We start from the raw sequence: 126,688 nt of genomic DNA, 5'->3' as shown, positions 1-126,688 counted from the left end.
TGGGGAACTGCTCACTGGAAACTGGAGCTGCAATTTTCCTGGGAGAACCGCCTTTTGTAAAAGTTTTTCCTTGCAACTCACGCACCCGTGCCTCTAGGGTCGAGGTGGGTTTTCCATCCCACTTCCTCATGTCCTCTCCGTGATCATGCAGGTAAAACCACAGGGTGCCCCGTGGTGTGTATCCACTATATCCTCTCTCTTGAGCATAGGGATGTTGACTCCTAATGGCTGAGATTGGTCTGTACAGGTGGGGAGCAGGACACATCCTCTCTGAGTTGCTGGAACTCTCGGGACAGTTTTTCCACAGCCCAGACACAGGCCCGTAGGGAGGAAGAGATACTTTCTTCATATTCCTGGAGTCATCTAGCCACTTCATCCACCGTTGGTGCCTCGTCATCTTTCCAGGTCAGTATTGCCAACGAGTTGTCATATGATGCTGGTGCGCTCCGTACCACCTTCCGCCACATGGGTCGTGTGCACCTGACTTCATCTGGATCTTTGGGTAACTGCTCATCGTTCAGGTCACTGTAAATCACATCCAGCATGCCTAATTCCCTCAGGTACTGGACACCCTTCTCTACGGTGGCCCATTTGCCTGGGCAGTATATAACATCCTCCTTGAAAGGATACCTTTCCTTCACGCTTGACAGAAGTCGCCTCCAGAGGCTGAGTGGTTTTGCCCCTTTTCCAATTGTTTTGTCAATGCCCCCTTCCCTGGAAAGGGATCCCAGCTGCTTGGCTTCCCTACCCTCTAATTCCAGGCTACTGGCCCCGTTATCCCAGCATCAGAGCAGCCAGGTGATGATGTGCTTGCCTGGATGACAACTGAAATCTTTTCTCATATCTCGCATCTCACTCAGGGATAGGGATCGGGTGGTCACCATCTCATTTATGGGTTCTTCCTCCTCTGGTTCTCGTGATGGCCCTGGTTCATCTTCATCCCTCACTAAACGAGCTGATTTTCTTGTGTATTTTTTCTTCTGTATAGGGGCAACTGATACCGGTGTGGGTTGGTTCTCTGGTTTAGCCACGGTGCCTGTTACTGGGGTTGGAGTAGTCGCAGTGCCTGTGGTGGGGGTTGGAGTGGCCACAGTGCCTGTCACCGGGGTTGGAGTGGCCACAGTGCCTGTGGCTGTGGTTGGAGTGGGTGCAGTGCCTGTGGTCTTGTCATCAGATCCAGAGACCTTCTCTTTCCCTTGAGGGTACTGATTAGTGTTGACCACAGCTTGATAGGCATGGGCCAGTCCCCAGCATGTTGCAATGATTTGTGTCTCCCTGGAGTTGCCAGGGTGACAACATACTTTTTCCAAATACTTCACTAGTTCTTCAGGATTCTGCACTTGTTCAGGGGTGAAGTTCCAAAACACTGGAGGTGCCCAGTGCCCTAGGTACTTGCCCATACTATCCCACACACCCTGCCACTCATAACTCTCCAGCCTTGGGGCAGATCTCTGGATGATAGTCTTAAATTGCTTACTAACCTTCATCAAAACCAAAACAGTATTCCCAAGAAATAGCAATAGATGTATCTTAACTGCCCAGGGGTGTTCAAGATACTGAAAAGTTACTGTAATGAAGGAGGAAACATCACAGAAGAAGGTAGCGAAGGTACTGTTCTGTATTTCCTCCACAAAAAACCTCTCAGAGGAAGAGGTATAATTGCTAATCCTCTCCATAAGGTGATACCCGAAGTACAGTAATGGCTTCAGTACAAACCCAAGATACCAAATAGTGCTCAAGGTCAGTGTTTTAATAACAAATCTCCCAGGCAAAACATCACTAATCACTGCAGAGCACAACAAACTGCAAAAACCAACACCGATCTTTAACATGTACAGCAAAAAAAGGAGCATGGTGCAGATCAGATGAACTAATATTGTGACCAGCAACTGCTAACGGATTCCTTAACACACTCTGGTTAATCTGTTATTATCTCAAACCCTTCATGCCCCACGTTGGGCGCCAAAAAGGACTGTTGTGGTTTAGCCCCAGCCAGCAACTCAGCACCACGCATCCGCTCGCTCACTGCCCCTGCCCCGGTGGGATGGGGGAGAGAATCGGAGGAGTAAGAGTGAGAAACACTCCTGGGTTGAGATAAGAACAGTTTCATAATTGAAATAAAGTAAAATAGTAATGATAATAGTAACAATAAAATAATAATAATAATAACAATATCCAAAGCAAGTGATGCACAATGCAATTGCTCACCACCCACCGATCGATACCCAGCCAGTTCCCAAGCAGCGATCGCTGCTCCCCGGCCAATCCCCCCCAGTTTCTGTACTGCCCATGACGCCATATGGTATGGAATAGCCCTTGGGGCAGCTTGGATCAACTATTCTGGCTGTGCCCCCTCTCAGTTTCTTGTGTACCTGGCAGAGCATGGGAAGCTGAAAAGTCCTTGACTGGCATAAGCAGTACTCAGCAACAACTAAAAACATCAGCGTGTTATCAACATTCTTCTCCTACTAAATCCAAAACACAGCACTGTGCCTGCTACTAGGAAGAAAATTAACTCTATCCCAGCCGAAACCAGGACATCATGGCAGTCAGGTGAAGTCCCTGCTGACTGGAAGAATGGGAATGTTGTGCCCATTTTTAAAAAGGGAAGAAAGGAGGACCCTGGGAACCTGCCAGCCTCACCTCTGTGCCTGGGAAGATCATGGAGCAGATCCTCCTAGAAGCTGTGCTCAAGCACATGGAGGACAGGGAGGTGATTCCAGACAGCCAGCACGCCTTCACCAAGGGCAGGGCCTGCCTGGCCAAGCCAGTGGCTTTCTATGAAGGAGCGACTGCATCAGTGGACAAGGGAAAAGCGACGGATGTCATCTATCTGGACTGCTGTAAAGCCTTCGACACAGGCCCCCACAACATCCTTCTCTCTAAACTGGGGAGATATGGGTTTGATGGGTGGACTGTTCGGTGGATAAGGAATTGGCTGGATGGTGGCATCCAGAGGGTTGTGGTCAATGGCTCGATGTCCACATGGAGACCGGTGACAAGTGGGGTCCCTCAGGGGTCCGTACTGGGACCGGTGCTGTTTAACGTCTTCATCAATGACAAAGACAGTGGGATCGAGTGCACCCTCGGCAAGTTTGCAGATGACACCAAGCTGAGTGGTGCAGTTGACATGCCAGAAGGACGAGATGTCACCCAAAAGGACCTGGACAAGCTGGAGAGGTGGACCTGTGTGAACCTCATGAGGTTCAAGAAGGCCAAGTGCAAGGTCCTGCACCTAGGACGGGGCAACCCCCACTATCAGTCCAGGCTGGGGGAGGAAGAGATTGAGAGCAGCCCTGCGGAGAAGGACTTAGGGGTACTGGGGGATGAAAAGCTGGACAATGAGGGTGGTGAAGCACTGGAACGAGTTGCCCAAAGAGGTAGTGGAGGCCCCATCCATAGAAACATTCAAGGTCGGGTTGGATGGGGCTCTGATCTATTTAAAGATGTCCCTGCTCACTGCAGGAAGGTTGGCTAGAAGATCATTAAAGATCAATTCCAACCCAAAGCATTCTATGAAGTTGCACCAGGGGAGGTTTAGTCTGGATATTAGGAAAAATTTCTTCACCAGAAGGGTTCTCAAGCACTGGAACAGGCTGCTCAGGGAAGTGGTGGAGTCCCCATCCCAGCAGGTATTTAGGAGACGTGTAGATGTGGCACGCAGGGACATGGTTTAGTGATGGACTTGGCAGTGTTAGGTTGACAGTGGGACTCAATGCTGTTAAAGGTTTTTTCCAACCTCAACGCTTCTATCGTTCTCTCCACAAACAACAAGTCTAGGGGGACACCTTTCCTAGTTGGCTGGGGTGGGTTGACCCTGGCTGGCTGCCAGGTGCCCACCCAGCCGCTCTATCACTCCCATGCCTCAACAGGACAGGGGGGAGAAAAATGCGATGACAGGCTTGTGGGTCAAGATAAGGACAGGGAGATCACTCACCAATTACTGTCACAGGCAAAAAAGACTCAACTCGGGGAAATTAATTTAATTTATTGCCAATCAAATCAGAGTAGGGTAGTGAGAAATAACAACAAACTTTAAAACACCTTCCCCCCACCCCTCCCTTCTTTCCAGGCTCAGCTTCACTCCCCATTTGCTCTCCCTCCTCGCCAGAGTGGTGCAGGGGTCGGGAATGGGGGTTGCAGTCAGTTCATCACGTCGTCTCTGACGCTCCTTCCTCCTCACACTCTACCCGTGTGCCAGTGCAGGGTCCACCCATGGGAGACATCCTCTGTGAACTTCTCCAGTGTGGGTCCTTCCCACAGGCTCCAGTTCTTCACAAACTGCTCCAGCGTGGGTCCCTTCCACGGGGTCACAAGTCCTGCTCCAGCCTGGGCTCCTCTCTCCACAGGGCCACAGCTCCTGCCAGGACCCTGCTCCAGCACGGGCTTCCCATGGGGTCACAGCCTCCTCCAGGCACCCACCTGCTCCGGCGTGGGCTCCTCCCCGGGTGCAGGGGGATCTCTGCCTATCCCTCCTGAAGAGCTGCCAGCCTCCATCCCAGCACTCCAGGCGTGTCTCCTGCTCTGAGATTGTGCAAAGGGGCACTGAGAAGGTGGTCTCCCGCTCTGAGGCCATGCAGACGGGCGCTGAGGAGAAGGTCTCCTGCTCTGAGGCCACGCAGATGGGCGCTGAGGAGAAGGTCTCCTGCTCTGAGGCCACGCAGACAGGCGCTGAGGAGAAGGTCTCCTGCTCAGGCCACGCAGACAGGCGCTGAGGAGAAGGTCTCCTGCTCAGGCCATGCAGACGGGCGCTGAGGAGAAGGTCTCCTGCTCTGAGGCCATGCAGATGGGCGCTGAGGAGAAGGTCTCCTGCTCTGAGGCCACGCAGACAGGCGCTGAGGAGAAGGTCTCCTGCTCAGGCCACGCAGATGGGTGCTGAGGAGAAGGTCTCCTGCTCAGGCCACGCAGATGGGTGCTGAGGAGAAGGTCTCCTGCTCAGGCCATGCAGACGGGCGCTGAGGAGAAGGTCTCCTGCTCTGAGGCCACGCAGACGGGCACTGAGGAGAAGGTCTCCTGCTCAGGCCATGCAGACGGGTGCTGAGGAGAAGGTCTCCTGCTCAGGCCATGCAGACGGGCGCTGAGGAGAAGGTCTCCTGCTCTGAGGCCACGCAGACGGGCGCTGAGGAGAAGGTCTCCTGCTCAGGCCATGCAGACGGGCGCTGAGGAGAAGGTCTCCTGCTCAGGCCATGCAGACGGGCGCTGCGCAGGTGTGTCCGGTACGAGGGACAGCGGCTCAAGGGACACCAGGAGCAGGAGCGTCTGGCACGAGGGAGGGCGGGAGTGGGATGTCCGGCACCAAGGACACCGGGGAGGAGACGCAGCAGGAGCAGGGGGTCCGCTACGAGGGACACCACGAACGAGGGACGCCGGGTGACGCCGGGCTGGGGGGACACTGGGGAGCGCTGGGTTGGGGTGCGCGGGGTCCTGGGGGTCCCGGGCCGAGGGTACCGGGCGGGTGCGGGGTCGTCCCGGGGGTTCCCCGCCCCCTCTCCCCCCGCGTTGCCTCCGGCGCTTTCGCTTTCGCTTCTCAACGCGGGATCTGCCCGGCGCCCGGTGACGTCCGACGCGGCTCGGGCTGCCATTGGCGGGCGGGCGGCGGCGGCGCCAATCGCGGAGAGGGGCGGGGCTTGAGCCGGGGCGCAGCTGGGCGGGTCCGTGCGGAGCGGAGCGGAGCGATGGGCCCGGGCCCGGGGCTGGGGCTGCTGCTGCTGGGGGTCCTCGGCGGGGCGGCGAGCGGTGAGCGGGGACCCAAGAGGCCCCTCCCGGGCACCGGGACCCCCCTGCACCCCCTTCCCGGGCAACGGTGCCCCATTCCCTGCGCACCGGCACACTCCCCCTTTATCCCCCCTCCATCCCTGGGCTTCGACCCCCCCTGGACTCCCCTTCCCCGGGCCCAGGGAGCCCCCCCGGGCACAGAGCCCCCCCAGACCTCCCTTTCCGACCACCCCGGTCCCCCTCCCCGGGTACCAGCCCCCCCGGCACCCCGCTGGGCGCTGGACTCCCCTTTCCCGGGCACCGGGACCTCCCCGACCCCCCCGGACCCTCTTCCTGGTCCCCCGGACCCCCCCGGATGGGCTTTCCTTGACAGCAGGACCCCCTGGGCCCCCTTCCCGGGCACCCCAAGTCTCCCAGCCCCCCGATTCCCTGAGAGCAGGACCCCCCGGGCTCCCCTCCCTGCGAACCAGCCCCCCCTCCCGCACACACCTCGCTCCCCAGCATCCCCCACCAGTCACATCCCCCCTGAAGCTGCCCCCCACCCTCCCCGATCTGCTCCCCTGGACCCCCCCCCAGCCTCGCTCTCCATCCCTGTGCCTCCCAGCCCCACTGCCCCCCACTTCTCACCCCCTCCCCCCATGTCCCCGCAGGGCTCCACTCCCTGCGCTACTTCTCTACTGGGGTGACGGAGCCCAGCCCGGGGGTGCCACAGTTTGTGGTCGTGGGGTACGTGGATGGGAACCCCATGGTGCGCTACGACAGCGAGACGAGGAGGATGGTGCCCCGGGCGGACTGGATTGCGGCCAACGTCGATCAGCAGTACTGGGACAGGGAGACCCAGATCCAACGGAGCAATCAGCAGGTTGCCTGTGTGAACCTGGACGTACTGCAGTTCCGCTACAACCAGAGTGCGGGTGAGTGCAGGCTGGGGTGGGGCTCCGTGGGGCTGGGACGGGACTGCATGGGATGGGAGAGTTCCCAACACCCCCAAGATCCTGCCCTGCCCCCCGCTACTGTCGCGGCTTGTGCCGGCCCTTGGCTGCCCGGTGTCATTGTCAGAGGGCTCCCAGCCACCCTGTCCCCCATCCCGAGGGGGTCCCGGCTGCCCTGAGCCAGCCCCACAGTGCTTGGGATCCCCTGGCCCAGAGCTGAGGGGGGCTCCTGCCCAGCCCAGGCCAGCGCATCCCCACCCCGCAGTGCCCAGGACCCCATCCCAGGACTGGCCACCCCGTCCCAGCCCCTCGCCATCCCCACGGCAGTCGAGACCCCCAGAAGCAGAGGGGCTCCCAGCCCCAGTGTCCCAGCCCCTTGCCCTCCCTGTGGTGCTCAGGGCCCCCCATCCCAGAGCCAGAGGGGCTTCCCCCACCCCACCGCATCCCATCTCCTTGTCCCCTGCCCCAGCATTTGGCACCCACCTGAGCCCCTCGCTGTGCCAGGGTGCCGTGGGGCTGGGTGCCAGCCCATCCACGCCCTGTGTGCAGGGGGTGGGTGCAGGGGGTCTGCATCACGGCTTTCCGTGACACCGCGAGTGCTGGTCGGTGGGACAGCTCTCCTGCGGGTGCCCGATCCCCCCTTGCCTCGCACAGGGCTGGAGTGGGGGGTGCTGCCGGGGGGTGCGTGCCCCACTGAAGGCCCAGGGCTGCAGCAGCCCCTCAGCCCTGTATTCCCTGGTTGTGTTTCAGGTGCTCACACGTGGCAGACCATGTACGGCTGTGACCTCCTGGAGGATGGTAGCACCAGGGGCGTTTATCAGTATGCCTATGACGGGAGGGACTACATCGCCTTTGACAAAGCCAAGATGACGTTCACTGCGGCGGACGCAGCGGCAGAAATCACCAAGAGGAAGTGGGAGGCTGCAGGGACTGTCGCTGAGCAGTGGAAGCAGTACCTGGAGAACACCTGCATCGAGTGGCTGAGGAAATACGTGAGCTATGGGCAGGCCGTGCTGGAGAGGAAAGGTGAGGGCGAGATGGGGACCTGGGGGTCCGGCCGGTGTGGGTGCATGTGCTGGCCCTCACCGCCACCCCCTCCACAGAGCCCCCCACAGTCCGGGTGTCGGGGAAGGAGGCGCATGGGACCCTGACCTTGTACTGCCGCGCTTACGGCTTCTACCCGCGGCCCATCACCGTCAGCTGGCTGAAGGACGAGGAGATCAGGGACCAGGAGACGGAGCGGGGCAGCATCGTGCCCAACAGCGACGGCACCTACTACACCTGGGCCTCCATCGAGGCCCGCCCGGAGGAGAAGGAGAAGTACCGGTGCCGCGTGGAGCACGCCAGCCTGCTCAAGCCCGGCGTCTTTGCGTGGGGTGAGCCCTGTGGCCTTGGGCACGTGGAGCGGTGGGCTGGGGTGGTTCCCCTTGCCCTCCTCACGGCCCTGCTCTCCCCAGAGCCGGAGTCCAACCTGGTCACCATCGCGCTGGCAGTGGCTGTTGCCATCCTGTTTGTCGTCGCCGTTGTTGCCGGATTCGCCTTCTGGAAGTACAAATCGGGTAAAGCAGCGGGGCTGGCGAGGCAGAGGGGTGCGGGAGGAAGGTGGGGCTGGGAGGGTCTGCGGGCATGAGCCGCTGCGCTCTGGGGAGCCCCCGAGCCTGGCGGCGACGCGCGGTGGATGCTGATGGTTCTTTCTCTCTGCAGAGGAGAAGAAGAAGGGCTATGGCCTAGCGTCAGGTGAGTACTGGGGGCAGGTCTGGCTGCAGGCGCTGCGCAGTGCTGGGGCGGTCTCGTGGCTGCAGTTTCTGGCTGCTGCCGGCATTTCCCAACCCCCGTGCTCCCTGTGCTGTCCCTGTCTAAAGCCCCGTAGCGGGGACGTATGGCAGAGGTCGTGTCTCCTCTCCAGTGCTCGCGGCACCATCCTGCTCTCCCAGTGGCTGCCAGCGCGGCCATGGCCCCCGGGCCGGCTGCTGGCACGTGCAGCGTGCCCGTAGTGAGCACGGGGCTGGCAGCTCACGGCTGTTTCTCTCTCACAGGCATGGACTGGAGTTCTTGAATCTTGGCCACAGGTACGGTGTGGGACTGGGGGGATGGATGGGGTGGCCCCAGCTCTCTGTGCTCCCCTGTGGGACCCGCAGCCGGAGCAACCCCGGGCTGCAGGAGGGGGGCACCAGGACCCCCAGAGCAGAGAGCTGGGGACAGGGAGGTGGCCGTGGGTGTCACTTCTCTTCCTGCCGTCCCTGCAGGATTCAGGGCCTAACTGCTGGACGAGGGGCCGGCTCGTGGCTGGATGCGGCCCCCTGCCCTCTCCCCAGCTGGCCCCAGAGAGGTGCTGGAGGAGGCTGGGAGCTGCCTGCGGAGAGAGCTTGTGACGCTGCGCTGCCCGCCCACAGCCATGGGGGTGGGTGAACTTCTCATCTTCCACTGCTTTTAAAATTGAGCACCACAGTTGTTAGCATTTGTTTTTTAATTTTGAGCTTGTAACTGATTTTGTGCACCAGGAACTGGACACGCGCAGAAGCAATAAATGCTGGTCCCCACCCTCCCATGGGCTGTGCCCCCTCTCCTGGTGCCTGGGCTGCTCTCGCAGCCTCGGGTCGAGGGCTCTGCTGGTTTTGGCTGGGCCAGAGCTGATTTTCTTCATAGCAGCCCCGTGTGCTGCACCCTTCAGGAGCTGTCGTGTGCACTAGGGCAGCGATCGTCCCCGTGTGCTCGGCACGCGTGAGGCCGCACCTCGAATGCTGTGTTCAGCTTTGGGCCCCTTGCCACAAGACAGCTGTGGAGGTGCTGGATGGTGACCCAACCCCTTCCCTGGGCAGCCTCTTGCAGTGCTTGACAACCCTTTCAGGGAAGAAATTTTTCCTAATATCCCATCTCAGCCTCCTCTGGCGCAACTTGAGGTTGTTTCCTCTTGGCCCATCTCACCTTGAACACTTCCAACGATGGAGCATCTGCACCTTCTCTGGGCAGCCTGTTCCAGCCTCTCACCAGCCTCATCGTAAACCATTCCTTAGGTCCAATCTCCATCTCCCCTCTTTCCATTTCAAACCACGGCCCTTGTCCTGTTGCTGGACCTGGACTGGGACTGTAGTCGTGAGCTGCTCACAGCTCGGTGGGCCCGTGTGACGTCGGAGAGGGGAGAGACACCACGTACGGGTGGGTGCACGATGGAGGGGTGGACCTGACCGCTGCAGCCATGGCACAGCCCCTTCACCGATCTGAAAGATGCGCTGGAATCAAGTGAAGCCTCTCACGTATAAAGGACAGTGGCTGCGATATGACGAGGGGGAGGCCGGGACATTAATTAGATCACACCCAGGGGAGTGCCACACGCTTCCCATGGCAGCAGTGACAACCGGAGGGTGAGCGCGTGGCTTTGGTGCCCGAGACTCCGCAGCTGGGCGGGACGGCTCCCCCCAGCCCCTGCAACCCAGCCGGCTCCTCTCCAAAGCAGCTCTGCTTTATTTTGTGCAAATTTCGGTCCCAGCAGGGGCAGAGGGACCCACCTGGCCAATCTATTGCTGCTGCCATCCTTGCAGCCCTATTTCAGCCCCCATCCCTGCACCCCCAAGCTCTGGGGTCATCCAACACATCCTGGGTACAAACAGAAGGATTTATTTCAAACTCTGTGTCCCATGGCCAGCCCTGCCGGTTACCAGCCCCGCTGGCACCCATGGTCGCCATCACACAGCAGGGACATGGCAGCGTGCCCGGCCTGGCGCCCGCACTCCCGTATCACAGCTCTCACGGTGCCTTGTCACAGCTTTCGGTGTCCCCATCCCATCTTTTGGTGTCCCCACCCTGGTTTGTGGTGTCCCCATCCCTGCTCCTGCTGTCCCAGTCATAGCTTCCAGTGTGCCCATCCCTGCTTTTGGTGTCCCCATCCCCTGGTGTCCCCATCCGCATTTCCTGCTGTCCCTCACCCTCCTTCCCTGTGTCCCCATCCCAGGGGGACGGGAATGGGGGTCGCAGTCAGTTCAACACACATCGTCTCTGATGCTCCTTCCTCCTCATGCTATTCCCCTGTGCCAGTGTGGGGTCCACCCACGGGAGACAGTCCTCTGTGAACTTCTCCAGCGTGGGTCCTTCCCACGGGCTCCAGTTCTTCACAAACTGCTCCAGCGTGGGTCCCTTCCACAGGGTCACAAGTCCTGCTCCAGCCTGGGCTCCTCTCTCCACGGGGCCACAGCTCCTGCCAGGAGCCTGCTCCAGCACGGGCTTCCCATGGGGTCACAGCCTCCTCCGGGCACCCACCTGCTCCGGCGTGGGCTCCTCCACGGGTGCAGGGGGATCTCTGCTGCACCGTGGGCCTCCATGGGTGCAGGGGCACAGCTGCCTCACCATGGGCTGCACCACGGGCTGCAGGCTGGATGTCACTGAGCACTTGTGACAAGAAGTCATCTTCCACAAACTCCACGAATTTCCCAGACCTGCTCGTCACAGCAGGATGGCATTCCTAGCTGATGGCATTGAAGGCTCCCATGAGGACAAGGGCAACTGATCCAGAGATTTCTCCTAACTGCCTGTGCAATAACTCGTCAGCGCTGTCATCCTGGCTGGGCGATGGGTAGTGGACACCCACTGCGCCATCTGCTTTGTCTTCCATCCCCCTACTCCTCACCCAGAGGCTCTCGACATCATCCCAAACTGCAATGGCTGTGCCACCAAGACTCTCCCTTACACCCCTCCTCTGCCCTCCTGAAGCACCGATGGCCTCCATCCCCCCACTCCAGTCCTTAGTCCTCCTTCCACTAAGCCATGACACCGCGATGACCAGCACCAACACTAACAATTACTAACCACGGTAAAACCTTGCAGAGTAGCTATTTTTGCATCATCCATTTCTATTGATGCCAACGTCCCTGGGCTCGGTCTTGCTGTAGTTAATTATCCACGATGCCGGGAGGGTTTCAAGGCGGTGTCGGAGGGGCAGATGCTGGCACCATCGGGGCCGTGCAGGGGGATCCTTTATCTCCAGAGGCAGCTCCAACTCCTGAGAAGCAAAGGCCATCTTTCCAGGGCCGGGCCGTCCTGGCTTTGCTTTATTTAATACTGAAATCTCCAGTAAAACTCCACTACGCCATTGCATCACAGCGTATGACGTGAAATAATGGGTATTAACCATTAACTAAGTAATAACTTACCTTTTTATACTCTAAAAGTGACTGATACACTGGTGCGGAAGGGGGCTTTCATCACAACCCCCCTAACCCCCCACTCCCCCAAAACGGGGCAGAAACCAGCCTGAGGGAGCAGGGAACGGCCTGGAGGAACGGCAGCCGCCTCGGCTGCTGGCGCCGGGGCGTCCTGCACCCCCCGATGCCTCCGTGCGTGGAAAATGGCGGCTCGCCGCCCAAAAGAGAGCGCCCGGCGCAAGGATCCGGCGCCACGCGACGAAGGGCTGCACCCGCCGGCGGATGACGCCGAGCGCCGGGAAAAAGGTCGCCGCCGCCGCCATTGGCTGCCTGCCCCGCCACTCCTCGCTCCTGCGCGCTGATTGGGCAGAGCGTCGGGCGGGCCGCGCGAGCCGCGGCGAGGCGGGCCCCGCCCCTCGCTCCTCCCCGCGCTGCCCCGGGCCGGGGGGGCGGCGGGGCCGGGGCCGGGGCCGGGGCCGGGGCCCTGCGGGGCGGCGGCGCTCGGGGGGCCGCAGTGGGCGCGCTGCTGCCCGCGGCGGGGGCGGGGGCGGCGAAGGGAGCCCGGCGGGCTGGCCCTGCCCCGGGCGCGGCCCCTGTGTCCGCCCGCCGCGCCCCGCCCGCGGCCCGCTGCCCCCTCGGCGGGCCGGCTCAGTCGGGTCGGGAGCCCTTTCGGGCACCGGCCTGGCGGGAGCTGCTTTGCCCAGGCTCCCCCGCCCCAGCGCCGGGGTGAGCGGCCTGGCCCGTGGCGGGGGCTCGGCCGCGCTGTCCCTCCTGTGCCCGCAGCGGGAACTCGCCGGGCGCTGGGATGCGCCTGTGCGCCGGCAGCTGCTGCTGCTTCGCGTGGAGAGAAGGGGTCCCGCGGAGGCGTTCCTTTGCTGTCCTTGGGCTCGGCAGTGCGGGGGGTGCCGCGGGGCCCCAGCCGTACCCCCGGAGGAACCGGTGTACGCGGGCGTAGAACCATCGCATGGTGCGGGCGGGAAGGGACCTTTAAGGGTCAGGGCGCGCAGCCCCGCTGCCGTGAGCGGGGACGTCTTCCACGAGAGCGGCTTGCGCCGAGCCCCGTCCCCCCTGGCCTGGGCTATTCCCAGGGCTGGGGCAGCCACCAGCTCTCGGGGCAACCCGTGCCGGTGCTTCACCACCCTCAGCGTAAAAAATGTCTTCCTTACATCTGGTCTGAATCTGCCCTCTTTTAGCTTGAACCATTCCTCCTTGTCCTGTCGCAAACGCCCTGCTGAATGACGTGGGTGCCCGGGTCCCAGCCCCAGGCTGTTGAGCCCTGGGGTGTCTGCTCCCCGTCGGTGCCCGGCAGCAACTTGGGGCTGCCCGTGGGGGGAGCCCGGGGCTGCCTCCTTCCCTGCCCCACGGAGCTGCGTCCCCTGCTCCCTGGAGCGCAATCCTCTGACCTTCTCCCTTCCCTCTGCAGCAGGAAGGCACGGAGGGAACCCAGATCTGCCTGCGGCTGGGGTGCTGGGCTGTCCTGAGGGCTGGGTTGGGTACCGCAAGGTCTGCTACTACCTCTCGACAGAGAAGGGGAGCTGGGAGCAGAGCCAGGAGCAGTGCTCCTCCCTTGGGGCCTCGCTGGCCGTGCTCAAGATGGGGTGGGAGATGGTGAGTGGGGGGCTGTTGTGGCTGCGTGGGGGTGACGGGGGGTTCTGGGTGGGGTGCAGGCGTGGGGGTGGTGCTGGGCAGGCGAGAGGTGCTTGTAGGGCCAGAGATGCAGCTGTGGGCTGGGGCCTGGCAGGCAGGGAGGGAGGCACGGGGTGCAGCGTGGAGCCCAGGGCGCGTCTGCCCATCTGCGGTGCTCGGCTGGCCCCCGAGCAGAGCAGGGCTGGGGCAGAGCAGAGCAGGAACAGCACCGCTGGCCGTGCTGGTGAGCTCCTTGAGAAGCCTCTGGAGCTTGCTGGAGCAGCCCTTGGGTGGGAGCTGCTGCCGTGCCACGGCCGGGGGTAGCAGTGCGGGGCCGGGGCTGCCTGCGAGGCCGGCAGGGAGCAGCGTGGGGCTGGGACAGTGACTCGCGTGGGGCTGGCAGCAGGTCCCGACTGTTGGCTTCTCTCTTTCCTACCCAGGAGTTTGTCTTGCGCCTCAAGGGCAGCGATGATTACTGGGTTGGGCTGCGGAGACGGGGCGAGCGCCTGGAGTGGGTGGATGGTAGCAGCTTCAACCAGACGTGAGTCCCGTTGTGATCCGGGGCCGTGGGGCGACCGTCCTGCAGTGGGCCGGGCAGGGTCCTGGTGGGACGTGTGTGCTGGGGCTGTCCCTTGCAGGCAGCACTCATCTCCTCCAGGTGCTTGAGGGGACAGCCGCTAACCCGATGGTACCAGCGGTGTCTTTCCTTCTTCTTGCAGGATTGTGGTGCATGGCCAAGAACCTTGTCTGTTCCTGAACGACCGTGATCTCAAGGAGTTCAAGCTGCTCACAGTGCTGACCATATCTCTGCAGCAAGCCTGGAGCTCTGATGGGAAGCACGTGACAGAGGTGGTAGGGCAAAAGGTCCTTTCCCGTGCTGGGGACTGCGTTGGGTTTGCGTGGCAAGGGTTTGGTAGCGGGGGACTGCGGGGGTGGCTTCTGTGAGAAGAAGCCAACAGCTGCCCCCGTGTTGGATGGAGCTGCTTCCAGCCGGCTCCAGGAGGGACTCGCTGCTGGCCAAGGCCAAGCCCATCGTGATGGTGGCAGCGCCTCTGGGATCACGTAGTTAAGAAGGGGGAAAAACCCTGCTGTGCAACAGCAGCTGGAGAGAGGAGTGAGAAAATGTGAGCGCAATGACCTTCAGACACCAACGTGAGCGAAGGAGGGGAGGAGGTGCTCCAGGCACCGGAGCAGAGGTTCCCCAGCAGCCCATGGTGCAGACCAGGGTGTGACACAGGCTGTGTCCCTGCACCCATGGAGATCCATGGTGGAGTAGATATCGACCTGCAGCCCGGGGAGGAGCCCCTCTCCCGGTGCCTGGGCTGCTCTCGCAGCCTCGGGTCGAGGGCTGCGCTGGTTTTGGCTGGGCTAGAGTCGATTTTCTTCATGGCGCCCCATGCGCTGCGGCGTTTGGGAGTTGTGGCCAAAGCAGCGTGGGTAACGCAGCGATGGACCCGGGCAGCCTTGGCACAGCCTCGAGGCCTTCTCTGTTTCTCACTCGGCCCCCCAGCGAATAGACGGGGGCTGCAGAGGAGGTTGCGAGGGGACGCAAGCAGGCAGATGACCCAAAGTAACGCGAAGTATTCCAGGCTGTGTCGTGTCGGTCGTGATGATAAAAAGGGAAAAGAGGGGGTTGAGGGGGCCCGGTCAGCTTTTCAGGGGAACCGGCCACGTGTCGGTGTCCCTGCGGTGGGGCTGGGCCGGGGCCGCGGCGATGGGCACGGGGAAGCTCTGCTAGGAGGCGCCGGGGGGAAGCTCCCGCTCTGCGGCCTCGCAACCGGCGCTGACGATCGTGACCGTGGTCCCCACCCCTCCCCCTCCCCCGCCCCCCCCGCTGCCTCCGCCGCTTTCGCTTTCGCTTCGCAACCTGCGGAGCCGGGATCTGCCCCGCGCCCGGTGACGTCCGAGGCGGCTCGGGCTGCCATTGGCCGGCGGGCGGCGGCGGCGCCAATCGCGGGGAGGGGCGGGGCTTGAGCCGGGATTTGAGCCGGGGCGCGGCTCGCGGGTCCGTGCGGAGCGGAGCGGAGCCATGGCGGCGGGACTGGGCCCGGGGCTGCTGCTGCTGCTGGGGGTCCTCGGCGGGGCGGCGAGCGGTGAGCGCGGGCGGGGACCCAGGAGCCCCCCCCGGCACCGGGACCACCCCCTTCCCCCCCCCCCCACCTCTGCGCTCCGGCCCCCCCTGGACTCCCCTTCCCCGGGCACAGGGAGCCCCCCCCCGGGCACAGAGCCCCCCCAGACCTCCCTTTCCGACCACCCCGGTCCCCCTCCCCGGGTACCAGCCCCCCCGGCACCCCGCTGGGCGCTGGACTCCCCTTTCCCGGCCACCGGGACCCCCCCCGACCCCCCCGGACCCTCTTCCTGGTCCCCCGGACCCCCCCGGATGGGCTTTCCTTGACAGCAGGACCCCCTGGGCCCCCTTCTCGGGCACCCCAAGTCTCCCAGCCCCCCGATTCCCTGAGAGCAGGACCCCCCGGGCTCCCCTCCCTGCGAACCAGCCCCCCCTCCCGGACACACCTTGCTCCCCAGCATCCCCCACCAGTCACATCCCCCCGGAAGCTGCCCCCCACCCTCCCCGATCTGCTCCCCTGGACCCCCCCCCAGCCTCGCTCTCCATCCCTGCACCCAGGCACCCTCACCCCTGTGCCCCCCAGCCCCGCTGCCCCCCACTTCTCACCCCCTCCCCCCATGTCCCCGCAGGGCTCCACTCCCTGCGCTACTTCTATACTGGGGTGACGGAGCCCAGCCCGGGGGTGCCACAGTTTGTGATCGTGGGGTACGTGGATGGGAACCCCATGGTGCGCTACGACAGCGAGACGAGGAGGATGGTGCCCCGGGCGGACTGGATTGCGGCCAACGTCGATCAGCAGTACTGGGACAGGGAGACCCAGAAGGTACAGAGCCATCAGCAGGTTTACCGTGTGGACCTGGAGACCCTGCGGGGCTACTACAACCAGAGTGGGGGTGAGTGCGGGGTGTTGTGGGGCTCCGTGGGGCTGGGACGGGACTGCGTGGGATGGGAGAGTTCCCAACACCCCCAAGATCCTGCCCTGCCCCCCGCTACTGTCGCGGCTTGTGCCGGCCCTTGGCTGCCCGGTGTCATTGTCAGAGGGCTCCCAGCCACCCTGTCCCCCTATCCCGAGGGGGTCCCAGCTGCCCTGAGCTAGCCCCACAGTGCTTGGGATCCCCTGGCCCAGAGCTGGGGGGGGCTCCTGCCCAGCCCAGGCCAGCGCATCCCCACCCCGCAGTGCCCAGGACCCCATCCCAGGACTGGCCGCCCCGTCCCAGCCCCTCGCCATCCCCATGGCAGTCGAGACCCCCAGAAGCAGAGGGGCTCCCAGCCCCTTGCCCTCCCTGTGGTGCTCAGGGCCCCCCATCCCAGAGCCAGAGGGGCTTCCTCCACCCCACCCCATCTCCTTGTCCCCTGCCCCAGCATTTGGCACCCACCTGAGCCCCTCGCTGTGCCAGGGTGCCGTGGGGCTGGGTGCCAGCCCATCCACGCCCTGTGTGCAGGGGGTGGGTGCAGGGGGTCTGCATCACGGCTTTCCGTGACACTGCGGGTGCTGGTCGAGGGGACAGCTCTCCTGCGGGTGCCTGATCCCCCCTTGCCTCACACAGGGCTGGAGTGGGGGGTGCTGCCGGGGGGTGCGTGCCCCACTGAAGGCCCAGGGCTGCAGCAGCCCCTCAGCCCTGTATTCCCTGGTTGTGTTTCAGGTGCTCACACGTGGCAGACCATGTACGGCTGTGACCTCCTGGAGGATGGTAGCACCAGGGGGGTTTATCAGAATGCCTACAACGGGAGGGACTACATCGCCTTTGACAAAGCCAAGATGACGTTCACCGCGGCGGACGCAGCGGCAGAAAACACCAAGAGGAAGTGGGAGGCTGCAGGGACTGTCGCTGAGCAGTGGAAGCAGTACCTGGAGAACACCTGCATCGAGTGGCTGAGGAAATACGTGAGCTACGGGCAGGCCGTGCTGGAGAGGAAAGGTGAGGGCGAGATGGGGACCTGGGGGTCCGGCCGGTGTGGGTGCATGTGCTGGCCCTCACCGCCACCCCCTCCACAGAGCCCCCCACAGTCCGGGTGTCGGGGAAGGAGGCGCATGGGACCCTGACCTTGTACTGCCGCGCTTACGGCTTCTACCCGCGGCCCATCACCGTCAGCTGGCTGAAGGACGAGGAGATCAGGGACCAGGAGACGGAGCGGGGCAGCATCGTGCCCAACAGCGACGGCACCTACTACACCTGGGCCTCCATCGAGGCCCGCCCGGAGGAGAAGGAGAAGTACCGGTGCCGCGTGGAGCACGCCAGCCTGCTCAAGCCCGGCGTCTTTGCGTGGGGTGAGCCCTGTGGCCTTGGGCACGTGGAGCGGTGGGCTGGGGTGGTTCCCCTTGCCCTCCTCACGGCCCTGCTCTCCCCAGAGCCGGAGTCCAACCTGGTCACCATCGTGCTGGCAGTGGCTGTTGCCATCCTGTTTGTCGTCGCCGTTGTTGCCGGATTCGCCTTCTGGAAGTACAAATCGGGTAAAGCAGCGGGGCTGGCGAGGCAGAGGGGTGCGGGAGGAAGGTGGGGCTGGGAGGGTCTGCGGGCATGAGCCGCTGCGCTCTGGGGAGCCCCCGAGCCTGGCGGCGACGCGCGGTGGATGCTGATGGTTCTTTCTCTCTGCAGAGGAGAAGAAGAAGGGCTATGGCCTAGCGTCAGGTGAGTACTGGGGGCAGGTCTGGCTCCAGGCGCTGCGCAGTGCTGGGGCGGTCTCGTGGCTGCGGTTTCTGGCTGCTGCCAGCATTTCCCAACCCCCGTGCTCCCTGTGCTGTCCCTGTCTAAAGCCCCGTAGCGGGGACGTATGGCAGAGGTCGTGTCTCCTCTCCAGTGCTCGCGGCACCATCCTGCTCTCCCAGTGGCTGCCAGCGCGGCCGTGGCCCCCGGGCCGGCTGCTGGCACGTGCAGCGTGCCCGTAGTGAGCACGGGGCTGGCAGCTCACGGCTGTTTCTCTCTCGCAGGCACGGACGGGGGCTCTGGCAGCTCGGCCACAGGTACGGTGTGGGACCGGGAGGATGGATGGGGTGTCCCCAGCTCTCTGTGCTCCCCCATGGGACCCGCAGCCAGAGCAACCCCGGGCTGCAGGAGGGGGGCACCAGGACCCCCAGAGCAGAGAGCTGGGGACAGGGAGGTGGCCGTGGGTGTCACTTCTCTTCCTGCCGTCCCTGCAGGAATCAGGACCTAACTGCTGGACGAGGGGCCGGCTCGTGGCTGGATGCGGCCCCCTGCCCTCTCCCCAGCTGGCCCCAGAGGTGCTGGAGGAGGCTGGGAGCTGCCTGTGGAGAGAGCTTGTGATGCTGCGCTGCCCGCCCGCAGCCATGGGGGTGGGTGAACTTCTCATCTTCCACTGCTTTTAAAATTGAGCACCACAGTTGTTAGCACTTTTTTTTTAATTTTGAGCTTGTAACTGATTTTGTGCACCAGGAACTGGACACGCGCAGAAGCAATAAATGCTGGTCCCCACCCTCCCATGGGCTGTGCCCCCTCTCCTGGTGCCTGGGCTGCTCTCGCAGCCTCGGGTCGAGGGCTCTGCTGGTTTTGGCTGGGCCAGAGATGATTTTCTTCATAGCAGCCCTGTGTGCTGCGCCCTTCAGGAGCTGTCGTGCGCACTAGGGCACGTACGGGTGGGTGCACGATGGAGGGGTGGACCTGACCGCTGCAGCCATGGCACAGCCCCTTCACCGATCTGAAAGATGCGCTGGAATCAAGCGAAGCCTCTCACGTATAAAGGACAGTGGCTACGATATGACGAGGGGGAGGCCGGGACATTAATTAGATCACACCCAGGGGAGTGCCACACGCTTCCCATGGCAGCAGTGACAACCGGAGGGTGAGCGCGTGGCTTTGGTGCCCGAGACTCCACAGCTGGGCGGGACGGCTCCCCCCAGCCCCTGCAACCCAGCCGGCTCCTCTCCAAAGCAGCTCTGCTTTATTTTGTGCAAATTTCTGTCCCAGCAGGGGCAGAGGGACCCACCTGGCCAATCTATTGCTGCTGCCATCCCTGCACCCCTATTTCAGCCCCCATCCCTGCACCCCCAAGCTCCGGGGTCATCCAACACATCCTGGGTACAAACAGAAGGATTTATTTCAAACTCTGTGTCCCATGGCCAGCCCTGCCAGTTACCAGCCCCGCTGGCACCCATGGTCGCCATCACACAGCAGGGACATGGCAGCGTGCCCGGCCTGGCACCCGCACTCACGTATCACAGCTCTCACGGTGCCTTGTCACAGCTTTCGGTGTCCCCATCCCATCTCTTGTTGTCCCCACCTTGGTTTGTGGTGTCCCCATCCCTGCTCCTGCTGTCCCCGTCATAGCTTCCAGTGTGCCCATCCCTGCTCTTGGTGTCCCCGTCCATGTTCTCAGTGCCCCCATCCCTGCTCTTGGTGTCCCCATCCCCTGCTGTACCTCTCCCCAGTTTCTGCTGTCCCTCACCCTCCTTCCCTGGGTCCCCATCCCCTGTTGTCCCCCCCTGTCCCCTGCCCTGCAGCAGGCACCAGTAGTGGCTGCCGGGGCGCAGGAGCTCCCCGGGGGACCCCAGCTCGTGCAGTCGTCCCCCCTCCAGCACGGCCACCCGCTGCGCCCGCGTGGCCAGGGCCACCTGCCCCGTCACCAGCAGCACCGCGCGCCCGGCCCCGCTGGCTCCGAAGATCTCCTGCTCCACCTGCGGCGGGTGGCATCGTCAGTGGGGACCCCCGGGTGTGGGGACACAGGAGACGTGGGGACCAGGGACCCAGGGGACATGGAGACCAGGGATCCAGGGGATGTGGGGAGTTGAGGCCAAGGGGAGCAGGGCCCCAGGGGACATGGGGGCCCCAGGACCCACAGGACACCTAGACTGGGGACCAAGGGGACCCAGGGGTTGCTGGCATTGGGAAACAGGAGGACATGGGGACAAGGGACTTGGGGAGGGGAACACTGGGAGAGGGGAGGCAGGGGATTCCCAGGGACCGGGGGTCTGCTGGGAGCGGGACCCAGGGAATGTGGGGCCCAGGGACTCAGGGGAAACTGAGATTGGGGATCCAGGGGACCTAAGTGCCAGGGACCCAGGGGGCAGTGGGATTGGGGACCAAGGGGACACAGGGGCCAGGGACTGGAAGAGAGGACCAAGGGGGACGCTGCTGGGACCAGGGGTCTGCTGGGAGAGGGACCCAGAGGACAAGGATGGGGGAGGAGGGGGACCCAGGAAACACTGAAACTGGAGACCATAGGATTGGGGACCAAGGGGACCCTCGGGGACTGGGGTGCTGCCGGACAGGGGAACCGAGGGCACACGGGTGTCCTCCCACCTGCAGCTGGCTCTCGGCATCCAGGGCGCTGGTGGGCTCATCGAGGACGAGGACACGTGGGTCCCTCACCAGGGCACGAGCGATGGCCACCCCCTGCCGCTGTCCCCCGGAGAGCTGCCCCCCCAGCTCGCCCACCTCTGCGTGAGACGGGGGTCAGGGTGGGGACATAGGGACACCATGGGGACAGCGAGGGGGTGACACCTCCTACCTGTGTCATAGCCCCGGGGCAGGCGGGTGATGAAGGCGTGGGCACCCGCCCGGCGCGCTGCCACCATGACCTGTGCCCGGCTCCAGCCCCCCGGCCCGTAGGCGATGTTGGCGTGGAGCGAGCGGGAGAAGAGCACCGGCTCCTGGGGGACGGCGGCCACCTGCGGCGGAGGGGACAGCTGGGGAACGGGGGACACGGCAGGGATGTGGCAGGGACGCGGTCGGTACATGGTGGGGATGTGGCAGGGACAGCTGAGGATGCAGTGGTGACGTGGCAGGGACGTGTTGGGGCTGGCCAGGGACATTGCTGGGGACATGGCAGGGATGGCTGGGGATGCAGTGGGGATGTGGCAGGGCCAAGGGGGGGGACATGGCAGGGGACACCACAGGGATGGCTGGGGACACCACTGGTGATGTGTCAGGGACAGCTGGGGATGAGGTGGGGACATGACAGGGATGCATTTGGGATGTAGTGGGGACAGTGGGAATATGGTGGGGACACAGCAGGGACATCTGGGGACACAGTGGGGACATGTGGTGATTCAGGGTGGTGGCAGGGCCATGGTGGGGATAGGTGGTGACATGGGGGGGACACGGGACACCCTTTGGGGACATCTGGTGACACAGGGGTGGCAGTGAGGACCCATGGAGACACCGGGATTGTGGGGGGGGGGGCCCTTTGGGAACATCATGTGACGGGGCGGTGGTGGCACCTGGCAGCGCAGGTAGCGGTGCTGGTAGGCAGGGAGGGGGTGACCGTCCAGCAGCACCCGCCCGGCCCCCGGCGGGCGCAGGCGCAGGACCAGGGACACCAGGGTGCTCTTCCCCGCCCCCGGGGGGGCCACCACCGCCAGCACCTCCCCGGGGCGCAGCTCCAGGGACACGCCCTGGGGGGACAGACGTGACACCCCCGTGCCCTCTCCCCCAATGTCCCTGGCCCTCCCCTGTGCCCTCCCCACTCTGTCCACATGGCCCCACACCCTCCACACCACGTCCATGTCCCCATGCCCTCCCCACCGTGTCCCCATGTCCACCTGCCATGGCCCCACACCCTCCACACCACGTCCATGTCCCCATGCCCTCCCCACCGTGTCCCCATGTCCACCTGCCACGTCCCCACTGTCCTTCTGTCCCCCCACCATGTCCCCACACCCTTCCCACCATCTCCGTGTCCCCATGCCCTCCCCACCGTGTCCCCATGTCCACCTGCCATGCCCCCACCATATCCCACACCCTCCTCACCAATTCTGTGTCCCCATGCACTCCCCACCGTGTGTCCCCATCATGTCCCCACGTCCCCCACCCTGTCCCCATGCCCACCTTGAGGACGGGCTCTTGGTGCTCAGCGTAGGAGAACCAGACATCCTCAAGCTGGAGGTGGCCCCGCAGGACATCGGGTGCCAGTGTCCCCGTGGGTGCCACCTGCTCCTCCCGGTCCAGGAACTCAAAGATCTTCTCTGAGGAGCCCACGGCCTTGGTCATGTTGGGGTAGTAACGGAGCAGGACCTGGGGACACAGAGGGGACGTGGCGGGGAGGGTGTGGGGACATGGGGAACAGGCACGGGGACTCAGCTGGAAGTGTGTGGGGACACGGAGGACAGGGACGGGGATGCATCCAGGAGGATGTGGGGACATGGGGAATGGGCATGGGGACACCACTGGGAGGGTGTGGGTACACAGAGGGCACAGGGACATGGTGGGAGCAGCGTGGGGATGTGGCAGAGAGGATACAGGGACACAGCAGGGGACACAGGGACATGGCAAGGGAGGCCATGGGGAGATGGCAGGGCATGGGGACACAGAGGGGAGGACCTGGGGACACAGAGCACAGGGACAGGGATGTGTCCAGGAGGACATGGGGACATGGGAAATGGGCATGGGGTCATGGCCAGGAGGGTGTGGGGACATGGGGGCTACAAGGACGTGGTGGGCAGGACAGGGGACATGGCAAGGGGACACAGGAACAAGGCAGAGAGGACACAGGCACACGGAGAGATGGGCACAGGGACATGGCAGGGAGGGAATGGGACATGGGTGGCAATGGGCACACGCTTGGAGTGGCACAGGGACACAGTGGGGGGGACGTGGGGACACAGGGAACGGGCTTGGGGACATGGCAGGAAGGACACTGGGCACACGGCGTCCCCTCGGGTTCACCTCCACAGCCTCGGTGAACTGCATCTGGTAGATGAGGAAGGTGACAAGGTCCCCGGTGGTGATGGTCCCCATGGCCACCAGCTGTCCCCCATAGCAGAGGAGCCCCAACTTCAGGGCCAGTGCCGAGAACTGGGGACACCGCAGGGAGGTCACCGCTGGGGAACACCACCGGGGGGGGTGTCCCCATCACCCCCCTCGCCATGGCCACCTCTCCACAGGGACACCGAGGTCCCGGCCTTGCTCTATCACCTCCCCTGTGCCATCTCATTCCCCCAGTGTTCCCAGAGATGTCGCATCCCCCATGTCACCGAGCCCCTATGCACCAGAGGCCCTGTGCTGCTGTACACCCTGTGTCCTGATGTCCCCTCATCATCATGTCCCCCAGCCCCACGCCACCATGTCCCCATGACACCGCATCCCAGTGTCCCATTGCCCCAACACCACCACGTCCCCCAACCCCTGTGCCCATGCCCATGTCCCCTGTCCCCGTGCCACCGCGTCCCCGTCCCATACCCCGCTGGCCCAGAGGGTGGTGGCGTAGGTGGCCGCCTCCTTCCCCTCCAGCCGGTAGACCTGGCGCAGGCGCTGGTGGTACCGCTCGGCCGCCCCGGCCTCGTGGGCGAAGCTGCGGACGGTGGCCATGGCCTGGAAGGTCTCCACCGCCACCTCGGTGGCACCCGCCAGCGCCTCCTGCACCCGCCGTGACAGACCCTGGGGACAGCAGTGTCACCTCAGGGGGCACAGAGGGAGCAGGGAGGGGACGGTGGGCACAGGGAGGGGACAGTGGGCATGGGGAGGGGGCAGGGGAGCAAGGAGGGGACAGAGAGCATGTGGAGGGGACAGTGGCACTTGCAGGGGGCACTGGGCATGGAGAGGTGACAGTGGGCACAGGGAGGTGACAAGGGACCGTGGGGGGGGGGGTGTCCAGTACCTGCTGGATCTTGCCGACGGCCCGGGGCAGCAGCAGGAGGACGGGCAGTGACAGGAGGGTGACAAAGGCCAGGCAGGGTGACAACCATGCCATGGTGACCAGGAGACAAACGCCCCGTGCCAGGTACCACAGCAAGAGGCTGAGTGCCTCGGCCACCGCTGTGTGGGTGGCCTCCACGTCCCCCGTCACCCGCGCTGTCACTGCCCCGGTCCCCGTCACCTGCAGGGAGGTGACATCCTGTCGCAGGACAGCGGCGAAGACGCGACGTTGGAGACGTCCCAGCGCCCGGCTCAGTGTCCCCGCGTAGGTGACGTCGCAGGTGAATTCGGTGATGGCGCTGCGGTGGTGACACCGGGGTGGCTTAGCGTGGGGACACGTGTGTCACCCCCCGCCACGTGACATCCCCGGTGTCACCGTCCTACCTGCTGAGCCCCAGCAGGGCCATGGGCCAGGCGGCCGCCACCTCATCCTCGCCGGCCACCCAGTCGGTGACGCGCCCCGTGAAGTAAGGGACGGCCACCTCCCCTGCCGGGGGGGGACACAGAGCGTCAGGGTGACAGGGGCCTCCCCGGGCCAGGGTGGGGGGGACCCCACGGTGTGAGCTCAAGGGGCTGGTGCTGCCCCCCAAAGCTGGGTGCTGCCCCCTCCCCCCTGCTCAGAGCATCCCCCCGAAGCTGGGTGCTGCCCCCCCGCCCAGTGGTGCCCCCCCCCCCCGGTACCGAGGACCGAGGCCGCCATCAGCCCCGCCACCACCGCGCAGCGCCGGCGCTCGGGGCTCAGCAGGGCCAGGAGGCGGCGGGCGGGGGCCGCCCCCATCGTCCGCTCCGGTGTGCCCCGGCCCGGTCCCGGTGTGCCCGGTGCGGTCCCGGTGTGCCCCGGTCCGGTCCCGGTGTGCTCCGGTCCGGTCCTGGTGTGCCCCGTGTGCCCGGTGCGGTCCCGGTGTGCCCCGGTCCGGTCCCGGTGTGCTCCGGTCCGGTCCTGGTGTGCCCCGTGTGCCCGGTGCGGTCCCGGTGTGCTCCGGTCCGGTCCCGGTGTGCCCCGTCCTGCTCCCGGTGTGCCCCGGTGTGCCCGGTGCGGTCCCGGTGTCCCCGCTCCGGTCTGCTCCCGTTCCTGATCCCGGGACCCTTCTCCCGGCAGCCGCCGCCGTTTCTCGGAAAGCGAAACCGGGCCCGGGGGCGGGACCGGCGGCGGCCGCGCATGGCCCAGCCCCGGGCACCGGGCGCCGGGGGGGCACCGAGACGCTGCGGGGGGGCCCGGGCATCCCTGGGGGGGCACCGGGCACCGGGAACCGTCGGGGGGGGGCCCCGGGGGTCCCCATCCCCCGTGTCACTGCCCGAGGGGGTCCTGGGGGGGTGGGGGAGGCAGGGCGAGCGAGCGGCGCTGATTGGCCGAGACGGCGGCGTCATCGGTTGCCGGGCAGATCGAGCTGGAGCAGTTTGGCGCGGCGCGGGGGGGGGGGAGGGCGAGGCAGAGGGGCGTGGTCGGGGCGGGGGAGGGGCGGGGCGAAGGCAGATGGCGCGGGGCGATGGGCGGAGGGGGCGGGGCCGAGAAAGTGAAACCAAAAGGCGACGCGGCGGGACCCTGCTGGGAGGTACCGGATGGGACTGGAGCTGCTGGGGGCCTGGACTGGGAGCACTGGTGTCGACTGGTGAGCACCCCAGGGTGCCTGGCGGGGTCTTGGGGATCCAGGATGGGAGTGGGGGTCTGGACTGGGAGCACTGGTATTGACTGGTGACTTCCCTAGGGCGCCGAGTGCAGCCGAGTGGAGCGGCGCTGGGAGCACTGGTCTTTGCTGGTGAGCACCCCCAGCCATGGCGCTGCTCCCCGCCGTCCGCCTGGCCTGCCTCCTGCTCCTGGCTGACCTGGTGGTGCTGGCAGCGCTGGCCCGGCTGGCCCCGGCGCTGGCGCGGTTGGGCCCAGCAGCCACCTGGCTGGAAGCCGGACTGCGGCTGCCGGTGTTTATCACGGCCGGGCGGCTGCTGGCACCGGGGGGTCCCCAGGGAGCCACCGTCGTGCTCAGCCTCACCCCCGCTGCCTTCTTCACCCTCCGGAGCCTCCTGGTGCCGCACGGTGCCACACCAGCGCTGCTGGCCACGGCCGCACCGGCTTGGTTGGCCTTGACCCACGGTGCGACCGCTGCGGTGCTGCTGGCTTGGGCCGCGCCAGCACCCGACGAGGCCGTGGGCACCAAGTCACCGGTGGCCGTGGGGCGGCTGCTGGCGCTGGCGTGGGCCGAGTGGCCTGTCCTCGGTGGCGCCTTCCTCTTCCTGGTGTTGGCCGTGCTGGGTGAGTGGTGGCGATGTGGGGTGGGGTCCTGGCGTTGTCACCACCCCCCGTGCTGACTCCCCATCCACCGGGGCCCTCCAGGTGAGACCGCAGGGCCGTATTGCACTGGCAAAGCCTTGGACGCCGTCAAGCGTGGGGATGGACTCACCGCCTTCACCGTCGGCCTGGTCCTCACTGCTGATTTGGGCAGGTGGGGATCCCTGTGTCCCCCTTGTCTGTCTGTCTGGCCCCCATGACTGGGCTGATGGGGGGTCCCTGTGTCTGTCCCCCCACCCCCAGCTCACTGTTTGCCGGCTGCCGCGGGGGTCTTTTCTTCTTGGCGCAAGCCCGGCTCAAGCTGAGCACCTGCTACCGGCTTTTCTCCAACCTGGTGCGCCGGGATCTGGCCTTCTTCCAGGGGACACCGGCAGGTAGGGGGGGTCCCCATCACCATCACACACACCCCACGCTCCCCCCTTAGACCGCCAACCCCACCACTGACCCCTCACTGCCCTGCAGCCGAACTATCTGCCCGGTTGGCCAACGACGTGCCCTTGCTGTGCTGGGCAGTTCCGAGAAGCGTCAACGTGACATTGAGGAGCTTGGTGATGGTGTTGGGGTTGGGTGGCTTCATGGTGGGGCTCTCGCCACGCCTGGCGCTGCTGGCGCTGCTGGAGGTGCCCCTCACCGTCACGGCACACAAGGTCTACAGTGCCCGGTACCAGGTGATGGTGGAGACGGGGTGGTGACAGCATGGGATGGAGGGGACAGGATGGAGACCAGGGGGACGGGGTGGTGGGAATGGGAATGGTGGGGACTGGATGAGACTGTGGGGATGGGATGGCAGGATGGGGACCAGGGAGATGAGATGGTGGGGATGGAATGGGACAGTGGGAACAGGATGGTGGGATGGGAACAGAGAGACGGGATGGGATGAAGACCTGGAGGGGTGGCATGGTGGGGATGGGATGGTGGGAACAAGATGGGATGGGGATAAGATGGCAGGGATGGGGAAGGGACAAGACAGGATGGGATGGTGGCTATGGTAGGGTGGGATGAGGACAGGGAGATGGAATAAAATGGTGGGGATGGGATAGCTGGATGGGGACCAGGGAGACTGGATGGTGGGAATGGGAGTGGTGGAGATGGGATGGGGCGGTGGGGATGGGAATGATGGCGACAAGATGGTGGGGAGAGGACAGGGAGACAGGATGGGATGGTGGGATGGGGACATGTTGGTGGGGACAGCGGGGACTGTGGAGGGGATGGTGGGGAGGGGTTCAGTGGGGACAGGGTGGGGGCGGCAGGGATGGGGACAGTGGTGTGGGGACCCTGGGGTGGGGGAACAGAGGTTTGGGGATGGCGGGGATGGACTGGCAGGGCCAGGCCCGTGGGGATGTCCTGTTGCCGCCCCACGGGCGCTGAACGTGGCCACCCCCACCCAGGCGCTGCAGCGAGCCATGCTGGACGCCACGGCCAAAACAGCGGCAGCAGTGCAGGAGGCCGTCTCCTCCATCGAGACGGTGCGGACCTTTGCTGGGGAGGAGGAGGAGGAGCACCGCCACAGCCAGGCGCTGGCCGAGAAGCTGGGGCTGAAGGACCGGATGGATGTGGAGCAGGCGCTCTTCACCCTCGTCCGGCGGGTGAGACGGGCACAGGAGGGACGCTGGTGTCTGGGCACCCCTGTCCCTCCCCGCCCCACCTGCTGACCCCCATCCCCACAGGCGCTGCAGCTGGCCGTGCAGGTGCTGGTGCTCTGCCACGGGCACCGACAGCTCCGCGAGGGGACCATCACTGCCGGCAGCCTCGTCACCTTCCTCCTCTACCAGGCTAAAGTTGGCCGCCACGTGGGGGTGAGACCGCGCGACGCATGTCCCGTCCCCCCTGCCATGTCCGTCTGTCCCCATCCCTGGTGCCAGCAGCTCTGTCCTGCGCAGGCGCTGGTCTTTGGCCACGGTGACTTGCTGAGCAAAGAGGCAGCCGGCCGCAAGGTCTTGGAGTACCTGGACCGGGAACCCACCGGGGACACGGGAGGCACGTGGGCACCCGCCACGTTGCAGGGCCACGTCGCCTTCCAGCGCGTCTCCTTCGCCTACCCCATGCGCCCCGAGCACCTCGTCCTGCAGGTAGGGCTGGGAGGTGGGGCGGCGCAGGGGTCCCCAAGGAGGGGACAGGGGTGTCCCTGAGCACCACCACTGCATCCCCCCCACCCAGGACGTCTCCTTCGAGCTGCACCCTGGCGAGGTGACGGCACTGGCGGGACTCAACGGCAGCGGGAAAAGCACCTGCGCGGGGCTGCTGGAGCGGTTCTACGAGCCCGGGGCCGGGGAGGTGCTGCTGGACGGGGTGCCGCTGCGGGACTACGAGCACCGCTACCTGCACCGCCAGGTGAGGGCAGCGGCGGGCAGACGGGCAGCACAACTGCACCGAGCAGCGCCCAGGCTCAGCCTGTGCCTGGGGGCAGGTGGCCTTGGTGGGGCAGGAGCCCGTGCTTTTCTCTGGCACCATCCGAGACAACATCGCCTTCGGGCTGGAGGGCTGCGGAGACGAGGAGTTGAAAGCGGCCGCTGCTGCCGCTGGCGCCCTGGGCTTCATCTCGGTGCTGGACCGGGGCTTTGACACCGGTGAGTGCCAGGGGCTGGTGGGGGACCCCCAGGCACCCAGGTCCTGCTCACCCCCTTGCCTTTTGCCCCGCAGACGTAGGGGAGAAAGGGGGGAAGCTCTCAGCGGGGGAGAAGCAGCGCATCGCCATCGCCCGGGCCCTGGTGCGGCAACCCACCGTCCTCATCCTCGACGAAGCCACCAGCGCGCTGGATGGGGAGGGCAAGGCGACGGTGAGTGGTGGGAGGCGTTGGGGTGAGGGGTCCCAGCCCCACAGCGGGTGCTGAGGGGTGTCGGCATCTCCCGCAGCTGCAGCAGTGGGTGCGGAGCGGGGGAGCCCGGACGGTGCTGCTCATCACCCACTGCCCGCGGATGCTGGAGGCAGCTGACCGTGTCGTGGTGCTGGAACGCGGCGCTGTGGTCGAGACAGGGACACCCACCGAGCTGCGGAGCTGCTGTGGGCCCTACAGCCGCCTGCTGCAGCGCTCTCCTGGTGCAGGACGGCCAGAGACCCCGGGGATGGGCTGCAAGGAGCAGGGGCTGGCTCCTGCCCCAGCGGCAGGGCAGGAGGAGGGGGCTGCTCCCGTCGGGATGCAGATTTGTACAAAATAAAGCAGAGCTGCTTTGGAGAGGAGCCGGCTGGGTTGCAGGGGCTGGGGGGAGCCGTCCCGCCCAGCTGCGGAGTCTCGGGCACCAAAGCCACGCGCTCACCCTCCGGTTGTCACTGCTGCCATGGGAAGCGTGTGGCACTCCCCTGGGTGTGATCTAATTAATGTCCCGGCCTCCCCCTCGTCATATCGCAGCCACTGTCCTTTATACGTGAGAGGCTTCGCTTGATTCCAGCGCATCTTTCAGAACGGTGAAAGGGCTGTGCCATGGCTGCAGCGGTCAGGTCCACCCCTCCATCGTGCACCCACCCGTACGTGGTGTCTCTCCCCTCTCCGACGTCACACGGGCCCACCGAGCTGTGAGCAGCTCACGACTACAGTCCCAGTCCAGGTCTAGCGACAGGACAAGGGCCGTGGTTTGAAATGGAAAGAGGGGAGATGGAGATTGGACCTAAGGAATGGTTTACGATGAGGCTGGCGAGAGTCTGGAACAGGCTGCCCAGAGAAGGTGCAGATGCTCCATCGTTGGAAATGTTCAAGGTGAGATGGGCCGAGAGGAAACAACCTCAAGTTGTGCCAGAGGAGGCTGAGATGGGATATTAGGAAAAACTTCTTCCCTGAAAGGGTTGTCAAGCACTGCAAGAGGCTGCCCAGGGAAGGGGTTGGGTCACCATCCAGCACCTCCACAGCTGTCTTGTGGCGAGGGGCCCAAAACTGAACACAGCATTCGAGGTGCAGCCTCACCCGCGCCGAGCACACGGGGACGATCGATGCCCTAGTGCACACGACAGCTCCTGAAGGGTGCAGCACACGGGGCTGCTATGAAGAAAATCAGCTCTGGCCCAGCCAAAACCAGCAGAGCCCTCGACCCGAGGCTGCGAGAGCAGCCCAGGCACCAGGAGAGGGGGCACAGCCCATGGGAGGGTGGGGACCAGCATTTATTGCTTCTGCGCGTGTACAGTTCCTGGTGCACAAAATCAGTTACAAGCTCAAAATTAAAAAACAAATGCTAACAATTGTGGTGCTTGATTTTAAAAGCAGTGGAGAATGAGAAGTTCACCCACTGTCACAACCCGAACTGCACTGTCCAGAGATGATGGTGGAGGTTCTGTAATTCCCTTGGGCTAAATTAAGGTGGAACGACACCAAACGATCAATTAAACACTTTATTGACAGTAAACACTAACCTGAACTTGGAAAACAGCCCAACATGCAGGGGATAAGGGGGACCCTCCCGTTGGGTCCCGAGGTTCAGAACAGACCCCCTTGCTTTCCAAGCTCCTTTCCAGAGAGGAGTCTGGTGCGGCTGGGCCCAATCTTAGTCTCAGACTTGGCCAACTGTTGATGTGAATAAGGAGGCAACCCGGACAGGAAAGCAGCGATCAGCACCGTGGGTTCTAATCCAAATGCTTAGGAAAGGAAAGGAAAAGGAAGAAAGAGGCGAGAGAGACAGATCGCCACTCTGGAATCCCGTGATGTCGATGATAAACACTGCAGTCCTCCGGCGCTGGGCGTGCTGCTCCTGGAGCGCAGGGCCTCCGGCTGCGCCGGCAGTGGGTGGGGGAGGCTGGCCCAAACTGGGTAGGGGGTGCATGGGGTCCTGGGGGTTCCCAGGCCGAGGGTACCGGGCAGGTGTGGGGTCGTGCACCCAGCAGAGCCACCCCCGTGGCCTCGGGCAGGGAGGGGAGCCCGGGGGGTCCTGCTCTCAGGGAATCGGGGGGCTGGGAGACTTGGGGTGCCCGGGAAGGGGGCCCAGGGGGTCCTGCTGTCAAGGAAAGCCCATCCGGGGGGGTCCGGGGGACCAGGAAGAGGGTCCGGGGGGGTCGGGGAAGTCCCGGTGCCCGGGAAAGGGGAGTCCAGCGCCCAGCGGGGTGCCGGGGGGGCTGGTACCCGGGGAGGGGGACCGGGGTGGTCGGAAAGGGAGGTCTGGGGGGGCTCTGTGCCCGGGGGGGGGGGGGCTCCCTGTGCCCAGGGAAGGGGAGTCCAGGGGGGGCCGGAGCGCAGGGATGGAGGGGGGATAAAGGGGAAGTGTGCCGGTGCGCAGGGAAGGGGGCGCAGGGGGGTCCCGTTCCCCGGGGGGGGCCTCTTGGGTCCCCGCCCGCGCTCGCCGCCCCGCCGAGGACCCCCAGCCCCAGCCCCGCCCCCCCCGGCTCCGCACGGACCCGCCCAGCTGCGCCCCGGCTCAAGCCCCGCCCCTCTCCGCGATTGGCGCCGCCGCCGCCCGCCCGCCAATGGCAGCCCGAGCCGCGTCGGACGTCACCGGGCGCCGGGCAGATCCCGCGTTGAGAAGCGAAAGCGAAAGCGGCGGAGGCAGCGCGGGGGGAGAGGGGGCGGGGAACCCCCGGGACGACCCCGCACCCGCCCGGTACCCTCGGCCCGGGACCCCCAGGACCCCGCGCACCCCAACCCAGCGCTCCCCAGTGTCCCCCCAGCCCGGCGTCACCCGGCGTCCCTCGTTCGTGGTGTCCCTCGTAGCGGACCCCCTGCTCCTGCTGCGTCTCCTCCCCGGTGTCCTTGGTGCCGGACATCCCACTCCCGCCCTCCCTCGTGCCAGACGCTCCTGCTCCTGGTGTCCCTTGAGCCGCTGTCCCTCGTACCGGACACACCTGCGCAGCGCCCGTCTGCATGGCCTGAGCAGGAGACCTTCTCCTCAGCGCCCGTCTGCATGGCCTGAGCAGGAGACCTTCTCCTCAGCGCCCGTCTGCATGGCCTGAGCAGGAGACCTTCTCCTCAGCACCCGTCTGCATGGCCTGAGCAGGAGACCTTCTCCTCAGCGCCCGTCTGCATGGCCTGAGCAGGAGACCTTCTCCTCAGCGCCCGTCTGCATGGCCTGAGCAGGAGACCTTCTCCTCAGCGCCCGTCTGCGTGGCCTGAGCAGGAGACCTTCTCCTCAGCGCCCGTCTGCGTGGTCTCAGAGCAGGAGACCTTCTCCTCAGCACCCGTCTGCGTGGTCTCAGAGCAGGAGACCTTCTCCTCAGCGCCCGTCTGCGTGGTCTCAGAGCAGGAGACCTTCTCCTCAGCGCCCGTCTGCATGGCCTGAGCAGGAGACCTTCTCCTCAGCGCCCGTCTGCGTGGTCTCAGAGCAGGAGACCTTCTCCTCAGCGCCCGTCTGCATGGCCTGAGCAGGAGACCTTCTCCTCAGCGCCCGTCTGCATGGCCTGAGCAGGAGACCTTCTCCTCAGCGCCCATCTGCATGGCCTGAGCAGGAGACCTTCTCCTCAGCGCCCATCTGCGTGACCTCAGCGCAGGAGACCTTCTCCTCAGCACCCGTCTGCATGGCCTCAGCGCAGGAGACCTTCTCCTCAGCGCCCGTCTGCGTGACCTCAGCGCAGGAGACCTTCTCCTCAGCGCCCATCTGCGTGGCCTCAGAGCAGGAGACCTTCTCCTCAGTGCCCGTCTGCGTGGCCTCAGAGCGGGAGACCTTCTCCTCAGCGCCCGTCTGCGTGGCCTCAGAGCAGGAGACCACCTTCTCAGTGCCCCTTTGCACGATCTCAGAGCAGGAGACACGCCTGGAGTGCTGGGATGGAGGCTGGCAGCTCTTCAGGAGGGGTCGGTGGGGCAGGCAGGGTGGAGGACTTGCGGCGTACGGAAGGCAGAGTCTTGGCGGGACACCATTGCAGTTTGGGATGACGTGGTCAAGAGCCTCTGGGTGAGCATCTGCATGGCCTCAAAGCAGGAGACCTTCTTCTCAGGGCCCATCTGTGTGGCCCTGTTTCTGATACAAGCCAGGAAGCTCTTTTGGCCAACTGGGCACACTGCTGTGTGACACATCTCTCTGTCTACAGCAGCCCACCAGAGCAGCAGCAGTCCTCCTGGGTGGTCCCTTTTTAGCCACTCTTTTTCCCTGCCATTCTTGCACATGGGCTTCCAGGACCGAGGTAGGTGCACTGTCCCACTTCTTCATGTGCTCCCCACGGTCACCCTACCAGGTGGCACGTGGTGCGTGTCCACATTCGCTGTTGTGTTGAACAGGCTCCTGGTAGGTAAGGGGCTGGCCTGTAGGCACAAGGAGGGAGATTCTCCACCCACTCTTTGAGTGGCCAGACCTTGGGGAACAGCCTGTCCACAGCTGAGACAAGGACCTGTGGTGGGAAGGGGAAACAGAGGTTCTCCTTGAATTGCTGGTGCTGGCAGAACAGTCCATGGACAGTTGGTGCCTCGATGTCTGCCCAGTCTACCATGGCCGGGTTGCTGGTGCATGTCCATGTGCTCCATACAAACATCTGCCATACGGACTGTGTGCGCTGGATGCCAACCCAATCTTTGGGGGCCCGATTATTGTCTAGGTCACTGTAGATCACCACAGATGCCCTCAGGTACTGGATTACCGTCCTCTCTGGTAGACCACTTACCTCGCTGGGTTACAGGATCTTCCTGGAGAGGATTCTTTGCCTTTGCGCTCAGTAAGAGCCACATCCAGAGGCTGCAGGTGGCTGCCCCTCTTCCGATCCGTCAATCCCACACTCCCTAGCAATGTATCCCAGCTGCTGGGCTTCCCTACCTTCTAGTTCCAGCCTGTTAGCGCCACGATCCCAGCATGGGAGCAAAGAGGGAGCAAACGCCTTCACCTGGCTGATGGACAAAATTGTTCCCTGTATCTTGCAGCCCAGTCAAGGATAGGGACCGGGTCGTTTCTGCCTCTGCTCCCTCTGAGGACAGGAGGAGCTGCTGCTTCTCTTATTGACCAAGTCGACCTCCGCTTCCACTGTGACTCCTTGATGACAAAAGCAAGTATTTTAGATGAGAGTTCAGTCGCTGGTTTAGTCGCAGGGACAATTTGTGTGACCTCAAACAAGATGATTGTCTCAGTGCCTGTTTGCGTAGCCTCAGAGCAGGAGACCTTCCCCTCAGTGCCTGCTTGTGCGGCTCCAGAGCAAGAGACCTTCTTCTGAGCACCCATCTGCTCACCCTGCTGCTATGAAGAAAATCAACTCTGGCCCAGCCAAAACCAACAGAGCCCTCGACCCGAGGCTGCGAGAGCAGCCCAGGCACCAGGAGAGGAGGCACAGCCCATGGGAGGGTGGGGACCACCGTTTATTGCTTCTGCGCGTGTACAGTTCCTGGTGCACAAAATCAGTTACAGTCTTAGAAATAAGAAAACAAATCGTAACAACTGTGGTGCTCAATTTTAAAAGCAGTGGAGAATGAGAAGTTCACCCACCCCGTGGCCGCGGGCGGGCAGCGCAGCGTCACAAGCTCTCTCCACAGGCAGCTCCCAGCCTCCTCCAGCACCTCTGGGGCCAGCTGGGGAGAGGGCAGGGGGCCGCATCCAGCCACGAGCCGGCCCCTCGTCCAGCAGTTAGGTCCTGATTCCTGCAGGGACGGCAGGAAGAGAAGTGACACCCACGGCCACCTCCCTGTCCCCAGCTCTCTGCTCTGGGGGTCCTGGTGCCCCACTCCTGCAGCCCGGGGTTGCTCTGGCTGCGGGTCCCATCGGGGAGCACAGAGAGCTGGGGACACCCCATCCATCCCCCCGGTCCCACACCGTACCTGTGGCCGAGCTGCCAGAGCCCCCGTCCGTGCCTGCGAGAGAGAAACAGCCGTGAGCTGCCAGCCCCGTGCTCACTACGGGCACGCTGCACGTGCCAGCAGCCGGCCCGGGGGCCACGGCCGCACTGGCAGCCACTGGGAGAGCAGGATGGTGCCGCGAGCACCGGAGAGGAGACACGACCTCTGCCATACGTCCCCGCTACGGGGCTTTAGACAGGGACAGCACAGGGAGCACGGGGGTTGGGAAATGCCGGCAGCAGCCAGAAACTGCAGCCACGAGACCGCCCCAGCACTGCGCAGCGCCTGGAGCCAGACCTGCCCCCAGTACTCACCTGACGCTAGGCCATAGCCCTTCTTCTTCTCCTCTGCAGAGAGAAAGAACCATCAGCATCCACCGCGCGTCGCCGCCAGGCTCGGGGGCTCCCCAGAGCGCAGCGGCTCATGCCCGCAGACCCTCCCAGCCCCACCTTCCTCCCGCACCCCTCTGCCTCGCCAGCCCCGCTGCTTTACCCGATTTGTACTTCCAGAAGGCGAATCCGGCAACAACGGCGACGACAAACAGGATGGCAACAGCCACTGCCAGCACGATGGTGACCAGGTTGGACTCCGGCTCTGGGGAGAGCAGGGCCGTGAGGAGGGCAAGGGGAACCACCCCAGCCCACCGCTCCACGTGCCCAAGGCCACAGGGCTCACCCCACGCAAAGACGCCGGGCTTGAGCAGGCTGGCGTGCTCCACGCGGCACCGGTACTTCTCCTTCTCCTCCGGGCGGGCCTCGATGGAGGCCCAGGTGTAGTAGGTGCCGTCGCTGTTGGGCACGATGCTGCCCCGCTCCGTCTCCTGGTCCCTGATCTCCTCGTCCTTCAGCCAGCTGACGGTGATGGGCCGCGGGTAGAAGCCGTAAGCGCGGCAGTACAAGGTCAGGGTCCCATGCGCCTCCTTCCCCGACACCCGGACTGTGGGGGGCTCTGTGGAGGGGGTGGCGGTGAGGGCCAGCACATGCACCCACACCGGCCGGACCCCCGGGTCCCCATCTCGCCCTCACCTTTCCTCTCCAGCACGGCCTGCCCGTAGCTCACGTATTTCCTCAGCCACTCGATGCAGGTGTTCTCCAGGTACTGCTTCCACTGCTCAGCGACAGTCCCTGCAGCCTCCCACTTCCTCTTGGTGATTTCTGCCGCTGCGTCCGCCGCGGTGAACGTCATCGTGTCTTTGTCAAAGGCGATGTAGTCCCTCCCGTTGTAGGCATTCTGATAAACCCCCCTGGTGCTACCATCCTCCAGGATGTCACAGCCGTACATGCTCTGCCGTGTGTGAGCACCTGAAACACAACCAGGGAATACAGGGCTGAGGGGCTGCTGCAGCCCTGGGCCTTCAGTGGGGCACGCACCCCCCGGCAGCACCCCCCACTCCAGCCCTGTGTGAGGCAAGGGGGGATCGGGCACCCGCAGGAGAGCTGTCCCCTCGACCAGCACCCGCGGTGTCACGGAAAGCCGTGATGCAGACCCCCTGCACCCACCCCCTGCACACAGGGCGTGGATGGGCTGGCACCCAGCCCCACGGCACCCTGGCACAGCGAGGGGCTCAGGTGGGTGCCAAATGCTGGGGCAGGGGACAAGGAGATGGGATGCGGTGGGGTGGGGGAAGCCCCTCTGGCTCTGGGATGGGGGGCCCTGAGCACCACAGGGAGGGCAAGGGGCTGGGACACTGGGGCTGGGAGCCCCTCTGCTTCTGGGGGTCTCGACTGCCGTGGGGATGGCGAGGGGCTGGGACGGGGCGGCCAGTCCTGGGATGGGTCCTGGGCACTGCGGGGTGGGGATGCGCTGGCCTGGGCTGGGCAGGACAGGATCTTGGGGGTGTTGGGAACTCTCCCATCCCGCGCAGTCCCGTCCCAGCCCCACGGAGCCCCACAACACCCCGCACTCACCCCCACTCTGGTTGTAGCGGAACTGCAGTGTCGCCAGGTTCACACGGTTAACCTGCTGAGCTCTCTGTGCAACCCGGGTCTGGCTGTCCCAGTACTGCTGATCGACGTTGGCCGCAATCCAGTCCGCCCGGGGCACCATCCTCCCCGTCTCGCTGTCGTAGCGCACCATGGGGTTCCCATCCACGTACCCCACGATCACATACTGGGGCAACCCCGGGCTGGGCTCCGTCACCCCAGTATAGAAGTAGCGCAGGGAGTGGAGCCCTGCGGGGACATGGGGGGAGGGGGTGAGAAGTGGGGGGCAGCGGGGCTGGGGGGCACAGGGATGGATAGCGAGGCTGGAGGGGTCCAGGGGAGCAGATCGGGGAGGGTGGGGGGCAGCTTCAGGGGGGATGTGACTGGTGGGGGATGCTGGGGAGCGAGGTGTGTGCGGGAGGGGGGGCTGGTTCGCAGGGAGGGGACCCCGGGGGGTCCTGCTCTCAGGGAATCGGGGGGCTGGGAGACTTGGGGTGCCCGGGAAGGGGGCCCAGGGGGTCCTGCTGTCAAGGAAAGCCCATCCGGGGGGGTCCGGGGGACCAGGAAGAGGGTCCGGGGGGGTCGGGGAGGTCCCGGTGCCCGGGAAAGGGGAGTCCAGCGCCCAGCGGGGTGCCGGGGGGGCTGGTACCCGGGGAGGGGGACCGGGGTGGTCGGAAAGGGAGGTCTGGGGGGGCTCTGTGCCCGGGGGGGGGCTCCCTGTGCCCGGGGAAGGGGAGTCCAGGGGGGGCCCGGAGCGCAGGGAGAGAGATGAGAGACAAGTGGGGGGTCCCGGTTCCGAGGGAACGGGGCACCGTTGCCCGGGAAGGGGGTGCAGGGGGGTCCCGGTGCCGGGGGGGGGCCCCATGGAGCCCCGCCCGCGCTCACCGCTCGCCGCCCCGCCGAGGACCCCCAGCAGCAGCAGCCGCAGCCCCGGGCCCGGGCCCATCGCTCCGCTCCGCTCCGCCCCGCCCCGCACGGACCCGCCCAGCTGCGCCCCGGCTCAGCCCCGCCCCTCCCCGCGATTGGTGCCGCCGCCGCCCGCCCGCCAATGGCAGCCCGAGCCGCGTCGGACGTCACCGGGCGCCGGGCAGATCCCGCGTTGAGAAGCGAAAGCGAAAGGGACCCCCGGGATCCCTCCGCGACCCCGCACCCGCCCGGTACCCTCGGCCAGGAACCCCCCCCAGGGCAGCCCCGCCCCCAGACCCCCGCACCCCTCCTCAGGGTCTGGGGCCCCCCCGCAGCCCCCCTCCGCCTGTGTCCCCCCAGCCCGGGGTCACCCCTGGCCCCCCCAAACCGCAGCCCCCCGCCCCGGACCCGGTCTCGTCCCCTTCCCCCGGGCACCCCGGGGCCCCGGCGTCCAGCCCACCCCGGGGGGGGACCCAGGAGCCGGCGCCCCACGGCTCTCCCCATGCCCCACCCCGGCTCCGCCACCCTGGGCTTTTATGGGTGAAAAAGCTGGGAAAATGGCAAAATAATCCGGGGGAGCGTGGCCCCCCCCGGGGCGTGTAGCAGGTGTCCCCTGTGCCCGGTGTCCCTCGAGCCCGGCATTGCTCACGCCTGGCATCGCTTGTGCCCCGTGCGCGATGTTGCTCGTGCCCAGGCGTCGCTCGTGCCCGGCCTGGCATTGCTTGTGTGCAGCAGCTCTCGTGCCCGGCACACACATCATCGCTCGTGCCCGGCCCCGCTCCTGCCATGTCGTCTGTGTGTGTGATATTGTGTGGGTGTCGTCGTGTGAGTGTGTGATATTGTGTGGGTGTCGTCATGTGTGTGTCATGTCGTGTGTGTGTGTCTGTCGTCATGTGTGTGTGTGATATTGTGTGGGTGTCGTCGTGTGTGTGTGTGATATTGTGTGTGTGTCATGTGGTGTGTGTGTGTGATATTGTGTGTGTGTCATGTGGTGTGTGTGTGTGATATTGTGTGGGTGTCGTCGTGTGTGTGTCATGTCGTGTGTGTGTGTCTGTCGTCATGTGTGTGTGTGATATTGTGTGGGTGTCGTCGTGCGTGTGTGTGATATTGTGTGGGTGTCATGTGGTGTGTGTGTGTGTGTGATATTGTGTGTGTCATGTTGTGTGTGTGTGTCATGTTGTGTGGGTGTGATTTTGTGTGGGTGTCGTTGTGTCTGCCCAGAGAAGGTGCAGATGCTCCATCGTTGGAAATGTTCAAGGTGAGATGGGCCAAGAGGAAACAACCTCAAGTTGCGCCAGAGGAGGCTGAGATGGGATATTAGGAAAAATTTCTTCCCTGAAAGGGTTGTCAGGCACTGCAAGAGGCTGCCCAGGGAAGGGGTTGGGTCACCATCCAGCACCTCCACAGCTGTCTTGTGGCGAGGGGCCCAAAGCTGAACACAGCATTCGAGGTGCAGCCTCACCCGTGCCGAGCACACGGGGACGATCGCTGCCCTAGTGCACACGAGAGCTCCTGAAGGGTGCAGCACACGGGGCTGCTATGAAGAAAATCAGCTCTGGCCCAGCCAAAACCAGCAGAGCCCTCGACCCGAGGCTGCGAGAGCAGCCCAGGCACCAGGAGAGGAGGCACAGCCCACGGGAGGGTGGGGACCACCGTTTATTGCTTCTGCGCGTGTCCAGTTCCTGGTGCACAAAATCAGTTACAAGCTCAAAATTAAAAAACAAATGCTAACAACTGTGGTGCTCAATTTTAAAAGCAGTGGAAGATGAGAAGTTCACCCACCCCCATGGCCGCAGGCGGGCAGCGCAGCGTCACAAGCTCTCTCCACAGGCAGCTCCCAGCCTCCTCCAGCACCTCTCTGGGGCCAGCTGGGGAGAGGGCAGGGGGCCGCATCCAGCCACGAGCCGGCCCCTCGTCCAGCAGTCAGGCCGTGATTACTGCAGGGACGGCAGGAAGAGAAGTGACACCCACGGCCACCTCCCTGTCCCCAGCTCTCTGCTCTGGGGGTCCTGGTGCCCCACTCCTGCAGCCCGGGGTTGCTCTGGCTGCGGGTCCCACAGGGGAGCACAGAGAGCTGGGGACACCCCATCCATCCCCCCGGTCCCCACCGTACCTGTGGCCGAGCTGCCAGAGCCCTCGTCCGTGCCTGCGAGAGAGAAGCAGCTCCCCCTTGGGCTGGGGGACAGGGTGGCTCTCACTATGGCACCTGGCAGCCAAGGGCCGGCACAAGCCGCGACAGTAGCGGGGGGCAGGGCAGGATCTTGGGGGTGTTGGGAGCTCTCCCATCCCACGCAGTCCCGTCCCAGCCCCACGGTGCCCCACAACACCCCGCACTCACCCCCAGTATGGCTGTACTGGGCCTGCAGTCGAAACATGTCCACGCTGTACGTTTCCTGAGGGTACGCTTGGTTCCTGGTCTCCGAGGTCAACCCTGTGGGGACATGGGGGGGGGGTGAGAAGTGGGGGGCAGCGGGGCTGGGGGGCACAGGGGTGAGGGTGCCTGGGTGCAGGGATGGATAGCGAGGCTGGGGGGGGGTCCAGGGGAGCAGATCGGGGAGGGTGGGGGGCAGCTTCAGGGGGGATGTGACTGGTGGGGGATGCTGGGGAGCGAGGTGTGTGCGGGAGGGGGGGCTGGTTCGCAGGGAGGGGAGCCCGGGGGGTCCTGCTCTCAGGGAATCGGGGGGCTGGGAGACTTGGGGTGCCCGGGAAGGGGGCCCAGGGGGTCCTGCTGTCAAGGAAAGCCCATCCGGGGGGGTCCGGGGGACCAGGAAGAGGGTCCGGGGGGGTCGGGGAGGTCCCGGTGCCCGGGAAAGGGGAGTCCAGCGCCCAGCGGGGTGCCGGGGGGGCTGGTACCCGGGGAGGGGGACCGGGGTGGTCGGAAAGGGAGGTCTGGGGGGGCTCTGTGCCCGGGGAAGGGGAGTCCAGGGGGGGCCCGGAGCCCAGGGATGGAGGGAGGGGGTCGGGAGGGGGTAAAGGGGGAGCAAGAGGGGGTCCCGGTTCCCAGGGAATGGGGCACCGGTGCCCGGGAAGGGGGTGCAGGGGGGTGCCGGGGGTCCCGGGCCCCCCCGCGCTCACCGCTCGCCGCCCCGCTTCTGAGCAGCAGCAGCAGCATCCCGAAGGCCAGGCTCAGCCCCAGCCCCAGCCCCAGCCCCAGCCCCAGCGCCATCGCTCCGCTCCGCTCCGCTCCGCACGGGCCCGCGAGCTGCGCCCCGGCTCAGCCCCGCCCTCCGCGACCGCTGCCGCCTCCCGCCCGCCAATGGCAGCCCGAGCCGCCTCGGACGTCACCGGGCGCCGGGCAGATCCCGGCTCCGCAGGTTGCGAAGCGAAAGCGAAAGCGCCGGAGGCAGCGCGGGGGGGGAACCCCCGGGGCGCCCCCGCGACCCCGCACCCGCCCGGTACCCTCGGCCAGGGACCCCCCCCAGGGCAGCCCCGCCCCCAGACCCCCGCACCCCTCCTCAGGGTCTGGGGCCCCCCCGCAGCCCCCCTCCGCCTGTGTCCCCCCAGCCCGGGGTCACCCCTGGCCCCCCCAAACCGCAGCCCCCCGCCCCGGACCCGGTCTCGTCCCCTTCCCCCGGGCACCCCGGGGCCCCGGCGTCCAGCCCACCCCGGGGGGGGACCCAGGAGCCGGCGCCCCACGGCTCTCCCCATGCCCCACCCCGGCTCCGCCACCCTGGGCTTTTATGGGTGAAAAAGCTGGGAAAATGGCAAAATAATCCGGGGGAGCGTGGCCCCCCCCGGGGCGTGTAGCAGGTGTCCCCTGTGCCCGGTGTCCCTCGAGCCCGGCATTGCTCACGCCTGGCATCGCTTGTGCCCCGTGCGCGATGTTGCTCGTGCCCAGGCGTCGCTCGTGCCCGGCCTGGCATTGCTTGTGTGCAGCAGCTCTCGTGCCCGGCACACACATCATCGCTCGTGCCCGGCCCCGCTCCTGCCATGTCGTCTGTGTGTGTGATATTGTGTGTGTGTCATGTGGTGTGTGTGTGTGATATTGTGTGTCTGTCGTCGTGTGAGTGTGTGATATTGTGTGTGTGTCATGTGGTGTGTGTGTGTGATATTGTGTGTGTCATGTCGTCTGCGTGTCATGTCGTGTGTGTGTGTCCATGTCGTGTGCGTGTCATGTCGTGTGTGTGTGTCCACGTCGTGTGTGCGTCATGTTGTGTGTGTGTGTGATACTGTGTGTGTGATATTGTGTGTGTGTCATGTCGTGTGTGTGTGTGATATTGTGTGGGTGTCATGTCGTGTGTGTGCGTCCATGTCGTGTGTGCATCATGTCGTGTGTGTGTGTCATGTCGTGTGTGTGTCATGTTGTGTGTGTCCCCCCGCAGCCCTTCCCCTTGGTGGAACGACGCAGGAGCCCCTATACAAAATGACCCCATCGCCACGGTGCATCTTTATTGTCAGCAGCACAGCGTCAGCCCCGGGGTGACGGGGACGTGGGGGGGACTGGCAGAGCCAGGAGGTCACCGTCCTGGGGGTCCTCAGATGCTGCCTGGGGGGGACATGGTGTGGCAGAAGGGGTGGCGTGCCCCTTGGGGACAGGGGATGGGCTGGATATGCCATTACCTGCGGGGTAGTTGTCTCCTGGAAGAGGAGTGTAACCTGCAAGAGGGAGTAGAGGAGGTGAGGAGGGTCCATGTCACCGCAGGCCACTGACCCTGTCCCTGTCCCTCCTCAACCGCTCACCTGGTGCCGGTGGCCTGGCCCAGTAGCGGTAGGTGCCGGCGATGAAGAAGCTGAGCCCCAATGCCATCACCACAGTGGCCGCGGCCACCTTCAATGACAACCCTAGGGACAAGCCGGGACCTGCGGGGACACGGTTGGGATGAGCAGCGATGTGGTGAGGATGCAGGCATCCGGGTGGGTGTCCTCCCCCACCCCGACTCACTCCAGTCCTCCAGGAGGGGCTGGTCCAGGCTGGCGTGTTGCACTGAGCACGTGAAGGTGTCTCCGGCCATCGGGGCCACCATCAGGGTCACCTGTGTCTGGTAGGTCCAGTCACCATTGGGGATGGCAGAGATGGGGGGGTGGTCACCGGGGCCCACGATGTCCCCATTGTGCAGCCAGATGACAGTCACCTCGGGGGGGTAGAAGCCCCAGACGTGGCAGGTGAGGAGAAAGGGCGCCCGGGCGTTGCCCGTCTTGGAGGCGATGATGTGGGCTTGGGGTGGCACTGGAGTGGGGAGGGGGGGATGGTCAGTGCCGGGGTGAGCCCCGTCCTTACCCCAGGCGATGTCCCCATGCGATGTCGCCATGTAATGCTCCGTGTAACGTCCTCATGTAACGTGCAATGCAATGTCCCCGTGCGATGCCTCGTGCAATGCTCCATGCAACGTCCCCATGCAACGCAACACTCCCATGCAAAGCCCTGTGCAATGCTCCATGCAACACCCCCATGCAACGAGCTCTGCAATGTCCCCGTGCGATGCCCCATGCAATGCTCCATGCAACGTCCCCATGCAACATCCCTGTGCAACGCAATGCTCCCATGCAAAGCCCTGTGCAATGCTCCATGCAACACCCCCATGCAACGAGCTCTGCAATGTCCCCGTGCGATGCCCCCGTGCAGTGCTCCATGCAATGTCCCCATGCAACATCCCCGTGCAACGCAAGACCCCTGTGCATCGCCCCATGCAACCTTCTCATGCAACACCCCTGTGCAACACCCCCCACAACGCCCTGCCCCACATCTCTGCGCAAAGCCCCCGCACACGATGCCCCCGTGCAAAGCGCCCACGCGCCACAGGGCTCACTCCGCCGCAGCACCGTCTGGGCCCAGAACTGGGGGGCTAGGTCGCGGCAAGCCTGGCGCCGGGCCTCGGCGCGCTCCACCCAGGTGGTGTCGTTGTTGAGAAGGGTGGAGAGGTTGGTGGCGTAGGGGTGGAGCAGCCCCCAGTCGCAGGGGACGAAGCGCCGGGCGTCGGGGTCGTAGCAGACCAGCGGGTTCTTGTTGAAGACGAGGGCAAAGTTGAAATCCAGCATGGAGCCGTTGTCCGCCAGCGGGCAGGAGCTGGCCACGTGCACCAGGAAGGCGCCTACAAGGGGGATGCGGGGGTAAGTGGCGTCTCCTGGGGTGCCTCTGTCCGTCCTTGTGTCTCTATCCGTGTCTGTCTGTCCCCATCCCTCCATCCATCCCCATCCATCTCCGTCCATCCCCATCCCTCCATCCATCTTACCTCCGCCTCTCCATCCGTCCCCATCCATCCCCATCCCTCCATCTTTCCCCAGCTGACTCCATCCCTCCATCTGTCCTCCTCCCTCCATCCAGCCCCAGCCCTCCTTCCTCCTGCATCCCTTCACCCATCTCCATCCAATCCCACCCCTCCATCCACCCCATCCATCCCCATCTCTCCATCCATCCCTGTCCCTCCATCACTACCCATCCCTCCATCCGACCCCACACTTCCACCCATCTCCCTCTCCCCATCCTTCCGTCCGTCCCCATCCACCTCCCTCCATCCCCGTCCATGTCTCTCTGCCGCCATCCGTCCCCTTGAACCCAGCTGTCCCCCATATCCCCCCCACACTGTGTTCCCCCCACACTTGGCCCCCACTTGGGTCAATCCCCAACCCCCCCCAAGGTGCCCGGGGTCCCCATGGGGTCACCCATCATCCCAACATCATCGTAAGCCCCCCAAGCCATCCCCACAGGGTCACCCAGCAGCCTTGGCACAGAAATAGACACCCCCCCAAACCATCCTCAGGGGCAGAGCCCCCCAAACTGTCCCTGGGGTCCTGCAATGCTGAGCCCCCCAAACCATCCCCAGCATCCAGCAGGGATGAGACCCCCCCAGGCTGTCCCCAAGGTCCCATGGGGCAGAGCCCCCCCAAACCATCCCTCAAGTCCCACAGGATTGAGCCCCCCCCCCCCCCAAACGATCCCCAGCATCCAGCAGGGATGAGACCTCCCAGGCTGTCCCCAGGGTCCCATGGGCAGAGCCCCCCCAAACCATCCCTCAAGTCCCACAGGATTGAGGGCCCCCCCAAACGATCCCCAACATCCCATAGGGCTGAGCCCACTGAGCCCCCCAGACCACCCTTGAGGTCCCACAGGGCTGACCCCCCCCAAAATATCTCTGGGGTCCTGCAAGACTGAGCCCCTCCCAAAGCATCCCTGGGGTCCCAAAGGGCCGAGCACCCCTAGACCATCCCCAGGGTCCCACGGGACTGAGCCCCCCCAGCTGTCCCCAATATCCAACAGGACTGAATCTCCCCCAAACTGTGCCTGGGGTCCCATGGGGCAGAGCCCCCCTAGACTGTCCCCAGAGCCCCACAGGGCTGAGCCCCCCCCAAACCATAGCTGGGGTCCCACAGCGCTGAGGCCCCCCCAGCCAACCCATCCCCAGGGTCCCATGGGGCAGAGCCCCCCCCCCCCCCAGACTGTCCCCAGAGACCCTTGGGGCTGAGACCCCCACCCACTCCTGGGGTCCCACAGGGTGAGGCCTCCCCCCAAACCCACCCCTGGGGTCCCACAGGGCGATCACCCCCAGAGTGTGCCCCCCCCCCCCCCCCCATCCGCAGCCCCACCTGCCCCCCGGGCACCCAGGGCCAGGCCCAGCAGCACCAGCATGGCGGGGTGGGCCCAGGGGTGTTCAGCCGCTCTCTGCCCCCCCAGCCACCCGCCTGCACCCCACGGCCCACCTGGGGTGGGGACATCGGGCGCCCAATGCGAGCCGGCGCAGGACGGGCGTCACCGGTTGCCGGAGCAGGATGCCCCGGCGGCTGCCGCTGCTGGGACATAGCGTGGCGGCCGGGTGCCACCCTGGTTTGTCCCCACGCTGCCACCTCCATGCTGGGGGTCACCGTCCCACCAGGACCCTGCTGTGACCCCCCCAAACCAGACTGGGGACCCAGGCGACCGAGCTGGCTGCACCCAGGGGTCTGTGTCCCCCCTCAACACCATTTCCGTGTGTAGCGCTAACCCCTCCCCTCTCCCAGTAACCCCTCAGCCTCCAAACTGGGATCACTGGGAGCCTCCCTCCACCCACCCATGGGGGAGTCACCATGGACAAAGCCACTCAGGGGATCACAAATGGTTTTATTTGTGGGGGCTGAGGGGTCCCCCCCCGACCGGGCACCCCCAGGCTTGGTCCCTGGGGGTCCCGGCACCCTGAGCCCTGTGTCTGCTGGAGAGGGGGCTCTGCCCCGGGACCCCCAGGCTGGGTCCCTGGGGGTCCTGGCACCCTGAGCCCTGTGTCTGCTGGAGGGGGGGCTCTGCCCCGGGATTGGGAGCTCAGAGTTTGGTCACTGCGTGGTCACACATGGCCATGGAGGGACCAGGATGGGGACCAGGACCAGGACTGGGACCAGATCCGGGGCATGAACCAGGACCAGGATCAGTATTAGGACCAGGACCAGGACTGGGATCAGATCCAGAACCAGGACCTGGCAGACAGGCATAAGAAGACGAATTAGGGACACCCCTAATTCGGGTGGGTGCTGTGTCCCCCACGTGCCCCCCCACGTATGTCCCCGTGTGTGTCCCTCACCTGGAGCCTGGCGGCAGTAGCTGAAGGTGCCAGCGGCAAAGACCACCAGCCCCAGGGTCATTATCACCGCCGCCACCGCCACCTTCACCGTCAACCCCGGGGACAAGCCGGGACCTGCGGGGACAGAGCAGCTGCGCTGAGCCAGCAGGGACCCAGGCATCTGGGTGCCACGTCCCCGTCAGCTGTGCTCACCCCAGTGCTCCCGGAGGGGCCAGGCCAGGCTGGCATGCTGCACTGAGCACGTGAAGGTGTCCCCAACCTCGGCGGTGACCGTCAGGGCCACCTGCGTCTGGTAGGTCCAGTCACCGTTGGGCAGGAGCTTGGCGGTGTGCCCCGTGGCCACCGTGTCCCCGTTGTGCAGCCAAAGGACGGTCACCTCGGGGGGGTAGAAGCCCCAGACGTGGCAGGTGAGGAGGACGGAGTTGGGGGTGTTGGAGAGGGGGACAGGAACGATGCGGACTTGGGGTGGCGCTGGGGTGGGGAGGGGACAGTCAGCGCCAGGGATGGTCCCCTCCCCACCCCACGTGGCGTCCTGTGTGGTGGCTGGTGTAACAGACCACGCAATGTCCCCGTGCGATGTCCCCATGCAACATCCCTGTGCATTCCCCATGCGACGTTCCCACACATCACCCTGTGCAACGTCCCCGTGCAACACCACCTCCAATGCCCCGTACAGTGTCCCTGTGCAACAATCCTGTGCACTCCCTGTGCAATGTCCCCACGCATCACCCCGTGCAACACTGCATTCAATCCCCCGTGCAATGTCCCCGTGCAGTGTCCCCACATCTTTCCCATCCAATGCCTCGTGCAACGCCCTGTGCAACACCCTGTGCAATGCTAAGTGCAACAGCCCATGCAACACCCATGCAACGCCCTGTGCGACACCTCATGCAACGCTCCGTGCAACACCCCATGCAACACCCCGTGCGACACGCCGCAGGGCTCACTCTGCCGCCGCGCCGTGGAGGCCCAGAAGTGGGTGGCCAGGTCGCAGCAAGCCTGGCGCCGGGCTTCGGCGTGCTGCACCCAAACAGTGTCGTTGTTGAGGACAGAGGCCACCAGGCCGGCGACACCGTGGAGCAGCCCCCAGTCGCAGGGGACGAAGCGCCGGGCATCGGGGTCGTAGCAGACCAGCGGGTTCTTGTTGAAGACGAGGGCAAAGCCAAAGGCCAGCAGGGAGCCGTTGGCCGCCAGTGGGCAGGAGCTGGCCACGTGCACCAGGAAGGTGCCTACAAGGGAGACACAAGGGTGGCCGCCGTCCCCAGGGGGTGGACCCCCCCCAACCTCCTGCACCCCCGTGTCCCTCTACATCCTACCTGCTTCCCGGCAGCTCAGCACCAGCCCCAGCACCCCCAGCACCCACATGGTTGGCAGCGGGTGCTGGCACATCTGACACGGTGGGCGAGCTCCAGCCTCTCTCCACGGCACCCTGCCTTCATCCCTGCTGCCAGCCAGCTCCCTCTTCCTCCTCCTCAGGGCTTTGACCCTGGCACCCTGCGTCACCAGCGATGGGCGGTGCAGGGCTTTGCCCCAAGCAGACTGTGCCCGGGGCTGGGCTTGGCACCACAGGAATCCCAAGTGCCCCTTCCCAGTAGGGAAACTGAGGCACGCCTGTTGGGTATGGCTCTTTGGGGGGGTGTGATGCAGCTGAACCCCAGTGTCAGACAGTGGAGAGGCCACCACCATGTCTTCCCTGTGGCCATCTCCCCCCCACCCCCTTCCCACCCTCTGGCTGTGGGGAAACTGAGGCACGCCTCTTGGGGATGGCTCTTTTGGGGGTGCGATGCAGCCCAACCCCAGTATCAGACAGTGGAGAAGCCACCGCCGTGTCCTCCCCATGGCCACCTCCCGCTCTTCCACCCTTTAGCAGTGGGGAAACTGAGGCACGTCTCTTGGGAACAGTTCTTGTGGGGAGATCTGATCCAACCCAACCCCAATATCAGACAGCAGAGAAGCCACCACCACGTCCTCCCTGTGCCCACCTCCAACCTTCCACCCTTTCCCCGTGGGGAAACTGAGGCACGCCTGTCGGGGATGCCATTTTGGGGGGGTGATCCAGCTCAACCCCAGTATCAGAGAGCGGAGAAGCCACCACAGCACGGGGTGGGGCACAGACGAGGAACGGGTTGCAGCCATGGACAAGGGGTTTAATCGCTGCGGGGGCGGGGGGGCTTATTCCCCATCCCCACACCCCCCCGCCGCCATCTCCACTCCTGCACCGAGCAGCGCCGGCCTCTGCACCGTCCCGCGCTCAACCTGGAGGGGGGACACAAGAGCGGGTTGGTGACAGTCCCGTCCCACCCCCCCACCCCTCCCCACCGGGGGGACCCCGGCGTCCGGGCCGTACCGTGGGCGTTCCGGCGTGTCACCAGGATCATGGCGATGCCGAGCAGTGCCAGGAGGATGCCCAGAGCCATGGCGGCGCCGCACAACGCCGTCTCCAGCACCTCGGAGGGGGCGGAGTATTGGGGCACTGGGGGGGGACGCCAAGGGGAAGGTCACCACGAGCCCCGGTGTCCCCCCGTGTCCCCGTCCCCGTTCCCACGCTCACCCCAGTAGGCGATGATGGAGGAGTTGTCCCCTTCGCGGGTGATGATGCAGGTGTAGATGTCACCGTCAGCAGGCGTCATCAGCAGGTAGGAGAAGCGGACGAAGGTCAGGTCAGCTGTGGCGGTGTAGTGGGTGTGGGTGACCCCTTGGGTGACGGGGACCCCGTTCAGCTGCCAACCTATCGCCACTGCCGGCGGGAAGATGTTCCCCACCATACACACCAGCGTGTTGGGTTCACCCAACACCGGCGGTTGCACAGGGAAGACATCGGCCTGCGGAATACCTGCAGCGGGCGAGAAGGGATGGGGTGGGATAGAACCAAAGGATCGTTCGGGTGGGAAGGGACCTCCGAAGGTCACCTATTCCACGGGCAGGGCCACCTTCCACAAGAGCCGGCTGCCCGGAGCCCCGTCCAACCTGACCTTGGACGGTTCCAGGGATGGGGCATCTCCAGCCTCTCTGGGCAACCAGGCCCAGCGCCTCACCACCCTCAGCGGAAGACATTTCTCCCTTCCATCTAACCTAAATCCACCCTTTTTTAGCTTAAAACCGTTCCCCCTCGTCCTAGCGCTGTCCCCACGTGGACTGAAGGGCCACCGTGAGGTCCACCTGGAGCCGTCTCTTCCCCAGGCTGCCCGAGCCCAACTCTCCCAGCCCGTCCTCGCAGCGGGGGTGTCCCAGCCCTCGCATCATCTTCGTGGCCTCCTCCGGACCCGCTCCGACAGCTCCGCGTCCTCCTTGTCCTGGGGACCCCGGACGCAGTGCCCCGGGGGGGTCTCACCAGAGTGGAGCAGAGGGGGAGCGGCACCTCCCTCGACCCGCCGGCCACGCCACTTCTGATGTGGCCCAGGAGATGGTCGGCTCGCCGGGCTGCGAGCGCGCACGGCTGCCCCACGGCCAGCTTTTCACCCGCCGAGTCCTTCTCCGCTCTCCAGCCCCCAGCCTGTGTCCATGCTTGCCCCGACCCAGGCGCAGGACCTTGCACTTGGCCTGGTTGAACCTCAGGAGGTTCACCTGAGCCCACCTCTCCAGCCTGTCCAGGTCCCTCTGGGCGGTTCCCTTCCCTCTCGGGTATCAACCACCCCACTCAGCTTGGGGTCATCTCCAAATTTGCTGAGGGTGCCCTTGACCCCACCACCTATGTGGCTGATGAAGGTATGGAACAGCACTGGTCCCAGTATGGACCCCTGAGGGACACCACTTGTCACCAGTCTCCACCTGGACACGGAGCCGTTGGCCACAACTCTCTGGATGCCACCATTGAACCAATTTCTGAGCCACCAAACGGTCCATGAACTCCACCCGAGAGAGGAGGACGTTGTGGAGGAGCACATCAAAGGGACGATGGTGGCACCTGGCACTGGTGAAGGTATGGAACAGCACTGGTCCCAGTACGGACCCCTGAGGGACACCACTCCTCACTGGGCTCCATCTGGACGTGGAGCTGTCGACCACAACTCTCTGGATGCCACCATCGAACCAATTTCTGAGCCACCAAACAGTCCATGAACTCAACCCAACTGAGAGAGGCGGACGTTATGGAGGAGCACATCAAAGGGACGATGGTGGCACCTGGCACGTGGTGGCACGCAGCAGATGGTGGCACGCGGCGGGCAGGGATGGGGGCCACAACGTCCATGATGTCACCTACCCTTCGACTCCGGCAGCATGCCGGTTGCCAGGGCGGTGAGGCTGCGGCGCAGGTTCTGGCAGAGCGTGGCATCGTGGAGGAGCTGGGTGGGGGGCTCCACGGCAGGGGGCCACGGCGGGAGGTCGGGCAGGCGAGGGGTCCAGCGGGAGCCGGGGAAGTCGAACCAGAAGAGCTGGTCGGCGTCAAAGGCGAGCGCCAGCCCCAGCGAGGGCATGGCCGGCTGGCAGAAGAGCACCTCGGCCAGGGTGTGCGCCGGCGGCTCTGCGGGCAGGGCAGGGGTGCAGGCAGGGGTGCGGGCAGGGACAAGCGCCCGCACGGTGGGCAGGGGGCGAGGGCTGCGGGGGCGCGGGCACAGTGCGGGGGCACACGCTCTGCACGCACACGCTCACTGGGCAAGGACACACGTGCTTGGTGTGCACACTCACTGCGTGTGCACACACGGTGCAAGAACATGCGCTATGCACGCGTGCGCGCACCGCGAGATCACGCACACTCTGCAGGCACGCTCATCGCGTGTGCGCACACAGTGCAAGAACATGCGCTCTGCACGCACACATGCACCGCGAGATCACACACACTCTGCGGGCACGCTCATCGCGTGTGCGCACACGGTGCAAGAACGCGCGCTCTGCACGCGTGCACGCACTGCGAGATCACGCACACTCTGCGGGCACGCTCATCGCGTGTGCGCACACGGTGCAAGAACGCGCGCTCTGCACACGCGCACGCGCCGCGAGATCACACACACTCTGCGGGCACGCTCATCGCGTGTGCACACACGCAGTGCTTTCACATGCCGCGTGTGCACATGCACTGCATGCAAACACATGCTCCCACGCACACGTGCACTCTGCCTGGGCACACACTCGGTGTGCACACGGTCACTGCAAGGACACAAGACGCTCTGCGTGCACACTCATTGCGTGTGCACACACACAGTGCAAGGATACATGCTCTGCATGCACATGCATTCCATGTGCACGCACATGGTGCAAGGACGTGCTCTGCATGCATGTGCACACACTGTGCATGCACACACGCACTGCAAGAACACACACATTCTGCGTGCACACTCATTGCGTGTGCACACACACAGTGCTTGCACATGCTGCGTGCACGCTCGTTGCATGTATGCACACCCTGTGCATGTACACACTGCACGTGTACATGCACTGCAAGTGCACACACGCTCCCATGCACACATGCATTGTGCAGGGACAGACACTCTGCACGCACACACTCACTGCAAGGAAACACGCACTCTGCACGCACACTCATTGCATGTGCACACACATGGTGCAAGGACACGCGCTCTGCATGTGCACACACACCGTGCATGCACACATGCACTGCAAGAACACACATGTTCTGTGTGCACACTCATTGCGTGTGTGTACACACCGTGCTTGCACACGCTGCGTGTGCACCCACGTTGCATGCAAACACACGCTCCCATGCACACGTGCACTGTGCAGGGACAGACACTCTGCATGCACACGCTCACTGCAAGGAAACACGCACTCTGCACGCACACTCATTGTGTGTGCACTCGCTGTGCAAGGACATGAGCTCTGCGTGTGCACGCACACTCTGCATGCACACACATGCTGCAACAACACAAAAGCGTGCACTCTGTGTGCGCACTCATTGCCTGTGCATACACATACACTGCAAGCGCGTGCGTGCGCACACACACACACTGCATGTGCACGTAAACTGTGCAAGGGCACGCTCTGCATGCACGTTCTCTGCATGTGCACGCACGCTGTGCAAGGACGGACACACTCTGCATGCCCGTGCATTGCACATACACACAGTGCACGCACATGTCACAGTGTGCACACACACACTCTGCGTGCACACACACTCTGTGCACACGCACGCTCTGTCTGCCCTTGTTCTGCACGCACGCACACACGTGCTTGCCACCAGTGCACAGCCCTGGCACCAGTGCATGCACAGCCCCGTGCACAGCCCCACGCACTCGTGCACAGCCCTTGCACTCGCGCACAACCGCCCCTTGCACCCCTGCGCACTAGCGCATCCGCCACCCCTCGCACGCCCCCTTGCACGAGTGCACCCCCCTGCTCACACTCACCCCCCTTGCACAAGTGCACACACAACCCTGTCCACAGCCCCGTGCACCAGTGTGCGGCCCCACCCCACGCACGCCCCCTTGCACGAGTGCACCCACCCGTGCACCCGCCCCTCCACCCACGTGTGCCCCCCCACCCCGCCCAGCAGTGCCACTGCCCGTGAGCTCCTACCGTCGGTGACAGCGGTGGCCAGGGCCACCCAGAGCAGCCCGACCACCAGCACCCTGCTCCCGCCCGCAGCACCCATCCCTCCGGCACCCGGCACCCGGTAGGTGCTGCCGGGTGCCGGCACCGCGGCCTGGCCGTGGCACCAATGGCCGGGCCCCGCTGCCTCCCGTCACCCGTTGCTGGGGAGAGGGACCTCGCACGGCGCCCGGGCGCTGTGACAGAGCGGACCCAGGCGTCAGGGCGTGGGGCAGGGTGCCCCCACCCCCCACACCACGGGGACGGGACCCCCCCAGGGACCCCCTGCTCTGAGCGTGGCGGTTGCAATCGCTCGCGTTCGCTAGCATGGCGCTGCCGCGGTGCAACTAATAACCGGCCTCTGTTAATTAGGGGACACCCCGGCCGGGGTGCTGTCCCCCCCACGCCGGCTGTTGCTGCTGCAGGGAGTTATGGGGGACGTGGCGGCGGTGGGGACGTGGCGCCGACGGGGATGGCGCACAGCAGCGCACCCTGCACCGCCCCGCAGCCCTCTGCTGCGTGCGCTGCATCCACTGCGTGCGCTGCATCCACTGCGTGCGCTGCAACTGCTGTGCGCTGCATCCACTGCTGTGCGCTGCATCCACTGCGTGCGCTGCAACTGCTGTGCGCTGCATCCACTGCACGCGCTGCAACTGCTGTGTGCTGCATCCACTGCGTGCGCTGCACCCGCTGCATGCACGGCAACTGCTGCGTGCACTGGATCCACTGCCTGCACTGCACCCACTGCATGTTCTGCAACTGTTGCGTGCACTGGATCCATTGCCTGCGCTGGACCTGCTGCAGGCACTGCACCCGCTGCATGCACTGCACGCGCTGTGTGCGCTGCAACTGCTGCGTGCACTTGGATCCACTGCATGCACTTGGATCCACTGCATGCACTTGGAGCCACTGCATGCGCTGCACCTGCTGCATGCACTGGATCCACTGCATGCACTGCACACGCTATGTGTGCTGCAACTGCTGCGTGCACTGGGTCCACTGCATGTGCTGCACCCACTGTGCGCTGCACCCGCTGCGTGCGCTGCAACTGCTGCCTGCGCTGGATCCACTGCGTGCACTAGATCCACTGCATGCACTGCACCCGCTTCATGCACTGCACCTGCTGCAGCACCCCGCCGGCGCATGTGCTGCGCCCTGTGCAACACCGTGCACCCCACTGCCACGTGCCATGCACCCTGTGCACCCCGTGCACCCCCATCGCTGCGTGTGATGCGCCCAGTCCAACACCGTGCACCCCGTCCGTGTGCGCTGCACCCCGGGCACCCCCATTGCTGTGTGCACTGCACCCAGCGCAGCACCGCGCACCCCATCCCCGCGTGCCACGCACCCTGTGCACCCCTATCCCTGCGTGCGCTGCACCCAGGGCGCCCCGGGAGCCTGCACCGCACCCGCCGCGATGTCACGCACCCCGTGAGTGGGTGCGGGGCGCTGCTGCAATCCCGGGCCTCCCCCGTGGGTGCCCCCCCCGCCATACCTGACACCCCCACGGATGCAAGCGGTGCCCCCTCGCAGCGCCCCGCACCCCCGTGGGTGCCCCCCGTAGCGCACCCGCTGCAGCAGGCCCGCACCGCGCATGCGCGCCGCCGTGCCCCCCGCGGGGCGGCACTAGGACCCCGCGGAACCCCGCCGGGGCGCGAGGGGGGAGGGGGGATGAATGGGGCCGTGGGAGCCGCCGGGGCGCCACGTGACGGCGGGGAGCCAATCGGGGCGCGGGTGACGTAGCGCGTGGCTCCCTTTTCTGCCCTGGGATGTTTTTTTTTTTTTTAATCTTTTTTGCCCCCAAACCGGGGCTTTTTGGGGCGGGCGCGGAGCGGGGGCGGATGAAGCGGGACCGGGCACGGGGGTCGCGGCCCCGCGTGGGGGCGGCTCAGGTGAGTGACGGGGGGGCGGCCTCGCCCTTCCCCCCCCCAGAGGAGCGGGGGGTGGGGGTGGGGGAGGTCACGTGGCGGTGGCGAGCTGTCAGTCAAGCGCGGTCCCGCCCCCGCGGCGGCGCGGCTGCCAATGGGCGCCGGGGACGGCGGTGACGGGCAGGTGGGGCGGGGGGGCGGGGCGGCTTTGTGCGCGGCGGCGGGGGCGGCGGTTTGGGGCGAAAAGCGCCATGTTTGGGTGTTCGCGCGGGGGCGGCGGCGGGCAAGGCCCCAAGTGCTGTGTCACGGCGGGGGGGCAGGGACCCACCCGTGTCCTGCGCACCCCTTTAGGGGGGGCGGCCGGGCACCCCCCGTGGGTGGGGGGCGACGGGGGTCGGGGCTCCCCGTGGGGCCACCGCGGTCGTGGCGGGCGCCGTGGGGATGAGCACCCGCCTCCTCTCCACGGGCGGCGTGGGGGTCGCGGGGCCGCCGTGGGGCCCCCACGGTGTGTGCGGGGTGGGGGGGGAGGATGCACGCGCGGAGCGGGCCCCACCCGGGGCTGGCGGCCACAGCGGCGGCGTGTCCGTGGGGGTTGGCGCATCCCCCGCGTCGTGAGGGAGGCCTGGCGCGCCCCGCGGTCCGTGGGGACCGGCGGACGCGGGGGTAGCCCGGTGTGGAGGGGCGGGGGGGGGGGGCGAGGCGCGGCGTCTCCGGTGTTCCCGGGCCCTGAGGCCCGTGCGACCCTCGCGAGGGGGGTGAGGGCGGTTGGGGGGGATCCCCCCGGTGCCCGGCGTCGCCGGGGATGGCGGGGAGGCGGCGGGGCCGCCCGGGAGCGCCGGGCTCATTGTCCGGCCGCGGCCACCGCCGCTGCACAAGATGGCGCCTCCCGGCCCCGTCTCCCCCCATCCCCGCCGCGGGGCGCGCGACAACAACCGCCAACGGCCGGTTCCGCCCGCCGGTCCCGCCCCCCACGTGACCCGCCGGCCAATCGCCTCGCAACGAATGGCAGCGCCGGCCAATGGGCGCCGACACCGCCGGCTCCGTCGGATGAGGCGCCGGGCGGAAGGGCGGGAGGGGAGGGGAGCGGTGCGGGTGACTGGCGCGCCGCGCGGCCAATGGGGGAGGCGCGCTGGGCGGGCCTCCGCCCAATGAGGCCGCGGAGGGACGGGGCGGGGCGGGTGGGTGATGTCAGCGCCGCCGCCGCCCAATGAGGGGCCGGCTGGTGTCTATATAAGGGCGGCCGGGGGCAGGCCGAGAGGCGCCATTTCGCTGGGACGAAGGACGGAGCGGGTCGGGCCCGGTGCGCGCGGGGGGCGGCCCCAAACCGGATCCATCCTCCGCCGGGCGGCCCAGCCCCCGCCTCCGCGCTCCCGGAGGGCTCGCCGGACCCTCCCCGGCCTCCGTAGCGACCCCTGCCTGCGGCCAGCGGCGAGGGGCCCTCCTCCTCCCCCCCGCTCCAGCCCTCCTCCCCTCAGGGAGCCAAGATGGAGCCCGGCCGGTGATTCCCTGGTGCAATCCGCTGTCATCCGCCTCCCGGACCGCCGCGGCCCGCCTCATCCCCGGCTTCCGCGGACGCCACCGGCTCCTAGCGACGCGGCGAGGCCTGTATTGACCGGATCGCGCAGGATTTGGGGCCCGGCGGGGGCTCCGAAGAGGGGACCCCCCCCCCCCGCCACATACCCCCGCCCTGCAACTCCCCGCCGCCATTTTCTCCGCGCCCGCTCATGTGAAGGCCGGTGGATGGTCCCGCACCGCCGCCGCTCGCCGCCGCGCCCGGCCGGAGGAGCCGCCGCCGCCTGAGGCCCGCCCCGCCCGGCCGCGCCCTGCCCGGGGGAGGGGAGGGGGCGCCTGGCTCGTCCCCCCTCCCCGTTGCTCGGTGATGCGCTGACGGGGGGGGGCCCCGCCGGGCCGGGACCGCCGAACCGTTCGCCGGGCAAAGTGGGGGGGTCGTCGGAGGAGACGGCGGCGGCGGGAGGAGGAGGAGGAGAAGAAGGAGACGAAGGACGGCCGGGACCGCGGGCCGGGCACGCAGCCGCCGGCATGTTGCAGAATGTGAATCCCCAGAGCAAGTAGGTACCGCCGCCGGGGGGGGGGTGGTGTCACGCGTGGGTTGTGGCGGTGACACGAACTGCGGTGTGGCGGGGAGCCTGGTGTCCCCCGCCGCTGTGGGGTCGGGCTCTGCCCCGGCTGTCCCCTCTCCGGTGACCTGGGGACAGACAGACGGACGATGGGAGCAGCTGCTTCCCGCCCACGCCAGTGGGGCTGGGGTCTCGCCCCTCGCCGCGACCTTTTCACCCGGGGCCACCCCGTCCCCTTCCCAGCGCCGTCCTTGGTACTTGAGCCGTGCCCTTGGCAGCTCAGGAGCCCCGGGGAAAGGTCCCGCCGTGCCAGGCACTGACACCCGGGCGAGGCCGGCGGGCACTGGGTGACAGTCACGCAGGCCCGTGGGTGACGGTCACCCGTGGGTCAGCTGCGGGCAAGGAGGGGCTGTCGTGTGCCCCCCACCCCAGGTTCAGGTGTGTGAGAGGTTCAGGGGTTTGGCCGGGAGCTGCCATGGTGAAGGAGCAGGGGGCTGGTTTTAGCCGCTGCCTGCGCAGTCTGGAAACCTCCTGAGCTTTTGCGTCAGTGTCCCGGGGGTCCCCAGTACGGCCGTGGCATCTTCTGGTTTGTTTTGCGTCAAAATTTCCTTTGGATATTTCGTGCCCTTGTACTGCTGCTTGCCTGGTGGTCGGTGCCATAAAATGCTGAGTTTTGTCCTTAAATTGGCGCGAGAGTCAGTTGCGAGTGTGATGCGGTGACGGCTGCGCCGCCTTCCTGGGACTGTGGGTCCTCCGAGTCCCATCCCGTCCCCATGGATAGTTTTGGGTCCTTGTGACCAGGACGGTGTTGAGCCGTTTGCAGTCTTGACCCTGGTGTTGATGTAATGTAATGGTCCAGCCACGCCGTGGGGCTTTGCTGTGTCCCCAAATCCCACTGGAGATCCTGGCTGTGGCCTCAGAGAGCGGGTGACACTGGCAGCGTCACCGCCGCCTCGACACGCAACGGCACTGTCACTGTACCGGCACCGTCACCTCCGCGCGCGGCCCTGTGCGCCGGCTCTTTGTTCGAGGACGAGCCTGGACCCCCGCCAACCTCTCGGCTCTGGCTGCGCCGGCGCAGACGGCTCTCCCGGCACCGGCGGGGAAACGGGCGCCTGCTTGGCAGCAATTAGCAGGTGCAGCCGGAGTTCACGGCCAAATCCCCCTGGGGAGATATGCGATGGGAGCTCATCCACGTCCCGGGGAATTGGATTGTCTCTCTCTGCCGCGCTGTAGCCGAGCGCGGCAACGTTTCTGCCATTAATTGCAGCTTCAGGAGGGTTGGCTCCTTCTGGGGTTTTCCTTGGGAAGCCTGGCAGCCCAACCCCCATTACTTTTTTGACCAAGGCGGTGGTGCGGCACCCCGGCACGGAGCTGCCCCGCTAACCCTGTCTCTGCTCCCCTTTCAGGATTCTGGGGGAGGGCAATGCCGGGCTCATGGGCCTGGCGACGGAGTCGACCCCCGGCAAGCGGATCCGCAAACCCTCGCTCCTCTACGAGGGCTTCGAAAGCCCCACCATGGCGTCGGTGCCGGCCCTGCAATCCCCCCAGGTGAACCCACCTCCACCGGAGGTTTCCAACCCCAAGAAGCCGGGTCGGGTCACCAACCAGCTGCAGTATCTGCACAAAGTGGTGATGAAGGCTCTGTGGAAGCACCAGTTTGCTTGGCCCTTTCGCCAACCCGTCGACGCCGTCAAGCTGGGCCTGCCGGTAACGAGCCCTGCGGGCGGGTTTGGGAGAAGTTACGGTGCCCGGGGTGTGCGCGAGTGTGTCTGTGTGTCCCTCCTCGCCCCCTGCGCTGGTGCGTGCAGGCAGGGGGTGTTAGGCAGGCGTATCGCTAAATTCTGTGCTGCCTGACCCCGGACGTGGTGTGTGTCCCCCCCCGCCACCCCAGCCTGAGAGTGCCAGGGCCGGCGCCGTCCCCCTCCCGGGGGCTCCGCCACAGAGATGCAGCTGCAGGTGCCTGGGCTGTGCCGTCCTCGCCCTCTCCCGGGGGCGTAACCTGTACCGGTCCCCCCTCAGCCCCTCGTAGGCGTCCGGGCTGGTCCTGGGGACGTCCTCAGAGCAGCTGCCACCCCCCCTTGTCCCCATGTCCCCTACAAAGGTATGGATGAGGTGACGCAGCCGCTCTAGAGGTAACCCGGACGCTTCCCCACCTAATCTCTTGTGCCCTGAATGCGTTTTGCAGATTCCCATCCATGAATTTGTAGAAGACATCCTGTGACCCCAATATTAAACGCCAGCCCCCCTGTGCACCTGTGGCGCCCAAGGAGTTAAAGCCCGGAGGTAATTTCCACGTAGGTTTTGCTCTTAAATTTAGCGTTAGCTTCCCCGAGCCCCGTCCCACCTCCTGTGTGGGACGCGTGCGCCCTCCAGGTGCCGGGGTCCGGCCGTCCCCCGTAGCGTAGGCTCCCCCCGGCAGAGCTGGCTGCTCCCCAGGCACCTAGGGACCCTCCCGCCCCCCATGCGCAAAGGGGACGGTGGCACTCTCGGGTGGGGACCAGGTCCGGAGGTGTTTCTTGAACCCCGATGCACCCCCTGCCTGCGCTTGGGTGACGAGTGAGAGCTGGTGTGTGAGCGGGCGGCCGCTAAAAGGCGAGCTTTGCGCCGGTCCTGGCTCCGACGCGGGCAAGCCAGCGCTTTGCCGGGTACCAAGCGACCACGGGACCGGGGAGGCTGGGCGCGGGCGACGCAGCGTGGTCGCCGGTGCTCCCCTGACCGCCGGTCCCATGTCCTTTGTTGGCAGGACTACCACAAGATCATCAAGCAGCCCATGGACATGGGGACAATCAAGCGACGCTTGGAGAACAACTATTACTGGGGGGCTGCCGAGTGCATGCAGGACTTCAACACCATGTTCACCAACTGCTACATCTACAACAAGGTGAGAACCGCGCCGGCGCTGCCCTGTGCCGCTGGCGGGTCCTGTGGCACCTTCCCGGCGGCCTCTGACGCTGCTTCTGATTCTCCCTGCAGCCCACAGATGACATTGTGCTGATGGCCCAAACCCTGGAGAAGATCTTCCTGCAGAAGGTGGCCCAGATGCCACCGGAAGAGCAGGAGATTGTGGTGCCGGTGGCCAAGAACAGCCATAAGAAGGGAGCGTCCCGGGCAGCAGGTACAGTCACGCCACGTGGGGTGGGAGGGCTGGTGGGTTCGGTGGGACCCCGGGGGAGCTGGGGGGCACCCTGAGGCCAGGCACCCAGCGTCTCGCATCCCCCCGGGGCGGCAGCAGCGCTAATGGTGGCACTTCTTGTCTCGGCCCAGCGCTCCTGGCGGGACTCACAGCTGCTCAGCAGGTGCCGGCTGTCTCCTCCGTGTCCCACACCGCGGTCTACACCCCAAGCCCCGACATCCCCACCACCATAGTCAACATTCCCCACCCATCCGTGATCTCCGCTCCGCTCCTCAAGTCGCTGCACTCCACCGCCCCGGCCGTCCTGGCTGCGCCCGCTCCCACCCAGCCCGTGGCCAAGGTAGGAGGAGGGCCGGCTTCGGGGCGGGCCCTGGCCGTGGGGCAGGCTCCGTGGGGCCGGAGCACGGGGCCGGCTCTGCCCCCACAGCCTCACGCGTGGTTCTTTTCCCTTTTCTTTTGGCAGAAGAAGGGCGTGAAGCGGAAAGCGGACACCACCACCCCCACCACCACGGCCATCATTGCCACGAGCGGGGAGTCCTCGCCCTCCGCCACGCTGCTGGAGGCCAAGGCGGCCAAGATCCCCGCGCGACGGGAGAGCGGCCGCCCCATCAAGCCCCCCAAGAAGGATTTACCGGATTCGCAGCAGCACCAGACGTCCAAGAAGGGCAAACTGTCGGAGCAGCTCAAGTACTGCAACGGGATCCTCAAGGAGCTGCTCTCCAAGAAGCACGCGGCCTACGCCTGGCCCTTCTACAAGCCCGTTGACGCTTCAGCCCTGGGGCTGCACGACTACCACGAGATCATCAAGCACCCCATGGACCTCAGCACCATCAAGGTGGGGCTGGGGAAGGGGCCGGAGGAGCCTTTTTGGGGACGTTCTGTGGCTTTCCTGTCCCTGACGGGGTCCGGGAGCTCCCACTCACCATTTCTTCTCTCCACAGCGGAAGATGGAGAACCGGGACTACCACGACGCGCAAGAATTCGCCGCCGACGTCCGGTTAATGTTCTCCAACTGCTACAAGTACAACCCGCCCGACCACGACGTGGTGGCTATGGCCCGCAAGCTGCAGGTGAGCGGTGGGGAGGCGGCTGTCCCTCGTCACCCCCCCCCGCCAGCCCCCCGCCCGCCTCGCTGACCCTGCTCCCCTCGCAGGACGTCTTCGAGTTCAGCTACGCCAAGATGCCAGACGAGCCGCAGGACGCCAGCCCGCCCTCAATGTCGGCCCCACTTGCCAGCGCCCTCTCCAAATCCTCCTCCGAGGAATCCTCCAGTGACGAGGACGAGGATGATGAGGATGATGAAGATGACGACGAGGATGAGAGCAGCAGCGAGAGCTCGTCGGAGAGCGAGGAGAGCTCTGACTCGGAGGAGGAACGCGCCAACCGCCTGGCCGAGCTGCAGGAGCAGGTGAGGGCCGGAGAAGGGTCCGTGCCACCTCCTGGGCCCGCTCCCCACGCCCGCCTCACCCCCTGTCTCCCCCCACAGCTGCGGGCCGTGCACGAGCAGCTGGCTGCCCTCTCACAGGGCCCCGTTTCCAAACCCAAAAAGAAGCGGGAAAAGAAGAAAAAGAAGAAATCGGAGAAGCACAAAGGCCGGGGAGGCGACGACGAGGCCCGGGCACGCCAGGCCCAGCTCCGTAAAGCCAAGAAAGCCAGTGGTGGCGGTGGGACCGGCGGCGGAGGCGGCAGCAGCTCCAAGTGAGTGTGGGCACCCGGCGCTGGGGTCTGGGGGCGCGGGCAGCGGCCATGATGACTCTTTCCCCGGCAGATCGACCGTGGCGAGGATCCCATTGGAACAAGCCAAACCCCGTCTGAGTGCCGCCAGCCTCGGCGTGGGGCTTTTGCGGGGCAGATTTTGCGGCAGCCCCTGATGCCGCCGCACGGTCTCTCCCGGCAGGAACTCGAAGAAGGCGGTGAAAGCGGCGTTGCCGCCGCCGCCGGTGCTCTATGATTCGGAGGAGGAGGAGGAGAGCAAACCCATGACCTACGACGAGAAGCGCCAGCTCAGCTTGGACATCAACAAGCTGCCGGGCGAGAAGCTGGGCCGGGTGGTGCACATCATCCAGTCACGGGAGCCCTCCCTGCGCGACTCCAACCCCGAGGAGATCGAGATTGATTTCGAGACCCTCAAGCCCTCGACGCTGCGGGAGCTGGAGCGCTACGTCCTCTCCTGCCTGCGGAAGAAGCCCCGCAAGCCCTACAGCGAAAGTAAGCGCCCGCGGGGTCTCGTGGGGTTCGGGGGGGGGGCTGAGCCGCAACTGAGCCTCCCCCTTCTCCCCGCAGCCATGAAGAAGCCTGTGGGGAAGACGAAAGAGGAGCTGGCGCTGGAGAAGAAGCGGGAGCTGGAGAAGCGGCTGCAGGATGTCAGTGGCCAGCTCAACTCCACCAAGAAGCCCCCAAAGAAGGGTGAGTGGCGGGGCGGCGCGCCCCAGGCGCGGCTCTTCCCCTTCGCCGCCTCGGCGTGGCTGAACCTTGCGCCTGTTGCCTTGCAGCCAGCGAGAAACCGGAATCTGCTCAGCAAGTGGCCGTATCCCGGCTCAGCGCCTCAAGTTCCAGTTCGGATTCCAGCAGCTCCAGCTCCAGTTCCTCATCCTCGGACACCAGCGACTCGGATTCGGGGTAGAGGGACCGGAGCCCCACGGCGGCTGCCGGCGGCGCGGCCGGGTGGAGGGCGGGCAGGTTCGGAAGAGGCTCTGCGGGACCGGACCCAGGTGAACCGGACTGAGGGCCTCCACCCGGCAGGCAGAGCCCCTGGGGCGGGGCGGGGGGCTACGGGGGAGCCCCCCCACCCCGCTGCCTGAGCGACGCCGTCCCCGCGGACTCTTGGGGCGTGGGAAGGGGGGGAACCCCAGTGTTTACAGGCCGGAGGCATCACCGGGGGGGGGGGGGGGGGGGGCTGTGCTCGGGGCCCCCTGCCCCCCAGCAGGTTTTACTGTTTGTTGTTTTAGGGGTTTGTTTTTTTCTTTTTTTTTTTTTTTTTTTTTTTTCCTGACTTGTGGGATTTTTTCCAAAGGGGAAAAGTTTGGGGTTTTTAAGAAAAAAAAAAAAAAAGAAAAAAAAAAAAGAAAAAAAAAAGCTGAGGGAGGAAAAAAAATTTAAAAATCTTTTAAAAAGAAGGAAAAAAAAAAAAAAAAGCAGCGCTCGGAGTTGGGGGGGGTTGACAGGCCCGAGTTGGGGTTTGCCGTGGGCGCACTCGGGGGGCCCTTCCCCACCCTCCCGGGGGAGCCGCCGCTGCCCTCTCCCTCCCCTCATCTGTGGAGGATTTTTAATTTATTTGCGCCGCGTGGTGCTGGCGGGGGCCCCGGGACATGCCATGTACATACCCCCCCCCGGCAGACGGTCAGGCCAGCATGTTCCCGCGTGGGAAGGGGGGAGGGAGGGGCCGCCTGTTTTTTACGTTGACTGTATAATTTTTTTCTACTCGTTTTGTTTTGGTTTTTTTTTTCCCCCCCTCCCCCCTTTAGACCCTCAGAGCCGTGTTTTCATCTTATTGTATGTTTCGAACCTTTCGATTCTTTAACATGTAAATAAAGAAAATATTATTCGAGTTGAGCCGGGCTTCCGCATCGCTTGGGGAGCCAGCGTGCCACGTGTCGCCCTCACGCAGCGCGACCCCCGCCGCCCCTCTGCTTGGCTCTCGTTGCGCCTGTGCCCCCCGCCGCGGGCTGTGGGGCGCGCCTGTCCCTATCCGGCTGCCTGTCCCCATCCCGCCGCCTCCCTGGTGACGCGGGTTGCCTGCATCAGTCACCCTGACCCCTTCCTTAAACTGCTCTGGGTCCGAGTGTGTCCCCCCTCTCCGCCCTGGGTCCCCTTGGGGGGGCGCACAGCCCTGGGGGGGCCATTGTGGAGGGTGGGGACAGGCTCCTCCCCGCTGGCTCTTGGCCACTTTGGGATGCGGCAGGGGCATGTTGCCCCCCGCCTGTGCAAGGTTTCCCCCACCCAGTCCCACAGCGGCAGGAGCAGGGTGCTGCCACCCCTGCCCTCATCCCCTCCCACGGCGGAGCCCCCAGAGCGACCCCCAAGCACGGAAGGCCCCGGGGCCTGGCTCTCGGCACGTGTTTATTAGGCAGGGGACCCCCGCCGGTCCCGCGGGGACCCCGAGGCAGCAGTGGGGAGGGTGGGGGGAGCTGCCAGCGGGGCCAGGCGGGAAGCGGGGGGCCAGGACCAATGCTGGGGGGCGGCGGAGCAGATCCACAGGGACGGGAGGTTGTTCAGGAGCTCTGGGGGAGAAAAGGGGAGAAAGCGGCAGTGTGGGGGGCTGGGGGCTGCTCAGGCCGGGGTATGGCGGGGTGGGAGTTACCTGCACCCTGGGGAACGAGGCGCCCTGAAACAGAGAGAACCACAGCCCCACGCACAGGAGACACCCCAAAGCCCAGGGACCCCCCCACCCAGGCTCCCGGCCGCTCACCTTCTTGCGCACGTAGAGGACGAGCCCCAGCGCCAGGAAGATGAGCCCCAGCACAAAGCCCCCCACCCCCGTCAGCATCTTGCTCCTGGCAGCGTCCGACTGCAGCTCTGCGGGGATGAGAGCAGGGGGTCAGGGCTGGGGGCCCCTGTCCCCCTCCCCACCTGGAGCAGGGGCTTGGGCCCCCGCCCCAGGGTGCCGGGCAGGGCAGCGCTTACCCCAGTGCTGGGTGACGGGGCGCTGCAGGCTGACGTGCTCCACCTGGCACGCGTAGGCGTCCCCGCGCTGCGGGGTGGTTTCCAGCATCACCAGCACCTGGTAGGTCCAGTCTCCGTTCTGCATCACGTCCGTGGACACCACGCGCTCCGTCTCCTCCTGCCCATTCTTGAACCACTTCACCTCAATCTCCGCCGGGTAAAAGCCCGTCACGTAGCAAGCCAGCCTGTCGGTCTGGGGCAGGGAGCTCGACTGCACGGGGAAGACCCTCGCCTGGGGCTGAACTGGGGGAGAGTGGGAGAGAGCTGGCAAGGGGCTGGGAGAGCACAGGGGCCGCCCGGCCTGGCCCAGCGCTGTCCCCGCGGTCCCCACGCAGGGCGTGCCCGGGGAGGGTGCAAGGGTCTCGCGTCCTCGCCGAAGGGCGCAGGGGCTTTGCTCGGGGCTGCCCGGGGCCCTGCCCAAGCTCCGCACGGACACGCTCTCCCCTCCGGCGAGCCCGGCGGCTTGGCTTGTGCCCGTCCCCCGGGGAAATGTTCTGCCACGCACTCACCTCTCCTCTCCACGATGAAAGGGGTCGACACCCCATAGTTGTGCCGGCAATACCTGTCCACTGCAACCTGCGCATCCTCCAGTCTGTCCGGCTGGCTGTTAAAGTACTTGGCTGAGGCCTCACCCCAGGGCATGTCGGCCACATAGTGCCCCACATCGCTGTCGAAGTGCATGAACTGCTGCCGGTTGTAGGTGTGCCTTTCCACAAACCTCACCCGCTCGGTGCCGTTGGTGAAGTAACAGTCAGCCTTGAACTGGACCTGTGCATACCCTGCTCGTGCAGACATGGGGAGGTCAGGGCTCCTGCTGCAGCTTCCCCACCCCACCCACCCCCAGTGCCCCAGGGAACTACTCCAGTGCCCAAGAGCTGGGGCAGGGGGGGAGGATGCCATGGGACGACCCCTCCACGCCACCCCACCCCCCTTTTCCACTCACCTCCCTACCCAACTCATTTGCCATAGCATCTCCCAGCACCGAGCTCCACCCCGATCTCTGTGTAGGGCCTGATCCCCCTCCCAGCACCCAGCGCCCAGCACCTCCCCGTGCTGTGGGGCTGAGCTCACCTGAGGTGTCCCCGCCACAAGCCAGGTCGGCTCCCAGCACCAACAGTGCCACCAGCACGGCCCCAGCTCCCAGCACGCGACCGGTCCCCATCGCTGCTCGCAGCAGAGGCTGGAAAGGTGCTGGGAGCCCTGAGCAAGCCGCACTCTGCCAGTGCGGGCTATCACCCAGCGCTGCCCAGTGCCGGGACGGGGAGTCCCAGCGAGGACCAGTGAGCGGCGAGGCTGGGCAGCATCACCCGTCACCAGGCAGAGCCGGGCCCCGCAGGGCTCCCCCTGACACTCGCCCCATGGCTGCAGCCTGGCCCCGCTGCACACCAGGGCAGGGAGCAGGACGCGGCCCGTGCCCGTAGGGGTGGGAGAGCCAGCCCAGGGCTCACGGGGACTGGGGGAGCCGGGCCGCGAGGAGAACTCTGGTGTGGGGCCCCACAAGCCCTGTCCTGGTAGCATGGCCCTGTCTGGGTGTCCATCCGTCTGTCTGCTCTGCTGGGTGCTCGGCGCTGCTCGTCTGCCTGGGAACAGATGAGTCAGCGTCAGGGCTCCCTCCTATTGGCTGAGCATCTGGGGGACCCTGTTCCCCGGGCACGGGGCCCCCACCACACAGCTCCCCGGCCCAAGAGCAACGCCTGCCCCTCGCCTGGTCCCGCCGGCGCTGCCCGGTGCCAGGAGAGGCGATGGCCGGAGGACGGGGCGTCCTGCTGGCGCTGCTGGCTGTGCTGACCCTGCAGGGCGCGGGGGCCGTGAAAGGTGCGTGAGGGCCCCGGGGCCGTGGGGTGGTGGGTCCGGGGGCAGAGGGGGGCCGTGGGGTGCCGAGGTGGGCCGTGGGGTGCCCTACACCCATGGGGGGTGTGTGGTACCAGGGCAGGACCAGGCACTGCCCAGGGCCCGGGGAGCTCCGTCCCTCCCTGGCTGTGGGTAACCCCTGTGTGTGGGGGGCCAGGCACACCCCAGGAGGGCAGGCTGGAGGAGGGCAGACCCCTCCCCAGGTCCCCCTGCCCCCCTGCCACCCACCCCGTGCCCTGGCTCTGTGGGTCAGGTCCCTGCAGCACCCAGTGACCAGCAGCGGCACTTTGCAAGAGCTCCGATGGCCTGGCCGAAGGGGAGGTTGAGGTGTGGGGCAGGAGCGCTGCTGCCCCGGGGCCCTGGGACCTCCCAGCCCACCCCAGCCCAGCCCAGCCCAGCCCAGCGCAGCCCACCCTCAGCGAGTCTGGGAGCAGGCCAGGGCCCCACAGCCTGGCTAGATCATCGCTGGCTCCCGCCGCAGGAGGGCAAGCCGCCCCGGGAGGACACTGCTGGAGATGGGGCAAAGATGGGGGGCCGGGGGCTCCCTTGCGCAGGGGCTGCCTGCCTCCCGGGCCCATGAGCTTGCGGTGGTGGCGAGAGGCTCAGGGTGGGCTCTCGTCCCCACCGGTGCCTCCCTGGCCCCTCGCGGTGTCCCTGGTGAGAGCCCCGGCGGGTGACGAGAAGATGGTGGGGCAGCCCCATGGCGGCGGGCGTTGCCGTCCCTCATGCCCATCTCCTGGCAGTGGGGCACACGATCCGCCAAGCTGAGTTCCAGCAGCGGGTTGAGCCATTGCAGCCGGAGGACGGCCAGTTCATGTTTGATTTCGACGGGGACGAGATCTTCCACGTGGACCTGCAGAAGCAGGAGACGATCTGGCGCCTGCCTGAGTTCGGCAACTTCGCCACCTTCGAGGCACAGGGAGCGCTGCAGAACAGCATCGTGGGCAAGTCATGGCTGAACTCCCTGGCGAAGCTCTCCAACGTCTCCCAGACGCCTTTTGGTAACGACCCGGTCGTGGCACGGCCAGTGCTCTCACCCCCGGGACCCTGCCAGCGCCGTCGCTCCCACACCCTGCGGCCCAGCCGGCAGCGGGGTGCACGGCGCCCTGCTGCCCTGGAGCACGGGGAGACGCGGGCACAGCCCCAGGCTGGGCTGCGGGGTGTCCCTGGCTGGGCAGTGAGGCACGACGGGGCCTTTTCTAAGCAGCCGCGGGCGCCGTGGGGCCTTGGCTGAGCCCAGGCTCCAGGCGGCACTGACTCCTCCCTCCTCCCGCTTGGCCCCAGCACCACCCGAGGTGACGGTGTTCTCCGAGGGCCCCGTGGAGCTGGGGGACCCCAACGTCCTCATCTGCTACGCGGACAAGTTCTGGCCATCCGTGCTCTCCATCACGTGGCTCAGGAACGGGCAGGAGGTGACGGATGGCGTCCTCGAGACCATTTTCTACCCACGGGACGACAACAGCTTCCGCAAGTTCTCCTACCTGCCCTTCATCCCCGCTCGGGGGGACTTCTACGACTGCCGCGTGGAGCACGGGGGGCTGCCCAATGCCCTGCTGAAGCACTGGGGTGAGGACGGGGGCTGCTGGGCCGGGGCGCGGGCGCCTGGGTGCCCTCCCCTTGCAGGTAGCAAGGGGGGCTCGGTGCCCCGTCCTCACCCACCCTCACCCCTCTGCAGAGCCCCAGCTGCCCCTCCCCGCCTCCGAGAGCACCGAGACCCTGGTGTGCGCCCTGGGCCTGGCCGTGGGCATCGTCGGCATCGTCGTGGGCACCGTCCTCATCATCAAGGCCATGAAGATGAACAGCGCCCGCAACCAGCGGGGCCTCTTGTGAGGGGGCAGAGCCCAGGGTGCCCTCGCCGTCGCGTCCCGGCTGCGTGCCCCACCCTCCAGCTCCGTCCCCACGGCCAAGCCCTGTGCCCCGCATGCCATCCGGCTCCGTGCCCCGTGGCCCAGCCGCAAGCCATGCGCCCCACCCCATGCCCCTCGTCCCAGCCCTGCACCGCACATCCCCGCCCTGAGACCCCCAGCCCCGCTCCGCACCACCAGTGCCCCCTTGCCTTGCCCCATGGGCACCCCGCTGACCGGGGCTCTGGCTTCCCGGGCTCTGGGGTGCTTCCGAGCAGCAGTAAAGGCGGCTGGGGACAGCTGGGCTCCACTGACTCTGTCCCCGGTTCCTCTGCACCCTGCTCGTCCTGGTGACAGAGCGTGGTGAGGACCAGGGTGACTGGGGGGGGCCTGTGGGGCTGGCAAGGGCCATGGGAGGAGTCTGGGGGAGGGAGCAGCAGCAGCAGAGGGAGGGCAGGCCGCCTGGGTCCTTGTGGGGTGTGGTGGGCGCCGTGTTGGGGGGCAGGGCAGCACCCCATGAGGAGGCACGGCAGGAGGGACAGGAGCAGCGATCACCGCTGGGGCTGGACGGGGTGCGCTGCCCCAGAACCCTGCTCCCTGCCCCCGCCCAGCACAGCGGGGTCAGGCACCAGGCGGGGGACACGGAGCCGCCGACCGACGGGGAGCAGGTGAGGGGACCCACGACCCCTCGTCGCCCTCCTTCACCCATCCCGGAGGCGGCTGGATGCGTCCTCCCACGGGACGGGCTGTTGGCCCCCCTCGCAGTGTCCCGCCACGGTCGGCAGCCCCAGGCCACCAAGCATGTCTGGTCCCCACCGAGGACTCGGAGCCCCGTCACGGACTCATGGGCGCAAGGAAGGGAGCGACCCACCCCTGCCCCACTGTCCCCAGACGACCAGGGCCGCAGGGTACCAGGACACTTTATTAGGCAGAGGCGGAGCAGCTGAGGGCCACCGTCACAGGGCCCTGGGGACCCCAGGGCTGCAGAGCAGCGACAGCGAAGCTGAGCTGGGATGGGAGGGAGGGGGTGACCCAGGGATCAGTGCGGGCACGTGGGGCTCCGGGACGGGGCAGTGCGAGGCAGAGGTGACGCTGGGGGGCAGAGGATGGACGGCGGCGGAGCAGATGCACAGGGACAGGAGGTCGTTCAGGAGCCCTGTGGGGAGAGGAGAGGGGATGAGCACCGGGATGGGGGACGGCGTGTCCCCAGGGCTCTGCCCCAGCGCTATCGGGGGACACGCTCCATACGGACGCGCTGGCCCTGGGAGCAGGTGGGCAGCCGCCCGCAGAGGGAGGGCGGAGCAGGGTGGGGGGAGACGGATGTTACCTGCACCCTGGGGAACGAGGCGCCCTGAAACAGAGAGAGATGAGGTCAGCACGGGAGCGGGGGCAGCTCCCCTGGGGCAGAACCGCAGCCCCACGCACAGGAGACACCCCAAAGCCCAGGGACCCCCCCACCCAGGCTCCCGGCCGCTCACCTTCTTGCGCACGTAGAGGACGAGCCCCAGCGCCAGGAAGATGAGCCCCAGCACAAAGCCCCCCACCCCCGTCAGCATCTTGCTCCTGGCAGCGTCTGACTGCAGCTCTGCGGGGATGAGAGCAGGGGGTCAGGGCTGGGGGCCCCCGTCCCCCTCCCCACCTGGAGCAGGGGCTTGGGCCCCCGCCCCAGGGTGCCGGGCAGGGCAGCGCTTACCCCAGTGCTGGGTGACGGGGCGCTGCAGGCTGACGTGCTCCACCTGGCACGCGTAGGCGTCCCCGCGCTGCGGGGTGGTTTCCAGCATCACCAGCACCTGGTAGGTCCAGTCTCCGTTCTGCATCACGTCCGTGGACACCACGCGCTCCGTCTCCTCCTGCCCATTCTTGAACCACTTCACCTCAATCTCCGCCGGGTAAAAGCCCGTCACGTAGCAAGCCAGCCTGTCGGTCTGGGGCAGGGAGCTCGACTGCACGGGGAAGACCCTCGCCTGGGGCTGAACTGGGGGAGAGTGGGAGAGAGCTGGCAAGGGGCTGGGAGAGCACAGGGGCCGCCCGGCCTGGCCCAGCGCTGTCCCCGCGGTCCCCACGCAGGGCGTGCCCGGGGAGGGTGCAAGGGTCTCGCGTCCTCGCCGAAGGGCGCAGGGGCTTTGCTCGGGGCTGCCCGGGGCCCTGCCCAAGCTCCGCACGGACACGCTCTCCCCTCCGGCGAGCCCGGCGGCTTGGCTTGTGCCCGTCCCCCGGGGAAATGTTCTGCCACGCACTCACCTCTCCTCTCCACGGCGAAAGGGGTCGACACCCCATAGTTGTGCCGGCAAACCGTGTCCACCTCAGCCTTGTCCTGCTCCAGTATGTCCGGCTGGCTGTTAAAGTACTTGGCATCGGCCTCACCCCAGGGCACGTCGGCCACATAGTGCCCCACATCGCTGTCGAAGTGCATGAACTGCTGCCGGTTGTAGATGCGCCTTTTCACAAGCCTCACCCGCTCGGTGCCGTTGGTGAAGTAACAGTCACCCTTGAACTGGTACTGTGCATACCCTGCTCGTGCAGACATGGGGAGGTCAGGGCTCCTGCTGCAGCTTCCCCACCCCACCCACCCCCAGTGCCCCAGGGAACTACTCCAGTGCCCAAGAGCTGGGGGAGGGGGGGAGGATGCCATGGGACGACCCCTCCACGCCACCCCACCCCCCTTTTCCACTCACCTCCCTACCCGACTCATTTGCCATAGCATCTCCCAGCACCGAGCTCCACCCCGATCTCTGTGTAGGGCCTGATCCCCCTCCCAGCACCCAGCGCCCAGCACCTCCCCGTGCCGTGGGGCTGAGCTCACCTGAGGTGTCCCCGCCACAAGCCAGGTCGGCTCCCAGCACCAACAGTGCCACCAGCACGGCCCCAGCTCCCAGCACGCGACCGGTCCCCATCGCTGCTCGCAGCAGAGGCTGGAAAGGTGCTGGGAGCCCTGAGCAAGCCGCACTCTGCCAGTGCGGGCTATCACCCAGCGCTGCCCAGTGCCGGGACGGGGAGTCCCAGCGAGGACCAGTGAGCGGCGAGGCTGGGCAGCATCACCCGTCACCAGGCAGAGCCGGGCCCCGCAGGGCTCCCTCTGACACTTGTCCTGTGCTGCAGCAGTGACCCCAGGGAGGAGGCTGCTGGCCCCCACCAGCACTGGGGCACCCCAGCCCCGGCAGCCCCCACCTCCAACCTCCCCAGAGCCCTCCCCAGGGCTGTGCGTGCCCCAAGTTCAAGAGTGCACCCCTGTGGGACCCTGTCTGGGCGCCCATCCGTCTGTCTGCTCTGCTGGGTGCTCGGCGCTGCTCGTCTGCCTGGGAACAGATGAGTCAGCGTCAGGGCTCCCTCCTATTGGCTGAGCATCTGGGGGACCCTGTTCCCCGGGCACGGGGCCCCCACCACACAGCTCCCCGGCCCAAGAGCAACGCCTGCCCCTCGCCTGGTCCCGCCGGCGCTGCCCGGTGCCAGGAGAGGCGATGGCCGGAGGACGGGGCGTCCCGCTGGCGCTGCTGGCTGTGCTGACCCTGCAGGGCGCGGGGGCCGTGAAAGGTGCGTGAGGGCCCCGGGGCCGTGGGGTGGTGGGTCCGGGGGCAGAGGGGGGCCGTGGGGTGCCGAGGTGGGCCGTGGGGTGCCCTGCACCCATGGGGGGTGTGTGGTACCAGGGCAGGACCAGGCACTGCCCAGGGCCCGGGGAGCTCCGTCCCTCCCTGGCTGTGGGTAACCCCTGTGTGTGGGGGGCCAGGCACACCCCAGGAGGGCAGGCTGGAGGAGGGCAGACCCCTCCCCAGGTCCCCCTGTCCCCCTGCCACCCACCCCGTGCCCTGGCTCTGTGGGTCAGGTCCCTGCAGCACCCAGTGACCAGCAGCGGCACTTTGCAAGAGCTCCAATGGCCTGGCTGAAGGGGAGGTTGAGGTGTGGGGCAGGAGCGCTGCTGCCCCGGGGCCCTGGGACCCCCCCGCCCAGCCCACCCCAGCCCAGCCCAGCGCAGCGCAGCCCAGCCCAGCCCACCCTCAGCGAGTCTGGGAGCAGGCCAGGGCCCCACAGCCTGGCTAGATCATCGCTGGCTCCCGCCGCAGGAGGGCAAGCCGCCCCGGGAGGACACTGCTGGAGATGGGGCAAAGATGGGGGGCCGGGGGCTCCCTTGCGCAGGGGCTGCCTGCCTCCCGGGCCCATGAGCTTGCGGTGGTGGCGAGAGGCTCAGGGTGGGCTCTCGTCCCCACCGGTGCCTCCCTGGCCCCTCGCGGTGTCCCTGGTGAGAGCCCCGGCGGGTGACGAGAAGATGGTGGGGCAGCCCCATGGCGGCGGGCGTTGCCGTCCCTCATGCCCATCTCCTGGCAGTGGGGCACACGATCCGCCAAGCTGAGTTCCAGCAGCGGGTTGAGCCATTGCAGCCGGAGGACGGCCAGTTCATGTTTGATTTCGACGGGGACGAGATCTTCCACGTGGACCTGCAGAAGCAGGAGACGATCTGGCGCCTGCCCGAGTTCGGCAACTTCGCCACCTTCGAGGCACAGGGAGCGCTGCAGAACAGCATCGTGGGCAAGTCATGGCTGAACTCCCTGGCGAAGCTCTCCAACGTCTCCCAGACGCCTTTTGGTAACGACCCGGTCGTGGCACGGCCAGTGCTCTCACCCCCGGGACCCTGCCAGCGCCGTCGCTCCCACACCCTGCGGCCCAGCCGGCAGCGGGGTGCACGGCGCCCTGCTGCCCTGGAGCACGGGGAGACGCGGGCACAGCCCCAGGCTGGGCTGCGGGGTGTCCCTGGCTGGGCAGTGAGGCACGACGGGGCCTTTTCTAAGCAGCCGCGGGCGCCGTGGGGCCTTGGCTGAGCCCAGGCTCCAGGCGGCACTGACTCCTCCCTCCTCCCGCTTGGCCCCAGCACCACCCGAGGTGACGGTGTTCTCCGAGGGCCCCGTGGAGCTGGGGGACCCCAACGTCCTCATCTGCTACGCGGACAAGTTCTGGCCATCCGTGCTCTCCATCACGTGGCTCAGGAACGGGCAGGAGGTGACGGATGGCGTCCTCGAGACCATTTTCTACCCACGGGACGACAACAGCTTCCGCAAGTTCTCCTACCTGCCCTTCATCCCCGCTCGGGGGGACTTCTACGACTGCCGCGTGGAGCACGGGGGGCTGCCCAATGCCCTGCTGAAGCACTGGGGTGAGGACGGGGGCTGTTGGGCCGGGGCGCGGGCGCCTGGGTGCCCTCCCCTTGCAGGTAGCAAGGGGGGCTCGGTGCCCCGTCCTCACCCACCCTCACCCCTCCACAGAGCCCCAGCTGCCCCTCCCCGCCTCCGAGAGCACCGAGACCCTGGTGTGCGCCCTGGGCCTGGCCGTGGGCATCGTCGGCATCGTCGTGGGCACCGTCCTCATCATCAAGGCCATGAAGATGAACAGTGCCCGCAACCAGCGGGGCCTCTTGTGAGGGGGCAGAGCCCAGGGCTCCCTGCCTCCCCTGGACCGGACCCGCTGCACCCTCAGCCTTGCCTCGCCTCAGCCTGGCGGGAGCGGCTCCCTCCAGTGCCCCGTATCCCTGCCACACCTGTCAGCACCCCCTCCTCCCGTGCTCAGCACACGCCGACATGCTGGAGATGGCTCCAGAGCCAGACCCAGCAGGGGCCCGTCCCCACTGGGCCCTTGGCTGCTCCCCCTTACTTCTTACCTGGGGCTGCACCAGCTCACCCGCTGCCAGCCGAAATTGCTGCAGAGCCTGGGGTCTGCACTGGTCCCAGTACTCTGCCCTGCCCACAGCCCCTGGCCCCAGGGCCATCTCCAGCTAGGGACATGGTGCCTCCTCCCAGCCCTGATGTGGGGTCCCCCCTGCAGACCCCTGAAGGGAGGGGAGGCGTGCCCTGCCCCACAGCTCCCCCTCGGTGCAGTGCTGCACCCTCCACTCCTGCTCTGCCGCTTTGTCACCACAATAAAGTGGGTTGGGGTTGATCCTGCCGTGCGACCCTCACTGTGAGTCCGTTCTCTGCACTGTGCTAGGTGACTGCAGCTCTACACCCCCCTTGATGTCTGGGTGATCTATGGGGCAGCGGGCCCATGGGTGTGGGGCAGGGCTCCAGGAATCTAGCTGCAGCTCTTGGGCTGAGGGAAGGGGTAGGGTGACCCCAGGACTCCTGGGTTCTCCCAGCTGATGTAGGTGGGATCTTAGCACCACTAAGGAACAGTCCCATGGGGCAGGCTCCCGGGGGGGCATCTCAGAGCCCATCGGCACATAGCCACACTCGTGGCAAGGCCAGGAAGGGACTCTGGGACAGGCGGACCCATCCTGCTGCACCGCAGCAGCAGCCCAGGGGCATGTGGCTCCCCAGTTAACCAGGTGTGGGCAGAGCCAACAGCAGCTGGGGCCCAGACCCTGGGCAGAGGAGTCCTCGCTGGGTCCACCAGTGCCCAGGGAGGCCCCGGGGGGTGGTTGAGCTCTGTGACACCAGTGTTCACACCATGGGTGTGAGGCCACGTGGCTGACCCCCTCGCAGGGCTAGGGGCCAAGGGATGACACAGAGGGGGAGCAGGTGAACTACAGGCGATGAGGCTTGTTCATTTGACAGGCATTGCTCCTTGCGCGCACACACACGTGCGTTTGCCCTGGGCGGTGCAGGGGAACCCTGCAGCTGCCCCTGAGAGCCATTAGCTGGGGTGGGGGGGGAGCAAAGCTGGATCTTGCTCTCAGCCAGACCAGTTCTCCCAGCAGCAGGTCTGCCTGGTAACTGGTGACACTGCAGGTCTGCTCAGGAAATCTCTAGCAGTGCCTGTCCTGGTTCCTCTTTCCTTCTTTGTCACCTCCTGGGTGTGTGGGGGGGTCTGCGCACAAGGTTTGCACAGGTGGGGTGGGGGTGGCGGGGTGCTCCGCAGGGCCCAGCACAGTCTCCGTGCAGAGGCTGGGCTGGAGGCCTTTGGCACTGGAGCTCCAGGTTCTGCCCATGACAGGGTCTGAGCCCACAGGCCAGGGACACGCTGAGCCCCATGTGTGCGAGCCTCTCATGTTCAGGGATTGAGATGGGGACATGAACCAGCAAAACTGCCGTTGCCATGGGGCTGTAGAGGAGAAGGAGGCACTGAGGAAACCCCCAGACAAGGAGCAAATCCCTCCTGGGAGCAGCAATGTAGACAAGGCGGCACGGCAGCTCAGGGCCTGCTTCCCTCCTCATTGGGAGCAGAAGGGGAAGATGTGGCTGGAACAGAAAGCGGATGACGTGCAGCAGGGAGGATGTGAAACCCGGCTACCTCGCACGTGGGTGGCATGGTGGGGTCGCATGGGGATGCCAGTGGCTTCACTGAGTCCCCGGTGGGTAGTGCTGGAAGGGGGCACGGCCGTGGGTTGGTCCAGCATGGGGTCTGGTGCGAAGCAGAGCTCTCGCTCCAGGGCCTGAACAAAAGGGAGGTAAAGCCCCTCCCACCGTAAGGGAAGATCAGGTTCGAGACCACCTGAGGAACCTCAATGTTCACAAGTCTGTGGGACCTGATGAGATGCACCCCAGAGTCCTGAGGGAATTGGCTGATGCAGTTGCCAAGCCACTCTCCAGGATATTTGAAAAGTCACGGCAGTCAGGTGAAGTCCCTGGGGACTGGAGGAAGGGGAATGTTGTGCCCATTTTTAAAAAGGGACGAAAGGAGGACCCTGGGAACCTGTCAGCCTCACCTCTGTGCCTGGGAAGATCATGGAGCAGATCCTCCTAGAAGCTGTGCTCAAGCACATGGAGGACAGGGAGGTGATTCCAGACAGCCAGCACGGCTTCACCAAGGGCAGGGCCTGCCTGGCCAAGCCAGTGGCTTTCTATGAAGGAGCGACTGCATCAGTGGACAAGGGAAAAGCGACGGATGTCATCTATCTGGACTGCTGTAAAGCCTTCGACACAGGCCCCCACAACATCCTTCTCTCCAAACTGGGGAGATATGGGTTTGATGGGTGGACTGTTTGGTGGATAAGGAATTGGCTGGATGGTGGCATCCAGAGGGTCGTGGTCAATGGCTCAATGTCCACATGGAGACCGGTGACAAACAGAGTCCCTCAGGGGTCTGCACTGCGACCAGTGCTGTTTAACATCTTCATGTCATGGTTTAGCCCCAGCCAGCAGCTCAGCACCACGCAGCCTCTCGCTCACTCCCCCTACCCCGATGGGATGGGGAGAGAATCGGAGGAGTAAGAGTGAGAAACACTCCTGGGTTGAGATAAGAACAGTTTAATAATTGAAATAAAGTAAAATAGTAATGATAATAATAACAAAATAATAACAACAACAACAACAACAACAATAATATCCAAAGCAAGTGATGCACAATGCAATTGCTCACCACCTGACAACCGATACCCAGACAGTTCCCAGCAGCGATCGCTGCTCCCCGGCCAACCCCCCCAGTTTCTATACTGCCCATGACACCGTATGGTATGGAATGGCCCTTGGGGCAGTTTGGATCAACTATTCTGGCTGTGCCCCCTCCCAGTTTCTTGTGTACCTGGCAGAGCATGGGAAGCTGAAAAGTCCTTGGCTAGCATAAGCAGTACTAAGCAACAACTAAACCATCAGCGTGTTATCAACATTCTTCTCCTACTAAATCCAAACCACAGCACTATGCCTGCTGCTAGGAAAAAAATTAACTCTGTCCCAGCCAAAACCAGGATACTTCATCAATGATATAGACAGTGGGATCGAGTGCACCCTCAGCAAGTTTGCAGATGACACCAAGCTGAGTGGTGCGGCTGACACACCAGAAGGATGAGATGTCATCCAGAGGGACCTGGACAAGCTGGAGAGGGGGGCCGGTGTGACCCTCATGAGGTTCAACAAGGCCAAGGGCAAGGTCCTGCACCTGGGACGGGGCAACCCCCGGTATCAGCACAGGCTGGGGGATGAAGGGATGGAGAGCAGCCCTGCGGAGAAGGACTTGGGGGTGCTGGGGGGTGAAAAGCTGGACATGAGCCAGCAATGTGCGCTGGCAGCCCAGAAAGCCAACCCCATCCTGGGCTGCATCCCCAGCAGCGTGGGCAGCGGGGCGAGGGAGGGGATTCTGCCCCTCTGCCCCGCTCTGGGCAGACCCCCCTGCAGCCCTGCGCCCATCTCGGGGCCCTCAGCACAAGGACACGGAGCTGCTGGAGCGGGGCCAGGGGAGGCCACAGAAATGCCCCGAGGGCCGGAGCCCCTCTGCTGCGGGGCCAGGCTGGGGGAGCTGGGGGTGCTCAGCCTGGAGAGGAGGGGGCTGCGGGGAGGCCTGAGTGCGGCCTGGCAGTGCTGAGAGGGGCTGCAGGAAGGGTGGGGGCAAGGTTTTAGCAAGGCCTGTTGTGACAGGACCAGGAGTAATGGATTTAACCTGAAGAACAGATTTAGACTGGATATAAGGAAGACATTTTTTATAATGAGGATGATGAGGCACTGGCACAGGTTGCCCAGAGGCGGTGGAGGCCCCATCCCCGGAACCATCCCAGGCCAGGTTGGACGGGGTCTGAGCCCCCTGCTCTGGTTCAAGCTGTCCCTGTCACTGCAGGGGCTGGGCTGGGTGGGCTCTAAAGGTCCCTTCCCACCAAAGCGTTCCGTGATTCTATGATAACCAATTCTAGGACAAAAAAATAAATAGCAGCAACAGTTGATCCCCCACCCCCGGCATCACATGGTGGCGATCAGACAGAAACCGCTGTCCCTCCAGGGTCGATCTGGGGCTGACCGTCACCGTGGATGCGTCGCCCCACGACCCACGCACTGAGGGTGCTCAGCCCTGAGGAGCACCGTCACGCCTTGGGGACACGGCCGGAGCAGAGGGGGTCGGCTGCTGCTGGGGACGCAAGGCTTGTCCTCCCCTCTGGCAAAGGCGCAACAAGCGCCCTCAACCTCAGGAGGACACTCGTAGTCCTGACATGAGATGCCAGCGGGGAGGGAGAAAGGGAATCAGTTTGGAAAGCAGATACAGTCCCCCACGGGTTGCAGGCAGAGCTGGCCGGAGGTGTCCTGGGGCTCCCGCCTCGGCCATGCAGACCCAGAGCACAAGAGAGGCACATTCTAAAAGACAGGTCCCCAAAACCGCTGCTGCTCGCTGCCTCCAGGCTTGGACGCGTGCAGGGGCTGCAGCCAGCACGGAGCTGCTGGCGAGGGGGTGCTCCTGGCTGAGCCCCAGCTCCCAGAGAAACCCAGGCGCCCCGACCCAGCGCTGCCGGGCCAAGGGCTCACATGCCCGGAGCAGGCAGGTCCCCACACCCTGGGACCAGGACCTCAGCTGCCTGGAGTCTGCCGGAGACTGGTGATGCAGCCCAGTGCTGCCTGCTGACTGGTTGGGCTGGGGTTACCGGAGGGCAAGGAGAGCAGGCAGGGCTCTTTCCCCGAAACGCTGGCGTGCCCCATGGCAGGGACACTGGCTTCGGTGGAAATCCCCTGTCTCTGTGGGTGCAGGAGGTGGGGGCCGGCGGGGGCGAGCCAGTAGGACGGACGGACGGAGCCTGCGCTGGGCTACCAGGCAGCTCCCACCTCACCCCGAGGACGCCAAGCCCACGGCGTCAGGGGCCTGAGGCCAGGAGGGGATCGCTGGCGCGTCAAGCCGAGCGGCCGCAGCAGCGGCTTGCGCACAGGGGTGTCCCCTTTCATCGGGCAGCGGCCTGGGGGAGTCAGCTCCCTTGAGACCTGCGGCAACTCCAGCCATCCCCTCCGGCTGTGCCGGAGCTGTCCGGACCGGAGCCTCACGACACCGTTACCAGCCAGGCGGGAGCCGGTGCTCCCGCCCCTTGTGCCGCAGACACGCAGCCCCCACAGCTAAGCTGGTCTCTGCTTGGGCCAGCCCTCCCGCCCCCAGCCCCATGCCAGGGATCCACTCTGCCTTCGTGAGACCTCAGGGCTCCCAGGGGAAGGGGGAAATGGGTGCGAACGGTGCCAGGGGATCTCCAAGAGAAGGTTCCCGCCTCCCCCAGGGCTGCCATGTCACCGGTTACCAGGGGAAAAATTGTGAGGGACGACTCCAGTCCAGTCAGTGGCAAAGGCGAGGGAGCAGGATACTGCCCTCGCGCTCCCTGCGTGCTCCTCCGGAGAGCGGCTCCCCAGCAGGCAGCACTGCACTGGAATGACCACCCCCCCCGGGGATGGTGTGACAATGACAACGCGCCGGAGCAGGAGAGAGACTAAAATACCCCCAAAAGACTCAAACACTCCTTTTTACTACTATCAGAACAGCTGCAGGAGGGTGACTGGCACATGAGAGTAGGATGGGCAAGAGAAGAGGCACATCCCCCCGCCCTTGATCCACCCTGCGCCCAGAGCTGGGTCTGGGCTCCCACCCCGGAGCGGAGCAGGACCGGCACCACGCCGAGGTGGGAGCTGTCCCCAGCCCCACAGACCGCTGCACAGGACAGCTGCGAGCAGCGGATTTGCCACACACAGGGGAAGCAACTTCCAGGGGCCCTAGCCCTTGGCCCCGCAAAGCCCACCCCGTGCCACTGACGCCACGGTGCCGGCGGCAGGAACGTGATGCTGGGAAGCAGGGTGGGGTGGCAGCGCGGCAGCCCTGGCACGCCCCAGGGCCAGGCCGGGCCCTTTGTGCTCAGCAGCACTTTGCCCTGACTGCAAGGGGCACGGAGCAGCTCCAGGCACCTTCTCCTTCCCCGCACCCTGCCCAGGGCAGTTCCACCCCCACCCACGCACGGGGCTGCGTCCGCTCCAAAGCCTAGCGCTGGAGCAGCCGCTGGCGGACGGTGCGCGGCGAGCGCAGGCACGGCAGGAGTCACGGGTGGGCCTCGTTTCGAGGGAGCCCGGCGGTGCACGGGGCTCTTGAAAGGTGCCTGAAAACTCATTTTCACCCAGCCCAAGGCCACCTCCCCGTCACGCTGCCACCCTCCGGCCCAGCCTGTCCTTTGCAGGCAAAGTTTTGCTCCTCGCTCGCAGCTTCTTTGTGTCGGGTCCCTCCAGCGCCAGGACTTCCCAGGCTTCAGCACGGAGACCCCCACGTGCCCCGCTGAGCTGCCCGTGGAGCGACGCAGAAAGGCAAACGCCTTGAGACCACACCTGCCTCAGCGGAAGAGCTTTTCGTTACTACGTGCATCGGAGACGCTGAGAGGTCCCTCCAACAGCAGCCACGTTCAGCGTCTCCCTGCCTACGCAACGCCAGCCAGCAACTCGCTTTTCATCCGCCAAAAGGCAGACGGCTGGTGGGAAACAATGGTGCCTCCAAGAGAGGCAGACCAGTCGGGTGATGCCTGGAGGGACAGCGCTGTCTCCTCGGGTCGGTGTTTTTCATGATGTTCGAATGCCAGCCTGGCCAAATGTCATCTTCGCTGCTCAGTTTTTAAGCACCGCGTTTGGGACATGTCAGCTCAGGGAAGGTCACAGAGCGGTTTAGGTTTGGAGGGGACCTTTAAGGCTCATCCAGTCCAACCCCGCTGCCACGGCCAGGGACATCTTCAACTAGAGCAGGTTGCTCAGAGCCCCATCCAACCTGACCGTGAACGCTGCCAGGGGTGGGGCACCTCCAACCTCTCTGCGCAACCTGTGCCAGTGCTTCGCCACCCTTGGCGTAAAACATTTGTTCCTTATAACTAGTATGAATCTGCCCTCTGTGAGTTCACAGCCATTCACCCTTGTCCTATCGCTACGAGCGAGCTGCTGGCCCTCCCTCTGCGCCTCCTCCATCCAGGACGCGAAGCAAGCCTCTCGCGCAGCCACGGCACGGCCTCCAGCAGCGGCCATGGCCATCGTGCTGTGCCAGCCCGGCCACCAGCCCTCAAGCCCTGCCTGCCCGGCGCTCGCCTGCACAAAGAGCGCTTTGACGCTGGCCAGCGCCTGCCCTGGCAGGTTTCGCAGCTGCGCAAATGGTCGTTCCACCCCAAAAGCTTCCCGCCCTTTTCTCCCCTCATGCTGCTGCCGCTTCCCGCCCCATGGCCGCCTCCCGGCAAGGGGTGATGGCACAGGGTCCCCGCCAGCGGCTTGGCCGCGCTGCCGAAGGCGGGAAAGCTGAGGGCAGATGCAGGCGTCAAAGTTGTGTGAGGGACCTGACGGGTCTCTGAGGAGAAGCGGGAAGCGCCAGGGGGTCTGAGGGGGCAAGGAGAAGGCTGTGCATTGGGGGGGTGGTCTGGTGGAAACAGCCGGGGATGGTGGTATCACCACGGCGGCGGTGGTGGGAGCAGAGGGTTTGTGGGTTGCTGGCGGGTTGGTGATGGTGACCAGTGGGTTTGGGCATGGCGGGAGTAGGTTGCCTGAGGGTAAACTGGAGCAGGGAGGGGGACGTGGGGCTTTGGGAGGGATGCGGGGTGCGGCAGGTGGGAAGGGCTCTGCGGTAGCCAGCCGCGACCAAGCACAGGCAGATCTGCGGGCAAGAGCTGCGAGGAAGGAGAGGTGCTGGCGTGAGGAGGCGAGCGCAAGGGGCTTGTGGGCGCCTTTCCCTGGGAAGAGCCAGATTCCCAGCCGTCCCGGGGGCTGCTGGAAACTTGCTTGGTGTTAAAGCAGCGTCCAGTCACAGCAGCGCTTGTCAGATGGAGAAAACACCCCAGCCACCTTAGCAAACCCAGAGCAGAAGGTTGCTCACCCGCCAAAGGGTTTGCACTGCCTTGTCCCCCCCTTCCCCTTGGCTGGGGGTTACCTGGTCCACCATGGAAGATCCCCCCCGGATCCCATCCCCATGCACGGAGAAGACCAGCAGCCTCCCTCCCTTGAGCTGAAATCCCCGCAGAGCTGCAGCTTCAGGGGACCGAGAGTCCTGCGTTTTCCTGAAGCTACTTCTTTTTTTTTTTTTTTTTTTTTTTTTTTTTTTTTTTTTTTTTGTCATGGCTTTGCCTTTTAGTTTGCAAGACTTCTGTTAGGAGCTGTTGAGAAGCATTTTGTGGCCCAGATGTTCTGCAGCCCCTTCTGGACCGAGCAGCCCAGTTGCAGGTGCGTTTACTAGCGGTGGATTTATGTGCATCTCACCCAGGATGGGAACTTATCTCTATATGGAGGAATTTCGTGATGGAGGAAATCACATAGGTAAGCTAGGGGAAAGTGAGAGAAAGGAAACAAACAAAAAAAATAATAACCGACCCCCAAAAAGCAGCAAAATTATAGATGATATATTACAATACAACTTAAAAAATTACTTACAAAACATTATACAGGCCGCCAGCTCAGCACCAGGGGGCACACCTCTGCTTTTTAAGAAAACTAAAAAGCAAAGACTGGTGCCCCTTTAAACTTCTTTTTATTGGACGGCACCAAGAAAATAATTTTTTACTTTTTTTTTTTTATTTTTTCCTCCCCTCCCTCCTCCCCCAAGCATTGGGCTGGGTTAATCGCCATGCAGAAATTCACTTCTTGGGTTTGGTTTTTTGGGGGTTTTTTGGGGAAATCCAAAATTATGCCGCAGGGACCAGTATTGATGGTTGTATCCACTCCTTTAAATAATATAATTAATTTAAAAAATAAAAAACACAGTAAAAACACAACGTCCTTCTTCCTCACTTCCTTCCACGGGCTAGGGATAGGCTTTGTCGGAAGCTTTTTAAATACGCCCATTGTAAGAGGGGTGATTTGCAATGACTGGAGGTAGGACTGAGGACGGGGACTGGAACCCCTTCGAGCTAACGGGTGCAGTGGGGAAGAGAAGTAGCACCCTGATGGGACAGAGAAGCTTTTTTCCAATTAATTAGCCTCGATTAGCAGAGTAGCGAAGTCAAGTGGCCGCTCCACCTACATGAGTCCGGCTGGACCAGACTACGGAGCCCAGGTAGGTCGGTGCGTTGTCGGAGGTGGACAGCGACCGTGGCTGCGGGGTTGCGCACAAAGGAGGTAACGCTCCTGGGGACAGCTGCGTCCCTGGGTCTGTCCCCTCCTGACCCTGAGAGACTGCCTTTGAAGCACGAGGGTTGTCGTGGTGTGAATCCACTCGGGGAGAGAGGTACGAGAGCTCTCTTGGTGCTAATCCCAAACATGCGCTAGCAGTGCTTGACCAGCCTACCAGCGTCGTCCCGGGCTTGCTCACCACGTCAGGCTTTAAAACCCTTCGGCTCTCCAGGCAGAGAGCAAACCCAAGTACTGTTCCCTGTGCTTGGCGGGTGCGCTCCTCGAGGGGTTCCCCCATGGGTGGTGGGGCCGGGGCGGGGAGCATGGAAAATAAGCCCTGGGAATGCTGGGGAAGAGCACTGGCATTCGGAGGGAGTTCTGGGAGGAAGGGAGCACTGCTGGGCGCCAAGGGAGGTAGCCAGTGGATCCATTAAAAATTTTCCTCTCTGTCTCTCTACATATTAAAATATAGATTTATTCTAAGCGTTAAAGTCTCTTTGGCATCTCTCCAGACCCTGGCCCCCACGGGGGCGGCAGCGGCGGCGTGTCGGTCTCGGTGCGTGTGGGCAGGGCTGGCACCTCGGCTCCTCGCAGCGCCGGGTGGGTGACGTGGTGTGCGGGGGAGGCGGGTCCTGCTGCTTCGCCGCTCGGAGGCAGGGGGGGGGGATGCGAGGAGGCAAGGTTTGCCCCGCTGGAGGCCAGGGTGTGGCAGGGAGGGTGACGGTTTGGTCCTAGCCGAGGAAACAGACTGGGCCCACCTCGAACCCGAACCTCTGGCCGGGCTCGCCGAAGTCCATGACGCGCACGTCCAGCAGCGGGAGCTGCTCCAGGCGGGGCGTGCTCACCTCTAGCACCGTCCGGCTGGAGCCCTTTCGTGCCTGCAAGGGAGGGGACGCAAGCGGACGGGTCAGGGGCTGGCAGAGCACCGGGACCGCCAGCTGGCGACAGGGTCACGCGGAGCAAACCCTTCTCTATCCAGCAGCCTCCGCTGCTCTGGCATTACCCAGGCTCAACCCTGGAGCGTCTCTGTCCAGCCACCCCTTTTCCCTGGACCGTGGCATTTCCCTGGATCATCCTTCTCCGGGGCACCCTACTTACACTCATGGCATGCCCAAAGGAAAGAGCCTGCCTTCTCTCAGTTCTACCATCCCTCCATCTTGGTGCCTTCTAGTGCTGCCTCTCTCCTCATTACCCGTTCGTGCCTTCACCCACCCCTTTTTCTTCAACTTTCTCTCCCCGCGACTCCTCCAGCCCCACGTACCTTGCTTCCACTTGCGTCCCTCTCCCCACCGTCCCCCCCGCCTGCTCCCCTGCCGCGCTCACCGCGCAGCCGTCCATCACAGCTTTGACGTAGGGGCTGGTGTCGTAGCTGAGCTCCTCCTCGTTGGCAGCCAGGAAGCGCAGGGCACGCTGGTGGTCCCCGGAGGTGGTGCTGTGCCAGGCCACGGAGCGGTGGCAGTGGTAGGTGAAGTTCTGGTGGGCAGAGACGCTGAGGAGCCGTAGGAAGGTCAGCTGCACCACGCCGAGGGGCTGGCTCTCTGAGTCCATGTAGGAGAACTGCAGGAGCAGATGAGTTAATGGGGGCCAACAGCCAGAGGCGTGTGAAAAATGGGGCTGGAGGGCGGGTCTGCTGGGATCTGGACCGCCCCGGGGGAGGCAGCTGGGGAAGGGGAGACAGTCAGAAGGGCTGACAAGGTTCAAGGCCAGGTGGGGGCCTTTCTTTCTCCTTAGAAACAAAGAGGCATCCAGCCGTCCCCGAGACAGCACCAAGGTAAGCGGCTGGGGACGCACCAAGGGTGTTATCGGAGAGGGCGAGAAGGGTGTGAGCCAGAGCGCAGGCAGGGTGCCTGGGAAAGGCAGGGGGCATGCCAGGGGCTCACACGGGAGGGTGCGTGGGAGCGACACGCGGGCAGGTCTTCTCAGACCACATCCTTCCCGGAAGAGGAGGGAGACCACCTGCACGGAACACATCCCCGGGGCCTCACCCGCTGCTGCCACAGGGGGCTCAGCCCACCCCTGTGAGCCGGTAGCATCCTTACCTTGCTGCCCTCCTGGAACTGACTGAACCACTGCTGGGGCACCTCCTTCTCCCACGCCGACATCTTCACCTGGAAGAGGAGAGGCAGCCGTGAGCAAGGCGGGGAGCACCCCACGCCACCCTCTTCTCGTGGCCCATCCCCACCACCCTGCCTCCCGAGACTGTGCTGGGACCCTGCATGCCGAGCTGCCCCCCTACTTCGCTCACCTCCTGTACATCCTTGCTGGGAAACACACAGGTCTCCCCGCCTGCTGTGAAGTTGCAGTAAACCTTGAAAGAGTCTCGGGCACAGCCCTGGTTGGGGTCAATCCAGTATTCACCTGCACAGGGAGGAGAGGGGTCATCACACTGGCCAGTGCTGCTGTGCTAGTGTCCTGGTTTTGGCTGGGACAGAGTTAATTTTCTTCCTAGTAGCAGGCACAGTGCTGTGTTTTGGATTTAGCAGGAGAAGAATGTTGATAACACGCTGATGTTTTAGTTGTTACTAAGTACTGCTTATGCCAGTCAAGGACTTTTCAGCTTCCCATGCTCTGCCAGGTGCACAAGAAACTGGGAGGGGGCACAGCCAGAATAGTTGATCCAAACTGACCAAAGGGCTATTCCATACCATACAGCGTCATGGGCAGTATAGAAACTGGGGGGGGTTGGCCGGGGAGCAGCGATCGCTGCTTGGGAACTGCCTGGGTATTGGTCAGTGGGTGGTGAGCAGTTGCATTGTGCATCACTTTGTATATTATTGTTATTATTATTGTTATTATTATTATTTTGTTGTTATTATCATTACTATTTTACTTTATTTCAATTATTAAACTGTTCTTGTCTCAACCCAGGAGTGTTTCTCACTCTTACTCCTCTGATTCTCTCCCCCATCCCACCAGGGCAGGGGCAGTGAGTGAGCAGCTGCGTGGTGCTGAGTTGCTGGCTGGGGTTAAACCACGACAGCTAACTACCATCCGTCGCCCGCCCAGCGCCGGCGCCGCTCACCGTCAGGCAGGCCCGGGTGGCTGAGCTGCAGGTCCTGGCAGGTGCGGGCAGGGTTGTCCCGGGTGCCCATCGGGCGCCGCAGCCCCTCGATCTCCTGCTTGAGGGAGTTGAGGGAGCCGAAGATCTCCTCCATGCCGTCGGCGTAGTCACGAGACGCCTGGTCGGCGGCCGCTCTCTCTCCGTCCTCGCCCTCCTCTTCGTCCACCAGCTTGCTGGCATCGATGGAGCGCTTGCTCTTCTTGGGCAGCTGGATTGGCAGGGGCTGGATCACCTCCCCCGGGGGGCCCTGTGGCAGGCACGGCACTGTCAGCACCCGAGCGCAGGGTCCTGCAAAGCCCCCGCTCCCCAGGGCCCCAAACTGCCCCGTGCTCAGGCTTTGAGATAGAAGACATCCCTCTGCATCCATTCCTGGGTGTCCTTTTATGTACGGAGGAGCTGTTCCTACATCCCGTGCCCCGTGTGATCCCTTCCCTGGTGCCAATGCTTGAGACACTCACCGGGTGTCCAGGGGGTCCCGGGGGTCCACGTTCACCTTTGGGTCCTGCTTGGCCCTAGAGGAAAGAGACACTCACAGAGGTCGGCCTTGGGCAGGACTGAAGGTGGTAGCAGGGTGGGGGGCACCGGCTCGGTGCTTACCATGGCTCCCTTGGCACCTTTGGGACCAGCGGGGCCCTGCAAAGCAAGACCAGGTCTGTCAGTGACCGGGGCTGGCATGGCGGGGTGGGGAACAGCATCCCCCCCACCGGCCCCTCAAACACAGGCAGGGAAACTGGGAGCCCAGGCGCAAGGATGAGAGCGGGGGAGCGAGCAGCGGGGCTTGGAGAGGGACGGGCGTGGGACCGGCAGCACGTGGGGGGCACTCACGGGAAGTCCGGGGGGGCCAGCGGGGCCGATGGGTCCGGTAGCACCAGGGATCCCCTGCGTGGTGGGAGGAGAGCAGAAACTGGTGTGAGGAAACCAGGACAGTCCCATGCCCACCTCCCCCAGCACCCTGCAGGGCTTCCCACTCCCAGAGCCCCCCAAGCTGTCCCTTGTCCCCCACTTTTATGGTCCCCACCTGCACGGATCACCCCCCAACCATCCTCGCCCCCTCCAGGTTCCCCCATTCTCCAGGCCCCACACTCACAGTTTCTCCTTTCTGCCCCGTGGAGCCCTGGGGGCCGGGGAGACCCCGGTCTCCCTTCTCCCCCTGCTCCCCTGGGGGTCCGATCAGGCCGATGAGACCAGGGTGGCCCTGGGGAGACAAAAGCGGAGATCAGCACGGGGCCACAAAGGGGGACATGGTGGGTGCCCGGCCGGGGACAGCACTCCAGGGACCCATAGGAACCAGCCCGCCCCGTGCTGGCTGCCAAGCGGGGTTTAGGGTCTTGGCTGTGGTCTCCAACTTGTGTTGGGCGCGGCGGTGACCCAGAGCACGGCTCACTCGCTGCACCTCGCTCACCTTCTCTCCTTTGGCACCGGTGTCACCTTTGAGGCCGGGGAGACCCGGGGGACCCTGCAGAGGTACACAGGCAGGCACGTGAGATGTGGGGAGCGTAAAGTGGGGGACCCCACCTTGGGGAGCGGTGGTGGGGAGAGGGGGCCACACTCACCACTGGTCCTGGAGGCCCAGCCTGGCCTGTGGTGCCCGGTTTGCCTTGTTCTCCCTGCACAGGCGAGAGGACAAGGTGAGTCACAGCGGTCCGGAGTCAGTGCCACCGGCGGCAGCGCACACCCCGGGCAGCTCCCCGTGAACCGTGGGCATGGCGACATGTCCCAGTCCCCTCCCGGCGTGACGGTCAGACCCTCGCACCTCCTCCGGCCCTGTGCCAGCAGACCCTGCTGCTCTTCCACCCCGGGCACGGGACCCCGCTGCCCTGCCACCGGGACGCTGGTGCTTACCACCGAGCCAGGCAGACCTCTGAGACCGTCGGGGCCCTGCTTCCCAGCAAGGCCCTGGGGACCCACGGGGCCCGTCTTGCCAGGAGCACCCACTGCGCCCGGTTCTCCCTGCGGGGACAGAGGAGCCGGGTGAGGCTGATCCCATACGTGGGCAGACGGAGCTCGGCAGCGCTGCTGGGGTCTCCCCACGGGGCACCGCTGGACCCCAGAGTGGGGGGGGTCACCGAATCGCTCACCTTCGCGCCCTTCTCGCCCTGACGCCCTTCGGGGCCGGGGGAACCAGCTGGGCCCTGTGGAGAGGAGAAAGAGGGCGGTGAGGGATGGGGACATCCAGGTGGGTGGCACGGGACGTGTCAGAGCCAGAGCCGGGCTCAGCCGGCGCTTACCCTCTTCCCCAGGGGACCGGGAGGACCATTCTCGCCTGTCGGACCTGGCGAGCCCTAAGGGAGAAGAGAAAGGAGTCGAGGGAGCTGGCCTTGTCCCAGAAATGGGACAGGGAGGAAGGCAGGGAGGAAGGCAGGGAGGAGGATCCCGTGCCACGTGAGGAGCGCCCAGAGGGACTGGGAGGATCCCAGGACTGGGGGACCAGATCCGACGGCCGCGGACCAGATCCGATGGCAGGCTGGGCTCCCCACTCCCCGACGTTCCCAAAGCAGTGGGGTCGATCCAGTCCCAAACCTCACGGGGGGATCTGGTCGAGACATCTCTGCCCAGAGCAATGGTGAGGGGGGGGGCGTGCTGGAGCGGGGCACTCACCGGCTCCCCTGGCTCTCCGTCCTCCCCACGCTCGCCCTTGGCACCATCCTGTCCCTGTCGGGAAGGGAAAACCTGGAGTCAGCACAAGGCTCCTCACACCCCCCCGAATCCCAACCCCATTCCTGGGGAATCCCCCTCCAGTGATGGGAGAAGCCCAGAGGGGGTGGGGCGCGACACTCACCCTGGGACCCATTTCACCTGGGGGTCCGGGATCACCTGGAAAGCCAACGGGACCCTGAAACAGAGAGAGCTGCAAGCCTGAGGGGACCCGGACCTCCCCTGCAAAGGGTGCCAACGTCTTCCCGGAGCAAACCCACCCTGCCCGCCCCCCGTGTCCCCCGCATCCCGGGGGCACATGGCACTCACGGGGTTGCCCTTGGGCCCGTCGTCGCCGGGGGGCCCTTTCCCTCCAGGTGGCCCGGCAGCACCGGCAGCTCCGGCTTCTCCCTTCTCCCCTCGCTCTCCTCGTGGGCCCTGCGGTGCAAGACGGGGTCAGCAGCCGGCAGGGGCAGCAGGGGGACGGGGACAGATCGGGGGTGTCCCTGCTGTCACTCACCTTGACTCCTGGCTCCCCTTGGATTCCCGGGGCCCCCGATTCACCGGGGTCCCCCTGAAATGGGAACAGAGACAAGTCAAAACCTGCCCCTGTTGCCACCCCGTCCCCGCTCTGGGACCAAGCCTTCCAGATTGGGCCCTTGTCCCGTAGACCCGCTGCGGCCCCACGGCCTCGCCCCACCTCTGCACCCCGCTAGCGCAGCTCCCGTCCCACCCCGGGAGCCCCGATGGCTGGAGACGTACCTTCTCACCAGGAGGTCCCAGGTTCCCAACACCTCCGGGGGGTCCCTGGGGTCCCTGTGGGGTGGGGGGAGAAGCAGAGCCGGTCACCCCAGCACCCCACATGGGGAAGGACAGCGGGGCAACGGAGGGAAAGAGGGGTCACTCACGTCAGCTCCAGAGGGTCCAGCTGGGCCACGGGGGCCTGGGGGGCCGGGTGGGCCCTGGGGATGGGGGAGAAAGCACAGAGTGAGGATGCTGCTGGGGTACCCCCACCCAGAGCGACACGGGGCCGGGAGGGGCCAAGGTCACTTACCATGGGGCCCACGTCACCCGTTTCGCCCTTCTCACCGGCCGGCCCCGGCAAACCCTGGGGCGAGAGAGAGCGTTAACAAGGTGGGGGCACAGCGGGCGTTGCGGGGAGGGGGGAAGGTGTGGGGCAGTGGCTGGTGGGGGGCAAGCAGTGACAAATATGTAAATGGGGGGGGCAGCTGGGCACATCTGGATGCAACAGGCAGGAGGTGCAGACAGCTGGGGCACAGCTGGGGTGGGGGCACAGTGGGGTGGGGGCAGCAGGGGATGCTCCCCAGCTGGGCACCTCCAGCCCCTCCTGGGCAGCATTGTCCACCCCCCCCCCCCCATTTTGGGGACAGGCAGGATGGGTGTGGTGGCACTGCCCCGGGGTGAGGGGGTGGCCATGGGGTGCTGGGGGGGGGCTGCTCACCTGGAGCCCGATGGGGCCGGGGGGGCCGTTGAAGCCCCGTGTCCCCTCGTCGCCCTTGGCCCCGAAGTGTCCCTGGGGACCTCTGGCACCCGGTTCCCCGTCGGCACCCTGCAAGGAGGGAAGGAGGGTTGGCCGCCGCTCAGCCCCGGTGACCAGACCAGAGGACAGGGACATCTCCTTGCAGAGACCGTCCCCTCCTCAGTGCGGCCCCAGGGGTGGCACAGGACCCCTCCCTCCCACGTCGTGACCCCAACCGTGGTGTTGCCCTGCCTCCGGGATACTCACGGCGGCTCCGGGCTGCCCGACCGACCCAATGGGTCCGGGGGGACCAGGAGGACCCTGCGAGGGAGGGAAGGGGTCGGTGAGGCTGGGACAGCCCTGGTGGACAGCAGGGTGGGTCTGGGGTGGGGGGACACCGGTCACACTCACGTGCTCGCCCTTGTTGCCTTTGCTGCCCTTCTGTCCCGGCTCGCCCACCTCGCCCTGCGCGGAGAAGGAGGGTGCTCAGCCCCGGTGCGTCGGGGGGCACGGGGACACCGGGGCAGGGTAGGACCTCACCTTGTCACCGTCCTCCCCAGGGCCGCCGGGGGGGCCCGCCGGGCCTGGTAAACCCACGGGACCCTGAACGCCGTCCCGGCCAGCGGGACCCATGGGGCCCTTCTCACCCTAGAGAGATGGCAAAAGGCAGGGGGTGGGGGGGTGAGGGGTGCAGGCACCCACCCCCTTGCACCCCTCCCAGACCCACCGCCTCTCCCTGCGGGATGCGGGCGGGACGTCCCTGAGCACTCACGGGAACTCCTTTCTCTCCGGCGGGGCCTGGTGGTCCCTGTGGTCCTGGTCGTCCTGGGGGGCCAACGGGACCACCCTGCCCCGGGCCACCTCTCTCCCCAGGGGATCCCTGGGGGAAGATTGGGGGGGGGGAGCGTCAGCCCAAGGGGAGCCATGGAGCCACAACGAACCAGGCACCAGGACTCATGGTGGCGGGGGGGACACTCACTGCGGGTCCTGGGGGTCCCGCCGGTCCCTCGTTGCCCTTCAGCCCTGGGCCACCCTGCAAGATGGCGGGGGGGGGTCAGTGCGATGCTGCTGGGGCAGGGCGGGGGTCCCGGCTGAGGCGGGGAAGGGATTTACTCACCGGGGTGCCAGGCAGACCCCGCTCACCGGGGAAACCCCGCAGGCCAGCGGGACCGTCCTTCCCAGGGGAGCCAGTGGGGCCGGGGTCTCCCTAGGGCGAGAGGGGGTGAGATGGGGGGGGGCTCCACGCCCCGGTACCCCATCCCACACCCCAGGGACCATCACCGTGCCCACAGCACCTTCCCACCCCGACCCATCGCCCTCCCGCCATCTCACCTTGGTGCCCTCCTTGCCGGATGGTCCCGGTAGCCCTTGTTCTCCTGGGGGGCCGGGGGGGCCCGGGTGGCCTCTCTCCCCCATGGGGCCAGACTCGCCAGCAGCTCCCTGGCACATGGGGGGCGCGGGGGGAAGCAAGAGTCAGTGCAGCCCCAGGGGAATTGGGGTCCCCCCACCACCACCCACGTGAGGCCGAGCTCACCTGAGGTCCCACCACCCCGGGGGGGCCGGGGGGGCCGGTCTTGCCTTGGAAGCCCTGGAGGAGAGAGGAGAAGGAGGGGGTTTCAGCACCAGGAGCAACTTGCGAGTAAGCCAGGAGTAGCCCAGGGGTAGCAGCATGTCCCTGAGGAGGGATGAGGGGGGGGCGAGGAGGGGGCTGGGGGGGTTTGGGGACAAGTCGCGGGGACAGGAGAGCGGCTTGAGGGGCAGCATGGGTGTCAGCACGGCGGGGGGGGACACAGGCACACTTACGACTTCTCCTCGCTGCCCGGGGTGCCCGGGGAGCCCGTCCTTGCCGGGGGGGCCCTGCGGGGAGAGGAGCAGGGGGTGAGCAGCGCCGGGGGCACCTCACGTGAGGCGGGGGGGGACCCCGCTACTTACAGGGGGTCCTTTTGGTCCCGGGAAGCCGTTGGGTCCCTGCGGTCCCGGCAGGCCCTAGAGGGGAGAAGAGCGGGGTGGTCCCGGCATGCCGGGGACGGTGCTAATTAACGCAGAGCTCGTTAGCAGAGCATCACCAAACCCACCCCCACCACCCCCCCAACGCGCGCGAGGGTTGCACTGAGGCAGAACTGCGTGTGCCAGGGAGGGGGGGTGAGACGGGGGTCTGGGTGACGAGGGGCACTGGGGGGTCCGGCACAAGCGAGGTGGGTAGCTGGCGGGGATGGCACCGGGGTGCTCGTGCAAGCTGGGACCCCCCACCCCAAACCCAGGCTGGGACGCCCACTTACCCGTTCACCTGGGGGGCCATGGGGGCCGTCGCTGCCAGACGTGCCCTGGGGGAGCGAGGAAGGAGAGAGGTTTTGGGTGCCCAGCAGGTGACCGGCCCCGGCACACGTCGGTGCCGGAGCTGCCACACGTATGTGCGATTGCACACGCACGAGGGTCGGGGCGAGCCCACCCCACCCGCCCTCCCCAGACTGACCTTCGCCCCTGACTTTCCGGTGGCTCCTCGTGGTCCCCGCTGGCCCCTGGGACCCTGAGGGAGGAGGCGGAGGGGGGCGATGGATGCTCCATCAGCTCCCCCCACGCTGGGAGCCCCCCACCCCACAGACGGGAGGGTGCTGGACCCCCCCATTCCCAGCCTGGCTGGGTGTAGAGCACCCCAGGAGGGGGGTGTAGGGAGGGGGGAGAGCACAGCCCCCCACAATTAACCTTGGCCCATACTCACCGTGGGGCCACGCTCGCCCCTGGGCCCCGATTTGCCGGACAGACCCTATAAAAGAGAGTGCTTCAGAGACACACGGGGGGGGACAGGGCAGGGACACCCCCCCAGTGCTTGTGTCCCCCCTCTGCTTCGCGGCTGGTCCCCAAGAGGGGACACGAGCCGGGGGGTCACTCACCCGCGCGCCCTTCTCGCCGTTGCTGCCTGGGAATCCGGGGAAACCCTGCGATCCCTGGGGATGGAGAGGAGCCGGGGTCAGCAGCGCTGAAGGGGGGCCATGTGGGGCAGGCCCATGGCCACCGCGCTTACCTTGGGACCCTGACGTCCCGGGTAGCCGGGCAGGCCTGGCACTCCCAGCTTCCCCTGTGGGAGAGAGATGTGATGGGGGGGCGTCACGGGGTGCCCGCGGGGGTCTTCGCTGGCCCCGCCGCAGCGGCACGCCGCCCCCCCCCATGTCCCCATCCCCTTGCCGTGTCCCCTCACCTTCTCTCCAACCAGCCCAATGGGACCGGGGTCACCGGTGGGTCCCGTCCGCCCCTTGGGACCTTCAGGTCCGTCCTCACCCCGGGAGCCCGGCACGCCGACTTCACCCTGCGGGAGGTGCCGGGGGGGCCATCAGGGTGGTCCAGCCGGGGCAGCAACCCTGGGGGGATGTCGGGGAGCCCCCCCCTCACCTACCCGGTCTCCTTTCACGCCCATGTCCCCCTTGAAGCCAGGGAAGCCTTCCTCGCCCTGCGGAAGAGGATAAGGACGGAGATGCTGGCGTCGACAAGCCGGGGACAATGACGCAGCCCGGCTGCTGGCCAGGGACCACCGCACCACCAGTGGGGTGGGGGGGCACGGGGACAGACACCCACCTTCTCACCCTTGTGTCCTTTCAGCCCCCGGATGCCGTCCACTCCCTAGGGAGAGAGGAGCAGGGTGACCCACGGTGCCAGGCGGCATCATGGCTCCCGATTCCTCCCATTTTTCCCCCCAAAAAAGTGGCATCGGCCGATACCCGCTTCCCTCACCCCCCCAAAAAAATCAGGCACTGACCTTCACACCACGCGGGCCTGGGTAGCCGATGGGTCCCTGGGGACCCGAGGGGCCCTGTGGAGGGAGTGGGAGGTTTGCACCGTGCGCCAAGGGAAGTTCAGGGGGGCCACCATGGGACTCCCCCCCCCAAACAGACGGGGGGTCGGGGCTGCCCATTGCCCCCCCTGGGGGCAAAAGAGGGGCAGAGCCCAGGGAGGGGGACGCGTCCAGCCACGTGGTGCTTTACCTGGTTGCCTTTGGTTCCGGGGGGTCCCTCCTTCCCGGGGTGACCCTGGGGACAGAAGAGGGGGTGACGGGGACAAGGAGAGACCTTGAGATGGGGGACGCAGACAGGCGGCCCCATCTGCATCCCCCCCAGCCCACGTGTCCCCTCACCCCCAGACCCACAACCAGCCCCCTCTGTGGCTCCGTTCCAGGCTGGGGGGACGTGGGGACAGCGGGGTCAGATGGGGCTGCCGCATGGCTGGAGCATCCTTCGGATGCTGGATGCATCTGCCCTGGGGCAGAGGACTGCGGGGGGGGGGCGGGCAGCGCCCAGGAGTGGGGTGACGTTGCCTGGGGGTGATGGGGGGTACTCACGGGGGGTCCATCGGAGCCGGGCATGCCGGGCAAGCCGGGTTTCCCTTGGGGACCCTGCAGAGAGAGGAGGCGGGGTGAGCCCTGGCAGCGAGGGAGCAGAGCAGCCTCGTGTTCTCCCACCCCAATTCCCCGTGCACCCCCCCGGATTCGGGACCTGCTGCCCACCTTCTCTCCAGGAGGTCCTGTGGCACCTTGTGGTCCTGGGAGACCCTAAAATACAGAGATGGAGCGGGGGAGTTACCTCCCTGCGCCCCCGCCCCCTCCCAGCAATGGCCCCCACCTTGCTCTGGGGGCAGGGAGGCTGGGAGGGTCCAGCTGCCCCCCGAAATGGGGGGTGCTCACCTGGGTTCCTGGGGTCCCCTGTTGACCGGGGGGTCCAGGCTCCCCTTGAGGCCCCTGTGACGGTCAGAGATGGTGGGTCAGCGCTCGAGGACCCCGCTGGGGACACACCGGTGTCTCCAGTGGGGCATCACGTGTCCCCCGGTGGGGTGTCATGGGGGGGGTGGACAACCCACGGAGAGCAGTGCTGGGGGACACTGCTGCGGGGAAGCTCGCAGCACTCAGGGGGGACGCACCGCTCCCCCCCCACTCACCAGGTTCCCCTTGGGACCGACGGGACCGTCCATGCCACGCACACCCTGCGGAGGGGATGGGTGCTGAGCCGGGTGGGGGGACAGCGGGTTTGGGAGGGGACAGGGATGGGGGTCTTACCACGGCACTTACCGGGGGGCCAGGGATTCCCGGGGGGCCTTTGGGGCCGAGCAGACCTCTGGGTCCCTGCGAGGGCAGACGGGGCATTAAGGGGATGCCCCGGGGTGGTCTTTGCTCCCAAAGGTGGTGGGAGCGTGGTGCTGTGTCCCCCCCAGGACCACGGTGTCATCCCCGCCGGCACATGCCAGGGGCCAGCGGGACCGTGGCACCGCTTCGTTCCTCCCTCAACCTGCGCAAGACCCCCCGTGGGCACAAGACCCCGTACCGCTTCTCCGGGGAGTCCTCGGGGTCCCACCTCTCCGTCGTCACCCTGCGGAGGGACAAGGGGGGCGGTGAGCAGGGATGGGGAGGGGGGGTCCACGTTGTCCCACCCTGGCGTTCCCCGCACCCGGCTCATCTGGGGCCACTCACCCTCTCGCCATCCTCACCGGGGGGTCCCGGCATCCCCTGCGAGCCGGTTTCACCCTACGGGGCAAAAACCTGGGTCAGCCGGCGGCTACGGCCGCGCTGGGCCGGTGCCAGGGGGTGCGAAAGGGTGGGTCAGTGCGGCGGGGGGGGCGGCAGGTAAGGGGGGGCGTTGAGCGACTGCGGGGCGGCGTGAATGCGCTCAGTGTGCGCGGGCAGCTGCCCATGAATGGGGGCTCTGTGCCGGCCAGAGGGGTGGGAAGGCGGCTGGCGGCGGCGGTGACGGCGGGCGCCGGTGTTTGCTCAGGCCGCGGTTTACGGGTGCAGCCGGTGGCAGGGTCCCAGGGAAGAAGGAGGGGGGGGGGGGGGTTGTGGGTACCCCCAAGCCAGGCACGCCCAGGGGTGGAGGCAGGGGAAGGCAGCGGGGTGCGTAGGCAGGAGCGGGGGGCTCCGGGGGTGCCGTCCCCCCGGCCGCGGTGACTCACCCGGTGGCCTTTGTCACCCGGCAGCCCCGGCAGCCCGTCGAAGCCGCGGTCACCCTGGGTGGGGGGGGACACGACACAGAGTTGTCACTGAGGTGCCACCGAGGACACCCCTCAGAGACGGGGGACCTCCGGGATGCTCCCTGAGATCAGCCGGGATCAGCCGGGATCGGGGATCAGCTGGGATCAGGCCCCCAGGGGGACCCCCGGAGCGGCAGGGGACCTGGCACTGCCCCCCACCCCATCGCTCCCCACCCCAAGGCATCGGCTCGTTCAATCCAGGATCCGCGCTCCGATCCCGGCTCTGATCCCACGGGATCCCGGCATCCCCCTCTGCCGTGGGATCGCCAGCTGCCAGCCCGGTGCAGGGGGTCCCCGGCAGAGCTCTCCGGGGATACGGGTGGGCACCCAAGGGTGCTTCAGGACCCAGTGACTGGGTGGGGGGACCGGTGGGGACCCCAGCGCTGGCGCGGGAGCATCCCAGCCGTTACCTTAACGCCGGGGTCACCGGGCATCCCCCGTGCGCCGTCAGCCCCTGGTCGGCCCTGAGGACACAGAGGGGGTGAGGGGGGGAGGGGTGGGGGGTGTGGATCCCCCACCCCCTCCCCTCCCGGCCCCACAACTCACCCTCCGGCCAGGCTTTCCCGGGGGTCCGGTCAGGCCCTGAGGACCTCGGGGCCCCTGCAGAGAGGGAGGGCAGAGTGTTAACGAGGTCCCAGATAACGAGGTGCACGAGGTGGGGGTGGGGGGTCCGCTCGCCCCCCGCCACCCGGGTCCTTGGGGCTCACCTGGGGGCCGAAGTCTCCGGATTCCCCCTTCATGCCGGTGCTGCCAGGCTGCCCCTGCGAGCAAGAGTTGGGGGGCAATCATGGGGGTTCCCCCCCCCAGACACTCCCACACCCCCCCTCCCCAACCCCACACCATGGTGCCCCCCCACCACGCCCTCCTCCCCGAACCCCAAACTCCACCGAGGCGCCCATACCCACCATGGGTCCGGGGCGGCCGGTGTACCCCATGGGTCCGGGGGGGCCCCGCAGGGCCAGCTGGGGGGGGAAGCAAAGAGGGGGGGTTATTCCTTACCGGGTGTACGGTGGCAAAACTGGGGGGCACTGGGTGCAGGATGCGACCCCCCAGGCACCCCTGGGTCCAGCACCCGCAGGGTGGGAGCAACTTTGGGGACTCCATCAGAGGGTCCTGGGGGAGGGGGGGGGCTCCCAAGAGACCCCCCGCCCCCCAAAATGCTGACACCCCCCCCCCCAGACTCACCCGTGCTTGCTGCAGGATGGCCTGAGCCTGTGCCTCCTGCGCCGCCACCACCGGACCCTTGTCACCGCCGCCGCTCCCGAAGCGGAACTGGGACGGGCAGATGGCAGGGATGGGGTGGGGTGGGGTGGGGTGGGGTGGGTGCCCCCCCCCAAAAACTGGGGGGGAGACACCTTTTGAGGGGGGAACCCACCCCGTCACCCCTCACCCAGCTCCTCCACCCCACTCACCGGCAGCATCATGGAGGTGCCGGGGGGCCCGGGGGTCCCGTCGGAGCCGGGGAGGCCAGCACGGCCGGGGGGGCCCTGTTGGGGACAGGAGGGGGGGTCAGTGGCACAAAACGGGGGGGTCAACACCATCGTGGAGGTTTTTGGAGGGCCCCCCCCGAGCCTGTACTCACCCTCTCGCCGGGCTCTCCCGGGGCTCCCGGGGGTCCCTGCAACCCTGGTGGTCCCGACATGCCCTGGGTGGGGGGAGCAGAGACATGGGGTGATGGTGGCACCGGAGGGCGGGGTGACGACGGGGTGCTACACCCCCGCCACCCCATCGCCCAAGGGGGGGGGGTCTTACCGCAGGTCCCTCAGGACCGGGGGGACCCTCCACCAACATGCCCTGCAGGAGGAGAGGGGGGCGTTAGGGGGGCAGCGTCCAGCCCTGGGGGCTGAGGACACGACACACCGGTGGTCCCACAAATTGGGGGGGGGGGGGGGGGACAGGACACACAGACACGTACCGGTTCGAGGACGGCCGGCTCGCCCTTCTCGCCCTTGTAGCCCCTGACGCCGCGCACAGCCTGGGGGTGGCAGACATGTAACCCCCCGAGAGGGACCCGTCAGTGCGGGGCACCCCGGGGACCCCCGTGTCCCCCCCATCCCACGGCCAACCCCGCCATGGGGGTCTCTGCCCCCCACTCCGACATCCCCCTTAACGCAGCCTTAATCAGGGCTGAGCTTAAGGGATGGGGTTAACCCCCCCCGAGTACCCCCCCCCAAAGGGAGGGTCAGGGAGGGGGGATTTAGGAAATGGGGGGGGGTGGACCCCCAGTCCCAATCCCAGCCTCCACCCCGAGATGGCGGCGTGGGGGGGGTGGGGTGGGAATTACCTCGTCCCGCAGCGGTAATTAACACCAGCGCCGCCATTAACTGGGGGGGGTGGGGGGAGCGAATGGGGCAAAGCACAGGGGGAAGAAGGGGGTGATGATGTCATGCGCAGCCCAAGTGACATCACACCCCAGGCACGGGCGAGGCCATGCTGCGGGGACACGGCAAACGGGACACAAACACACACACGCACGGGGGGTGGGGGGGGGCGTGCAGAGCCAACACCAGGGATGCGACGAGACAGACGGACGTGGAGATGGGACGGATGGATGGATATGGAGATGTGATGGGATGGACGGACGGATGTGGAGATGTGATGGGACAGACGGACGGACGTGGAGACGAGCCAGGACGGACACTCAAGACACTCCCCCCCCCGCCACTTACGCCCAGCTCCTCAGGGTGGTCCGTATAGACATAATCATACGCCCGGCCGGCACCCCCATCCTCCTCCTCCTCCTCCTCCTCCTGCCGCCCCGACGGCGCGGTGATGGGCACCCCGAGGAGAGACGGCATTAATGGGCGCACAGTGGGACGGGGGGGTGGGTAACCCCCCCATCACCCCCACCCCGTCCCACGGGGACCCCGGGTGTCCCCCCCAGGCGTTACCTGCGCCGGCCCCGTCTCCTCCCAGGACGCGCCGTCGGGGTTTCGGGGGGGGACCGGGGCATAATCCGGGTACGCGGTGGCCCCCCGGGGCTCCTCCGTGGGGGGCAGCCCCCCATCCTGGGGGGTGGGGGGGGGGGGGGGCAAGAGGTCATGGGAGAGCGGGCGAGATGGACGGACAGACGGACAAGCGAAGCGATGGACGATGGAGACACACAGCCGGCAGGGGGGGTGGTGGTGAGGGGGTTAGTAGGTGGCTCCCCAAAAATACGCCCGGATCGTTTTGGGGGACAAAGCGATCGCAGGAGGGACGGGCACTGAGGGGGGGTGAAATTGGGCGGGGGGGGAGAGAAATAAAGGTGGGAAGCAACTCGCTGGAAAGGGGCCCCCCCCGTCTTTCCAGCACTCCCCCCGCTTTATTTACATCGCCGGGACGTTGCCAAGTGGCCCCACGGCGGGACGGACGGACAGACGGACTCGGGATCCCGGCTCGGGATCGTTCTCTACCTGCTGGTAGCTGTTGCCTTGGCTCCTGGCCCCGTTCCTGGGGGGGGGGCTCAGCCCCATCTTGCTGTTTTCGGGGGGACCCCCATTCCCGGGATGGTTCCCGGTGGGTTTCCCCTTCCCAGGGGATTTCCCGTAGGCGGGTGCCGTGTTCATCATCCGCTGTTTTTTCGGGGGGCCCTTGGGGTTGGGGCCGGGGGGGTTCTAGCTCCCAGCGCGATGAGGAAGAGGATGGCGGCGGCGATGAAGAGGCGGCAGCAGCGACACACACACATGCACGCACACACACAAACCCACGGGGGGGGGGGGGGGCGGAATTGGAGGGGGGGAGACAAAACACAAAGCACCCACTGTGAGGTCCCCGGGGACGGCACGGGCACGGCGGGGGGACCCCAGGTCCCCCCCTGAGTGCAGCAGCATCCAGCCCCCCACCCCCGTTCCCCATTGCCTTCCATGCTCCTGCCTGGGTGGGGGGGGCTGTGACACGACTGGGACGGACAGACAGACGGACGGACAGACAGGACCCTGCCTGCCGTTACCTTTTCGGTGACCCCCCCTGGGGGGGGCCCATCCTCGCTATTAGTGTAGTAGTAGGGGTACTCGTAGTACTCCACAGCCTCCTCGGAGTACTTGGGGGGGGGACACACGACGATGGGGGGGGACGAGAAGAAGCAAACGTCACCAAAACAGCCATTTTGGGGGGGGGGGGGGACACCGGGGACGCGTCCCCCTCCCTGACTCCATCCCCTTTGCGGGGGGTAAACCCACCCTGGAGCAACCCATCCCCCCCAGGGAGAAGGGTTGCCCCCATACCGGCACCCGCCACCCCCCCATCCTGCGCCCCCCACCTCCTGCCGCTGCCGGGGGGGTTCCTGCGCCTGGGGGCCGCCATCCGCTGCGGCGGCGCAGCCGGGACCGTAGTGCTCGCAGTAGTCGAACGCTGCTTGTGGGTCAGCGGCGATGAGCAGCTGCTGGATGTCACCCTGCAGGGACGCATGGAGGGGATAAGATGGGGTGACCCCCCTCCCACCCTCACCTGAGACCCCCAAAACCCCGCCACACCTGGAAAACCTCCTCGTCGAGGATGCGGGTGCCGAAAACGGTGATGCCGCGGGTGTCGAGGACGGGTCGGGCGCTGCGGGGAAGGGGTCGCGTCTCCCGCTGCCGGCAATCCACCAGCAGCGTCACCGACCGCCGGCTGACGCTCAGGGCCACGCGGTGCCACCTGCGGGGAGACGGGCAGGTGGGTACGGGACCGTCGGCGTCGGAGGGTGCCGGCCGGCGGGTACCCACTTGCCGTCGGCCAAATCGATGCCCCGGAAAAGGGGATAATCCTCGGGGGCCGGGCGGCCGTGTTGGTCCTCGTAGAGGAAGACGGGCGAGCGGCCGAGCTCCACGCCCAGCTGCTGGATGCCGTCCTGGTTGTAGATGGAAAGGAGGAACGCCTGGACACCGGGTTTGGCTTTCACCAAGGCCATGATGGAGAAATCCTCTGGGAATTTACCTGGGAAGGTGGGTGAGAGGTGGTGGAGCACAGCATGTGGGGGTCCTTGTGTGCCCCCCCTCACCGTTTTCACCCGCTTACTGGCAAAGAGCTGCCGGGTGGGCGCGCTGAGCTGCGCCTGCCGTGTTATCCGATAGGCAACGTCGGAGCCGGCGCCACGTTGGGAGCAGAAACCCGGCACCTTCTTGACGCCTTCAGGCAGGGAGTGGAGCTGGAGGATCTTCAGCACATCCACGGGCTCTCCTGGGGACGGGAGGGGACGCGTTAGGGCGCGGGGTCCCCTTGGTGGACCCACCGCTGCCCGCCGTGCTCCTGGCACCACCGCCGGCACTGGGAGCGGTGCTGTGGGTGCTGTTGGGTGCCGTGAGGCACTGCAAGGTACCATAGGGTGCCATGGGATGCTATGGGGTGCCACAGGGTGCCGTGGGGCACCGTGGGCTGCCCCAGGTGCTACAGGGTGCCATGGGATGTCATGGAGTGCCTCGGCATGCCCCAGGCACTGCAAGGTGCCGTAGGGTGCTATAGGATGCCCTGGGCACTGCGTAGGGTTCTGCAGGGTGCCGTGGGCTGCCCTGGATACTGCAGGGTGCCATAGGGTGCCGTGAGATGCCATAGGGCACCGTGGGCTGTCCCAGCCATTGCTGGGTGCCATGGGGTGCCATAGGGTGCTGCAGGGTGCTGTGAGGCACCATGAGCTGCCCCAGGCATTGCAGGGTGCCGTGGGGTGCCATGGGGTGCCATGGGGCACGATGGATTGCCCTGGGCGCTGCCAGTTACCGTGGGGCACCGCAGCCGTGCCTGTCCCACCCCGTCCCGCCACTATCCGAATTCCGATCTCCCTCCCGGGACGCCCATGAAGGGCGGCTTTGTTCGGCCGGCAGCAGCACCGGGACGGCAGCCGGGGCGGGAGCTCTCACCGGCACCAGCATCGTCTCCGCCGCTGCCATCGCCGGACCCCCAAACCGTCCCCCCATCCCTGCCCTGGCCCGGCCGGCCCAGCTTCCCCATCGCAGCCCCAGCATCTGCAGAACCCATCAGGGACAGCAGCCAAGCACCAGGGCTGGGGGGAGGACGGACAGACAGATGGACGCGGTGCTGCTGCCACGCTGGTGCAGCCCGGTGAAGCCAGCCAGGACGACCCCAGCGAGCCCCGCCGCTCCCCCCCCAAACCCTCATCCCTAACGGCGTTTGTGGCGACGGGGCCCACGCCACGTGCGTCCGTCTGTCCGTCCGTCCGCCTCCCATCCCCCTCCGCCTCCCCCCAGCCAGCCCCAGCCTGCGTTTCTCATCAGCCCCATCGCCGTGGCACGGGGCTCGTCCCCCCCGCCACCCTCGGCGCTCGGCCGGGACAGTTGGGCCATACTGGGGCACTGCGGCGGGGAAGCTCGGGGCACCACCTTACCCCCCACCCCCAAAAACCCACCCGGCGCCCCCGTCCTCCGGCCTGGCCTCGAGGGATGCTGCAGGCGGGAAGGGGGGAGCCGCCAATGCCAGGTCCCCTCCTCTTCCTCGCCGCCCGCGGTGCTGGCCCCCTCCCAGCCCGGCCGGCACAGAGGCACCTTTCTTCTGCCGGCGATGCCGGGTGAGAGGAAAAGCCATTACGGGCGCATAGCTCAACTCCCGGGGGGCCGGGGTGGGCGGAGCAGGGCCCCCCCCTTCTCCCGTCCTGCATACCCTCATGTCCCCCGTACGGTGGCATCTGGGCCATCGTCCCCAGCTACCTGCCTCGGCCCCCCGGGGAGGGGATCCAGGGGGGCTGCCCCTTCTCCCCGAGGATGGGGGTCCCGGCACCCCAGGGTTGGGTGCTGCCGCCTCCTGGGGGGGGGGTCTCAGACTCCTGGGGCCTCCCTGGACTCCTGGGTCCCCTCCTGAGACCCCTCACATCCTCCCCAAATTTTTGGCTCCTTCCCTGAGACTCCCCCGGTGCTCCCCAAACTCCTGGGTCATTCCTGAAGACCCCCATGTCCTCCTCAAATTCCCGCGTCCTCCCTAGGGACCCCTGGGTGCTCCTGGATCCTCTCCCGAGACCCTCAAGTCCTCCCTGGACTCCTGGGTCCTCCCTGGAGACCCTTGGGTCCTTCCCTGAGACCCTTGGGTGCTCCTCAGACCCTCGGGTGCTCCCCCAACTTCAGGGTCCTCCCCAGAGACCCCTTAGGGTGCTTCCCAAATTTTGGGGTCCTCCCTGGAGTCCCCTGGGTGCTCCCCCAAACCCTCCCAGATGCTCCCCAGACCCCCGGGTGCTCCCCCAAGACCCTCCAGGAGCTCCCCAGACCCCCGGATGCTCCCCCAACCCCCCCCCCAGGTGCTCCCCAGACCTCTGGGTGCTCCCCCAAGCCCCCCAGACTCCTGGGTCCCCCCAGACCCCCAGGCATTGTGGGGGATCAGCCATGGGGTGCAGGGGGCCAAGGGGTGCCGGGGGGGAACTGGGGGGCAGGGGAAGGTGTTGGGGGGGGTGGGCAGCCGGCAGCCACCTCCGACTGATCCCGGCCCAAGGAATTTCCAGCGGCTGCTGCCAGGCCGGGAGCGAGTGGAAAAAGAGCCGGAGCCTGGCGGGGAGCGCGGCACCGGCTGGCAAAGCCATCGGCAGAGGGGGACAAGGGGGGGGACACGAGGGGGTCCCTGGGATGGGGGGGACACAGGCGGGGGTCCCCGCGGCACGGCCAGGGGGTGCGGCGGGGGCAGATGACGGACGGGGTCCCCATCACCCCGGGGGGCTCCTGAGGGGGGGAGTGGGGGGACCCCCCACCCTGGGACCCCGCGGCCCCTTGGGGACGGCTGGCACCGCTGGCACCGTCACTGTGTCCCCCCCCGGGCTATAAATAGCCCTGGAGCCGCCTGCGGTGGCCACGGGGCTAAAAATAGCCCGGGTGGGACCGTGGCGGCTGGGGTGTGCCGGGGCCGGCCCAGTATGGCCCAGTACACCCAGTTACGGTGGCCCAGCAGCTCCCGGTGCTACACACCCCCCCAGTTCCAGTTCTGCCAGATCTCCCAGCCACAGCCCCCAGTAGCCCCCAGTTACAGTCCCAGGCTATCTCCCAGTATCCCCCAGTTCCAGCCCCACAGTATCTCCCAGTTACAGCCTCCATACAGTTCCCAGTTCCAGCATCCCCACTGCTCCCAGTCACCAATTCCCAGCAAATCCCAGTTACAGCACCCACGCAGTTTCCATCTCCCAGTTGCCCCAGTTACCACTTCCCTGTATCTCCCAGTTACAATTCTACAGTAGCTCCCAGTAGCTCCCACTTAAAACCTCCACGCAGTTCCCAGTTCCCATCTCCCAGGCGCTTCCAGTTCTCCCAGTTACAGCTCCCAGGTATCGTTCCCACTGCACCTCCCAGTTACCACCACTGGGATCCCACAGTGCTCCCAGTATCAGCTCTGTGGTGCCTCCCAGTCCGAGTCCAGCAGCATGCCCTGGTGCTCCTGGTGCCCCAGTTCCCCCAGCGCTCCCAGTCCCAGTACTCCCAGTCCCAGCTCCCAGCAGCATCCCTAAGTGCTCCGAGCCATATCTCCCCAGTTCCCCCAGTGCTCCCAGTACTGGCTCCCAGCTAGAGCCCAGCAGCATCCCCAGGCACTCTGCACTGCATCTCCCCAGTCTTCCCAGTGCTCCCAGTCCCAGCTCCCAGTCAACAGCATCCCGGGGTGTTCTGTGCCGCGTCTCCCCAGTCCCCGCTCCCAGTTAGCGCCCATCAGCATCCCGGGGCGCTCCTCCCCAGTGTACCCAGTGCTCCCAGTCCCAGCTCCCGGCAGCATCCCTGAGCGCTCCTCCCCAGTGTGCCCAGTGCTTTCAGTGCTTCCAGTGCTCCCAGCTCCTGGCAGCATCCAGGGGTGCTCCGAGCTGCATCTCCCCAGTGTTCACAGTGCTTCCAGTGCTCCCAGTCCCACCTCCCAGTGCTCCCAGCTCCCGGCAGCATCCCAGGGTGCTCCGAGCTGCATCTCCCCAGTGTTTCCAGTGCTCCCAGTCCCAGCTCCCGGCAGCATCCCCGGCCGCACCTCCCCAGTCCCCCCAGTCCCAGCTCCCAGCGCTCCCAGCTCCTGGCAGCAGCCTGGGACACTCCGAGCTGCATCTCCCAGTGTTCCCAGCACTCCCAGTCCCAGCTCCCAGTGCTCCGAGATCCCAGCGCTCCGAGATCCCAGCAGCATCCCGGGACACACTGAGCTGCGTCTCTCCAGTGCTCCCAGTCCCAGCTCCCAGTGCTCCCAGCTCCTGGCAGCATCCCAGGGTGCTCCGGGCTGCATCTCCCCGGTGTTCCCAGTGCTCCCAGTCCCAGCTCCCAGCGCTCCCAGTCCCAGCTCCCAGTTCCCAGTGCTCCCAGCCCCAGCTCCCAGTCCTCCCAGCCCCAGTTCCCAGCGCTCCCAGTCCCAGCCCCCAGCACTCCCAGTGCTCCCAGCCCCCCGTCCCGGTCCCGGTCCCACCTGGGGCCGCCGCCGCGGGCCGGGCCAGGGCGATGCCGAGCCCGAGCAGGGCGAGGGGCAGCGCCGGGCAGCGCCGGGCCATGGCGGGGCCGCTCCGGGGCCGACTCCGGTCGGCGGCTCCGGCTGCTCCCGGGCACGGTCGGGCCCCGAGTGCGGCGGCCCCGCCGCTCGCCCGGCCCCAGCCCCAGCCCCAGCCCCAGCCCCGCCGCCCCCCCGGCCCGCCCCGGCCCCCGCCCCCCCGGGCCTTCCCCGCCCCCCAAAACCCACCTCGGGCCCGGCCCCGGCCCGGGCTGCCCCCACCCCCGGGCCTGTCCCCATCCCGGGTGCCTGTCCCCAGTCCTGTCCCCATCCCACAGCCCTATCCCCATCCCGGGTCCCTGTCCCCATTCCATGTCCCCATCCCACAGCCCTGTCCCCATTCCATGTCCCGGCCCTGGTCCAGTCCCCATCCCACAGCCCTGTTCCCATCCCGGGTCCCTGTCCCCATTCCCGGTCCCTATTCCATGTGCCCATCTCACAGCCCTGTTCCCATCCTGGGTCCCTGTCCCCATGTCATGTCCCCATCCCACAGCCCTATCCCCATCCCAGTCCCCGTCCCTATTCCATGTCCCCATCCCACAGCCCTGTCCCCATTCCATGTCCCTGTCCCCGGTCCAGTCCCCATCCCACAGCCCTGTCCCCATCCCGGGTCCCTGTCCCCATTCCCGGTCCCTATCCCACAGCCCTGTCCCCATCCCAGTCCCCGTCCCCCATTCCCAGTCCTCATCCCACAGCCCTGTCCCCAATCCCTGTCCCCATCCTACATCCCTGTCCCCACCCCCAGGCCTGTTCCCATCCCAGGTCACCATCCTACATCCCTGTCCCCATTCCATGCCACTGTCCCCATCCCAGGTCCCCATCCCCGGTCCCTGTCCTACATCCCTGGTCCCGGTCCCCACCCCACAGCCCTGTCCTAGGTCCCTGTCCCCTCATCCCCATCCTGGGTCCCTGTGCCCATCCCCGCCCCCTGTCCCTGTCCCCATCCCACGTCACTGCTACATCCCTATCCTGTCCCCACCCCAGGGCCCTGTCCCCATTCCCACTCTCCCCACCCCATGTCCCCATCCCCTCCCCTGTCCCCATCGCAGCCACCCGTCCCATTCCCACCCCACAGCCCCATCCCCATCCTGCATCCCCATCCCACGGCCCTGTCTCCGTCCTGTGTCCCCATCCTGTGTCCCTGTCCCCATCCCACGGCCCTGTCCCCATCCCAAAGTCTGGTCCCAGCCCCTCTTCCCCATCCCCATTCTCTGGTCCCCTTCCTTGTCCCCTGTCCCAAATCCCCGTCCCCATCCCTTCTCCCCCCCTGCCCCCAATCCCCGTCCCCTCACCCCCACTCCCTTTCCCTGCCCCCCTCCCCACCCCACGGAGGAGCTGGCACCACAGGCAGGAGGCTGGGGCAGGCAGGGATGGAGGCCGGGACGGAGGCAGGGGCAGGCAGGGACGGAGGCAGGGATGGAGGCCGGGGCAGGCAGGGATGGAGGCAGGGATGGAGGCCAGGGCAGAGGCAGGGGCAGAGGCAGGGGCAGAGGCAGGCAGGGATGGAGGCTGGGGCAGGCAGGGACAGAGGCCGGGGCAGGCAGGGGCAGGCAGGGACGGAGGCCGGGGCAGGCAGGGGCAGAGGCCAGGGCAGGCAGGGGCAGGCAGGGACGGAGGCCGGGGCAGGCAGGGACGGAGGCCGGGGCAGGCAGGGACGGAGGCCGGGGCAGGCAGGCAGGCAGGGATGGAGGCAGGGGCAGGCAGGGGCAGGCAGGGACGGAGGCAGGGGCAGGCAGGGATGGAGGCAGGGATGGAGGCCGGGATGGAGGCAGGGGCAGAGGCCGGGGCAGAGGCAGGGGCAGAGGCAGGGGCAGAGGCAGGGGCAGAGGCAGGGGCAGGCAGGGACGGAGGCCGGGGCAGGCAGGGGCAGGCAGGGACGGAGGCCGGGGCAGGCAGGGGCAGAGGCCGGGGCAGGCAGGGGCAGAGGCCGGGGCAGAGGCAGGGGCAGAGGCAGGGGCAGGCAGGGACGGAGGCCGGGGCAGGCAGGGGCAGAGGCAGGGGCAGAGGCAGGGGCAGGCAGGGGCAGAGGCAGGGGCAGGCAGGGACGGAGGCTGGGGCAGGCAGGGACGGAGGCCGGGGCAGGCAGGGACGGAGGCCGGGGCAGGCAGGGACGGAGGCCGGGGCAGGCAGGGGCAGGCAGGGACGGAGGCCGGGGCAGGCAGGGACGGAGGCCGGGGCAGGCAGGGACGGAGGCCGGGGCAGGCAGGGGCAGGCAGGGGCAGGCAGGGGCAGGCAGGGACGGAGGCCGGGGCAGGCAGGGACGGAGGCCGGGACGGAGGCAGGGACGGAGGCCGGGACGGAGGCAGGGGCAGGCAGGGACGGAGGCCGGGACGGAGGCAGGGGCAGGCAGGGACGGAGGCAGGGGCAGGCAGGGACGGAGGCCGGGATGGAGGCTGGGGCAGGCAGGGGCAGGCAGGGACAGAGGCCGGGGCAGGCAGGGATGGAGGCCGGGGCAGGCAGGGACGGAGGCCGGGGCAGGCAGGGACGGAGGCCGGGATGGAGGCTGGGGCAGGCAGGGGCAGGCAGGGACAGAGGCCGGGGCAGGCAGGGACGGAGGCCGGGGCAGGCAGGGACGGAGGCCGGGGCAGGCAGGGACGGAGGCCGGGGCAGGCAGGGGCAGGCAGGGATGGAGGCCAGGGCAGGCAGGGACGGAGGCCGGGGCAGGCAGGGACGGAGGCCGGGGCAGGCAGGGACGGAGGCAGGGATGGAGGCTGGGGCAGGCAGGGGCAGGCAGGGACGGAGGCCGGGGCAGGCAGGGACGGAGGCCGGGGCAGGCAGGGGCAGGCAGGGATGGAGGCCGGGGCAGGCAGGGGCAGAGGCCGGGGCAGGCAGGGGCAGGCAGGGATGGAGGCCGGGGCAGGCAGGGACGGAGGCCGGGGCAGGCAGGGACGGAGGCCGGGGCAGGCAGGGACGGAGGCCGGGGCAGGCAGGGACGGAGGCAGGGATGGAGGCAGGGGCAGGCAGGGGCAGGCTGGGGTGCCGGTGGCGAGGGGGTCCCGGCAGGACGTGGCAGCGGGGGCCCCCCCGGCCCTGCTGCGGCGTGGGCCTGGCCCCGGCCCAGGCGCAGACACTCGGCCCTTCACCGCCGGCACAGAGCCGGCACTGTGCGGCCGCGCCGCGCCGGGGGGGCTGCCAGCTCCAACCCCCCCCAACCCCCCAGCCGCTATTTTGGGAGCTGGAGATTTGACCCAAAAATAGCTGCGGTGGGTGGAGGCGGCAGCCGGGGGGGTTTGGGGAGCGGGGGGGGGTCCCTGGGGTGGGGGCCCCCCCCCAAACAAGCCCCCGAAGCCCCTCGGCGACTGAGAAGCAGCAACTTTAATCACTGAAAATCCAAAGCGACCGGGGTTTGGGGTGGGAGGGGTGGCGGGGGGGTTGGAAACGCCGAAGCCGAATAAAACCATGGTGGGGGGGGGGCTTGGGGGGGGCTGTAGGACCTACAATAAAAACAAAGCCCCCCCCCCCCCCCCGCCGCTGCGGCCCTGGGGTGGCCGGGGATCCCCCCCCGCCCCGCCCTGGGTACCTGCTGCATAGTCGGGGGTGGGGGGCGATTCAAAGTGCTATCGGGTGCCTGAGTGGTGGTGGGGGGCCATGGGGGGAAACAGGGAGCCCCCCACTGCCCCCCCCGCCCCGGGACACGCCGTTATGGGGGTGCCGGGGGGCTGCCCCCCCCTCCCCACACCACCCCGGGGAGCCACCCTGGCGCGAGGGGCACCGGTGCCCCGGGACGGGGGTTACTTTACAAGGGCCCGAGATTTGGGGGGGGGCCACAAGGGATCCCCCCCCCACTCCCTCCAGACGGGGTGGGGGGGGCCCTGCTGCCCACCCCCCGTTATTTTTGGGGGGGCTCAGGAGAGCTGGTGGGGGGCTTCGAGCATCTCCATGAGGAAGGTGTCGATGGGGGTGTCCCCGATGAGCTTGAAGAAGAAGAGGTGCTCGAGGCATTTGAGGCCGATGGAGCGCAGGGCCGGGAGGCGGAGGAGCAGCTTGGCAAATCTGGGGGGGCCCAGGAGGGGTTTAGGGGGGTGGGGAGGGGCCACAAGCCTCCTCCCCAAAGCCCCCCCGAAACCCCCTCCCTACCTGCCCTGTTGCTCCGGGTATTTCTGCTTGCAGTAGGACTCGAGGGAGGCGTAGACCTTCTCCCGGAGCAGCTCCACCTCGCCGGGGTTGGAGAGCCCCTTGGCATCTGGGCAGGGACAGACAGACAAAACGGGGTGAGGGGGGTCCCCAGTGCGGCCCCCCCACCCCACAACCCCCCCCCGGCAGCGCCGTACCCGGGTTGAAGAGGATGATGGCGCGGAGGCAGCCCAGCTCCGTCTTATCCATGCGCATGTCCCGCATTTTGGAGACCAGCTCGGTCAGCACCCTGCGGCCGCAGGAGTAGGGGGGGAAAAAAAACCAAACCAAAGCAGGGTGCGTGAGCATGATTTGGGGGGGAGCAGGACCCCCAAAATCCCCCCGCGCCCCTCACCTATCGAAGATGGCCCCCACGCCGGCGCTGTGGGCGCTGTTGCGGTGGACGTGGAGGCCGGTGGCCAGCAGGATCCCGTCCTTGACCGAGATGGAGCGGTGGGAGAAGGAGGCGATGAGCAGCTCGTTCCAGCCTGCGGCAGGGGGAGGGCGCAGCATCAGGACCCCCCCCAGCACCCCCAAAATCTCAGCCCCACACGTGTCCGTGCCCCCCGTGCCATGGGGCTGACGCCCCCCTTGCTTGCCCCATCCCGGGCTGTGCACGCCCCAACTCCAGATGTCCCCCATGTCCCCAAATACCCTCAGGTACCCCACGCTCCCCCCCCCCCAGCCCCCATGGGGCAAATCCCCCCACCCCAGGCCCCAACTCCAGGCCCCCATGGGGCCGACACCCCCCCACTTCCACCCCAGGCTGCCCCCTCTAACCCCACAGCGCCCTTCCCATGGGGCAGGTGCCCCCCTGCACTCCCCTGGGCCCCCCCCAGTGTGGGGCAGATGCCCCCCAGTCCTGCCCCCGTGGGGCACATCCCCTCCAGATGCTGCTGTCGTGGGGCAGATCCCCTCCTATAGACCCCAAAACCCCCCTTCCATGGGGCAAATGCTCCCCCCATGGGGCAGATCCCATCCTGTGGACCCCCAAAAACCCCCTCTGAGGGGCAGACACCCCCTCCATGTGGCAGATCCTTTCCCGCAGCCCCCCAGTGCCCCCTCCGTGGGGCAGATCCCCTCCTGCAGCCCCCAAGAAACTGCCTCCATGGGGCAAATGCTCCCCCCCCGTGGGGCAGATCCCACCCTGGAGACCCCCAGACACCCCCTCCCTGGGGCAGATCTCTTCCTGCAGCCCCCCAAAATGCCCCTCCATGGGGCAGACACCCCCTCTGCAGGGACTCATCCCCCTGAAGCTCCCCCAAAACCCCCTCCGCAGCTCATCCACCCCTCCAAGAGACCCCAGACATCCCCGCCGTGGGGCAGAAGACCCCAAGATGTTCCCCCCCTGCCCCGACTTCACCGTGGGGCAGCCCCCCTCATCCTCACCTGCCCGCAGCAGGATGACTTGGTCGTCCAGGGGCAGCTCGGAAAAATGGGGGATCCTCTTGGCCCACTCCACCAGCGTGAAGAGCTGCTTGTCGGCGGCCTGGCAGATGTTGGTCACCGGGTCATTGGGCTGATGAGTAGGGTGTGGGGGGGACACGTAAAGGGGTCAGCGAGGTGGCCCGGAGCCCCCCGGGAACTCCTCGTGCCCCCCCAAAATAACTCACCGAGGTACCCCCGGTGCCGGCACCGTCCACGCTTTGGTCCGATTTCTGCTCCACCGCCAATTCGGCTTCCAAGATCTTCTCCACCGGCATCTCCTCGTTGGCGTTGGCCCCCAGGTCGCCGTCGCCTTCCTTCTCCTTCCCCCGCTGTCGCTCCTCCTGCACGGCTGGGGCAGGCAGGGAGGGTGGGGGGACACGGCGGTGAGGGGGGGGCCAGGGGTTCCCTGTCCCGTATCCCGACGTTCCCGGTTACCTTCCCGTTTCATGCCGGTGGCCAGGCACTTCTGGTAGCGGCAGTACTGGCAGCGGTTGCGTTGGCGCTTGTCCACCACGCAGTCCTTGTTGTCGCGGCAGGTGTAGGTCAGGTCCTTGCGGATGGTGCGCTTGAAGAACCCCTTGCAGCCCTCGCAGCTGTACACCCCATAATGCTTCCCTGTGGGGAACGGGCCGGGGGTCACCCGTGGGACCCCCAATTTCTCCCCAATGGCGGGGAACGGCGGGGCGTGGCATTGAGGGTGGTGGCTGGGGGCAAGATGGAGGGGCACCCATCGAGGAGGAGCGAGGCGGCCTCACTCCTCATGTCCCACCACGGCCATGACCGAGGTGGCCTCGTCCCCTGCGTCCCACCCCAGGAAGGACCCTGGTGTCCCATACCCATCCCAAACAGAACCAAGATGTCCCCACCCTCTGTGTCCCACCACAGGAAGGACCCTGGTGTCCCCATACCCATCCCAAACAGAACCAAGATGTCCCCATCCTCTGTGTTCCACCCCAAGAAGGACCCAGGTGTCCCCACACCCCACCCAGGAAGCGCCCTGGTGTCCCCATACCCATCCCAAAGAGAACTGAGTGTCCCCATCCCCTGTGTCCCACCACGGGATGGACCCTGGTGTCCCCATACCCCATCCCAAAACAGACTGAGTGTCCCCATCCCCTGTGTCCCACCACGGGAAGGACCTTGGTGTCCCCATACCCCATCCCAAAGAGAACCGAGCTGTCCCCATTCTCTGTGTCCCACCCCAAGGACTGAGGTGTCCCCATACCCCGTATCCCACCCCAGGAAGGACCCAGGTGTCCCCATACCCATCCCAAAGAGAACTGACACGTCCCCATCCCCTGTGCCCCACCCCCAGGACTGAGGTGTCCCCATACCCTGCATCTCACACCAGGAAGGACCCTGGTGTCCCCATACCCATCCCAAACAGAACCAAGATGTCCCCACCCTCTGCGTCCCACCACGGAAAGGACCCTGGTGTCCCCATACCCATCCCAAAGAGAACCGACACATCCCCATCTCCTGTGCCTGACCGCAAGGACTGAGGTGTCCCCATCCCCTGTATCCCACCCCAGGAGGACCCAGGTGTCCCTGTACACCGAATCCCGCCCCAAGCAGAACCAAGATGTCCCCATTTTCTGTGTTCCACCCCAAGAAGGACTGAGGTGTCTCTACACCCCACCCCAGGAACGACCGTGGTGTCCCCATACCCATCCCAAAACAGACTGAGTGTCCCCATCCCCTGTGTCCCACCACGGGATGGACCTTGGTGTCCCCATACCCCATCCCAAAGAGAACTGAGACGTCCCCATCTCCTGTGTCCCACCCCAAGGACTGAGGTGTCCCCATACCCCGTATCCCACCCCAGGAAGGACCCAGGTGTCCCCATACCCCATCCCAAAGAGAACCGAGATGTCCCCATTCTCTGTGTCCCACCCCAAAAAGGACTGGGGTGTCTCCACACCCCACCCAAGGAAGGATCCTGGTGTCCTCATATCCCATCTTGACGAGAACCAACACGTCCCCATCTCCTGTGTCCCACCCCCAGGACTGAGGTGTCCCCATACCCCCTATCCCACCCCAAGAAGGACCCTGGTGTCCCCATACCCCACCCCAGGAAGGACCCTGGTGTCCCCATACCCCATCCCCTGTGTCCCACCCCCAGGAGGACCCAGGCATCCCCATACCCCATCTCCAGGAGGACCCAGGTGTCCCCAAGACATCCCCATTCTCTGTATCCCACCCCAGGAAGCACTGAGGTGTCCCCATACCCCATCCCAAAGAGAACTGAGATGTCCTCATCTCCTGTGTTCATCCCCAAGGACTGAGGTGTCCCCATACCTCGTATCCCACCCCAGGAGGACCCAGGCATCCCCATCCCCTGTGTCCCACCACGGGGAGGACCCTGGTGTCCCCATCTCCTGTATCCCACCCCAGGGAGGACCCAAGCATCCCCATCCTCTAAGTTCAACCCTGGGGAGAACCCAGATGTCCCCGTCCCCTGTACCCCATTCCGAGGGGGTCCCAACTGTCCTCGTCCCCCATATCCCACCCTGCAGAAGAGCCAGGTGTCCCAATCTCCTGTGTCCCACCCCATGGAGAACCCAAGTGTCCCCATCACTGTATCCCGCCCCAAATAGGATCCAGATGTTCTCAGACACCATCACCCGCCCCAGGGACAACCCAAGTGTCCCCATTCCCTGTTTGCCACCCCAGGAAGGATTCAGGTGTCTCCATCCCCTACACCCTACCCAGGCAGGACCCCAATGTCCCCATGCTCCATATCCCACCCCAGGGAGGACCCAGGTGTCCCATGTCCCTGTATCCCACCCCTGGAACGCCACTACATGGCCTCAGCCCCTAAATCCCACCCCTCCCAGGATCCAAGCATGCCCATCTCCTACGTCCCACCTCCGGCAGGGCCCAAACGTCCCCGTCCCCTATGTCCCACCCTCAGAAGAACCCAGGTGTCCCCACCCCTAATACCCCACCCTGTACAGGACCCAGATGTCCCAGTGTCACGTGGAGACCCCCAAGAAATCCTGAGTGCCCCTGTCCCCTCAATCCCACCCCAGGGAGAACCCAGGCACCCCGGTGTCACACAGGGACCCCCCACGAGGACCCAGGCGTCCCCAAAGGAACCCCAGGGAGGACTCGGGTCTCCCAGTGTCACACAGGGACCCCACAAAAGACCCAGGGGTCCTGATAGGGACCCCAGGGAGGACCCAGATGTCCCTGCAGGGATCTCACAGAGAACCCAGGTGTCCTGGTGCCCCATGGAGACCCCACAGAAGAGCCACGTGTCCCCATAGGGACCTTGCAGAGGACCCAGGCTCCTGGTGTCATGCAGGGACCCCACAGAAGACCCAAACGTTCCCGCAAGGACCTCAAGGAACACCCAGGCATCCCGGTCCCCCGTAGACATCCCACAAAGGACCCAAGTGTCCCCATGCCCCACAGAGACCCCACAGAAGACCCAAGTTTCCTCACAGGGACCTCACAGAGGACCTAAAGTGTCCCATAGGACACCCCAGAGCACCCAGGCTCCTGGTGTCACACCCCTGTGTGTGTCACACCCCCACAGAAGACCCAAACATCCCTACAGGAGCTTCACAGAGAACCCCGGTGTCCCAGTGCCCCACAGAGACCCCGCAGAGGACCCACATGTCCCACAAGGACCCTGCAAAAGATCCAGATGTCCCCACGGGGACCTTGCAGAGCACCCAGGCTCCTGGTGTCACGTAGGAACCCCACAGAAGACCCAAACGTCCCCACAAGAACCTCATAGAGAACCCCAGTGTCCCAGTGCCCCACAGGGACCCCGCAGAGGACCCACACGTCCCACAGGGACCCTGCAAAAGATCCAGATGTCCCCATGGGGACCTTGCAGAGGACCCAGGCTCTTGGTGTCATGTAGGGACCCCACAGAAGACCCAAACATCCCTGCAAAGACCTCAAGGAACACCCAGGTCCCCCGTAGAGACCCCACAAAGGACCCAAGTGTCCCCATGCCCCACAGAGACCCCACAGAAGACCCAAGTTTCCTCACAGGGACCTCACAGAGGACCTAAAGTGTCCCGTGGGACACCCCAGAGCACCCAGGCTCCTGGTGTCACGCAGGGACCCCACAGAAGACCCAGATGTCCCTGCAAGGACCTCAAGGAACACCCTGGTGTCCCAGTGCCCCACAGGGACCCCGCAGAGGACCCACACGTCCCCAAAGGGACCCTGCAAAAGATCCAGATGTCCCCATGGGGACATTGAAGAGCACCCAGGCTCCTAGTGTCACATAGGGACCCCACAGAAGACCCAAACGTCCCCGCAAGGACCTCAAGGAACACCCCAGTGCCCCACAGGGACCCCACAGAGGACCCACACGTCCCACAGGGACCCCAAAAAAGATCCAGACATCCCCACAGGGACCTTGCAGAGGATCCCAGATGTCCCAGCGCCCCACAGGGTCCCCCCATGAAGGACCCAAATGTCCCAGTGCCCTGTAGGGACCCCACAGAAGACCCAGACATCCCTTCACAGACCCCACAAAGCACCCAGGCATCCCGGTGCCCCGTAGGGTCCCCCGCAGAGCACCCAGGTGCCCCGTAGGGACCCCCAGGGAGGACCCAGGCCGGCAGGTACCTGAGGAGCGGTCCCCGCAGATGGCGCAGAGGCGTTTCCCGGCGACACCGGGGCCGTGGGGGTGACAAGGGACAGCCCGGATACCCAAAGGGGGCTTCACGTCATCCGAGCTGCTGACGGGGTGCAGCCCCGAGAGGTTGACCGTGGAGTTGATCTGCGAGAAAGGGGGGAGGCGGGCAGGGCCGGCGGGAGCCCCCCCCGCTTCCTCCCACCCCAAAACCCCCTCTTGGGGGGCTGCCCCCTTACCTGGGGGCTGCTGACGGGGCCGTAGGCGATGGCAGGGGTGGCAGGGAGCCCCGGGGAGCCCATGGAGGAGCTGATGACGGGGAAGGGGGAGCCCAGGCTGGCGACGGGGGAGTTGAGGGAGGAGGTCATGGCCGAACCGATCATGGAGGGGTGGTGGAGGGGGGCCGACGGCTCCGGGGGGGGCGGGGAGGCGCTCAGGGATGAGCTGTCGGGGCTCCGGCAGTCTGGGGGGTGCGCGGGGGGGGAGGTGAGGGACCCCCCAACTCCAGCGCTGACCCCGCCAGCCCCCCCTCCTGCTCCCCTTGCGTGCTGAGCCCTGGGGCAGCCACCAAGGGACCCCCCAAACCTGAAGCCCCCCCATGGTGTCCTGCCCCAGCCCCACCTCAGGGCCCCCCAAATCTCCGCAGCCTCCCCCTTTGTACCTGTAGCCCCCTAATATCAGGCCAGGGCCCCCCGCAAATCCATATGTTCCCCCCCCAGCCTTACTTTACACTGGCAGCCCCCCAAAATCATCCCAGCCCCCCCAACCCCCCGGGCTCCCCCTCCCCAGCCTCCTCAGCCCCCCAACATCACCTCAAGGCCCCCCCAAACCCACAAGCACCCTCCTGAACCCCACTTTGCACCTCAGGGCCTCCCCAAACAAGTAAGCTGCACCCCTCAACCCCTCTTTGCATTTGCAGCCCCTCAACATCAGGCCAAGGCCCCCCCAGCCCCATCAGCTGCACCCCCAGAGCCTTGCTTTGCACCTGCAGCCCCCCAACATCACTCCAGGGCCCCCCTAAACCTATAAGCATCCCCCCAAAGCCCCCCTTTGCACCTCAGGGGCCCCCCAAACCCATCAGCTGCCCCCCTCAGTCTCATTTTGCACCTGCAGCCCCCCAACATCACCCCAGGACCCCCCCAAACCCATCAGCACCCTCCTACAGCCCCCCCTTTGCACCTGAGGCCCCTCAACATTGCCCCAGGACCCCCCCAAACCCACCAACACCCCCTCACAGCCCCTCCTTTGCACCTAAGGCCCCTCAACGTCGCTCCAGGACCCCCCCAAACCCATCAGCACCCCCTCCCTTGCACGTGAGGCCACTCAACATCGCCCCAGGACCCCCCCAAACCCATCAGGACCCCCCCACAGCCCCCCCCTTTGCACCCAGGGCCCCCCACCATCACCTCAGCCCCCCCCACACCCCCCCATAACCACCCCCCCCTGCACCCCAACCCCATCTCCAGGCCCCCCCCATCTCCGTGACCACCCCCCCCAGGAGGGACCCCCCTCCCAACCCCGCTGACCGCGGTCGCTGTCGCCCATCCCGCGGTGCCGGGGGGGCTCCGGCCTCGGCCCCCCCCCCCCGCCCCCGGGCTCGGCCTGCTCCGGGCGCCGCCGCCTGCGGTCCCACCGGCCCAGAATGCACCGCGCCGCTCCCGGCAGCCCCCGCGCCCGCCCGCCCCTCTGCAGTGCCCGTCGCCAAGATGGCGCCGGTAGCGCCATCTTGGCGCCGGGCACTTCCGCCCGTTTTCCTTTCCCCGCCCTTTCCCGGCGGGATCTCGCGAGATCGCGCGCCGGGGGGGGGGGGGGGGGGGGCGGGGCCGCGGTGCCACGTCGGGCCGGAGCCGGAGGTAACGGGAGCGCGCGGACGGTGAGACCCCCCCCCCCCGCCCCCCGCCGCCATCACCGCCCCCGGAGCACGGGGACGCGGCTGGGCGGGCCCCGCCCCCCCGGAGGCCGCTCTGCACCCCCATCCCCGTCTCTATGGTGCCCGGAGGGGCCCCTCCGCATCCCCATCTCTATGGTGGGGTTGGTTGGGGCCCCTCCGCACCCCATCCCCGTCTCTATGGTGCCCGGGGGACCCCTCCGCACCCCCATCCCCATCTCTATGGTGCTCGGGGGGGCCGCTCTGCACCCCCATCCCCGTCTCTATGGTGCCCGGGGGACCCCTCCGCACCCCCATCCCCATCTCTATGGTGCTCGGGGGGGGCCGCTCTGCACCCCCATCCCCGTCTCTATGGTGCCCGGGGGACCCCTCCGCACCCCCATCCCCATCTCTATGGTGCTCGGGGGGGCCGCTCTGCACCCCCATCCCCGTCTCTATGGTGCCCGGGGGCCCCTCTGCACCCCCATCCCCATCTCTATGGTGCTCGGGGGGGCCGCTCTCCACCCCCATCCCCGTCTCTATGGTGCCCGGGGGGCCCCTCCGCATCCCCATCTCTATGGTGGGGTTGGTTGGGGCCCCTCCACACCCCCATCCCCGTCTCTGTGGTGCCCGGGGGGGGCCGCTCTGCAGCCCCATCCCCGTCTCTATGGTGGGGTTGGTTGGGGCCGCTCTGTCTGTGGGCCTGCGGGAGCGGGTCCGGGGGGGCCCCAAAAATGGCGCGAGGGCTGGAGCCCCTCTGCTGCGGGGGGAGCTGGGGGTGTGCAGCCTGGGGAGGGGAAGGTTTGGGGGAGACCTGAGTGCGGCCTGGCAGTGCTGAAAGGGGCCTACGGGAAGGGTGGGGCAAGCTTTTTAGCAAGGCCTGTTGTGACAGGACAAGGAGTAATGGATTTAACCTAAAGAACAGATTTAGACTGGATATAAGGAGTCTTTTTACAGTGAGGGTGGTGAGGCACTGGCACAGGTTGCCCAGAGGCAGTGGAGGCCCCATCCCCGGAACCATCCCAGGCCAGGCTGGACGGGGCTCTGAGCCCCCTGGTCTGGTTAAAGCTGTCCCTGGCACTGCAGGGGCTGGGCTGGGTGGGCTCTAAAGGTCCCTTCCCACCAAAGCGTTCTGTGAACGATTGATGTGCAAAACATGAAATTATGACTCTCCCCTTAATTGGTTTAGTGGGGGACTTGGTAGCGTTAGGTTAATGGTTGGACTGGCTGATCTTGAAGGTCTTTTCCAACCCTAAGCATTCTACGAGTCTGTAATTCTATGATATTAGCGTTTTTTACAATATTTTAAATGTATATATAATTATTAAATAATTTGGGATTATGCTAGCTACGTTGCTAAAAATAGTAAGGTACTAGTTCAGTCCTTCAAGACGACTGGATTAATAAACAAATTTTTCCTCCCTAAAATTAGTTTGATAGTTCTCTTCCATATTGTCAGAAGTTACTTTTATAGCTAGCTCTACTATATCCTTGTAGAGAACATATCCTTTAAGTAAGGATTGGGCAAGCATTCTGCTTCTCTTAACGTAAATTGCCTCATTGCTTTAGAAGCAGGAAGAATTTCATGTTTTCGTAACGGTTGGACTGGACGATCTTGAAGGTCTTTTCCAACCTAAACAATTCAATGATTCTGATGATGATTTGATGATTGCGTCTTCCCTTTACCGCTGTGGGGTGGCCCTAGGGCCGCTCTAGCCCCGCTGCTCGCCGCTCTACGGCCCAACTGAAGGCACGGCTCTAGGCCGTGTCCCTGCATTCCCCCCCGCCTTGGGAGGGCTTCTCTGGACGCTCACCGCCCCGTCTCTGTGGTAGGAGCCGCCGGCTGACCCGTCTCCCCTCACCAGGGCCATGGCGGCGGCCGCCCGGACGCGGGGACTTGGCGCTGCCCTCGCCGCCGGCGCCGTGCTGGCCCTCTGCCTGCTGCCGGCCCCCACCGCCTCGCACGAGGACCTGTACCACGGGCACGGACACTCGCACGAGGACCTGTACCACGGGCACGGACACTCGCACGAGGGCATGTACCACGGCCATGGCCACTCGCACGAGGACGCGCACCATGGCCACTCGCACGAGGGCGTGTACCACGGGCACGGCCACTCGCACGAGGACCTGCACCACGGTCACAGTCACTCACACGAGGGCATGTATCATGGGCACCACAGCCACTCGCACGAGGACCTGCACCATGGCCACTCGCACGAGGACATGTATCACGGGCATCACGGCCACTCGCACGAGGACCTGCACCACGGCCACGGCCACTCGCACGAGGACATGCATCACGGGCATCATGGCCACTCGCACGAGGACCTGCACCACGGCCACTCGCACGAGCGCTTCCCCCCGGATCCCTCCAAACCGCCGCCGCGGACGGACACGCTGACGCTGTGGATGCACGTGAGTGTGCCCCCCGCAACCTGAGACCCCCTGGGGATGTTGCGGGGGGCAGAGCGCCCCGTGACCCGTCCCCGTGTGCATCACAGACGATGGCGGCCACCCTGGTGATCAGCGCCGCCCCGTACCTCGTCCTCTTCCTCATCCCGGTGGAGTCCAACGCCCCGCGGCACCAAGCGCTCCTCAAGCTGCTCCTCAGCTTCGCAGCGGGGGGGCTGCTGGGGGACGCCTTCCTCCACCTCATCCCCCACGCCCTGGGTGAGCGTCGCGTGCCCCCCCTGCCCCCCAGACGCCCGCCTCGGGGACAGTGGGGATGCGGTGGCGCTCACCGTCCCCCTTTTTTATGTCCCCGCAGCGCCCCACACGCACCACGGCGAGGGCGGCCACGCGCACGCCGAGCCGGGCGGCCATGGCCACTCGCACCACGGTAGGATGCTTTGGGGGGGGGTGTGAGCATGGGGACACCGAGGGGACGGTGCCACTGCTCACCGTGTCCCCCTCGCCCAGGCCAGGAGCACGCCCGCATGCTGACGGTGGGGTTGTGGGTGCTGGCCGGCATTGTGGCCTTCCTGGTGGTGGAGACCTTCGTCCGGCACGCCAAGGGCGGCCACGGCCACGGCCACAGCCACGGCCACGGTAGGTCACAACGCCGTGGGGGGGGTGACAGGAGGGTTTGGGGGGGACACTGAGCCCCCCCCGTTGTCCCCCTCCGCAGGGGTCAAGGCCAAGAGCAGCTCCAGCGAAGGTGAGGAGGAGCCGGGGGCGGCGGGGGCGGCGGGAGAGGATGGCCACCAAGGGCCACCGCGGCAAGAGCCGGCCGGCGGGGAAGGTGGCGGAGGAGTCGGGTACGGGGGGGACGGGGGACAGGGATGGGGGGCAGGAAGGACCCCAATGGGGACGGGGACACTGGGGGGGGGCGTGACAGGGACTGGAGGGGGCCCTGGAGGGGACAGGGACACTGGCGGGGGGCGGGGGGAGGTGGCAGGGACTGGAGGGGGCTCTGGAGGGGACATGGGGGGGGTGACAGGGACTGGAGGGGACACGGGGACCCCAATGGGGACAGGAACACTGGGGGCGTGACAGGGACTGGAGGGGACATGGGGACCCCAGTGAGGACAGGGATGCTGGGGGGGTGGCAGGGACTGGAAGGGGCTCTGGAGGGGACGGGGACCCCAACGGGGACAGGACATGGGGGAGGGGGGGACAGAGAATGGAGGGGACATGGGGATCCCAATGGGGACAGGGACATGGGGGGGGTGACAGGGACTGGAGAGGGCTGTGGAGGGGAAATGGGGACCCCAATGGGGACAGGGACATGGGGGGGGTGACAGGGACTGGAAGGCACATGGGGACCCCAAAGGGGACAGGGCCACTTGGGGGGGGGGGAACGACCTGAGACCCTGATGGGGGACAGGGACCCCATGGGGCAAGGACTGGAGGGGACACGGGGACCCCATGGGGACAGGGCCGCTGGGGGGGGGTGGGGACATCGGGGGGTGGCAGGGACCCTCATGGGGCGCTGACGTCCCCCCCGCCATCCCCGCAGCCATGGAGGTGTCGGGGTACCTGAACCTGGCAGCCGACCTGGCGCACAACTTCACCGATGGGCTGGCCATCGGCGCCTCCTTCCTGGCGGGGCCGGGGCTGGGGATGGTGACGGCGGTGACGGTGCTGCTGCACGAGCTGCCCCACGAGGTGGGCGACTTCGCCATCCTCGTCCAGTCGGGCTGCAGCAAGCGCAAGGTGAGCAGGGGCACGGTGTCCCCGGTGCCCACAGTGTCCCCGGTGTCCCCAGTGCCCATGGTGCCCCCAATGACCACAGTGTCTCCAGTGCCCACGGTGTCCCCAATGTCCCCAGTGCCCACAGTGTCCCCAGTGTCCCCAGAGGCCATGCTGTCCCCAGTGCCCCTGGCGTCCCTAGTGCCCACAGTGTCCCTGGTATCCACGGTGCCCCCAATGACCACAGTGTCTCCAGTGCCCACGGTGTCCCCAGTGTCCCCAGAGGCCATGCTGTCCCCAGTGCCCCCGGTGTCCCCAGTGCCCACAGTGTCCCTGGTATCCACGGTGTCCCCAGTGCCCATGGTGCCCCCAATGACCACAGTGTCTCCAGTGCCCACGGTGTCCCCAGTGTCCCCAGAGGCCACGCTGTCCCCAGTGCCCACAGTGTCCCCAGCGCCCATTGTGTCCCTGGTGTCCCAAAGCCCACGGTGTCCATAGTGTCCCCAGTGCCCACAATGTCCCCGGTGTCCCTGGTGCCCACAGTGTCCCCAGTACCCCCAGTGACCCCAGTACCTCTGGTCACCAGTGTCCCCATTACCCCCCGTGACCACAGTACCCCAGGTGCCCCAGTGCCCCCAGTGAGCACAGTACCCCAAGTGCCCTGAAGTGTCCCAGTGCCCCCAGTACCCCCAGTGCCCCTGGTGACCACGGTGTCCCCAGAGGCCACAGTGTCCCCAGCGCCCACAGTGTCCCCATTGTCCCCAGAGACCATGGTGTCCCCCGTGTCCCCGTGCCCACGGTGATCACGGTAGCCCTGGTGCCCACAGTGTCCCCAGTATCCCTAATGACCCCAATACATCCAGTCACCAGTGCCTCCGGTGCTCCTGGTGACCCCAGTGCCCCCAGTGAGCACAGTACCCTAAGTGCCCTGAAGTGTCCCAGTACCCCCGGTGCCCCTGGTGCCCACAGTGTCCCCAGAGGCCACGGTGCCCCCAATGCCCCCAGTACCCACGGTGTACCCGGTGTCCCCAGTGCCCACGGTGTCCCCCATGTCCCCAGAGGCCACGGTGTCCCACAGTGTCCCCCGTGCCCACCGTGTCCCCAGTGTCCCCAAAGCCCAAGGTGTTCCCAGTGCCCCCAATAACTATGGTACCCCCGGTGCCCACAGTGTCCCCAGAGGCCACAGTGCCCCCAGTGCCCCCAGTGTCCCCAATGGCCACAGTTCCCACAGTGTCCCCAGAGGCCACAGTGACCCCAGTACCTCCAGTCACCAGTGTCCCCATTGCTGCCGGTGACCACAGTACCCCCGGTGCTCCTGGTGCCCACAGTGTCCCCACTGCCCACAGTGCCCACGGTGTCCCCAGTGCCCATGGTGTCCCCACTGCCCACAGTGTTCCTGGTGTCCCCAGAGGCCACAGTGTCCCCAGTGCCCACGGTGTCCCCAGAGACCCCAGTGTCCCCAATGCCCACAGTGTCCCCGTGCCCCCAGTGCCCACAGTGTCCCCAGTGTCCCTGTGCCCCTGGTGATCACGGTACCCCTGGTGCCCCCAGTACCCCCAGTGACCCCAGTTCCTCTGGTGTCCCAGTGTCCCCATTGCCCCCGGTGCCCCCAGTACCCCAGGTGCTCCTGGTGACCCCAGTGTCCCCAGTGAGCACAGTACTCCAAGTGCCCTGAAGTGTCCCAGTACCCCTGGTGACCATGGGGTCCCCAGTGCCCACAGTGTCCCCAATGCCCCCGGTGTCCCCAACACCCACAGTGTCCCCAGCGCCCATTGTGTCCCTGGTGTCCCAAAGCCCATGGTGTCCACAGTGTCCCCAGTGCCCCTGATGCCCCCGGTGTCCCCAATGCCCCCGGTGTCCCCAGTGCCCCCAGTGCCCCTGATGCCCCCGGTGTCCCCAATGCCCACAGTGTCCCAGTGCCCACGGTGTCCCCAGTGTCCCCGGTACCCCCGGTGCCCGGTGTCAGCGGGGAGCCCCATCTCTTCCCGGCGGCGTCCCCCGGGGGTGCCGCCGTCCCCAACCCGGTCCCGGTCCCCAGGCCATGCGTCTGCAGCTGGTGACGGCGCTGGGAGCGGTGGCGGGGGCCGCCTGCTCGCTGCTGGCGGAGGGGGCGGGCGAGGCGGCCACGCTGGGGGTCCTGCCCTTCACCGCCGGCGGCTTCATCTACGTCGGCACCGTCTCCGTCATCCCCGAGCTGCTGCGGGACGCCGGGCCCCTCCAGTCCCTCCTGCAGGTCCTGGGGCTGCTGGCCGGCGTCGCCATGATGGTGGCCATCGCCCACTACGAGTAGGGGACCCTGGGGGGGGGGGCACCCTCCGTGCGCCCCATTTTGGGGGCTCGTCCCTCTGGGGAGGGGGAGCTGCGTTTACCCGGACCCCCCCTCCCAGCTCTCTGGACCAAAGCGGGGGTCCCATGGCTCCCCGATTTGGGGTGGGGGGGCTCCCTGCGATGGGGGGGGGTCCTGGCGGTGGGGACCAAGGGGGGCGACATGGGGGGGCCCGGGCCGGGGGTCACCGGTTACCGGGCAGGTTTCGGGGCGGGGGGGGGGGGTTTGTAGTGACTGTAATGGCTCGTGGCTTTGATTAATTAAAGAGGAAAGGCTGAGCTGAGGCGGGGGGGCCCCGGGTGACGCCAAAAGCCGCGGGGGCGCGCGGGCGCTGACGTAGCCCCGTGACGTAGCCGCCGCTCACTTCCGGCGCCGCCATGGGCCCGGCGGGGCGGCTCGGCGGGGCGGTCGCGCTGGTCACAGGTGGCCGTGACGTGGCGTGACGTGGGGGGGGACGCGCCCCGCGTGGGGCGGGGTCTCGCGTGGAGGGGGGGGAGCGGGAAGGCGGGGGGGCCCCGCGGGGGGGCAGTGCCCATGGGGGGCGGGCCCCACGGGAGGGCACTCGGGGGGGGTAAGGCGGGGGGGGGTGACAGCCCACGGGGGGACGCCGGGGGGAAACCCCGGTGACATGAGGTGGCAGAGGCACGGGTGGCACTGGGGGGGGGGCAGAACCACGGGTGGTACGGGGCGGGGGGGGGCAGAACCACGGGTGGCACTGGGGGGGGGTGACAGACCCCGCGGGTGGCACTGGGGGGGGGGGGTGACAGACCCCGCGGGTGGCACTGGGGGGGGGTAGAACCACGGGTGGCACTGGGGGGGGGGGTGACAGAGCCCGCGGGTGGCACTGGGGGGGGTAGAACCACGGGTGGCACTGGGGGGGGGTGACAGAGCCCGCGGGTGGCACTGGGGGGGGGTAGAACCACGGGTGGCACTGGGGGGGGGTGACAGAGCCCACGGGTGGCACTGGGGGGGTGACAGAACCCACGGGTGGCACTGGGGGGGTGTGACAGACCCCGCGGGTAGCATTAAGGGGGTGACAGAGCCCACGGGCAGTACTGGAGGGGAGTGACAGAGCCCACGGGTGGCACTGGGGGGGGTGACAAAGCCCACGGGTGGCACTGGGGGGGTGTGGGACAATCCCTGTGATGCTTGGGACAGAGGACAGAGCCCACGGGTGGCACTGGGGGGGGTGACAGAGCCCACGGGTGGCACTGGGGGGGGATGACAGACCCCACGGGTGGCACTGGGGGGGGGGGCAGAACCACGGGTGGCACTGGGGGGGTGACAGAGCCCACGGGTGGTACTGGGGGGGGATGACAGAGCCCAGGGGTGGCACTGGGGGGGTGACAGACCCCACGGGTGGCACTGGGGAGGGGTGACAGACCCCACGGGCAGTACTGGAGGGGGTGACAAAGCCCACGGGTGGCACTGGGGGGGTGTGGGACAATCCCTGTGACACTTGGGACAGAGGACAGACCCTACGGGTGGCACTGGGGGGGGTGACAGAACCACGGGTGGCACTGGGGGGGGGGGGTGGCACAACCCACGGGTGGCACTGGGGGGGGTGACAGACCCCACGGGCAGTACTGGAGGGGGTGACAGACCCCACGGGTGGCACTGGGGGGGGGGTGACAGACCCCACGGGTAGCACTGGGGGGGGTGACAAAGCCCACGGGTGGCACTGGGGGGGGTGACAGACCCCACGGGTGGCACTGGGGGGGGGGTGACAGAACCACGGGTGGCACCGGGGGGGGGGGTGACAAAGCCCACGGGTGGCACTGGGGGGGTGACAGAGCCCATCGCGAGCACCCTTGGGGAGGGGACAGACCCCACGGGTTGACACCTGGGGGGGTGAAACACCCCACGGGTGGTACTTGGGGGGCAGGCCACAGGCACCATGTGGGGTGACAGATACCACGGGGGGGTGGGGGGTGTCCAGAGTGGGGCACCCTGGGGAGCACCCCACGGGTGACAACCCCCCCGCGTGACACCCCCCCGCGTGACCCCCCCCAGGAGGTGCCAGTGGCATCGGCCGCGCCGTCTGCGCCCGCCTGGCACAGGACGGCGCCCGCCTGGCGGTGGCCGACCGGGACGAGGCCGGGGCGGGGGTGACGGTGGGGGGGCTCCACGCGGGGGGGGGGACACCCCACGCGGGGAGTGGGGGCTCCCCCCAGCCCCACGCCGCCTTCGGGGTGGACGTGGCTGAGGCCACCAGCGTCACCCGGCTCCTGGACCGCATCCAGGTAACCCCCCCCGCCCCCGCCACCCCCCCCGTCCCCAAGTGGGGACCTGGGGTGGCCCCACGCCCCTCCCCCCAACGCCCACGCGCCTCCCCCTGCCCCCCCAGGAGCATTTCGGGGTCCCCCCCCCGCATCTGCGTGGGGTGCGCCGGCATCACCCGGGACGAGTTCCTGCTGCGCATGGGGGAGGGGGCGTTCCGGGAGGTGCTGGGGGTCAACCTGACGGTATGGGGGGCATGGGGACATCGGGGGGACACGGGGGGGACACGGGGGACATGGGGACACTGGGGACAGGGGGACGTGGGGACATCAGGGTGGACACGGGGGACATGGGGACGTTGGGGGGGACACTGGGGATGTGGGGACATGGGGGGACACTGGGGACAGGGGGACGTGGGGACATCGGGGGGACACTGGGGACATGGGGGAACATGGGGGGGACACGGGAACGTGGCGGCAC

General features: G+C 66.3%; 18 protein-coding genes and 2 long non-coding RNA genes across 26 annotated transcripts in view; 10 read left to right on the top strand and 10 right to left on the bottom strand.

Annotated features, from left to right (window-relative positions):
• The first annotated feature begins 5,675 nt into the window (after nt 1-5,675).
• LOC104025148 (class I histocompatibility antigen, F10 alpha chain) lies at nt 5,676-9,193 on the top strand. Of its 2 annotated transcripts, none has more exons than XM_075725376.1 (8): nt 5,676-5,733; nt 6,366-6,629; nt 7,398-7,673; nt 7,751-8,023; nt 8,105-8,206; nt 8,352-8,384; nt 8,684-8,716; nt 8,894-9,193. In XM_075725376.1, the coding sequence occupies exons 1-7, from the start codon at nt 5,676-5,678 to the stop codon at nt 8,701-8,703; spliced, it is 1,026 nt and encodes a 341-aa protein (XP_075581491.1). In that variant the 3' UTR covers nt 8,704-8,716; nt 8,894-9,193. The 2 variants fall into 2 exon arrangements, with proteins under 2 accessions (XP_075581491.1, XP_075581490.1); XM_075725375.1 differs by having other exon boundaries at nt 5,676-5,736.
• A 1,053-nt stretch (nt 9,194-10,246) lies between these two features.
• LOC142596232 (antigen peptide transporter 1-like) lies at nt 10,247-24,842 on the bottom strand. Its single transcript, XM_075725316.1, has 13 exons — nt 24,746-24,842; nt 24,449-24,551; nt 24,027-24,363; nt 23,609-23,806; nt 23,096-23,224; nt 22,259-22,444; nt 21,652-21,825; nt 20,940-21,099; nt 20,732-20,868; nt 19,659-20,106; nt 17,522-17,908; nt 16,186-16,277; nt 10,247-10,616 (listed from the first exon to the last, which is right to left on the bottom strand). The coding sequence occupies exons 1-13, from the start codon at nt 24,840-24,842 to the stop codon at nt 10,392-10,394; spliced, it is 2,673 nt and encodes an 890-aa protein (XP_075581431.1). The 3' UTR covers nt 10,247-10,391.
• On the top strand, nt 10,562-14,785 carry LOC142596272 (C-type lectin domain family 2 member B-like). 2 transcript variants are annotated; one of them, XM_075725381.1, is made up of 4 exons: nt 10,562-11,761; nt 13,206-13,390; nt 13,849-13,949; nt 14,128-14,785. In XM_075725381.1, the coding sequence occupies exons 1-4, from the start codon at nt 11,758-11,760 to the stop codon at nt 14,351-14,353; spliced, it is 516 nt and encodes a 171-aa protein (XP_075581496.1). In that variant the 5' UTR covers nt 10,562-11,757; the 3' UTR covers nt 14,354-14,785. The 2 variants fall into 2 exon arrangements, with proteins under 2 accessions (XP_075581496.1, XP_075581495.1); XM_075725380.1 differs by having other exon boundaries at nt 14,104-14,785.
• LOC142596267 (class I histocompatibility antigen, F10 alpha chain-like) lies at nt 15,420-18,680 on the top strand. Its single transcript, XM_075725372.1, has 8 exons — nt 15,420-15,501; nt 16,106-16,369; nt 17,120-17,395; nt 17,473-17,745; nt 17,827-17,928; nt 18,074-18,106; nt 18,406-18,438; nt 18,616-18,680. Exons 1-8 carry the CDS (start codon nt 15,438-15,440, stop codon nt 18,627-18,629), a joined length of 1,059 nt encoding a protein of 352 aa, XP_075581487.1. The 5' UTR covers nt 15,420-15,437; the 3' UTR covers nt 18,630-18,680.
• A 764-nt stretch (nt 24,843-25,606) lies between the features above and the next one.
• On the top strand, nt 25,607-30,559 carry TAP2 (transporter 2, ATP binding cassette subfamily B member). The gene is made up of 12 exons (XM_075725371.1): nt 25,607-25,674; nt 25,771-26,312; nt 26,394-26,502; nt 26,592-26,722; nt 26,811-27,016; nt 27,737-27,934; nt 28,016-28,144; nt 28,229-28,417; nt 28,506-28,679; nt 28,756-28,915; nt 28,989-29,125; nt 29,202-30,559. Exons 2-12 carry the CDS (start codon nt 25,838-25,840, stop codon nt 29,502-29,504), a joined length of 2,211 nt encoding a protein of 736 aa, XP_075581486.1. The 5' UTR covers nt 25,607-25,674; nt 25,771-25,837; the 3' UTR covers nt 29,505-30,559.
• A 2,184-nt stretch (nt 30,560-32,743) lies between these two features.
• On the top strand, nt 32,744-34,656 carry LOC142596274 (uncharacterized). Its single transcript, XR_012831832.1, has 2 exons — nt 32,744-33,149; nt 33,286-34,656. It is a non-coding gene; the product is annotated as an uncharacterized LOC142596274 (long non-coding RNA).
• A 111-nt stretch (nt 34,657-34,767) lies between these two features.
• On the bottom strand, nt 34,768-37,876 carry LOC142596268 (class I histocompatibility antigen, F10 alpha chain-like). Of its 2 annotated transcripts, XM_075725373.1 has the most exons (8): nt 37,816-37,876; nt 36,916-37,179; nt 36,034-36,309; nt 35,684-35,956; nt 35,501-35,602; nt 35,323-35,355; nt 34,991-35,023; nt 34,768-34,813 (listed from the first exon to the last, which is right to left on the bottom strand). In XM_075725373.1, the coding sequence occupies exons 1-8, from the start codon at nt 37,874-37,876 to the stop codon at nt 34,800-34,802; spliced, it is 1,056 nt and encodes a 351-aa protein (XP_075581488.1). In that variant the 3' UTR covers nt 34,768-34,799. The 2 variants fall into 2 exon arrangements, with proteins under 2 accessions (XP_075581488.1, XP_075581489.1); XM_075725374.1 differs by lacking the exon at nt 35,323-35,355.
• A 1,160-nt stretch (nt 37,877-39,036) lies between these two features.
• On the bottom strand, nt 39,037-40,969 carry LOC142596273 (uncharacterized). The gene is made up of 4 exons (XR_012831831.1): nt 40,912-40,969; nt 40,175-40,267; nt 39,950-40,011; nt 39,037-39,773 (listed from the first exon to the last, which is right to left on the bottom strand). It is a non-coding gene; the product is annotated as an uncharacterized LOC142596273 (long non-coding RNA).
• Nucleotides 40,970-42,311: 1,342 nt separating this feature from the next.
• On the bottom strand, nt 42,312-43,959 carry LOC104030883 (HLA class II histocompatibility antigen, DM beta chain). Its single transcript, XM_009482712.2, has 5 exons — nt 43,584-43,959; nt 42,719-43,003; nt 42,517-42,636; nt 42,397-42,432; nt 42,312-42,322 (listed from the first exon to the last, which is right to left on the bottom strand). The coding sequence occupies exons 1-5, from the start codon at nt 43,957-43,959 to the stop codon at nt 42,312-42,314; spliced, it is 828 nt and encodes a 275-aa protein (XP_009480987.2).
• Nucleotides 43,960-46,063: 2,104 nt separating this feature from the next.
• LOC104033579 (HLA class II histocompatibility antigen, DM beta chain-like) lies at nt 46,064-47,684 on the bottom strand. Its single transcript, XM_075725315.1, has 5 exons — nt 47,636-47,684; nt 47,267-47,548; nt 46,512-46,790; nt 46,320-46,433; nt 46,064-46,215 (listed from the first exon to the last, which is right to left on the bottom strand). The coding sequence occupies exons 1-5, from the start codon at nt 47,682-47,684 to the stop codon at nt 46,064-46,066; spliced, it is 876 nt and encodes a 291-aa protein (XP_075581430.1).
• An 886-nt stretch (nt 47,685-48,570) lies between these two features.
• Nucleotides 48,571-53,750, bottom strand: LOC142596231 (class II histocompatibility antigen, M alpha chain). The gene is made up of 5 exons (XM_075725313.1): nt 53,545-53,750; nt 50,521-50,855; nt 48,871-49,152; nt 48,667-48,792; nt 48,571-48,575 (listed from the first exon to the last, which is right to left on the bottom strand). The coding sequence occupies exons 1-5, from the start codon at nt 53,748-53,750 to the stop codon at nt 48,571-48,573; spliced, it is 954 nt and encodes a 317-aa protein (XP_075581428.1).
• Nucleotides 53,751-56,647: 2,897 nt separating this feature from the next.
• Nucleotides 56,648-62,613, top strand: BRD2 (bromodomain containing 2). 3 transcript variants are annotated; one of them, XM_075725370.1, is made up of 12 exons: nt 56,648-56,736; nt 58,155-58,455; nt 59,492-59,629; nt 59,722-59,863; nt 60,013-60,221; nt 60,345-60,716; nt 60,823-60,951; nt 61,035-61,289; nt 61,407-61,579; nt 61,779-62,089; nt 62,165-62,287; nt 62,374-62,613. In XM_075725370.1, exons 1-12 carry the CDS (start codon nt 56,708-56,710, stop codon nt 62,502-62,504), a joined length of 2,313 nt encoding a protein of 770 aa, XP_075581485.1. In that variant the 5' UTR covers nt 56,648-56,707; the 3' UTR covers nt 62,505-62,613. The 3 variants fall into 3 exon arrangements, with proteins under 3 accessions (XP_075581485.1, XP_075581484.1, XP_075581483.1); XM_075725369.1 differs by having other exon boundaries at nt 61,368-61,579; nt 61,779-62,083; XM_075725368.1 differs by having other exon boundaries at nt 61,368-61,579.
• Nucleotides 62,614-64,092: 1,479 nt separating this feature from the next.
• On the bottom strand, nt 64,093-65,735 carry LOC142596230 (class II histocompatibility antigen, B-L beta chain-like). Its single transcript, XM_075725312.1, has 6 exons — nt 65,615-65,735; nt 65,053-65,322; nt 64,505-64,786; nt 64,290-64,396; nt 64,182-64,205; nt 64,093-64,101 (listed from the first exon to the last, which is right to left on the bottom strand). Exons 1-6 carry the CDS (start codon nt 65,703-65,705, stop codon nt 64,093-64,095), a joined length of 783 nt encoding a protein of 260 aa, XP_075581427.1. The 5' UTR covers nt 65,706-65,735.
• A 550-nt stretch (nt 65,736-66,285) lies between these two features.
• LOC142596271 (HLA class II histocompatibility antigen, DR alpha chain-like) lies at nt 66,286-68,224 on the top strand. Its single transcript, XM_075725379.1, has 4 exons — nt 66,286-66,358; nt 67,138-67,395; nt 67,679-67,960; nt 68,070-68,224. The coding sequence occupies exons 1-4, from the start codon at nt 66,286-66,288 to the stop codon at nt 68,222-68,224; spliced, it is 768 nt and encodes a 255-aa protein (XP_075581494.1).
• A 949-nt stretch (nt 68,225-69,173) lies between these two features.
• Nucleotides 69,174-71,167, bottom strand: LOC142596269 (class II histocompatibility antigen, B-L beta chain-like). The gene is made up of 6 exons (XM_075725377.1): nt 71,042-71,167; nt 70,480-70,749; nt 69,932-70,213; nt 69,717-69,823; nt 69,566-69,589; nt 69,174-69,394 (listed from the first exon to the last, which is right to left on the bottom strand). Exons 1-6 carry the CDS (start codon nt 71,130-71,132, stop codon nt 69,386-69,388), a joined length of 783 nt encoding a protein of 260 aa, XP_075581492.1. The 5' UTR covers nt 71,133-71,167; the 3' UTR covers nt 69,174-69,385.
• Nucleotides 71,168-71,696: 529 nt separating this feature from the next.
• LOC142596270 (HLA class II histocompatibility antigen, DR alpha chain-like) lies at nt 71,697-73,645 on the top strand. Its single transcript, XM_075725378.1, has 4 exons — nt 71,697-71,769; nt 72,559-72,816; nt 73,100-73,381; nt 73,491-73,645. The coding sequence occupies exons 1-4, from the start codon at nt 71,697-71,699 to the stop codon at nt 73,643-73,645; spliced, it is 768 nt and encodes a 255-aa protein (XP_075581493.1).
• Nucleotides 73,646-83,677: 10,032 nt separating this feature from the next.
• On the bottom strand, nt 83,678-105,524 carry COL11A2 (collagen type XI alpha 2 chain). Its single transcript, XM_075725311.1, has 67 exons — nt 105,468-105,524; nt 104,216-104,228; nt 101,108-101,266; nt 100,816-101,026; nt 100,585-100,747; nt 100,371-100,505; nt 100,062-100,151; nt 98,800-98,880; nt 98,046-98,105; nt 97,883-97,924; nt 97,713-97,775; nt 97,543-97,617; nt 97,316-97,402; nt 97,036-97,092; nt 96,838-96,891; nt 96,677-96,730; nt 96,541-96,594; nt 96,053-96,106; nt 95,574-95,627; nt 95,428-95,472; nt 95,175-95,228; nt 95,045-95,089; nt 94,794-94,847; nt 94,617-94,661; nt 94,452-94,505; nt 94,099-94,143; nt 93,873-93,926; nt 93,692-93,736; nt 93,513-93,566; nt 93,318-93,425; nt 93,144-93,197; nt 93,013-93,066; nt 92,841-92,885; nt 92,595-92,648; nt 92,401-92,445; nt 92,054-92,107; nt 91,925-91,978; nt 91,656-91,709; nt 91,454-91,561; nt 91,239-91,328; nt 91,101-91,154; nt 90,894-91,001; nt 90,662-90,769; nt 90,533-90,586; nt 90,389-90,442; nt 90,104-90,211; nt 89,696-89,749; nt 89,550-89,603; nt 89,404-89,457; nt 89,162-89,215; nt 88,972-89,079; nt 88,787-88,840; nt 88,606-88,659; nt 88,236-88,289; nt 88,086-88,139; nt 87,850-87,957; nt 87,561-87,614; nt 87,410-87,463; nt 87,095-87,202; nt 86,833-86,886; nt 86,605-86,640; nt 86,466-86,519; nt 85,969-86,254; nt 85,192-85,304; nt 84,986-85,054; nt 84,270-84,503; nt 83,678-83,824 (listed from the first exon to the last, which is right to left on the bottom strand). Exons 1-67 carry the CDS (start codon nt 105,522-105,524, stop codon nt 83,678-83,680), a joined length of 5,121 nt encoding a protein of 1,706 aa, XP_075581426.1.
• Nucleotides 105,525-109,316: 3,792 nt separating this feature from the next.
• RXRB (retinoid X receptor beta) lies at nt 109,317-117,206 on the bottom strand. 2 transcript variants are annotated; one of them, XM_075725349.1, is made up of 10 exons: nt 117,188-117,206; nt 115,901-116,124; nt 115,655-115,808; nt 111,497-111,676; nt 111,247-111,410; nt 111,023-111,152; nt 109,989-110,121; nt 109,792-109,883; nt 109,598-109,703; nt 109,317-109,513 (listed from the first exon to the last, which is right to left on the bottom strand). In XM_075725349.1, exons 1-10 carry the CDS (start codon nt 117,204-117,206, stop codon nt 109,366-109,368), a joined length of 1,350 nt encoding a protein of 449 aa, XP_075581464.1. In that variant the 3' UTR covers nt 109,317-109,365. The 2 variants fall into 2 exon arrangements, with proteins under 2 accessions (XP_075581464.1, XP_075581465.1); XM_075725350.1 differs by lacking the exon at nt 117,188-117,206 and having other exon boundaries at nt 115,916-116,051.
• Nucleotides 117,207-119,397: 2,191 nt separating this feature from the next.
• Nucleotides 119,398-123,952, top strand: SLC39A7 (solute carrier family 39 member 7). Its single transcript, XM_075725310.1, has 7 exons — nt 119,398-119,946; nt 120,033-120,201; nt 120,299-120,370; nt 120,451-120,579; nt 120,659-120,688; nt 121,490-121,686; nt 123,701-123,952. The coding sequence occupies exons 1-7, from the start codon at nt 119,398-119,400 to the stop codon at nt 123,950-123,952; spliced, it is 1,398 nt and encodes a 465-aa protein (XP_075581425.1).
• Nucleotides 123,953-124,365: 413 nt separating this feature from the next.
• HSD17B8 (hydroxysteroid 17-beta dehydrogenase 8) overlaps nt 124,366-126,688 on the top strand; it is a 4,463-nt gene continuing 2,140 nt past the window's right edge. The window contains 4 exon segments of the mRNA XM_075725366.1: nt 124,366-124,411; nt 126,002-126,231; nt 126,336-126,344; nt 126,346-126,453. Coding sequence (XP_075581481.1) covers nt 124,366-124,411; nt 126,002-126,231; nt 126,336-126,344; nt 126,346-126,453 — 393 coding nt within the window.

The sequence above is a fragment of the Pelecanus crispus genome, chromosome 29 (assembly GCF_030463565.1).
Source record: "Pelecanus crispus isolate bPelCri1 chromosome 29, bPelCri1.pri, whole genome shotgun sequence".
In the NCBI taxonomy this organism is placed as follows: Eukaryota; Metazoa; Chordata; class Aves; order Pelecaniformes; family Pelecanidae; genus Pelecanus; species Pelecanus crispus.
The sequence above is the reverse complement of the archived record's forward strand: the minus strand, read 5'-3'. Positions and strand labels throughout refer to the sequence as shown.

What these genes read in the sequence shown, in the direction of transcription:
- LOC142596270 (XM_075725378.1), top strand. Translation starts at nt 71,697, where the DNA reads ATGGCCGGAGGACGGGGCGTCCCGCTGGCGCTGCTGGCTGTGCTGACC. An exon ending in GGGCGCGGGGGCCGTGAAAG is followed by an intron (nt 71,770 to 72,558) that starts GTGCGTGAGGGC and finishes ATCTCCTGGCAG; the next exon opens with TGGGGCACACGATCCGCCAA. An exon ending in TGCCCTGCTGAAGCACTGGG is followed by an intron (nt 73,382 to 73,490) that starts GTGAGGACGGGG and finishes ACCCCTCCACAG; the next exon opens with AGCCCCAGCTGCCCCTCCCC.
- LOC142596232 (XM_075725316.1), bottom strand. Translation starts at nt 24,842, where the DNA reads ATGGGGGCGGCCCCCGCCCGCCGCCTCCTGGCCCTGCTGAGCCCCGAG. An exon ending in AGTTCACCGAGGCTGTGGAG is followed by an intron (nt 22,445 to 23,095) that starts GTGAACCCGAGG and finishes CTGTGTCCCCAG; the next exon opens with GTCCTGCTCCGTTACTACCC. An exon ending in GCCCCGGGGCTATGACACAG is followed by an intron (nt 20,869 to 20,939) that starts GTAGGAGGTGTC and finishes CGTCTCACGCAG; the next exon opens with AGGTGGGCGAGCTGGGGGGG.
- LOC142596268 (XM_075725373.1), bottom strand. Translation starts at nt 37,876, where the DNA reads ATGGGCCCGGGCCCGGGGCTGCGGCTGCTGCTGCTGGGGGTCCTCGGC. An exon ending in CCTCGGCGGGGCGGCGAGCG is followed by an intron (nt 37,180 to 37,815) that starts GTGAGCGCGGGC and finishes ATGTCCCCGCAG; the next exon opens with GGCTCCACTCCCTGCGCTAC. An exon ending in GGGCTATGGCCTAGCGTCAG is followed by an intron (nt 35,024 to 35,322) that starts GTGAGTACTGGG and finishes TCTCTCTCGCAG; the next exon opens with GCACGGACGGGGGCTCTGGC.
- LOC104025148 (XM_075725375.1), top strand. Translation starts at nt 5,676, where the DNA reads ATGGGCCCGGGCCCGGGGCTGGGGCTGCTGCTGCTGGGGGTCCTCGGC. An exon ending in CCGCTACAACCAGAGTGCGG is followed by an intron (nt 6,630 to 7,397) that starts GTGAGTGCAGGC and finishes GTTGTGTTTCAG; the next exon opens with GTGCTCACACGTGGCAGACC. An exon ending in GGGCTATGGCCTAGCGTCAG is followed by an intron (nt 8,385 to 8,683) that starts GTGAGTACTGGG and finishes TCTCTCTCACAG; the next exon opens with GCATGGACTGGAGTTCTTGA.
- LOC104030883 (XM_009482712.2), bottom strand. Translation starts at nt 43,959, where the DNA reads ATGGAGGGATGGGGACAGACAGACACGGATAGAGACACAAGGACGGAC. An exon ending in GCCCCTCCTGGAGGACTGGA is followed by an intron (nt 42,637 to 42,718) that starts GTGAGTCGGGGT and finishes GTGTCCCCGCAG; the next exon opens with GTCCCGGCTTGTCCCTAGGG. An exon ending in GGCCAGGCCACCGGCACCAG is followed by an intron (nt 42,433 to 42,516) that starts GTGAGCGGTTGA and finishes TCCCTCTTGCAG; the next exon opens with GTTACACTCCTCTTCCAGGA.
- LOC142596272 (XM_075725380.1), top strand. An exon ending in TCAAGATGGGGTGGGAGATG is followed by an intron (nt 13,391 to 13,848) that starts GTGAGTGGGGGG and finishes TTTCCTACCCAG; the next exon opens with GAGTTTGTCTTGCGCCTCAA. An exon ending in GGTAGCAGCTTCAACCAGAC is followed by an intron (nt 13,950 to 14,103) that starts GTGAGTCCCGTT and finishes CGATGGTACCAG; the next exon opens with CGGTGTCTTTCCTTCTTCTT.
- LOC142596231 (XM_075725313.1), bottom strand. Translation starts at nt 53,750, where the DNA reads ATGCAGTGGATCCAGTGCATGCAGCAGGTGCAGCGCATGCAGTGGCTC. An exon ending in CAACAGTTGCAGAACATGCA is followed by an intron (nt 50,856 to 53,544) that starts GTGGGTGCAGTG and finishes GCGCCCCCGCAG; the next exon opens with CCCTCGCCCCCTGCCCACCG. An exon ending in CATGCTGCCGGAGTCGAAGG is followed by an intron (nt 49,153 to 50,520) that starts GTAGGTGACATC and finishes CGCCCGCTGCAG; the next exon opens with GTATTCCGCAGGCCGATGTC.
- LOC104033579 (XM_075725315.1), bottom strand. Translation starts at nt 47,684, where the DNA reads ATGTGGGTGCTGGGGGTGCTGGGGCTGGTGCTGAGCTGCCGGGAAGCA. An exon ending in GCTGAGCTGCCGGGAAGCAG is followed by an intron (nt 47,549 to 47,635) that starts GTAGGATGTAGA and finishes TCTCCCTTGTAG; the next exon opens with GCACCTTCCTGGTGCACGTG. An exon ending in CTACTGCCGCCAGGCTCCAG is followed by an intron (nt 46,216 to 46,319) that starts GTGAGGGACACA and finishes CCTGTCTGCCAG; the next exon opens with GTCCTGGTTCTGGATCTGAT.
- TAP2 (XM_075725371.1), top strand. Translation starts at nt 25,838, where the DNA reads ATGGCGCTGCTCCCCGCCGTCCGCCTGGCCTGCCTCCTGCTCCTGGCT. An exon ending in CCTGGTGTTGGCCGTGCTGG is followed by an intron (nt 26,313 to 26,393) that starts GTGAGTGGTGGC and finishes GGGGCCCTCCAG; the next exon opens with GTGAGACCGCAGGGCCGTAT. An exon ending in CTTCCAGGGGACACCGGCAG is followed by an intron (nt 26,723 to 26,810) that starts GTAGGGGGGGTC and finishes ACTGCCCTGCAG; the next exon opens with CCGAACTATCTGCCCGGTTG.
- LOC142596230 (XM_075725312.1), bottom strand. Translation starts at nt 65,705, where the DNA reads ATGGGGACCGGTCGCGTGCTGGGAGCTGGGGCCGTGCTGGTGGCACTG. An exon ending in TTTCATCGTGGAGAGGAGAG is followed by an intron (nt 64,787 to 65,052) that starts GTGAGTGCGTGG and finishes ACTCTCCCCCAG; the next exon opens with TTCAGCCCCAGGCGAGGGTC. An exon ending in TCCTCTACGTGCGCAAGAAG is followed by an intron (nt 64,206 to 64,289) that starts GTGAGCGGCCGG and finishes TCTCTGTTTCAG; the next exon opens with GGCGCCTCGTTCCCCAGGGT.
- RXRB (XM_075725349.1), bottom strand. An exon ending in GCCCCGTCAGCAGCCCCCAG is followed by an intron (nt 115,809 to 115,900) that starts GTAAGGGGGCAG and finishes CCTTTCTCGCAG; the next exon opens with ATCAACTCCACGGTCAACCT. An exon ending in CATCATCCTCTTCAACCCGG is followed by an intron (nt 109,704 to 109,791) that starts GTACGGCGCTGC and finishes GTCCCTGCCCAG; the next exon opens with ATGCCAAGGGGCTCTCCAAC.
- LOC142596267 (XM_075725372.1), top strand. Translation starts at nt 15,438, where the DNA reads ATGGCGGCGGGACTGGGCCCGGGGCTGCTGCTGCTGCTGGGGGTCCTC. An exon ending in CTACTACAACCAGAGTGGGG is followed by an intron (nt 16,370 to 17,119) that starts GTGAGTGCGGGG and finishes GTTGTGTTTCAG; the next exon opens with GTGCTCACACGTGGCAGACC. An exon ending in CTTCTGGAAGTACAAATCGG is followed by an intron (nt 17,929 to 18,073) that starts GTAAAGCAGCGG and finishes TTCTCTCTGCAG; the next exon opens with AGGAGAAGAAGAAGGGCTAT.
- LOC142596271 (XM_075725379.1), top strand. Translation starts at nt 66,286, where the DNA reads ATGGCCGGAGGACGGGGCGTCCTGCTGGCGCTGCTGGCTGTGCTGACC. An exon ending in CGTCTCCCAGACGCCTTTTG is followed by an intron (nt 67,396 to 67,678) that starts GTAACGACCCGG and finishes GCTTGGCCCCAG; the next exon opens with CACCACCCGAGGTGACGGTG. An exon ending in TGCCCTGCTGAAGCACTGGG is followed by an intron (nt 67,961 to 68,069) that starts GTGAGGACGGGG and finishes ACCCCTCTGCAG; the next exon opens with AGCCCCAGCTGCCCCTCCCC.
- SLC39A7 (XM_075725310.1), top strand. Translation starts at nt 119,398, where the DNA reads ATGGCGGCGGCCGCCCGGACGCGGGGACTTGGCGCTGCCCTCGCCGCC. An exon ending in CGGCCACAGCCACGGCCACG is followed by an intron (nt 120,580 to 120,658) that starts GTAGGTCACAAC and finishes CCCCCTCCGCAG; the next exon opens with GGGTCAAGGCCAAGAGCAGC. An exon ending in CGGGCTGCAGCAAGCGCAAG is followed by an intron (nt 121,687 to 123,700) that starts GTGAGCAGGGGC and finishes CCCGGTCCCCAG; the next exon opens with GCCATGCGTCTGCAGCTGGT.
- COL11A2 (XM_075725311.1), bottom strand. Translation starts at nt 105,524, where the DNA reads ATGGCCCGGCGCTGCCCGGCGCTGCCCCTCGCCCTGCTCGGGCTCGGC. An exon ending in TTGGGCTGGTTGGAGAGAAG is followed by an intron (nt 93,198 to 93,317) that starts GTGAGGGGACAC and finishes TCTCTCCCACAG; the next exon opens with GGGAAGCTGGGAGTGCCAGG. An exon ending in CCGGAGAGAAAGGAGTTCCC is followed by an intron (nt 90,770 to 90,893) that starts GTGAGTGCTCAG and finishes CCATCTCTCTAG; the next exon opens with GGTGAGAAGGGCCCCATGGG.
- LOC142596269 (XM_075725377.1), bottom strand. Translation starts at nt 71,132, where the DNA reads ATGGGGACCGGTCGCGTGCTGGGAGCTGGGGCCGTGCTGGTGGCACTG. An exon ending in TTGTGGCGGGGACACCTCAG is followed by an intron (nt 70,750 to 71,041) that starts GTGAGCTCAGCC and finishes CTGCACGAGCAG; the next exon opens with GGTATGCACAGTACCAGTTC. An exon ending in CCCCGTCACCCAGCACTGGG is followed by an intron (nt 69,824 to 69,931) that starts GTAAGCGCTGCC and finishes TCATCCCCGCAG; the next exon opens with AGCTGCAGTCAGACGCTGCC.
- BRD2 (XM_075725368.1), top strand. Translation starts at nt 56,708, where the DNA reads ATGTTGCAGAATGTGAATCCCCAGAGCAA. An exon ending in ACTGCTACATCTACAACAAG is followed by an intron (nt 59,630 to 59,721) that starts GTGAGAACCGCG and finishes TTCTCCCTGCAG; the next exon opens with CCCACAGATGACATTGTGCT. An exon ending in CTATGGCCCGCAAGCTGCAG is followed by an intron (nt 60,952 to 61,034) that starts GTGAGCGGTGGG and finishes CTCCCCTCGCAG; the next exon opens with GACGTCTTCGAGTTCAGCTA.